We start from the raw sequence: 144,179 nt of genomic DNA on the forward strand, positions 1-144,179 counted from the left end.
TAGGACAATGCCAAAAACTATATTCTATATAGACAAATAGAGAAATAAATACAAATAGACTCCCTCCGTGAAAATTTCAAAGAGATTGAACATTTCAAAAAGATGTTTTCTCATTGGAAATATCAAACAAAGTTGGTAATATGAAATAGCGTTTCATGGGATGTGTGGGTCTACAGTGTACAACAGGCAATGTTCTGTGCAATAGTTACAGGAAGTAAAGGAAGTGTTAGGTTGCAGTACTGGGATAGTACATGGGCTGACCCATTTGAACACTGCCGAAAGGGCTGGGCTTGTGAACTGTGGGTCAGAATAAAAGGGAATGTACAATACAACAATATAGTCATTCTTTTGGTTTATTCATTACAGTTTTTACAGCTGTCACAAAAATCACATACAAAATGTTTTTGAAAGCATTTATATTCCTAACGAGAGTCGTTTCATTTTTTAAACGCAGATACTTGTGCTTTTATTTTGAAATGCTATCCTGACACTGCTGTATTGCTCAGTTTTAGTCTTTTTAATGCTAGAGAGCTTTGGGTGCCTTCCCAAGACGAGACTCAGTTACAGAGAGAAAACTCGCAAAAAATAACACGTAAAGAGAAAGATTTGAAATTTGGGTCCTTTTATATTCGCTTTCCCCGAATATAGACTTTTAAACAGACAAGAATCAGTGGATTTTGCGATTCAGGCCAGAAAATACTTAAAAAACGCTCAAGGTGGAAACCAATATCAGCAGATGCTTGTGTCAGAAAGAAGACTTGTAGAATACCAAACGAGGAATCAAATAAGTGGAGGTATCTGGAACTTTTGTAGAACATCTGTGCTGGATGTAATCTCCCAGTTTGTACATAACCAGCTTTCTGAAACAAAAGACAGTTTCGTGGAACCAGCCAAGCAAATTTTATTTGGCTGAAAATTCATGAGTAACATTTTAATTCCCTCTTTTACGCACGCATTGGCATTGGTACCTGTATTGGTACCGGTATCTCAATCTGCCTCAGTATTGGTAGAGTTTAGGTACAGTAAGTGTTACCAAGTGTACTGAGGAAAGCCAGGAAAAGAACGCTGGATAAGGGACATCTCTCCTAGAGGAGAAGTGTGTTCATTTGTTCTCCTTTCCTTGTTGTTTTTTTACTCATCATCTGCTTCAGCTCTGTCAGTGGTATTCATGTTCCAAGTGTCCAAGCTGTTATTTCAGAAGGGCTCCAAATCACTTTTCTTTAACAGGATCTCCAAAATACAAACCATTTCATTACAGGAAAAAAAACAAAATTGAGATATAAACATTACAAAAATAAGGCACCACATATTATTGTTGCTGTGAAAATCGACTGTCTTTGCTCAGTCAGCCCATTTTGTGGTCCAACATTTTTCTGTGCTATTGTATTTATAGTCTACATTCTCCATTTTTGGGGGGAATTCAGATTCTTTTCTTTTTGCAAAGACAATGACACAAAAGCTGCTTTGGACAACAGAAAATATAGATTTTTTCTAAAATCCAAAGCCCGTGGCAAACCCGCTGTGAACTCACGCACCCCAACCGCAGCACGATACACACAAAACTACTCCAGCTTATTTCCAAAAAACGTGTCCTTTTTCCTATATTTTCCTGCTCATTTGGCAGCACATCATGGGCTCCTGCCCAGCTTCACTTGTATCCACACTCCAGCTTGAATGGCCTGCAGTTTCACAGTGCCCCTCTCTCTTCTCGTGCTGCTTGTCTGCAGTTTTAACGCGCCCATGCGCTCCTTCCCAAAAGCCTGTTTTGTCCCTCAGCTTTGACCGTTCCTTGACCTCCAGTTCCACCTGGTTCACCGGCGGTGGCAGGTCCAGACAGGGATAAAACAGGTCCAGTCTGGTCTCTCCACCCTCAAGGGGGAGCAGCTGAGGGAGCGGGGAAGAAGAGGAGGAGGAGGAGGAGGAAGAAGAAGGGCAGTGAGAGGAAGAAGCGGCCTCTTCGCAGACAGGAAACGGCAGGCGCAGGTAGCGGCCCCCGTAGAAACAGCAGCAGCCCTGAAAGCACTCCTCGCCCTCCCCGCGGATCAACCGGAAGCGCTTGCGGTAAGGTCCCTGGGCAGCGAGGGGGCCGGCGAAGCAGGGCCGCGGGGGCGGGGCCTCCCAGGGACAGGGCGGGGCTGGGGAGGAGGAGGGGGAGGGGGGAGAGCAGGGGGGGGGTGGGGGGAAGCACCAGTCGCTCTGCAGGAAGATCTCGGCCCGCAGGCGGCGCAGCAGGTTGTTGACCAGCACGGAGCGGCGCAGGAACGCCTCGGGATCCTCGATGAAGCGCAGTTTGTCCAGGGAGACACGCAGCACGTGCGCCCGCTCCTCCAGGGCGGGCATAACCTGCCGGACAGGAAAAGAGTGCGGGGTCCGAGATGTTAATTAGAACGGGAATATTCGCCTCACGTTTTGTCACTGAATTAGAGACTGAAAGCATCAGCAAAGGTAGGTTTTGTTTCCTTTGACGACAAAGTAACGCCATAAGGATTTGATCCTCTTTTAACGCAACCCAAGTATGGACTTCGGCAACTCAACACCTTCACAGCTTCCTTCCTCTTACTGTTCTGGTTTGGTTTTCCCTCGTAAGGGTCTGGGCCTATTAATATTCTTCTATGAATTACTGAACACACATTCATTAGCTGCGTCTTGTCTCTGTCATGCTTTCAAGTAACACCTGAAGAAGGCTGTACAGCTGAAATGTTTTGCTCTTTCTATTTTGAAGTGTGGAATTAACCTTTACTGTTTCCTTTACAGACAAATGCTGTATGCATGCTGACAGCTGACAGCAAAAAACCCAACAATTTTCTAAATGTTCTGCATATGGTCACAAACATTTTTTTTATTTAATGAATTAACAGCAAAGGTCTTTGACCAACCCTTTTTTCCATACAGTACATTACACATCATGTCACAGATGTTTTCTAAAAGAAATATAATTTGAAGTCTTCAGCCTAGCAGTAACCTTGCTTTTACTTACCAGGAAATATGCCTTAAAAAAATCAGGACCTGTCTGCATTGCATATTAACAGTATGTGATTTGAAAATGCAAAATTTAATGGAGAAACAGAAATATTCTCATCATAGTCAATATGTTATCTCTAGTATTGAATCTCTCTAAGTTTTTTTTCCATGCTTATTCATATTTGCCTGTTGTTATTAATTTAATGAAAAGTCACCAAGAGAGGCAATTTATTATGTACAAAAGAAAAAAAATATTGATAGAGTATAAATTGGACTCTTCAGATTAAGACCTAAAGGATCAGACTGCTTGATAGTACCTGTTAGGTTCTAGACTGTTCCAGCACTATATTGAAAGAATCTCTGTCCCGAAATTTCTTCTGCCTTTAAATGCCTTTAAAGAAACCAGCTGTGTTATGGGACTCTTCAAGTTATCGCCTTTATCATATCTGGGAAGCAGCATCAGTCCAGTTAATCAAAAAGTTTATTCAGTTAAACAATGAAGATCTCAGGAGGATGAAAAGAATGTATTATCCTTGAGAACCCAGATGTCTAATGGTCAAATGAAATGAAGATTGAGCTTCTTGGACATCCTCGTCAGCATTACGTAGGTGAAGCACATGAGGGGAAAACACTCATGTCCACTGTGAGTATAGCGAGGGGGTTTATTATGTGTTATGGGTTTGTTTTGTATCAATCACAGACCCTGGAGGCCTCGACAAGATGAAATCATGAACTCTACCACATACAATACCAGAACATTTTGGCCAAACACCTCTGCTAAGAAACTGAGGCTTGGCTGACAATGAACACTCCACCATGACAATAATCCAAAGTAAACATGCAAACTGACAAAGGAATGATTAACTAAAAGTGTTCTTGGCTGGCCATCTCAATCTTCAGATCCTGAGTCCGAATGAACATTCGAGATTCAAACTCAAGAAGGCCGTTCACCAATGGCATCTAGAGGGTCTGAAGGACCACGTCCTTCTGTCTGATGGAATAGCCAAACACCCACCCTCAGAAGTGACAAAACCTTATAACTGGAGCCACCTAGTCAATACAATCTATCCCAGAAGAGGATTTATAAAACTTACTGTTTGTTATTGTATTGTAAAAGTATTGTTTTACATTTTTGTTCTTGTTTCAGTGGGACAAGGATAAGTCAAGAGGTACTGCAAATTAGGAAGAGCAGTGCTCCTAGTACAGTATCCTGTGGTACTCTGCTAATAACATCAAGTTTGTACATTCACCCATATTCTGCACCTCCTGTTGTTTATTAACCGAATCTCAAAACAATGCTCACACATTTCCCCAAATACCTGCCATCTTTAAATTGATCTTTTGTGTGGAAATACTTGTTTGGATTGTAGTACCTAACTGATCCAAGATTTGATGTGATGCCAAGGATGTGATGAAAAACAGACTGGTTTTTGTATCCACACTATATGTATATTCTTAATTTGTAGTGTACTTGTGTTGTATTGTCTGTGTGTACTAGCCTTATTAATTTATTAATTTATTCTTGATGTACTTGCATGATTGCTCCTTGCATGTACTTCATATTCGTCAAATCACCCTGAATAAGGATGTCTGTTAAGCAAATACATAATACAAATGTTACGAGCTTGAGAGAAAGCTTGTGAAATGACACTCACTGTCTGACAGCAGCTCCTGAAGGTGAGATGGGAGTCCTCATCTTCCACATACTTCCTTTTAAAGTAGGCAATCCGGGAAGCAGCTACATGATCTGGAGCTCTTCTGTAAAGGGGCTCTGGAGAGATCAATCAAAACGGACGGAACACTGTGAAATTTATGAGACAGGTCTTTGATGAAACACGGTCTTTTTGAAATGTATAATGTGCCATCCTTCTTCTATGTGACACCACATCTGGGACAGGTGCTGAGACCAGCGCTCAGCTGGTCTGGTGTTATATATGGGGATGTATAAAGATGGACAACTGCATAATGGTACAGAGCTATTTAAGGGGAAATCAAACAATGTACAAGCCTGATGTCATACACAGGCATATTCTTCTATCCACCATTATCAGAAAGTTAGAGTCATCCTGGAGCCCATCCTGAAAACTACACCTTGACTGGGGCAGTCCAGCACAGGACACAGAAAACACACGATATTCAGTGGACAAAATTAACCTAACCAGCGATTTGTTGTTAGTTACAGAATGTGAGGAGACTAGAGCATCCTAGAGAACACTCACACGGACACAGGGAGAACATGCAAGCTCCACACAGAAGGTGTCCATGGTTGGAATCTAACCCGGGACCCTAGAGGCTGCTGCACTGACCACCATGCTGCCATGCCACCCCCATTCTTCTATCATTGAACAAATCTGGGGCCTCCACTTGCAGCAGACATGGCCTGAAGGGAGCAGAACAACAGTATTTTGTGGTTTCATGTTTTATGCTAAATTTTGTCAAATTTCACATTCAGTAGCTCAAAAACAACATTTCCCTTTCATATGAGCGATACATAATTCAGAGAGCCCAAATAATGTATCACAACCACAACAGCATTGTCCAAATTTCTGTGCGATTTTCATTTTCAGTGCACATTTTCTTTAAGAGAGCGCTAGCATACACAGTAGACACTTTTTTTTATAAAAGGAAAGGAAATAAGTGATCATGTATGTGTTTGCACTGTGATGTTAACAAGCTGTGACTAGGACAATGCTGGAAAGCTGCTCCATTCATGCAGCATGATTTCGGACTGAGACTTGGGAACCAGCTAGTGGCACAGAGGCTGGGGAGTTCTGTCCGTCTCTGGTACATTGTCAGGCCCTGAGGTGCCACTACCTTCTGCCAGCTGCTCCACAGCGCACTCCAGTGGAATGGAGCTGGAGACGCAGCTCTTGCTGAAGCGCTCGGACTCCCAGATGGGCTGGTACTGTGGGGCCGCAGGATCTCCTTCAGAGGCAGCGTGATCGCAGAAGGGATTCATCGACAAGACCAGGGTCATCTCTCACGCGCTCCGGGCTGGCAGAGGAGAGGAAGAACAGCCACTGAGAAACGAGCTGCTATTTATAACTACTACATACTACACCATGGTCTCTTTTGTTATACAGAGTACAATATATAAATATTAAGCTTTCACCCTTGTGGAGCCTACTACAGCTCCTGGAAACCAGTCCCTGCACAACCTGTGAAAAAGACGTGATTTTTCAGCGCTCCAGTGGAACACAAAATGCTGTGCTTCATGCAAGCACGTACTGTACAATGACCCTGCGGAGACCTGCCCTACAGTTGTTCTTAAGAAATGGCCGGCAGATATGTGTCTAAAAGTGAACAGCGCTCTCTGGAATAACTGAAAAACATCAATGATCACTTTGTCTGGTTTGAACAAGCCTTGGGCGAGATCAGCATCTGTAATGCGAGGGCAAAAATTATTAACACCTCCTCAGTTCACACTTGAAAACTTTGTGTTTCATCTTAAGTCATTCGGAGGCTGCAGCAGGAAAAAAAAGGAAACTAGAATTGCTTTAACATCTACATTCTTTAACCAGATGTTAGATGTATGTAGCTTCTAGCTTAATCAGTGTTCTGCAAATTGTGTCATTCTGTGATCACAACCAGAACCTTCGCTCAAAAAATCCTGGATGGTAGAAAACCTAATGAAAAAATTATTTTCCTTCCAATGCAACATTTTCGCTGGTTTGAATACACCTGGCATTACAGGGAGGGAGCTAATGGTTGGTGTGTTGTGAAAAGCCACTGCAGTGATTCAGCCTAATGAAGAACAAGAGTATATTTCTCCAACACCCCCTTAAGCAAGATGTGTCACTATAATCCAGGTGCAAGATCAAATCTTTAACTTGCCTTATGTACCTACAGGGCATTAAAGTGTCTTACATTTTAATACATTCAACAATAAATATGTTTGAGCACATAGGAAAAAAGTAGACCTACACATCTGAGTTAACCTATTAGCATAATTAGTAGGAGTTCTGGAATGGTGTTTAAAATGACAGTGCAATGCAAAATCTTAATTTTGGTTGAGGATCCTTGCTCTGGGGTACACCATGGATCCTCAGGAAGGAATGACACATAGTGTTGGGCAGAGATTTTCCACCAGCGAGCCTGTCTGTTTTATTTAAGCTTGTGCGAGCCGTGAGAACAGTGACAGTGTCTTTATTCCCTCTGCAAACATCCAGATCCCCTTCAGCGCAGGTCCTCATTGACACTTTTCCCGGCCACGCCCCCTCCCCCCCACACACTGCAGATCCGTCACCGTGTCCCCACCACCCACAGCCACACCCCTCCCAGGGAGGCTCTGTGCTCAGATGGACAGGGACCCAGAGAGCACCTGAACACGCCCACCTCTCTCTCTGCCTATCATTCAATTAATTCTAACACTATTCTAGACTTACTTGGATAACAGCATGAACCCATATTTATCTATTTATAGTACTGTAAATGCAGTGTTCACAATTGTCACATTGTGTTGGGAACCACTCATTGTGGCTGTACAGGAGCCATCCTTATTTAAATGGTTATTTATTTGACCATGTGTTTTCTGTTTTTGCTTTGTGTATTATTTCCCACTTTTCCTATCATACTACAGTAAAACAGGAACAAAATGTGCAGACCTAAGGCAAAATGAAAGCCTCAATTTAGAAGAGAGGAGCATTATTGCAAAAAGGCTTTGATGTTCAAAAGGTGGCAGTTCTGTTCTGTGTCCTTATACACAGACAGAAGGGCAGAGAACACGATTAAAGGTTCATTAAGTGCTGTCTCTCAAGAACATTCCCCGCTATACCTCTGCAAGGGAAAATTAGCTGTTTAGTAAGATAAAATGCCCAAAATGATGCAAAGGCTTATCTTGATCTGAGTTAACAAGCAATTTATTCGATTAAGAAATACTTTGGTTAATTAGGAGCTATTCAGGAGCTGTCACCTACCTTGGGCACCTCTTAATCGCGACTCTCTGAAAAACACAGTGCCATCATCATCTCAGAGGAGTTCTCTCCTTCCCAGCCCAGGCTTCTCTGTCTTGCTTTTATCTGTCTGCTCTTAAGATGTTGCCATCTTTCCAACGCTAGTAATCCGTGCACGTCAGACAGCTTACTGGAAAAGGGCAATTCTATTTGCTTTTCAACAGATAAAGGAAGACTTCTTGTTCTTTAGAAACACAGAGAAAAAAAATCTCCCTCAGGGCTCTTTTTTTTCTCTCAGCCTCCCTCACTCTTTCTCTCTCTGAGGAATGCGAGACTAAAAACGCACGCTCTCACCCAAAGAGCGTCGCTTCGCCGCCTCTGTTCAAACAGTCCCAACTCCAGCGGCAAAACCCATTCTTGTGTCTTATCTCTGCCTCTCTCCTGCTGCCTGTCTCCCTGCTCGGTATTCTCTTTGATGATGAGAAGTTAATTGCAGTCTGGAGGCGCGAGGCAGAAGCAGGGGAGCGAGACAGAGCTCGCTCTCTGGAAACCTTGCTTGGACCTGAATGCTCTGTTTCAGTCAAAACACTGGCAGAGGCGCAAAAACGTGAAGCTGGCTCCTGTTTCAGTCCATGGGGTTGACTTTGTCCCATAGGACATCAACTGAACACACAGAGAGCCTCACACACACAACATCACTGCAGCCGGCAGAATGCTAAACAGCAGCTGCCAAGCATGACGAGGAGACAGAGAGAGAATTCTCAGTCAAAGACTCCTTTAAGAAGGGACGCCGACGGAACACTTTCACCTAGGGAAACTGCTTCCATGTCTTTATGTTGGTCCCGCACAGAATTGCAACATTAATTTATTCTCAGCAAGGCTTTCAAAGGCAATGCCTACTGTTGTGACTAAATTATATGTATGCGACCCGAAAACATATACAGCATATACTTCATCCATATTCTGACAGTGATGCATACTGTGCTGTCTGATCACTTTAAGGAACTGGTTTGTTTTGAAGGCTAGTGTTCAAGAACCCCGGCAAGATGAAGGAGCAGCCAGTTGAGTACAGAGAACACACATATTGACTAGCAAAGGCTTTTGTAAAAATTAGTAAGAAATCATCCTCCATCGCAAGAGAACTGCTTTCTCCCTGGTAAGGGGCACAGCAACCCAGAGCCTGGCAAGCACGATTACACCCTGGACAGTGCAGGATTACACCCTGGACATCAGCACATCTCAAGACACACACATATACTTGCAGACTAATTACAGCCCACGTTAAGCACAAATTGCAGACACCAATTAAACTAGACAGTCTGTCTTTGGGAGAGGGGTGGAAACTGGAGCAGCTGGTAACAAACACACCAAAGCATTGAGGTAGCATATAGACTCCACACAGATGGTCCCCCTTTCCAGAACCAATCCCAGGAGGCATTACCTGGGAGGCAGCAGCACTAACCACTATTACACTATGCCACAGTGATTATATAGTAACAGTTCTGTTTCAAATAGTCTTCTCCATGGGTAGTGTGCATGAATGGAGTCATACAATCAAACCTTATTGGAATGCATGTATATCAAATTAATAAAAAGTCACCCTGTGCAACCTTGTGATCTTTTTTACATCAGAATTCAAATGCAACACCGGGTTTATCGATAAGGGGCATAAGTTTTGATTTTGAATGATATAGTTTTGATTCTTTCAGTATCTATCTGAAAACATTACAGCAGCAAGCAATTCTCAATCAGGACTTTCTGACTCATTCAGAAGGATTTTACTGACTTGTGTATTATGTTTGCCAAAAGATTATGTTTACAGTACAAAGTATTTTGGCCAGGAAAATCAAGATTATTTTATTTCATTCATTAATTATTTAATTCACAATTAAATAAATAAATAAACTATTCATATATTTTCTTCTGATATACTCTATGCTTGGATAGGTTTGCAGTTAGTAACATCCCTTCTAATATCTGCTGACTTTTGCAATTGAATTGAAAGGTCACACACAAAAGGAGGTCATTCGGCCCATCTAACTCTTGGTAGTTAGTATCTAATTTATGTCATCCAGCTGGTTCTTGTAAGAAACATGCTTGGGTAGCTTGTTCCACACTCCAACAGCCTTTAGGGTAAAGAAGTGAATCCTGTTCGTAATTGTAATTCAAGAATTCCTTGAATTTTTCACTATTCTTAATCTTTCACTAAATCATAATTATTATTCTTAATCCAAATTTTTTTATTGATCCCTGACTTCACAAAGAATATGCATACAAATGTAAAACATTGGTAACAAAGAACAGATTGAGTGCATTTTCCTCCTGCGATGTACTGTATTTCTACTGACCTGACATTGCAGTGCCCAAATTGCAATGTACACGGCCTTTCTTTGGCTTTAATCTCATTATAAACCGCAGCTGCTCCCCCTGAAATTCTGTCAAACGTGGCCACGTCTTGTTCTGCTCCTGAGCTCTAGGGAAGTATCTCTGTTGGGGCAGGTTTATTTTGGAATTAATGGTTGCAGTGAAGTGTGACAGAATGCAGCCTCCTCCCTGCCTCATGTTTACACCAAACAGAGTTCACCAGGAGACTTCTGAGAGCCCGCTAGTCACCAGGACACAGTGCAGCAGATGAATCCCACAAAATATTTCAACATCGGCAGAGCAGATACCAGGGAATCGATTATTCCATAACCAAAACAAAAAACACAATGGTTTTCATGAGGAAGAAGGAACTGCCTTGCTCACATACTGTACTGTATTAAAAAGCTGGAGCATCACCACTATAATACATATACTGTACAGTATGACACTGAATGGCAAGGAACTTGAGGAAGCTGTTTAGAAAAGATTGAAGTGTGTCAGTGGACTCTTTACTGTCCCCATCCAGACATCAATAAACAAGGTCAAGACATATGCAACATTCTGAAAAGTTTGAAGAATCAAGACAAACGATATTACGCTAAATTTACGGAGCTCATTGGTTAAGATCTCATTTACAAAACTGTGACAGAAATTAGACTAAGTAGGGTCTCCAGCAAACTCTAATGTCTTAAAGGCACAATTTACTGTCTACAGGCAAGATAAATTAAAATACATTTTTATACCGAAGAAACATGAAATCTGGGAGACATGGTTGAGATGCAGTTGGATACTGAAAATAGCAAAAGGGACTGACATAGTTAATCTAGCAATAACTTCAGTTTATGGGGTAACTATTACAAAAAACAAATAAAATTGCTTCACTTTAATCTTAATATAAGGTATCTCCCTGCAATGTGTTGATTCCCTGCAGAACAATTAACCATACCATGTCAACATAACCCATTTGGTTTTTTATATTTTTTTACATTTTTTACAGGAAAGTACAACAGAATACAAGGCTTAGAGCACATGAGTGCATTTCAATCTTTAATCTGATCTGCAGGCATATACCATACTTGCCACATGTCTACCAGACTTTTGAAAAGCTGTAAATGGAAACCTTGCTCTGTGTGGAGTATGTATGTATGCTACAGTACCTCCATGCTTTGGTGTGTTTTGTAAATGAAATATATAGAAATCCAGAGCAAAACTGCTCTAAAGTCCTGATGATGCAATTAAACCATCTCCACTCAGCAGTATTAACACTCATGGTCTTGATGAGATGTCAACTATTTGTTCGGCATCAGGACCCTCTCAACTCTCCCAAAGTGTTGATGAATATCAGCCAGTCATGGCTTCCATGAATGTCTATGACTTGTGCCAAGAGATCTGAATACACACTCCTGTCATTCAGTGGACTAAAGAGGTTCTGACAGAATTCAGGACTATTGTAACATGAAGAGATTGCTCCTATTAAGTGACCAAAGCCACAGTGGTCCTTTATGTGCGCCAAAGTTGCGTGATCATCCTCACACAGAGAAACATGCTTGTTGAGCTCTGTTTGGTTGAGGTTGCACACCCCCAAGGAACAAATCAGACAGACCCTTCTCTTACCTCTGAGTTTTTTGTCAGAGCTGATTGCCATCATTAAGTCAATCCCACCTACACTAAGCACGTTACAATTTGCAAACCACCTTCAAAACATCGGGCAAGTTCAATCTCACCTTTGTGCAGTGTTGTATGACTGAGAACCAGGGAAATAGCTGATGGGTCTAATGTTTTTATGGAGGGATGTCCACTGAATAGGGGTGAATAGGACAATTTCTTTGTGTTGAAGTTACCATTTTACCATAGGACAGGGCTTTCCAATGATGACACCTTCTAATATTAGCAGAATTACAACAGGAATTTGTAATGATGCTACTGACGGTTAATAAACCCATTGACATTGTAAAAAGAATGGCTGTGACACAAACTAGAAAAGACAAAATGTTCCTCCGACTACTATTCCCTGGGTGGAATTCTACCATCTGAATATAACAAAACAAGACATGCTGGCTCTGTGCTGTAAGATCACTTGAGGCAGGTCATTCATGATAGGTATTTTTGTAATGATCTTCTTACACGAAATAGACCTAACCAAAATGGCCACAAAGAGAAGTCAGCTGACCTATCAAAAGAAGGACCCTATCCAACTAACAAGAAACAGGTGAGCTCAATCAGGGAGAACAATATACAGTATAAAGAACCCGGAAGGACCTTTATTAGTAGGTAGATGTGAGGGGTAGCAAGTGTTGTGTGGATAGTGTAGTTGATGTTGGATTTGAATTTAAGGAATAATGAATTGGAATGGAACAGACAATGATTTAGTGATTGTGATCTTTGGAGAAATACTTGAATGCTCTTAAATGGCTACTGATGAGAATGGAAATGGACATTGGTTTGTGGATTCTGAATTGAACACGAAGAAGAAGAAAAAAGATTAAAAGAACATTTTGTGGTGTGTGTCATTTTATTTGTCTTTTGCATATACTTTTCAATTCCCTTGTGACACCACAGTGCCATTAAGAAAACTCTTCCAATAGTCACAAGACAGGAGGAATACCACATATTACTTTTACTACATGTGACATTGATTGTAATTAATGATTTTAATAATTGGAACTAAACTAGTGTATCCATCCACTATCAGAAAACCATTATGAATCTTTTTAATCTATATGTTCTTTGAATGAGCAACAGAAGTAGTGAGTACAAACAGAATGTAAGATATGCTTTATTTAAATTTCCAGCAGGTGGTTGTTAAAGTTCCTCATTAAGGGTTATTCTTAAATTGTAGGTTGTAGGCAATCAAGGAAAAGCATGTACTGTATGTGGATTGAAACCTAGTTAATGGATAGAAAACAAAGATGTGAGGTAAATGCTCCATAAAATCATAGGGATCTGCATTAAGACCACTTCTCTTCCTAATTTATATAAATTCCAGTATAGTTAGCAAACTAGTCAATTTCACAGATGATACTAAAACAGGAGGATTAGCAAACTGTAGAAACTGCAAAGGGAACTCAAAACGACAAATTCAAGATTAGGCAAACACCAAGCAGAGGGCATTAGATGTAGACAAGGGCAGAGTGTTGCATACGGAAAGATGAATTATAAATAAAAATGGGAAACATCCATCCATTTTCCTTGCCATATAGATTCTATATTGGCAAGCAATGGGCACAAGGCAGGATACATCCTGGATTGAATGCCAGTCCATCACAGGACACACAAAAGCACACACTCACACCAGAGATAAATTTCCCAGAAGCCAATTTATCTACCAGTAGGGTATGCCACAATTCAGCCATAAATGGGAAACACTGAGCCTGAAAAAGACTTACAGTAAACTTTAATGTTGACACACCATTAATATTCATTAAAAGTCTAAAAGGACTGCTAATACTAAATCTAAGCTTTGAACAGAAAAGACTACAATAACAGCTTATACAAGTACTGTATTGAAAATCCTGAAAGGTGGTAATAGAGTCAAATCAATGGACTATCGAAGCAACAGTGAAATACGAACCAGATCACACAAGTGGAAACTAAACTACATGGAATTACAGTAGAGAACAGGAGGGACTGTTTTACACAAGGGGCTGTCATTCATGAAGTGGATGGAAAAAAGTCTTGGATCAATCAGCAAATTAGCAAACAAATGACCTATGTGGGCCATAGAGCCTCCCCTCATCTGTAACCTTTCTTATGTTCTTAAAGCCAGGCATGCCCATACACTGCTTAAAAATGACAACACTACTTTTCCACTGCTTTTTGCCAAGACACAGCACAGACACACAACAGGTCTCGGAGTGATAATTAGATACCACTCTAATATACAGACTTTTCAAGGGTGCGTAACCTTCCTATGAGCAAGATTTTAATCATTAGCCTGACAATGACAGTACTTAACCTTTAGACAAAAGAAATCCTTGGGGCTTTTTTAAAAAGCGTGCACTGCCTATGTTGATGAAGTACATTTGAAGGAGTTCTGTGTGTCTTGTCAGCAGAGTCATTATCTGGCAGGCAGAGAACTAGAAATCATTCCTGACAAGTATAGCTGCCTTTGTTGTGCAGTGTTATTATGATTAAGACGCTATGACCCACTTAACTAGGACACTGAAAAACACACCAGAAAACACTTGCAGGATTTGTTTCAAGTTTCCTGTAAAATGTGCTTATTTCCACAAGAGGAATCAGAATGCTCTTCTGCCACTCCTGTTTAAAGGTCAAGCATTCTACATAGTCACATTAACACCTTAGCCCACGTAAGTCGGGGACAACAGCGTTGGAGGTTGCCACACTCCATTAGCAACTAAATCCATAACATTCCAGCACAATGGTTACTTCTCTGTCCAAAGCAGGGACAGTAGCTCAGTAATTCCCACAGGAGAGATCACATCCCTTTGCCACTTACAAGGGATTCAAGTCTTTACATTTTCACAATATGTGTATTGCAACTTCATTTTGTTCCATTCTGCTATGAGAGAGTGCACAACCCATTCAATAGCTTGAGCTTGAGTTCAGCTCTGTAAACTTCATTCTCTAAGACAAATAATGGTAGTGGAGACTGGTGGTGCATGGGATTGTATTCACATGGAGTATCTGAGGGTCCTGGAAGAATCTTCTTTAGTTCAATACACAAATCGGGACAACGTTACTCTGTGTAGATCAACAGTGAAACAAAAACCAGAGGACTTCAGTGGAATCTATGGAGAGTTGAAACAGAAAACAGGAAGGACTACATTACACAAAGTGTTGTGGGAGTCTGGAACAAACTAAACAGCCAAGTTATTAAAGTTTCTTTAATGAAATGTTTGGATAAAATCATTATTTATTCCATTGCAGGTAATGTAATATTGCTTATGTAGTATCCAACCATGAGAAGGGTGACAAAACTGAATCATGTAATTATACTGTAGACCAGTGCATATGACGTCTATTACATGTAATGTAAACAATTATTAGGAAGGTCATACCTAACCAACTTGTTTGAGCTTCCGGACCAAGCAACAGTAGTAATGGATAAACAGCCTATGATGTGGTGTATTAAGATTTTCAGAAGGTCCTCATAAAAGATTTCTTCTCAAATTACAGGCGGTAGGCATTCAGGGAGATGTGTTTGGACAGAGAATTTATCAAATTGAAAACAGACTGTACTGTACAGATAGAGTCAATGCTAAGACTGGAGCAATGTAATTAGTACCACAGGGATCTGTAACAGGAACACTGTTCTTTTTAATTTATATCAACAAACAAGATTTTAGGATCATTAGCAAACTAATGATATTTGCATTTTATATGAAATTCTGAGGACTGAAAAGCACTGTGTAAGTTGTAAATAACATTCTAAAAGAGTACTGCAAAATTCAAGACTGGGCAACCTGGGGAACGTCAGAATGATCAGTAAAACAACAATCAAAGGACACAAGAAGAGTCTATGTGGAAATGCATTTAAAACTGTCCTCTTGTTTTTAAGTGTTCTTATGTTCTTACGTTGTTGTGCAATGGTCTATTTCACTTACAGTAACATAACCTGTCACACACATCAGTGTGGAGTTCAAAGTAATTAAATGAATGAAAAATGCTATGGTATTAACATTTATACAGACAGCATTTTAGATTTCCAATTAGAGAGATAGATAAGACTTTATTGATCCTGAAGGGAAATTGATTAATTAACTGTAATACTGGGTGTAGTTCAGTGGAGATCTGGGATTAAGAGGCTCGGTACTCTTCCGTCAAAACCGCAGTGGTCATGTAGAGCAGGAAAAGTCCATTTCATCCATCTGTCACTTTGCACAAATTCTTGTACGTCCAGCGCAGCCTTTCACCTTTGACAGTTTAAAGAAATCTAATTTAAGACATATGCTCCTAAAAAAATAATTGGGCATAATGTTGCTGGCAGCACCTCTAACATGACTGACAGGAGTTGCAGCACAAGCATGCAAGATCTTGCGATTTCCTGGCAGATTCCTCTTTAAATTCCTTGGAAGTACAGAGCTAGAATTGGCAAGTGCTCCTTCTGCTATTGAACCAACTTCCTCTACAGCTGAAACATGAAAGAGCCCTCTCAATACATCAATGTTCAAAAGCCTGGAAAAGAAGTTTCATTTTTAGCCATGTAACCGCTTTCAAATGCTTTTATATTTCCCGTTGCATTACTTTGAGGAAGGCTGTAACTTTATATAGGAAATCCTGCTTCTGTGATTGCCAACCCATGTCAGAAATTAGATATGGAACTATAAATGTTAATTTGCTACTCTGCTAATACTACAAAAGTGCACTTTTAAAAGAATAATTATATAGATTGCCTTTTGAATGGATACAAAGACAAGTAGTGATGTCTGCAAACACCAATCCCTGGACATAACACATGCCTCAAGGCACAGGGTGCTGAAGACAATGTAAGTCCTGTTGGACAGTGGAAAACCCTGTGCAGTGTAGAAAGGACTATCTGCACTGGTGCAAAGGATTATGCTTGGTTGAGAGGGGTACCAATCTTCTTATGATAAATAATCTAATTCCAAAGAAATAGAATGGAAGGGAATAGAACACAAAGGAGATCCACTACAGACAAAAAAAGAAAATTTAATGGCTGAGAACGAAAGAAGCACAACTTCAGGAAGTGATGGAGAAGAGCATAACGTTAGCACAGAATTTCTGAGAGACAGAAAACAGGCAAGAAGTACTGTAAACGCGTGACATTGTATATCAAAAAGAGCACACAGGCACAAGAACCTGGCCACAGTGAAGGGTCTCAGAAGCCATATAGGCCGGATTTATCAAAAACTATTCAAAAGATGCCGCCGACTGCCTGTTTCAGATGGGAATCATAAGATAGTCGCATGTGAAGGAATCAGAAATGTACATAACAAGGAAGAAGAAGTTATCATCATGGGAGATTTTAGTTTTCCTCAGATAGATTGGGAAAAAACATAATCTGGACATCAGCGGTTTAAATTGAAAGGGGAGACATGGTCAAGTGATTGCTTTTTTTATTCGGACCAGTTTAGCAGAGCATGTACAATATGAAATGCCTGCATTGAGTTAAACGAAATGCTTGAAGGGCATAACAGATGATTACAGAGTAAGTAAATCAAATTCTAGAAAGCAACCCCCCTAATAGATAAAATCAATTAGAGAGATTAGCCATCCATCCATTTCCTAACCACTTTATGCAATACAGGGTGATGGGGGAGCTGGAGCCTATAGGCGCAGTCATGCACACACTCACATCAGGGTCAACTTCCCCAGAAACCAATTAACCTACCAGTATGTCTTCTGAAATGTGGGAGGAATCTGGAGCACCCAGAGACAGCCCACTCAAACACAGGGAGAAGAATATACGAACTCCACACAGAGAACACCCCAGGAATTAAACTTAAGGGCCCCAGCGCTGTGAGGCAGTAATGCTAACTACACCACCACGCTGCCCTAGGGAGATTATAAGAACATAAAAAACACTTAATGTATGGTAATATATTACGTTGTTTTCAGCATTACAACAGCAAAAGAATAGCAAAGGATGAACTAAAATGTATCAATGACAATAAAGGGAAACTTTCAAATCATGACAGGGGCTAGCATCACCATAGATGTGACAGAGCTGCTACAGGCACTAGTAGAAGAATTTAAGATGCACATCTCCTGGGCCTGATGATCTACTAGTTTTACTAATGGAGATGAGGAAACTTAAAGACCATCAACAAAACTCTCACTCAAACATCACTCAAGGCAAGGGTAGTACCTGTCCATAAAAAGATGATCAGTCTAAACTAAGTAACTCTAGACCAATAAGTCTTATTATACAAGATAACAAATAGAACTAAACTGTAGGTTCCTCTGTATGGTCATTTTATTTTTGGATGATACATTGATCAGATTTGAAGATGATACAAAAATAGGAGGATTAGCATACACTGAAAACGTAGCATAGAAAATTGAAAGAACATCCCATATTCAAGACTGGCCAAAACGGTGACTGATAACATTTAATGTGTACAGTTTTTAAAGTGCAGTTTTTTTTTCTGTGAATGAAGGAAAACACACTTTAATGCTGACACTCTTTCTTCCTCCTCTAGACAGTGGAGGGAAACAAACTCCAACACAGGTAAAGAGCATATGAAAATATATAGTTAAAAGTGTAGAATTGAAATGAACTACACTGGATAGATAACAATTGTGCAAGCACTCTCAAGATCTCATTTAGAAAATTATGCACTACTTTTTTTTCCATCGGATTATGAACTTGCTGGTCTGAAATCACTCACAAGATCAATCACAAGAGCGACCACATACAATGCATCCCCAGGCTTAAAGAGATATCCTACACTTTAACAGTCTAAAACAGATAATGTTTTTAAACTTGAAAAGAGAAGACTACAGGAGTACTTGATTCAAGTGTTGAAAATTCAAAGGCACAGAAGTCAAGACACCAGACTTCAAAATCAAGTGACAATCCTGAGGACACATATGGAAAGTACCTGAAAGTCATTTAAGCCTGAGAACAGATAGCAATTCCTTACCCAAAGGGTTGTGGAAGTCTAGGACAAGCTACATAGATATATCGTTAAAGCCGATACCTTGGTTTCTTTCAAGAAATGACTGGAAGAAATCTGGGGATGAATTAACTAGAGACAGGCTAGATGAGCCAGTTAGCCTCATCCTGAAGTTCTGAATCAAAGTCAGAAGTCGGGGTACCTACTGTACACCCTGAGAACACTGTCTCTGTTGAATACACTATATAATTTGGAGGATAAAAAAAGACATCGTTGCTTATTTTGGGCAGTCTTCAAATACATTGTAATAATTGAATAAAAATGTACTGGCCACCAAACTTTGAGTGAAATATGTTTAATCAAAGGATATATATTTCAAAATGTAAAAAAAAAAGCAAAATAGTTTTTGAAAGAAGAAATATTTGCTTGGACAACTAAACCAGTCAAGGCCAACAAGAACGAGAACAAGCCCAAAGGATTATCAGCTACACTATATGGTCCTTTTTCTACTGTTACTTTCAAATGCTCTCTAGACTTTGAATTTGTGGTACATTGGAATAGGGGCTTCAGCCAAGGTGGACTAACAAAGCCTTTGCCAGCCTTTCAGCGCTAACTCTGGTGCAAAGCCACATGTTTCTGGGTTTCTGGGCTGCATGCTACGGAAGGCCTCTCTAGCACCTCTTGCACACAGTTAGCAAAAACACTGCATGAACAGCGAGCTACAAATCTGGGAGAGGCAAGCCAGTGGCACTGCTGGCAGAGTTTTCCCATAGAGCCTATTTAATGAAGCTTCTGCCAAGAGTCAAGAGGAGGCAATAAAACTCAAAGCAATTAGTCCCCTGCTTGTAATTTATTTAATCCAAGTGCTCATAGCCAAGCAGGAATGGGCCATTCACATCCGCAATAACCACCAGTTATTCCAATGAGCTCCCTAGTAAGTTGGGGAAACAAACAAAAAAGCTTCATTTTTGCCTTCAAGCACCTATTATCTGCGTTTTACAGTTTTTTGACTGCCGCTAATAAAAGAGCTAATGAGGTTTCATTTTCAAATGAATTTTGCTTTGTTTCTTACATGCCTTAACTAGCTTTGCGTTGGCGAAGCAGGACTAATTTGGTTGCAAGAAAGGCATTCCAGTCCAGTGCTAATTTGAAAACTGTACATAAAAAAGCGTGGTGCTGGGCTGGAACCTGTTTGCAAGTTGGAGCACACTGTGAAAGAAATAGACAAATTTGGCTAGGATGTACCAGCATAACTACATAGTGAGAGGCCAAGGGTTTGGCACATGTCTCAGAATAAAAAGACACAGGGGTTATAGCCTCATGTCAGAGGAACAATGAACTTCCTTTAAAAGGCCTCCACATCTGCAGAAAAGGCTGAAAGTAATCTAATGGTCCCTGAGTCACATTTTACACCTGTATAGCATGCAGATCAACAGATCAAGTACAGCTAACCTAACCTCTACACAACATCTGAGGCCACATCATATATTATTTTAGACATACTACAGATACAGAGCAAACCACCTGCTGGGTAGATTTAAAGATATACACTATTCTTCATGGTAAACATTGTTGTCTGCACTTTAAAAAAGCAATTATTTTCCTCAAAATACAGTGCCCTGCCAAAACAACATGAACCTCTATGTGGTCTATATAGAACAGGGCACCTATTTGTGCTATAAGTGCATGTCTTGGGCATTAAATGGTTCATTTAAGTATGACAGACTAAGATATGTACCGTATCCTGCTATTCAGAGAATATATCCAGGTTTGAAAGGGGGGCAAATTGGATGATGTTCTGTTATGCTGATTGTTATGAAAATAAAGGCATGTTTGTTTTATCCTGAACAATATGTTATACAGGTTTAATATTAACTGCACCATAAGATTGTCTTTTGGCATCACATGTAAAAACTTGTTTTTAAAAAAAATAATAGCACCGGTTCACATATTTACAGCACAACCTGGACAAATTCCCAGCCTCTGGGATTTCTCTCGCCTCATCCATGATCCCAGGTTCGCATGGAACAAGAGATGCCGCTGCGCTGTATCTTCAGAGTCGATGGAGTTGAAAAGCCACCGGATCTAGAGGGACTGGCTCAGAGCAATCTGGTTGCTAAGAGGACTGCATTCAGTCCAGGGATGGCCAGTCGCCGAGTGGCAGCGGGAGGGAGGGAATGGCATCACAAGAGGGTCATGGGTTTAGTCTCCAAGCACCCAGGGCTGCGCCCTTGAGCAAGCCTTTTACCTTCACTTGCTCCAGATCCCCAGCAAGAAAAATGGGTCCCTGTGTTTGCTGGGAGCTAACTTGCAAAGCACTATTGCCCCAACCAGAGGTAGTTTTGTATTTTTGGCTTGTTTATTGTTAAAGATAATTAGATCAGCTCAAACCCTATTGCCCACATTGACTGATGAAGGATTCTAAATCAAAAGTTTTCTGGCTGTAGAGATAAAACTCTTCTATGGCTGCTTGAAGAGTTAATTTGTAGAAGGACGTTTCGTTTGAAAGGAGTTTAGAGAAAGAAGAACAGCCCAGAGGTGGGGGCAGATACTACTATAGGTATCACATCCAGTTTAAGACAATTGTTTTTGCTTCCAAACATCTTCTGGGAACTCAGTGCTTCCCTGACTATTATAACTCTGTCTTTTACAGTTTTCCTTCTAAGGAAAATAAACAGCAAAGGTTGAATTCCTGGCAAGTGACTCCAGATGTTTTTGGCAGAGATGACTGAAATCTGGTTCCAACCTCAATACCAGTCCATGGGGCTTGTGTGTCTGATTTTTTTTTTCATAAAAGGAAAAAAAAAGGAAGAGATGTGAGTGGAGAGAAAGCCTTTCTGCTCATGAAAGGCAGCCAGTGTTTAAACAAGGTTAGTTCCCTCAGTGGTCTTTGCTCAGACTTGCAAGACAGCCTAATTTAGACAACATTTGAAAGCAACCTTCTGGGTGTGTCTCCTCTCTTTCCCTCTCACGAGAACTGCACACCCATCCATTTTCCTAAAAATGCGGGAATCTCCGATGTTCGTTATTATTTTTACAGCTTTTTTTTTACGAGTTGAAAAGCCTGCCATTTGAGAGATGCCAAAGAGACACCCTGCCTGGACAGTGGACAGTGGAATATATCAGTCCAATGTTTCCTTTTTAATTTGGATGGGTTACTTTTCCACGCTGAGTAAAATCGCAAAGCACTTTGAGTAACAATATTATTTACACTTCCTGGGGGTGGTATTATTCAAGTCAAAGCAGTAGAATAAAAGGACACACCTGGGTACATCTGTGTATATTTAAATATTTCAGCCCTTTTCCAAACCTGTGCTTAAAATCTTACAATATGGTTACAGTGACATGTAACAGGGCATGTAGTTGATGCTACATTTCTTACATTTCTTGTATTAATGAGTCATAAACCAGGAAGAAAGGTTAAGGTGTTTTTAGGCTCTTAAGGTATGTGCTGGGAGGGATACTACTCTACAAACTCTGCACCCTAGTGTTCCTGAAAACCCCAGCTGTATATCACAGGGCTATTACAAAAGAACAATTCAGAAATTCTGGAGTATACCAAGGCTGAGACTCTTGTCTTGAATTTTTAATTTTGGACTAAAATCTTTCAGCGCTCCAAAAAAATACGATCGTGAGGACACAACAACAATAAAACAAATATACGGATCTGCGCAATTGCATACAGATACACAAACGCCTGTCTATGTGTACACTGTATGTGCATTATTTGTACACAAGTGTTAACAAATTTGTAAATTTTAGAAACACACGACGCGAAATTTATTTGTGGCCATAAATCTGTTAGGAACATATATTGCTGGACAAACCGAGAAAATCGAGCCATAAAACTAATTCGACCCCGCTCTCCTTATTCCCTATGGTGCGGCTCTTGTTCCATCATTAGTGTCCAGTGTTGGAGATACGGCTGTTTTGGACACACTCCATTACACTGTGTCCGGATCTAGGCTGTGTTATGCCCTGCAATGCTAGGAAGCCCCAGCTGTGCTCCGGTAGTGTTTTTCTCCCCGCTGAGATCGGCAGCTGGCCACATCTGGAAGAGAGCGCGGCTGTGGTGCAGCAGCGCAGCGTGTGGGGTTCCGTCTCCAAGAAGCAGCGTCTGTCTCTGACCTGAGGACTGGCATTTAAAGATCTACCTACTTGCGTGAAAGTCTGTTAATCAGAACTTGCTCTCGGTTTATCAATGCTTTCATTAGTTGATCCGAATGAAAAATTAGCTGAGTTTTGTCCATATGTGTATGTCTCTCTTGGGGTTCTGTGTAGTAATCCGTGAAGGTTGTCAACCGAAAGACACCGACAATCTTAACGATACAATGCGTTATGTGTTTGAACATAACTATGTTTTTTGAATAATGGCAGGTAAAATGAAAATCTTAAATTTCACATGCTATTAATAGTATAGTATATAGTAAAAGTAGGAATAGCGTGCCAGTGGAAAAGGGGAAAATGATGTGGGATGGTATTATATACAGAAACAAAGTCACAGACTGATAGTCGCTAAAGAGAACATAATGCTCTATCTTCTAAAATTGGCATTTAAGACGTAAACCACTAACAAATAATTGGCCATGGATTACTTGTCAGCAAGAAGCTTTGCACCGTAAATAATTACTACGATGTCGATTTGTAACATTAAACATGTGTACATTTCATGAATGGACCAATATTGACCTTTTTGTCTTTAGCATTTAACCTCCGCACTGAAAGAATCAATTATTACATATACAAATATATCAGAAAGAACAGAGCAGTTTGATTTTAATCCTTTTGAACTCATCTCCATTTTGACCGGCATGCATATATCCAAAACCGTCCTTGTGACAAAATCGTTTCGGGACTATGACATTCCACAGTGCAAATGTCCCTTTAGTGTCACCACCTCCCTCGCCTGTTCCGCCTCATACAGCTAAAGCGCTGTTGTTCATTCAGGTGACCGCCTTTGCGCACGAAATTACACACCTACCTTTAATTGAGTTTTCCTTTCCTTGAAGTTGGTGCTGAGTGCAATTTTATGACAGTTTTCTTTTGTGACGAGCAGCTCTTGTCCTCCGTCACCGGGAGCGGTAGTTTCATCACAAGTGTCAAAATCCTTCTTTATCTGCAACACCACTTACAATTCTAATGTTGAAAACAGGTTGAATAAAGGCGGTGATATTCTTTCCTCGCCTCCTTAATTTATTCTTTTGAATCCCCCGTCCTTCCGTTCGCTCAGGTAAGAGCAATTACAACAAACCTCCCTTGAGCGCCGCTCGACCAGTCAGCGACATCAACGGCACTTTCAATAACCACGTCAGTGTTTTAAACAAAGCCGTGAAAGTTGGACAGTGCATCGCCTATCTCCAGACTGCGTGCTTTCCCTTGAATACAAATGACTCCGCTCGAAATCCAACTGTCACCACAAAGGTGTGTTTCTTCGATTGGAAGGGGGCGACTCGAAAACGTCTGGAGGAAACTCGCACATCGCCCCATCCCTCTTCATCCCAGTGCAGTACTTTCTCTGATCGTCACGGCTCTCTCTTAGAGGTAGTCCTTCTGCTGGACTTGAATTCAGACGAAAGGGATTACAACGTGTGACCGACAGGGAGAAGAGGGGAGGGAGGCAGCGAGCCCAGGCATCTGTTATGTATTTCCCCTTTGATCCAGCGTCGACTCGTATTTTCCAGCATCTCCTGAACGCATTTTGTTCTGTGCTTTCTATTCAGAGGAGCCTGGAGAGGTTATGCCAGTGAGAGCAGATTGATTAAACGGTATATATACATATTCTTTTTTTTCTTTCTGACTACAATTTTAATCATCAAAACCGGAGATAGATACTTGAGCCAAAAGCCTTTTATTTTTCTTAATCACTGCATGTGAAATCCCACGGTTATTTTCTTTTTTTTTTAGAAGCCAAAGGAAGATCGACGTTTGAAAGACCTCGGCTTCCACAGAGTTTACGGAGTTAGCTACCCATAACGGATTCGAGTAGATAGAATTAACAACTATGTAAAATGTATCTCCGGTCTCTGAAGATCTCGGCGACCAGCTCTAACCGAGAATAAAGACAGATAAGAGGAGTTCTTTGAACTGCGACTGGAAAGCAATGCAAAAAGACTGCAAATGTTGTGTTTTTTTCCCGTGTAACAGGGGCCACACACAAAAGACAGAAAATATAAATCTTGATGTCGTGAAGGTTTTCTTATCCACTGTAAAATCACACATGGAAGAAAGTGCAGGGTTCATTTCAACGGAGAATTCAACGAATTCTACCGCCTCTTTCATAACACTAGTGTTGTACAAACCTAGTAATGGAAACTGTGGTCTAAGAATTCAGTAGACCATTTTCCTAATTCAGGCCTGAACTCTCAGCATCTTCATCAAGGTGGGGCACATAGAGAGAGAGAGATCACTTTATTAACCATAAACAATTTCTTGCATTAGGAATTCATATTTGTGCATACCCCAGCTTGCTCTCCATGAGACACAGACAGGGAGAGAAGCTTGGGGTCAGAGCACAGGGTCAGCCATTGTACAGTGCCCCTGGAGCAGTTGGGCCTTGCTCAGGGCCCCAACAGAGTAGGATTCCTCTGCCAGCCACAGGACATGAACCGGCAACCTTCTAGTCATAGGCACAGACCCTTAACCACAGTGCCACTACTCCAATACAGTAAGTAGTGACAGAGGTACACTGTTCAGCCTTGTCAATCGTTCGAGGTTTATCGCTTTTCTAACATTATCCAGTCCAATCTTTAAAAACAAAAACAGTTACCATGTATAGTCAGGTCCCTTGGGTCCCACACACCCATCACTCTGTTCTACATTCATCTTTCATTTTGGAGAACTGGTATCAGGCTGCCAGATAAGATCACTTTATTAGCCATATACAATTTCTTGTATCAGGAATGTGTCTTTTCACAAACCCCAACTTGCTCTCCATGAGACATACAGACAGGGAGAGAAGCTTGGGGTTAGAGTGCAGGGTCAGGCATTGTACAGCGCCCCTGGAGCAGTTGGGGTTAAGGGCCTTGCTCAGGGGCCCAAAGGAGTAGGATTCCTCGGCCAGGTGCAGGATACAAACTGGCAACCTTCCAGCCACAGGCGCAGATCCCAAGCCACAGATATGCCACACCACCCCTTTGAGAATTTGAAAGGTGCCAGTTTTCACCCAAGAGTTTTATTGTTTTCCCAGGCTTGTCCTTTTTGTAAGATCTTTCAGACATTTTAATCCCACTTAATCCCACAGGCCCTTTGAGCACCAGCATAAAAACTGGCTCATCTTCAAAGCATCAGTGCCCTGTTTGCTTACAGTCCTCCAGTTTGTACACACTGTCCTGAAAAGGTGTTGGACCCAAAGCCCTGGAGGACAGTTGTCTTTACCTTGAAGCCTTTCTTTTGTACTTATCAATCAGGGGAAAGTGTACTGTAGTTGTGGATTTAAGCTCCCGCTGCAGACACTGCTGTTGTACCTTGAGTGAGCTCTAGTCCACCCAGCTAAAAAACTGGAGACCAGCACTGCTGGGGATATGAGTGCTGCCCTGACGAGCTGCTGTGGCTTGATATGAAAATTGCTCAACTAATTTAATCTTTGCCATTTTCAGTGACACACTTACACATTTACCTGCATTCAGGAAACATGTGTGAGCACATAAGTTTGGCATGGTCCGTTTAGTGTGAGGAGTCAAAACTATTTTAAGAAAACACATCAATGATTTTACATTACATTTATTTAATCTGGAAAAAAAACTTTAGGTAGAACAATAATCGAGAACGGACATCGTGTATTACTGTTTTCTGTCCACTTTTTTGGACAAAAGGTTGTGGGGTTATGGAATGAGCTGTTTTTTTATATTATCTAAGCCAAAATTGTCACTTCTTTCAAGTGGATCAGATCCAGTTAGCTTCTAAAGACTCGACAGGCCTCCTCTCATTTGTAAACATTTTCAATATGTTTTGTTTTGGGTTTTCATTCGATGAGCTGGCAAATTCAGAGAAACAGTTACCCGCGGACCCAGCCCAGGCTGTAGTTTTGGCGCCATCTGTTGATAAATAGAAAGTAGTACAAGAGGAGCAGCGCGGGACGCGTGACATGAGAGCGGAAATTTGACTTTTTTTTTGTCTTTGAAGTCATTTGTCTTGCAAATGCTAAACTTTGTAAACCGGGAAATATTTTATGATACTCCAGCCACGGCTGTTCTCCTAGACACCACGACGATAGCTGGGGAAAACAAGGGAGGGAGTGTTGTTGTTTTTTTATTTCCCTGAATATTGAAAGAAGAGTTTTTGTTTTATCAAGAAGATCAGAATAATGATCAATTCAATTCTATCACCATTATGGTGTCCCAGAGGTGCACTCATTTCTGCATTGATGAAGAAAATAATGCATTCAGTAGTTTATTGATAGTCATGCACGGATTTCTGGTGCCAATTATGTATATGTTAGCATAAAAGTCACATTCTTGCTTTTTGTACAAGCTTTGTCTCTGTGACTGACAACTGAAAGCCGGGAATGATTATTAGTCCTCATGAATTCAGCCTTGTTAATTGTAGGTCCCTGTTATTCTTCAAAGAACCCCGCGGGTAAAAAGCCTTGCTAGTTCAAATGCAGCCTCTGATAGCCCGTGTCTTTGGTTTGTCTGCCTTTGAGGATTTGTGGGGCATACCTGCTCGTAGTTGTAATAAAAAAGGTTAAATCGAATTAGCTTTCTTTACGCGCACTAGTTCCTGAGCTTTCTCTAAGTGAGGCAGCAGCCTTCTCACCTTGTTGCATGCTCTCTTCAGACCTCAGAGGAGCTGGGAGACCCCTCTGATGAAGAGCGGGTTGCAGATGCAAGCAGAGCTGGTGAGCCTGTAGGGGGCGCTTATTCTGCTCTTCCTAATCTTGAATGTGCAAATCCATGTCTCAGTGTGGTGAGTGGAGATAGGGTGCTGTAGGAGGACTTTTGGATGAGTAAATTAACCAAGGACCTGACCGCCCAGTTCTTGTATGTCGCAGTTCGTAAGAGTAGATGTGTTACCCCTCCTATCATGGTATACTTCCACTCCGGCTTGTACAATCTGGCCTCCCTACAGTTCCAATCTTAATTCACCCGGTGAAGGAGTCTCTCACTCCTCCCCTGATCTGCTGGTGCAGACTGGAAGGAGGTGAGAGTAAGAGCCTTGCACAGGGGCCTTCCAGAGTAGGATTCCTGTGCCAGCCAAGGGATTTGAGCCAGCAACCTTCTAGCCACAGGCACAGATCCTTAGCCACAGTGCCACCACATCACCTAGGTAAGCTCTGCACTTACAGTAAGTGCTATGTTCCATGTATATGTAAAATGCGTACATACACGTAAAGTGCTCTTTCATGTACTGTCATGTGCTTCGAGATTCATTGCGAAAAAAAGCAAGATGTAAATGCAAGGAAGTATTGCTGTTAAAATTATTATTAAATGAGAGATACACAACCGACTCCCCTTACTATACAGTAAATGTTTGTAAATGTCGGAAAGCCAGAGATCTCAAGAAATGACCCAGATCGGGGTTTTGGTTTTGAAACAGGAGCTGTAGCTTCTTTTTGTGCCTCAGCTGCTGTCTCTAGACTATTTCCCAGTGTCATTCTCTCATCCGGCAGAAACGCAGAATTCACAAGTGTGTGCAGTGCAGCACCAGCAAGAGGGCCTGTCAAATCTCTGTGCAGAATCGAGATCCAACTCTCTCCGCGATCCAAGGTCCACAGTCACGGCTGTTTGCTGATTGTGCTCACAACATTGATCCAAAGACTGAGATTTGGCAGCAGTTCTCTTTTCCATAGGGTGGCCGTACAGAATTAATTGCCAAGCCACGAGGTGAATTCGAAATTGCCCGGCTTGGTTTTTTAGGCGTGGTATGATGAGGCCCTTTGATCACCGAAGTGTTGAAAAGCAGACCACCACGACAGGCCTCAGGCGTACATTTAACAGGCCTTTGTATGTGCTTTACACACAAAGACTGGTTTGCAAATGGAAAAAAAAAATGCTGAAAAATCATCAAACCTTTAATAGCAGGAACTTGAAGAGAGGAAAGTCCTGGTTTTCCAGCCCATTGCACTGTGGGTACTGGAATATGGAGCACACTGATGCTGTCAGAAAAGGAACTGCAGGTCTGCACCGAGAATGGGCTGTTGTGTGCGAAGGCCCTGAAAGCGTCCTTCAGATGTGGCTGTCTTGTGGAGCTCTGGAGTCGCATAACTGATCCCATTTGTGGTGCTAAGCAGCCCTCAAACCACAGTGTCCTGACAGCCAGCCAACTTGAGAAGTGACTTCAAGCCATGTTGTACTTGCACCATGTGCCAGGGAAACTGGATACCCCAGACAGACCTATAAAATCACCCACCATCTAAATTAGGTGCACATATTCTACTGTCTTTAGTGTTTTCTTTTTATTATCCTTTAGGATCAAATGAAATTATTTCCCCCCTTTTTCCACATCTGCTCTTATGTTTGGTTGCGTGTCTCTTGCGGTATGAGGATTTATTACAAGATGCTGTGTGGCAGTTTATCTCAGTTGGTATACATTTAATTACCCCAGTGGTAATGGATTGCCCTAGGGGAATGTCTGAATCTGTGTACAGTCAAGGACAAAAGTATTCACTCCCTCTGGAAACAATGCAATGATAATGGGCCAGCCCACATTCTTATATCAAAAGGCAAACGCAGCAATATTAAAATTTAACTAAGTGAGGTGAATTATAGACATGTACAACATTTTCAATTAGCTACAACCTAAGATAAAACTATTTATTTCTTATTCTTTGAATAAAAAGGAAAAACAAAATGCAAGTTTTGTTAAGCTCTAGAAGTCATTTAATAGTTTTATTTGTGACACAAACCATAAATTGCACGATGAACTATGTATTTAATATTTGTATGTATTTCTTGCACAGGAAATTTTACCATTTGCAAGGTATTGCTGAGATTTACATTGATTTTCACTCTGACATTTCCATTATATTTGCTCAGCATTTGTACAAGATGCTTTGTAGTGTTGCTATTTATAACACAACACACAGACTATAGTTATTGGGTCTTAAGAGACAAATATGAAGGTATAAATAAAACATGGATGTCTTTCCAATTGAAATAATCCTGGGATAGTTATCATGCTTTGGTTCATGAGGGCTATTCAACAAAATTAAACAATGCCTGTGAAAGGTTTTGAAGTTTCACAGCCCTGTGGGTGGTCTCATGGTGCAAAAAGGCATTTTGTAAGAAACAAACTACTGACAAGTATGGATAAAATGCTTGTGAATGTATCTGAGGCTGACGAAGGACAGATAAATGAATTTACTTCCTGGACCCCGAGGACTACGAATCTGGATTGCCGTTTACTGCAATGATCTGATTACATTCCCAGCAGTTTGGATTAGCAGCGTTTACTCCAAGAACTGCAATAGAGCGAGTCCTAGCAGAGGCACAAGCCACCCATCTTTGCTGTAAAATACAGCGCAGTCAGTTCAGAGCAGCAGCACAGCAAACGGCAAACCCCCACAGTGAGCTTAATGTGTGGCGAATCCTCGCCGGCTGTCTGTCTAACAAAGACCAGGCCTCCGCAGCCGGGATCTGACTGGAACGGGTTCCAGGATGACGTAGCCAGAGGGGGAACTGCCCGAGATGAAAGGATGCCAGCTGTGCAGGCAAACTGGACCCAGATTGCCTGTCGTGGCACAATATTTGGCGAGATTCTCAGCCAAGGTTCTGGGTTTGGTCTTTTGGGGGACACAGTGGGTGGCAGGGAGATAGGTTCTGGAGGATGACTCAGAGGGCGGAGGGCAGATTTACCTCCATCTGAGAGGATATTAAGCTTTGCAAAGGTTCTGACTGAATGCATTTTAGGGCTAGACTGCTTTTTTACATTTCTGGTGCCAATTCATTACATTTTCCCTAGCCATTTTCTTTCTGGAAATGCAGTTTAACACAGCCAAGAAAACTTTAACCCCGGGTTTCTGTTTCCTGGACGGTCTTCTTGCAATATCACAGATGGAGAAGAGGGGAGTAAGGGTGTGTGTGTGTGTGTATGGGAGGGGGGTCAAGACCTGGAAAGAGGAGAGGAGGAGAGGTGGGGGGGGGGGGAAGGGGAGGAGAGAGCTGCCAATTCTCTACTCATTTCTCTCCCATTCCCTGCCTCCCCCCCACCACACACACACTTTCTTGTCTGGCTGCCGTGCATTGGTCTGGCTGTGTGGACAGGCTTGTCTATCTGCAATCCAACCGCACAGCACCGACTGGAGCCTTGGCCACAGCGCAAGAGACAAGGGCTCTGTAAACAGTTCCCAACAAATCTCTGAGCCAGAAATTCCACAAAAAGCAGCCCTGAGCATAATGTTGGATTCTTGTGGGTTCCGTTTTTTTAAAAATTCTTTCTTTCTGATTTAGACGTTTTTGTTTTCTCCAGGGAGCAGGCTGAAGTTTAATTCACCCCTCAGTTCCATGGCATAAATTCTCCTCTGAAGCTGTTCGGTTTCTCCCTGGAACGCAGAGGATACGGGTGGAAGGAATGCCAGAGGACTGTATGAATGCTGTCTGCTTGCATGTACGATTCTTAGCCTTAAATTGAAAAACAAAAAAGACATTTGGACACAATTTCGCTTTGTGAAGAATATGCTTCCTGAAAGACGCAATATAAAATAAAGATTGATTGATTCCGAACTGGAGAGTTTTAGGGGTGAGGAACTACAGAAAGCAAACATTGCAGCTCATGTATCCCACTTCCCACTTCTTATCATTGGTTTGGTAGTTTTTCTGAATACCAAAGTAGCTGTTCTTTTCTTAATATAACAGAACAATGTGAAGATAGGTTACTGGCTGTCCATCCATTACCTGAAAGTGCTTTATTCCTGGTGAGCTGTGGAATCCTGCAGGTTATTCTGGAAGCACAGGACAGAGGGAGTGACTGCACCCAGGATGGGACAAAGAGGAGTTGCCATTATAGAAAGTGAATTATCACAGAGATACAAGTGTGTGAAAGGACTGCAATGTGTACAAAGTTGTTTAACACAGCAGGCTGGTGCCACAACGGGAGGAAAAGCTTATACTGCATGCTAATAAATGTTATGGTTGTGTCTCTTCATTGAAAAATCCTAATTTAAGTCGTTTATTATTTTTATTGCTACAGCTATCGCATCGGGACTGTAAAGATAGAGACATTAGAAATTAGTGTGTCTCAGAATTAAGCAACATAAAATGCAAAGTTTACGAAATGCACTGCCAATGTGAGCAGTATAATTTAAGTATAAGTGAGACATCAGGGAAAACATGACAGAGTAAGGATGCAAATAAAACCTAACCTCAATTCCAAGTTCCGAGGAGTAGGAAGGAGTTGGGACATCTCCTGATGATATTTGTTCCCAGACTTCAAAGAGCAATTCTGGCTCAGAGACTGCGTAAGGGTCACTCCACAGTGTGCTTTACATTACTAGAGAGAGAGTAAGTGCTACAGCAGTCCCTAGAGTAGAAATGGCAATCTTGGTAATCATTCAGAAGAGGGCGAAAGTATTGTTGAAGCAAGCCTAACATGCACACATTACTCCCAAAAAGCCTTGAGCTAAGCTGTGTACACTACCAGGTACACTTGACTAATGAAATGCCACACTTAGTCTCATATTCACTGCAGAGAGTCACTTTCTTTTCTTTCAGCCAGGGACTTGGGGACTTCATTTTGAACTTCTTTTGAACTAATAATTCAATTACCGTTTTAATTGTGTTCAGCTCTTAAACTGATGAGGACTTCAAGCTATCTATGACCTTTTTGCAGATAACGTGAAATGTCCAGGGATCTGGGGATTTTAAAGTCTGGCTGTGAACCTCTATGGACGTTAGCACCCCAGGCGGGCTTTGTGCCAGCGTGTCTTATGCTCGAGGTGCACTGAGCACTGAGCTGGCCGCTCCCCCTGGACTGTGACGCCCTCGCTCTTGGCTCTGTAACACCGCCTCCGTTTCCTCCACTGTTCCCTGGGGGGCAGCGCCTGGTTGTAACAGCTTTGAGATGATGTAGTGAAGGCAAGCAGTGTATGAAAGCGAGTTAAATGTCCAGAACAAGCCAAGGCAGAATCAGGAAACAAAGTCAGAAAAACAAAGATGAGGTCAGGAATCCCAGAAAGGTATCACTATTGACATAGGAACAAGGCTAGGACAAGCTAGGGAAAACAAGGAACAATACTTGGAGGGCTCAGAGGCGAAACTCAATAATGGAGCCCCAAGCTCTGTCAGCTTGGGTATTTATGTTGAAAGACACCTGGAACGGACACGGTCGAAAGCCGTCTGCAGGTGATCCAAGACTCCAGGTTTTAGGTTTCCTTGGCAACTGGTGTAGGGAGACAGGTTAGCAGTGAAGTAACCAGGTGCAGTGTCAAAGCTAGCTTGCCCTGCCTCTCAGCAGAGGGGGCAGACAAAACAGTTAGGCCACAAAGTGTGTTACTTTCTGTAGGGACTGTATATAAGTCATACATATTATAAATAAAGGTAATTGAAATACGTGAATATCCTCAACCTTCCCCGATGTCTCACATGCATTTAATCTGTAACCAGTATTTGATACGTATTCCCTTCCTATTCAGATTAGTCTGCAGACTAACCTTCTCAGAAATTCAGGACCTGCAACACAGGGCCTTTTCAGGTATATCTTTTTTTTATACTGAGTCAAATATTTGGATCATCTCCCCAGAACATCACACCCTGAACTTTCCACTCATTCATCACATAAAATCAGCTGCTACACACAGAGCTTTTGTAGCTCCCTATTTCTATAACCAATTAGACACACCTCAGTCACTACTCTTTGAAAAATTGAGAGAGAGTGGTCCTCTAAACTTCAGAACCATTACGAAATCCTAACTCAATCCACTACAGTGTAAGCAGGTTCACCTGGTTCTGCAATTGAGAGTCTCATTTGATACCCTTCTTCATTCTCACTCAATGGTTGTTCTCCAGAGCAGCATGCCCGGTCTTTTCCTCTTTCATGTCCTGTCATTAGTTTTCATAACCTAAGAATTCTGTCATCAGCGTTATGGGGTCTTTGCGGTTTCAGTTGGGGGTTTCTACAGCTCCATCCTTATGGATGCATTGTCATCATTCTCCTCAGCCAGTCAAGTTACTCTGAAAGTGCTCTCTATTCCGATCAGAACTTTTCCCCATCTTAATAAGGATTTGGTGGAATGACTCCAGCAGTATTGGCAGACAAAACAGGTAGGCACCACTTTTCCTGATAGAACCAAAAAATTCCCAAAACATTGCCCCACCTTGACGGAAGGGGATGCTGAGCCATCCTCAAATGAAATGATGAATCCAGGTTGGCTCTGAGCCCACAGGAAAACTATGGTTCAATATCACTCCATCTGGCCCACCACATTTTTCTCCCTCTAACTAGGTAAGGAATTCTTGACTTCAGTGTAGCAAAACTAATGTTATTTTGATTAGATGCAGCCTTTACAGAAGGTAGTGTACTGTATATCAAGTGGGTAGCTGCGTCAGCATGCGTAGGCTGCAAAGGAACAAGTAATAGGTTTATTCCATGCTGAAAAAAAGAAGAAAGAGAACACAACGTTTCGGCCGTGGAGCCTTCTTCAGGTGAAGAAGGCTCCACGGCCGAAACGTTGTGTACTGTATATCAATGCACAGAGAGGGAGTCACCCTAGATTGTGCTTAATAGAGTCTCTGCTCTCTTGCAACTGCTTTTCGAAGTATCATCCTACATTTCACCTCTTTCAAATCATTTATGTCTGGTATGCTTTACTAGTGGAATAATGCTTGTAGAATAATGCTTTTATTACATCAATAATAAAAATCCACTGATTGCTAAAATTTCATTAACTGTTTCTTTTAAATCTCCTCCAAACTATTAACACATAGTTCTGTATACTAATGTACATAAACATTACATTTGGGAATTTTAGTTCATCGTGTTGTGGTTTTGCAGCTTGTACTCAAATATTATACAAACAAATAGGAAACAAGAATTTCCAAACCTTTTAACTTACCTTTTTTGTTTTTTTCAGATGAAGGAAACTGTTCACTTAAAAAGTTTTAAACACAAGCCACACCGCCATAAAAAAACACTGGACACAACTCCATGATAGAAGTGTTTTTTTTAAAATGATGATAACACATACAAATCTTTTTGTTCATAAAGCATCATCTAAGACGTCGTTACAAATTGATTCACTTATTAAGAATTACATTTACACACAGTGAAACAAAGTCATCTTCATAATAGTTTTCTCGACAAAATCTGTAAGGCACCGACAGGATCGGTGGTTGTAGGCAGTATTAAAAATGGATTAAACAAGAACGAACAAAAAAAAAATCAGTAAATAAATCTACAGAACATCAAATATACATACAAAATGTTACCTGTTTTAAACCACAGTAGTAAGAACACACCCTGGGAAAGATCAGTGTGAAAAAAAGTGCTACTTGATTAATAGGTTTGTCCAGGAATTCTTTGGGAATAAGAGATAATGCACATGAATCCTCATATGAGGATCAGAGTCTTTTCTTTTGTGCTACTGTCTGTGGACTTATTAAAATTTTGTTGATGCCTTGCTGGTGTAACAATAGTTTTAGACAGCTTTACTGAAAATGGCATCCAAGTTTATCTACGGTGATTAAAGTTTACTCTGGTAAATCTCTAAGGCAATTTTCACAGGTTTACGGCTTTCTGCTCTTTCTCATAATGACTAGTGAGCTCTCAAGCCTGAGTGTTGCCTTAAGCCGATGTCTTTCAAGGTACATGACATATTCTGCAAAGCTGCCGCAGGAAGGAAAACGTGGAGGACACTGGAATGGATTCAACAAAATCCGAAAAGCAGCGCCTACCGTCAGCTTGCTCAGCAGAACGCATGATCCTGTGCTCCACTTGCAGGCCTGTCCTGCTGCGAGCACAGCGGGAACTTCCCACACCTTTTCATTTTCCAATTTAACTTCTCAACTGCTAATTACAATGTGCAGGTACATGTAGGGAATGAAAAGGGTAGAGAACAAATGTGTTGTAATGGGCGGCTCCTCAATCTTATTTTGCAGCAGGGAACAGCACAGTGACAGCAAGCTGAATCAAGCAAGAACTTTAGGTATCAGTGGGAAAATGCCTGAGGCAACAATGAAACCCCTCACAGGGCACATTACTGAGATGCACAAAGCAGTGAAGCAAAATCATTAACGATCGTCGTCCTTAGTGCTGAAGTGAAATTTGAACAAATGTCAGCATGGATGTCATTTGACAAATAATAAAAAATAAAATTGAATGAAAATGAAACAGCATTGGGCACTACTGTTAGCAAAGGCCAAAGGACCCAACTATATCTAAATGAAAGCGCTTCATTCTAATTATGGAGCAGGGCAAACCATTTAGAGGTGTTGGAACGAGGTGCGGAACTTTGAACTTTGAGAGTGAAATAAATGGAGCCTCTCTGAGGCAGGGATGCACGTCATCAGATTACAGTATCCCAGGGTGATATGATATTTAGGACCTGCCCTGCAGGAAACATTATTAAGCCAAACCTTATTTTTTCTTAAAAAACCTTAAAATATTCCTGCACAACTACTGGTGCGTGTGTTTTTCTTTCTTCTCATGTAGGCGACAGTTCCGCCAGTTCCCTCTGAGATATATTTTAGTTATGCCTATTATGCATGCATTTGTGAGTTCAATGCAGATGTTGTTTAAAAGGGGAAAAGCATATACTGTACAGTGTAATTTTAAAGCACTCAGATAGCTGGTCAATGAGATCTGTAGCTTTGATTGGTGGTAGAAGTACAGTAGCTGCCTAAGAACTCAAGTCAGCTCATAGTTTGCAGCAAACTGTTCTACGGCACAAGATTCTACCAGCCTTCATGTAAGATACAGATGCTGAACTGTCCCCAGCGAATCCCCATGCTTACAATCTTTCACAAGGTGCGTTTCACTGTTGTGCTTTAAGATGTGCTTTTCTGTTGCACAGAGCTTTACCACTTCACACGGCTGATTCATGGAGTTCTTTGTACATCTTCAATGGGGATGGAAAAAGAACACAGATGCTTCATTATAACTGCTGACACCAGCACATCCGAGACAACATCACATTTAATAACAAGGTTGTTTCAATTTTTTCCCTCCATATGGTTTTAATGGACTGCAACTTACCTATAACCTAAGCAAAAGTAACTGTATGCTTGTTGTTTGATTCTTGAGCAGTGCAGAGATGACACACAAAATCATTAATAAGTAAATGAACATATTAAACTTATTGTTTAATTAATCTTGCTCACAGAGCTTTAACTTATACCAGATACTTTCTTGATTTTAATTCTTAATATTTTAATACAAAAATAGATAGGAAAAATCTATATTATAAAGTATACAGTATGTAACAATCGATAGGCTTGAACTATCTTGATTAAAACTCAATAGAAGAATTGAAAAAGATCGAGCAGAGATTTGAAACTTGCATGGAGGAGAAATCTATTGTCCATCTATCTACCAGCACAATGTGAAAAGGTAGAAATGTCCAGAGGTCATTCACAGGCGATTGACATGTGTCAAGCCTTCTGTAGTTGACAGTTGCCTATTTAAATAATGGTACAACTTCACAATTACATTAACTTTTTCTGTAGAGGATGAGCACACTTTCATATCCAAATCAAGACCTTCAAGTATTAAACAGTACGTCTCCCCTTTTTTTTACTAAAATACAGTCCCTCAATTATGTTAAAAAAGAGCACGTCTGTTTATGCTTATACACAGCAGTGTGAATCAGAAAAATACGCCTTGTAAAGCATAAACTCTGGAAGAGTTTCTAGGATGGAACTGAGTTCAAGCTGACAATTAAAAAACTGACACAAGGACCTTAAAACAATCCTTTTTACTGTATTAAGCAAGTATTTAGTACCTTACATAGCTAGAGATTCGGCATAGAAAACAAAATAGGGAGGGAATAGTAGAACTCATCAGTTATCGTTGTCACTGTACAAAAGGAAAGAGAGACTTTGACTCAGTCTTTATGAGACCCAAGTCAACAAGTTTCCCCTTGGTTTGGACATTTCTAATGCACTTATGTTCATTGAATAAAAAATAATACAAATTCAATTTTCTGTATAGCTTGCATTTAGTTGCCACTGAACAGGTTTCCCTGGAAAGAGTTTTTGTCTGCATGTATGTGTGTGGGGTGTACATATTTATTAGCACATCTTGGGTTTGATGTGAGAAAGTGAGCCCACCTCTGCAGCATCAGTTAAGAGAACAGGCAACACACCATGTACTGCACATCAACCTACAGTGGTTCTGCCAACAGCCAGACATCTACTGTGCTAGTCACCACATAAATGTACTGTATATTACATCTCTGAAATTAGTTGTGTTTTATCATCTTCAGTCCTGTAGAAATAATCATCTTAGACCAACGGTACTTAACTCCAGCTGTACACGACCAACTGTAATTTCTGGGTCTACAGTTTTGAATGGTTCTTAATTTAATTAATTATTTTCTTCTTATGAATAGTTAAGCTATGAGCTAGTTGTTCTGAAATCTTAAGAAGCTTTTTAACAATACCAAAAAAAAACCTGCAAGATGCACACATGACACCAGTGTGGCCCAGAGTTCTGTGCCCACTTTCACCTCTCATCTGTGCAGACAGGTCTACTGAGCGTTTATGTAGCAACACCCAAAGTGCTGAAACCACTCTGGACTCAAGAGACCTATGTCTTTATGTAGGTTTGCTCAACAGTGGAGCACCTGCGAAAACATTCCCAGGGAAAAACAGCTCTGTGTTAGGTGGTTCCTTTGCATTCATTCCCTTAGTTGCCTTTTCCTTAAGTTCATCTTGGTGGGTCTGGGACCGCTGTGAGTGATCAGAGGGGTCTAAGGCCAGATTTTGAGGTTGAGTGAGGAGCTGGAAACAGCACCTCAACCCATCATACCGAGGCTATAAAAAAGAAGAGCCTCGCTGGAACAGTGCCTGCCCTGTGAGTTTGCTAAGAAAATATAAGAAAGGCTGTGAAGAGAACTATAAACATCCATTCACCAGAGAGCTCCAGGCAGTACCAAGCAGTGGGGAAAGAGAATGACTTTAAGGCCACAGATAACATGTCTCTGATGGGTCAGTGTTGGATTGTTGTAGAAATAAAGCCCCAATCAAGGAACATCATCATGCTACTAAGGGGGAATGACCTGACATGTTACAATATTGTCAGACAATCTAAAGTAAATTGTTAGAAACTCAGCACTACACTAAAAACCTGATGCAACACACGGACCTGATTTTTTTCATTTTCCAAAAATAGATTCATGGCGTTGCAGGCAATTTTTTTTCAACATCGGTGAGACTGAGGGACAACTTCTAATGACTGGATAAATGGCTGCCAACATCCACTCACTCATCAGCATCTGGTTATCTGGGATTCAGAAGAGGGGACAGACTGGTGCTGTGTAGCTGCATTTCCACAGCGCTGGTGCTTTCCCCTATGGCGTGCTGAAGTATCTGATAAACAACACCCAATGTTATCAGCACAACTCACCCATAAGGAACTCAGTCAGCAAGTCCTAGAGCAGGGCCATCTCCATTTTCAGACAACGATTTGAACTTTGGAATACAGGATCACACCATTCTAACACATAGTCATGGATCGCTACATAGCGGGTGTGCCTTATGAATCTCCTGCATTATGTTTTCCCTTCAATATTATATTATAAGCAGCAATAAAACTCTTAAGAATATAAGAATATGAACACAGTTCCACACTTCAGTAATACTTTTACAGATCCATTATAAGAAAATTTCTGAAAGCCACAATGTCAGTAATAATAATAATAATAATAATAATAATAATAATAATAATTTGTAGCCAACAACTTTTGGAAACAAAAATAGTAAATGAAAGTTCCTATTGCAATACTGGAAAGCATAATGTTGTAAAATGAAATTCTGTCAACTTTTTGGGGATTTAACATAACCCTCTTAGAAATGCTTTGAAGCAGATAATTTTAAAGCTTGTAAGGGATGTCTCATTCTGTTTTCATCTTTGTACTCTGTCTCTCCCTTATGCCAAGCGCAGCTTACCAGGTGAAGAAATGCTTTTTTATGTTCCTGTCTGTGTGTGGGTTGGGGGGGATTGGTCATGTTCTCTCTTGTGTCGTGCTGTTTCCTACACATTGTTTCTGAATTCTCTCCCTCTGCAAAATAGCAACAAGCTCACTGGGGGTGTTTTCACACCAGTGCACTGGGCTGTGAGGTTGTCTTGCAGCTCTGGGAGTGGCCCCAACTCCCAGGCTCAGGAGCTCAGGAGCTCAGGAGCCAGTGACGACACCACAGCATTCGGCAGCACAGAGCGCAGTGATCCGGGCAGGATCTGGATACACAGGGGACTTGGGAATTCCTGGGCATGGGAGCGCTGTACTTTCCTTTTCTTGACACTTGTTCCTTTGGCAAGTTGAGTTGGAAGGGTGGCATTTTTGTGTTTTTTTGACTCCTTAAATAGACATGGGAGTTGAATGCTTCCCATCCAGCGAAGTGATTAATTTTGTTTGGTATGGAATAAAACAACTAGTGGATGTAAGGACTAGGGGTTTCTTAGCAATACTGTGCTAAGGATAAACTTTTATTGTTATTTAAGTGTTACTGTGTACAGGAGTAATCCTTTAAGTGCAGAGTATTGTCAGGAGACATACCTGCCAGTCTTAAGCAGTATTAAGTCTTAAGGAAAACCTTCTATAACTATGAGTCCAACTGTAGAGGGAATCCTTCTTAGGAAGCTGAATTGACAACCTGGAGGGATGTTTTCTTTTCTTGTCCTTAATTTTAAAAAAAACACGTCACATACATCATAGCTAAAGACTCCCTTATTGCCACAGTGAAAAATACACCTGCCATGAAATATCTACACCAGACATAAAGTGACAGGTGACTTGGAGTGTTTTTGCTTCTGCTAACACATCCTCTCTACCTCACTGCTTCTAGCTTTCCACTTACAGCTACAAAAGGGGGGCTAATAAGGTACCAATTTGATAATTAACCGGTCAGTTTTATCATTTTGTTATTCCCCATTTAGTGAATGCAAGTGCTGGCACATTTGAAAGGAATTAGTTGTCTACCTAGAAAGCAAAATCTCTTGAGCTGCTGGTAATGAGAAAAACATCTGCCCCTGGCTACATACTGCAGCTCCCTTAGTCTCACTGAATCTGCAAAACCTCTCTTTCTTATCCTCTCTAGCAACATCAGTCAAAAACTACAGCCAAATGCCTTTGGGGCAAAGTCAAGGGAGAGATTGCCAAATGCCAACATCTCAGGAACATCGAAAATGTACACTGCTTTCGAAGACCCTGAGGTGATGTTCCTTTGCCTACGGTGCTTTTAACATGACTGTGTGGGGACACCTCTAAAGAAACCTCTAGATAGCACTACTATTCAAGCACTTACTGTATGCTGGATGAGATCTTCAGAACAATTAACTAGTAACTACCCAATGATCTAGAAGGACTGAATGGCTTTCTCTTGCTTGCGATCATTTTCATGTTCAATGTTCTTGTGTGCAAGAATTGTACACTTATCCAAAATTGTGTACAATTATCCAAATGTGTTGATAATTATAAATACTATTTCGGTGTTTTTGATTTCTGAGGTATATGCTTTTAGACCAGCACCGTCTAAATTCATTTACCAAAGCAAAGAAAATTCCAAAAGGCTGGTGTCATGCCAAATATTTCTGCTGAGTCTCATCTCTCAGGTCTTGGGCTTGATTCTGGATTGTGCCACCTGTTGTGTTGAGTTTGCATGTTACAGTTACGTCTCTCTTTCCAACGCCATTCTCACTGGTTTAATTTTTGTCTCTGCAATGTCCCTTTGTGTGTGCGCTGCAGAGGACCACCTTGCCCCCTGTGCTTTCAGGACAGAATCAAGTTCGCCACAGCTTTTACCATGGATCAGAGGCCTGATACTGGATGGATGAATGCTGGGCTAAAAGTTCAGTTAATCTTCATCTGAAAGGGATCATTTAAGTATCTGACATTAGGAAGGACCTACTGAAAAAAAAACGTTTAGCAAAGTGTGTTATCATGACCACTGTACTCACACCTTTGTAAATATACCAGGGCCAGTTATGGCACTCAACCATACTGTACCTGTTAGTCCAAAAGGAAAAAAAACTGAAAACGGAAAATGAGGTGACCATTTAAAAAAAGAGAAAGAGCTGTGAGTGTGGTGTTCTAGAGCTGTGTGTGTGGTGATCCTTGCATGTCAACACATAACAAGCTGGTGGAAAGCAGACGCCCCTCAGAGTGGGAGACAGAGTAATATAAATTAATCATAACGGTCAGTGGATTGTACTGCTGAATGTCTTCTGACATTCATCGCACTTTGTTGCTACAAAATCCCTTACAAGCTACGAATCTAAAATAAAAAAGAATCAAACAAATGTAAAAAACAGCATTTTATCATTTCATGTCTTTGTCAAGACTCTACTGCAGAGCCAGAGTGAATTTTGCACTGAACACACATGCTTGAAAAGTGGCCTACCTTTGCATGTTCTGTGGCTTTTCAACCAGGTTAAATAGTTGCTGCTGAGATATGACACCGGGCACTGGCCACCCTGTGCATTCCTTCATATCCTCCACGCTTGGGAAAGAATCACTGTCTCAACTGGCTCACCTGGTCACGGACAAATGAAACGGCCCCTTTGCTATCTCAAAAACTGGGTTTATTCTGCTTTGAGTCAGAATGCACGCTCTAAAAATGCAAGCCTGTGCATTCTAGCCTCTGTTAAGCTTCGAGAGGCTGCTTAAAAACGAGAAGGTTCTGCTCTAAGGGTGCAGTGATTCGCTTTCGTGGACTGACAGCTTGTTGCTTACGTGGCTTTTGATGAGCCCTCTCTCCTATGGCAGTTCCCATGCCTGGCAGACGTCTGCATGGTACTTTGCCTGCAGGTCTGGGTGAACCAGAGGCAGCTCGTTTGTTCCGTTTCTTTCTCTGTCTTCTGTGCTGCTGCACCTCCTCAGCCCCCGTCACCTGGGCCCTTACTGGCCTGTACCTACCTCCCCACCCAGCCCAGCCTCCGCTCCCTAGGACTCCAGCAGTGAGTGCCAGCGACACACCTGGTGCCCTTTCGATTCCTTCATCTCGGTCCAGTGGCTCAGCTCCTCCTCCCCCGAGCTGTTGAGTCCCAGCGAGATCCAGCCGATCATCTCTTTGCGTTTCATGCTCCTCTTGTTGTAGACGGAGAGGATGAGCGTCACGTCCGACAGCTGGAAAAGTGCAACTTGGAAAATGAAAGTCTCCTTGTAGATTGGGTTAGGTTGGCCCCTGCAGATGGAGGTCTTGCACTTGGACATCTCCTGGCCCATTGAGTTCAACAAGGTCAGTTTCACATATGTGTCTAAGAAGAGGACAGAGTGAAGAGAAAGTGAGGTACATTCATTGTAACATTCAGGTGTTAAAGAGGTGAATTACACGTCTGTTTAGAAAACATTTAAAACGCAGACAAGCGAAGTCCATTGCCTTTTCAAATGTAGGAATGGCATTTCTAAGTCTACTCACCTACTTTCTTTTGAAGATGCAGGTAGTTAATGAAGTTACTCATTAATTAATGGTTATAACTCAGAGAAGAAAAAAATATTGCTCATTTAAAGTGAACAAGAATGAGCGCCTGATCTAGACCTAGATTATTACAGAGATTATGCAGAGTGAAAGGCTGAATAAACAAGCATTTTGTATATATATATTTTTGCTGCTCTCTCTCTCTTCCTCACACCTGAAGAAGGCTCCACAGCCAAAACATTGGGTTTCTTTTCTTTTGAGCAAATGTACCTTCACCTGTTTCTTTGCAGCCTACACACGCTGATGCAGCTCCCTACTTGAACGTTAGGGGTGTCCAGTCCTGGTTCTGGAGGGCCAGTATGTCAGCAGGGACGGTGATCAATCCTCCTCATAGTGAGCCTCCATGTCTGCAGGTTTTTACAATCTCTTTAAAACAGCAACACCTGAAGAACTGGAAGCTGTTGTTAAATTGGTCTGGTTAAGCCAGAAACCAGCTGGTTTAGCTTGTTAAAAGCTGAGGTGGAATGAAAGCTGCAGACACACTGGCCCTCCAGGACCAGGAGTGCACAGTCCGTAACGGGTACCACACAACGGTCACATTCGCCATGACGTCCTGTCTCCTGCTGGGAGCTCAGCCCAGTTTTACATTTTATGAGACCTGGATTTAAAGCCCAGGACTAATCTAGGATCAACTAAGCACAAGAGCCGTGGAAAGCCATACCAGAGCAGAGCAGGTACAGAGCACCGGGGAGCCAAAGATTTGTCAGTATGCCTCAGAAATTATCTCCATTATTGATTCTTTGGTGTTGTACTTTCAACTGTCCATGAACTTGATTACATTTCCAAGGACATACAAAGGAAACAGTCCTGTATGGGTTTTTATTTAACATTTTGTAGGTTTGTAAGAAATTAACAAAAGCAAATTAATTTTTCTTTAGCAATGTTACAAATATGTATTTTACTGTATATCGAAATAATATTTTTAAATTAATACTCTTGTTACTAGAAACATGATGTAGCAAATATTACATTAATTTAAACCATTCTTAATAGGAAAGAATTACTTACAAAGTGTTACACGTGTTACCTACAGTATGTGTTACAGTAAGACTGTTGCATTAAAAGAGAGAAAGACTGGATCTAATAAACCTGCATTTCATTATTATGTCTAAACAATGGCATTAGAAAAAAGCTGATGTAAAGTCACAGCTGAAACAGCTGTGATTTCTATTCTGCAAGTGAGGATTCAGATTGAGCAGGGGTGTCAGCTTTAATTGACTTCCTCTTGTGAAAATACGTTATTTGCCACTGTTGCTAAATGAGATGGAAATACGGTTGGCAACGACGTGCAACAAGGAAGCAACTGCAGGCTTTTTACTTGTCATAACCAACACTAAAGCCAGAATATAGAAACTTTGGACTTGTGATCCCTATTACGGGCGACACAGTGGTGCAGGAGTTAGCAATACTGCCTCACAGTGCTGGGGCCCTGGGATCGGTATCTGGGGTGCTGTCTACAGTATGTAGAGTTTGTATGTTCTCCCCTGGCTCGCTTTGGTTTCCTCTGGGTATTCCAGTTTCCTCATTTAGTCCAGAGACATGCTGATAATTGGCTACTGGGAAAACTGGCCATGGCGTGACTGCATACATGTCTGTGTCTGTGTGTGCTCTGCAATGGACTGGCATCCCGTCCAGGCTGTATCCTGCGGTGCGTCCGTTGTGTGCAGGGATAGGCTCCAGCTCCTCTGTCGGATGAAGAGGTTAGAAAATGGATGGATGGATCCCCATTAGTGTTCAAGCTATAAAACTTCTACAGGTCATGAAAAGAAACTCTGTAGCTAATGAAGAAAGAATCAGGGAACTAAGGCCTGGTGAATAGGAGAGTGTGTAAAATCAGGCTTTAATTGGATCCTAGTCTGTGGCCAAACAGATCCCCTGCAATGAAGGCGAGATAGCAAAATTCACTCACCACTGTCTCACTGTAGAGCACGAGCTACTTTAATCACTGCCTGCCGCTGTGAACAGGAAGAGCTTTAACCCTTGTCTTTACAAGGGTCAACACAACCTCATTTGCACAAAATGGAATTGTGCCCCACATATAAAATTAATACATCCAGTCACACTAACTAGCCTTTTCATACTTAGTTTGTGGCAAGAAATTACACTACAAGTCACAATAAAGAAGCTACTGAATATTCTGTAGCCAATGTTTGGGACATCTAGTACAGTACATCCTTGGACCAATGAACTACCAGATGGGCTAGGTGGGCAAAATGACCTCCTCTCATTAGTAACCTTTATTATGTTAGTATTATTTACTAACATAATGACTAATATAATGTTATTTGAGCCTTCTTGCTCTGTTGTAACCCAACACCAAATTTCAAACTATTTGTTCAAAATGACCCCCAAAGGAAATAATCTCAACGTTAATCGTTATTACTGTATGTTTGCATATTTGGTGGTCTCCCTATTAATGTGGGTTTAAGTTACATGTCAAAGATGAACAATTCAAAAACGAAACCTTCAGAAGTGAATCCTCCCAGTTTCATTTTGACTAAAAACTTTTCCCAAGAAGAAAAAGGTAATGTCTTTCTACAGCAAAAAAATACTATAAACTATACACATACATAATAAGAATATCACTGTTTACATGTAAACATGTATGTTCTGTGTGACAGATGGTTAATTTCCGCAAAGTTAAAAGGCCACAGAGACTTGATGTGTTGCACTTCAAATCATTAAAATAAACCAGGCTTTTTACTCTGTGTCAGATGAATTCATAGTATCAGGAATCTTGAGGTTCCTACAGAGCCATTAACTACTGTGCAAACAGCCAGCTACAGCACTTCGTAAGCATGAGACTGCTTTCTGCAGCTCTAAAAGCGAGACCATGACACACATTAGAAACACTGAGCATTCACGGTTCCCAGGCAGTGCGGATGCAACGAGGAGGACCATGATGGAGCCAGGAGAATGCCAGACGAACTGTAGGGAGAGGCACAGAGTCATGCTGGGAGAGAGCTCAAAGCACACACACTTGGAACAGCAGGTTCCTCATGGATGTGGTCTGTGTTCTGGAAGGAGTAACTCAGCTTCTACTACAGCTGTTCACTAGTAGCTGTGCAGCAGTACAAACTCTAGTACTTAAGGTACTTGAAAACAAATTAAGCAAAAAATCATGATTTCATTTTTTTAAAAATACATTTATGAAAAAACTCAGATGTAAATATTGTAAAAGGACCTACAGATGTAACAAGGAATAAGGACTGAATTACACAAGAGGAATGTGGTTACAGTGTTTAGATCTTCTGAATAGGAATGATCTTTATTAATGACGTCAAACAGAAAATACTGTATACTGTATGGCATTTTGTTGCTAATTTGGGCTGGACATAGCCTTTTCGAATTAAATTATCTTTGCTGGAAGCGGCTAAACACTGTTTTGTCTATACATCTTCCTTGTGGAGTTGGATTTTCTATATGGATGAACGTGATTAACAATTCAGAACCACTTTTCAACTAAATAACAGCTGCAATTTTAAACAGCAGTTCAACAAACTGTCTGACAGCCTTTAGCAATAATTTGTCCTTTGCTCAGGTGACATGGAAGGGGCTCGGGTTTGAAGTCGTATTATTATTATTTGTGATGTAAACACTCTTATGTGAACACTCAGAGTTTGCCTCTGGTCATTTCAAGCCAGTCCCCAGTCCATTGAAGGAGACGAATCTGGATACAATATTCCCGTCTGTGGGTTTCCCTACCACCGACATCCATGAGGAGAGATTGCTATTCCCTACTCGGACGAGGCTCAGGTGGAGGTGGTGTGGACAGCCCCAGAGAGGAGCAGAGCTCTGGATGGCAGACAGTGTCCAACATTGATAGGGGAAAAAAGAACCAGTACAGGCGTCGACCTGCCAGCAGAAACTCACCTCGGATTATATAAACCTGTCCACCTATCAAGTGTTTTAGACAACAGAACAGCCCATCTGACAACAGGGGTTGGGAAGCAGTAAAAGAAACAACGACCAAGATGTCAATAGTTAGGCGAGAGAGAGAGGGGGGGGGGCAGGGGGTGAAGGGGGTGGAAGAAAGAAACAGGAGAGAACAGACAGGGTCAAAAGGTCAAAGTCATCACAAAGTCACAATGCTGGTGTCATTCTCTGAGGAGGCTCGTTATGGAGAGCTCTGGTCCGAGAAAATGAGGTAAAAACAGAAGGGAGAGCTGAGAAGATGATGGTTCCGGCTCTTGGCCCAAAGGGGAGTGTAACTCCAGTGCCTGTCTGGTTCTCACAGGGGATCCGAACGCAATGGCACTGAAGAGATGACAGCGCGGAGATGGGAATTAGGGTGTAGCTCTAACATTACACCCACATAGCTAGCTATACACTAGCATTTCTCCCCTTGCATCACACTGAAAATTAATCCAATGAATAGAACATGAGAAGGCATAAACAACAAAAACAGCTTCCCTGTCCTGTAAATTTTAGTTGAATGATATACTGAAGTAATTTCTGTGGGAGATGAAAGGTTTTTTTTCATATAATTTGGATGGTAATGTTCTATACTTAGACATATACTGTACAAGGCGAACACATTTAGCCATGCCCCTCGGACCAAATCTACACCTTCTACCTCATCAATAATTTTATTTATTGCACATCTGCAGTCATTGTTTACATGTCTGCATTGTTTACATTCAAACTGTTTACTTGTTTACTTGTACATTGTCTACTGTTTGTTTGTATATTGTCTTGATGCACTGTCTGCACTTTGCATTTTACGTTTTTTTTTAACAATCGATAGACTTTCTGTAAGTAAGAATTCCATTGTACATATGGCAATAAAGTTCAAGTTCATATACTGTAACTTACTGCATATAGGGAGATAATACATTTTGGCAATTATTTATATATTCAAGAAACTGAATTAATTATTAACGGCAATTATGTTGAGTAGCAAGATTTAAAAATTTGTCTTAAAATATAAAGGTAAAAAAACTACGCTTGATATACTGAAAAAGAATGAAGTTTAACTTTGAATTAGTACAGCACATTTTAACATGATGCCAGAGCATACACACTGGTACTCTGTGATTAAAAATAATCTGTATACAGTAGGTTGGTGTGGAACAGTTTCAATATATATTCTAAACTTAATAGTGATACAAAGACAGAAGTTATACACATCATAAGAAATGTATCACATATAACTGAAATAAATATAAAAATCTATAAACAAAAATGCCCCAAAATGCCTTTTGTTAAGCAGGGTGTATTATGTATTTTTCTTTATTTTCACCAGGCTTGATTTTCACCTCATCACTTGTGGTCACTAACGAGGTGATTTAGTGCTTATGCAACAGCCAGTCACTGGAGAGTATCATGGCCACATATGAAAGATCAATTAATGAATATAATCCCAAACATAATCCAAAATCTGTAAACTTTATTGTTTAAAATAGATACATGTATAACAGAGTGATAAGTTTCTTTCAATGCTCAGTATATTTTCTAAACTGCTGTGCAAAAGTCATTCTGTTTTTTTCTTTGTGCAGAAACAGAATAGAAATTCTGTGACATTGCTCAACCCAAATTTCAGCTATTGTGTTCAACTCTAACAGTTAATACTGATACATCTATCTTTGATAGCATGAAAGTAGGCTTTTAGTTATGGATGTGTATAGCAGAACAAATTATGTTAACAAGGAGGAAAAGCTTTCCACTTGAGTTGATTGGCAATTGTAACACTTCATAGTAGCTGCTCATTATTGTATTAAAGATTGCAACATGACAAGATTGGTTTATTCGCACCCACACTAAGTTGTGTTAATAGCAGTCAAATTTCATATAATAGCGGAAAACACTAATGGAGGTTTTGAGTAAAATGTAGACATACATATATTGTAATGTGCCGTGGTGTATAAAATATCTAACAGTTTATCACAGCAGGATTATAAAATGATAAAAGGGACATGATACATTAAATGTGGACATTTACCGAAACGGTCTGAGAGTTTATGAGTGTGTGTGGGGTAAATTACTACTGTATTTCTTTAGCTGAATATATACAGTAGCTGAAATGTCTGTGGTCTATCACAGAGTACAATGAATTTGACTGTACAGTGAAAATGTGACACAGTAGTGAAGCAAAAAAAAAAGCATTCATGTTAGTTTTACTGGTCTAAATGATTGATTGCTTGATAGACCACACTACAGGGAAACTCTTAGCTTTAGCTAAGAGCATGGACACAGGTGTATAATATATTTTTTTGGTTTGCTGTTAATTATATAAAATTGAAACTCACAAGAATACTAACAATTTGGTTTGAGTGATTTAAAATCCAGACTAAAGAAAAATCTCAGCAGGGCAAACCCAAACGAGCCATTGTCTACCCTCTACTCGGCAAACTCTCTCTATGATGTCATTGAAAGTTATTTTAAAGAAATACAAAAAATCACTGTATTTCTACGTGTTAATAAAGAGGACATTGCACAATTTTGGATGCCATCCACGTTTTGTCTACTGAATATATTTTAATCTTTGAAAATGAAAAAGCAAAAACAAAACCAGTTTAACTGGAAGCAGAACACACAATACTGCAAGAAAGTGTGCTGCAGTTGTAATTCCAATAAATGTGCACTGTTCGTTAGGGCTTTGCTGCAAAAACCAGCCACTTCAAGATCATTCCATTTAAGTCTAGAATTTACACAGTGATCATACTGGGATCTGTAAAAAGGAAAAAAGAACGACAAAGTGAAAATGGCATGTCTTTCCATTGACACTGGAGTTTCCAATAGGCTCTTGGCTTTGCTTTGCCTCAAAAGGTAAAAGGGAAAACACTAATGACTTTTCCTGCGGGTGGGTGGCTGTGTTATCATTTGACACGTCGGCAGAGAGATGTTTAATAAACACTTCGAAAGGTACTTACTGGGTGGTCTGTTGGCTGCCAGGTTCTTGAAGTGGCTGCCCTTGATGACTTCCACAGAGAGCCGCCCAGTGGTGGCATTGTAGACGAGTCCCACCAAGATCTCCGGCGTGGAGCCCTGGCCCGCGGACTGGAAAGACGAGGCAGTCTCGCTGCAGGACATCTCGGAGATGCTCATCTGAGAGTCGCAGCCCTGCTGGTACACAGACACCCCCACTACTCGCACCGCACCCTCTGCAAACTGAATGCCGATTCACCCAGTTTTGATTGTTTCTTGAAATTCCATCAAGTACAGCTGCCAAGCGCTCTGATTTGTTTGTTTTTGTCATACTGTAAGCGGATGAGAGCGTGCGCTTAGGAAAATCTACCAAAAAAAAACCTGTCAATATCACATTGCCAAATTACCAAACCAGGAGTGATCACAGGGCCATGGCTCAGGTCAGATCACAAAACTCTTAATGGAACATTATATGATTGGTTCAACGTGGCCTAACGGTTGTTTTTAACCTTATTCTACACTCTTTCAAGCTGCTGTTGCTAAACATGCCATGCCTCATATACTATACTTCCACTTTACCATTCCAATAAAAGGTACTTTGAAAGTGGTAACTTGATCTCAGTAATGAGACCAAATCTTTAAACCTTGAGGCCAAGGTTTAATCAGGTTTGTGCCAAACATACAGCTCCTAGTTACATGCCAAATACCAGACATATTTTCCTTTGGATGTCAGTATGTAATTATTGTGTCTAGAGCAGAACCAATCATCCATTTTCCTGTTCTTTAGTCAAAACTTTTAAAGGCATGCCCTCTTTTTCTTCTTCCCTCTTTTTCTTCTTCATGTGAAGGCATCAGCAAGACCTTGCTAAAACCACACGGCACAAGCCACAGATTCTCTTGTCAATCTATCCCAATTTCAGCAAATGTAAAGAACAAAAAAAAACCTTTCCGTGCCTCATTTCCTTATGACTGTCAGTTCTCAATGGGTCACTGAGTAACATCTAATAAATCTGTGTGATTAAGTGGGATTTGAGGTCTGATTTGTGGCTTACAGTTTTTTTTTTCAAAGAGCAAATGAAATCAAAGGACATCTCAGAGAACCTGGTCCAGAGACCTGTACAGTTTGTTCTTTTGATCCGCCAGCAGGCTGTGCGGCCCTGCCATGGTACTCACTGTGAGGCTGCAGCAGGGCTCCAGTGTGACAGGGACGGACATCTTGCCCTGCAGGTTGAGCTTGGTGAGGTAGAACACCTTCTCCCCCAGCACTTTTTCTCTCTTCATGCGCCGCACACTATACAGCCGGAAGCGTACCGCGTAGTTCCCGATCATCTCCGACTCGATGCGGGTGAACTTGAAGGTCTCTGTGAAAACGGGACAGGGCCCTTTCTGGATGCCAGTCTTGGCCCTCTGTTTCCTCTGGGGCAGCAGGACCAGGTGGACCTGCCAAGAGATGTTCCCGGTCCGCTTGAGCGCGGGGATGTCTGTCACGGCCGTCACCGTGACCAGCAGCCTCTGCTCCTCGGAGTCGTAGTCAAAAACCACGTCCAGAGTGCCGTACTTCGCCACGGGCTCGGGCTCGTAGGGCTTCGGGAGCTGCGCTGCTGAGCCACGGGCAGACATGTCCTGGAGGAGAAGAACAGCACAGGCTGGGACTGGAAAACTGGGGCTTCAAGGGGTGTTTGTCTCGTAAGCGCAGGAACTGCTCAGACTAGAGCACATCTGAGAGCCTTTGAGGACCAAACGTGAACCCAAATCTCTTCCCGATGCAATAAACTGCCCATACAGCAATACAGAAATGCACATAAGAGGTTCCTGTGCTCAGTACAACACCAAGGTGTCTATTTTAAGCAGCTTGCCACATGCTTTAGGAACAGCCCAGGAACTCCCAGTCAGCTACAGTGAGGCTGTCGAGCTAAACCGAGCTAAACCTAAGGCAGTAGCATAGGATCAGTCACCAGAGACGGAAAGTGATGGCGCTCGAGAAAAGGAAGAAGGAAAGCTGTGAATACAGAGGTGTGTTCAGTACAGGCTAAACACTGCTTTTTTCTTTGTTATCCTGATTTCTTCTGGTTTTGCCTTACTCCAGTCTCCAAAACACATCTCTTAATACACCTATTTTGCAATGTACAGCACTACAATTTATTTCATATTGTAATATTTATCTGTGAGGAAGCTTTATTTTCCTCTCTTCCACAATAATCATCATACTTATAATTATATTAGAATCCTGGCCAATTGTTTCAGGAAACACGTCAGAGCAGAGAGGATCAAAGATCTCTCCAGGCTGACAGCTCCCTATTACACCTCTCCCTGACATGATTTCACTGACCAGTCTGTCTGCCTCTTTTCATAGGGGTTCAAAAGACTCCCACACTAGCCAGGCATTAGCAGTTGAAACTCTCCTCCAGGCTGGTCGTCTTATTCCTCTGCATCTACCTATTTATGCTCATCCTCCCATTCCCCCTCACACCTGGAGAGTTTTATTTTTTAGCATGGAATTGATCTCTCATCCTTGAATAATAATAATAATAATAATAATAATAATAGGGCAGCTCTGGGGCCCTGGGTTCAAATCCTGGGGATCTATCTGTATGGAGCTTGTATGTTCTCCCTGTGTTCAACTGTGTTTCCTTCAAGTGCTCCGGTTTCTTCCTATAAACCAAAGGCATAGTAGTAAGTTAATTGGCTTCTGGGAAAATTGGCCCCGGTGTGAGTGTGTGTGCCCTTGGTTGAACTGACCAGGGTGTATTCTGCCTTGTGCCTGTTGCTTCCAGCTCTCCTGCAACCCTGTACTGGATAAAGCAGTTAGAAAATGGTAGATAGATGTGAGGACTCCCAGTTTACTTTGAGCAGGTAGTGTGGAAGGACAGGCTGGGGAACAGATGATCTCAGACTCCCAGGTATCTGCCCCTTTGTTTACAGATGGCCTAGTCACTGCAGGGAGACAGCCGAAGACCATAGAGAGATAGTGAATCCGCTCAGTACTACTACTGCTACTACTGCTGATAATAAGCTAACAACTGTAGGCCTAGCTTTCTTTAGGTTAATATTTTACACCTAAATATATTAAATCTATCCCCTCATGTTGCATACACACGGTGCTGTCTTGGTGATAACCCTGGACTTGTTTGTCCTTCAAAAGTGATGGTATATTTAGTGTTGGATTGGTAACAGCAAACTTAGCAAGTTTTTGTTTTGCTCCGATATTAAGGTAGAGGTAGCCGTAGAGGGAGATGTTTCTTAGAGGTCTGGGAATTAATCTTCAGAATTCAAGTATACCACATCTTCTGTTTTTATAAGGAAAGGGGCCATTACCCAGATATCTTTATGTGTGGTAAATAAACTCGCAGAGTAGAGAAGCTAACAGCTTGCCCAGAGGCTGTTAGGACATCAGGGGAAATTCAGTGAGACCTCAAGTTTCAGTAAGTTTCAATCTCCTTCTTGCCCCACAGAATGTTAGTTTCAACCCTTGATTCCCATTCATTTGATGCACTGACAAGATTAATAATATTTGCTAGATAAGTGTTTTTTTAATTCAGCACCCCCTCAGTTACTAGATTTGACAAAGCTTAGCTCCACATTTCAAAGTCTGAATTTCTCTTTATGTTCAGCAATATGAACATGTCTCCATGTGCAAACCACCCACCCTCTGTATGCAATTCGACAGCTTGGTGAGGTTCATCTTCATATGAGTCAGCAACAAAGATTTGTTAGTGGTTTCCTATCACATTAAAATTAAAATTTTAACAACTGTTGTAAGTGTGGGATTGAGATGTTCTGAGTTTTTATCAATTGCTAGGGCTTGTTGAAAAAATCAGGTTTTTTTTTTTCCCAAGTGACTAATTAAAGGTTTCATTCATACACATCATAGAAGCTACATCATCAGAAGGACATGTAATAGTTTATCACAGAACCGGCCTTGCAAAGGAAAAGTTTACTTCTTCTTCTTGTGAAATGCAAAGATTTATTGATTTTAAGATTTTCTGCTTTAAGTTTGTTTAATTAATGTAACATGAAAATTAACACCATCTCATTCACATGGATAGCAAAACGGCCCTTTATGTTTTCAGTTTTTCCACTCTTCTGGCATTGTGTTTGCTCTGACCTACAGTGTATTACTCAATAGAGGACTAGCCCTTGACTTGGCTGCAGTGTTGAGTCCATTGTCTCAATCACTCACAGGTTGTTTTGATCTGCTCTTCACCAATAGCTTTTTTTTTCTTTGGCCATTACACATGAAAGCTAAAGAGAAGCTTTCCTGCCTTTATGTGCATCACTCACTGCTTTTGCAAAAGCATCCTGCATACTAATTGGCTTACTTATGATGACAATTTCTTTTTATCCCCCCTAAAGTACTCATGGACTTTATTTGTGGATTCAGGGTGTTTTGCTTCCTGGAGTCAGTTTAATTTGCTTGGCTTCATGAAGTTGTTTGCAAGCATTCACCACCGATGATACCTTCAGGCTACGTTTTGTCAGTAAGCCCTTCCATGAATCCAAATGCTCGACTGCTGTCCAGGTATAAACACATCTTCCTTCCTTCTTGTGCAGACAAAGTTTCATTTTTAGAACACTTTGAAACCAGTTTTTGAAGTGTAAATACCTGCCCCAATACTTCAGATACTGCACTGCTGATGGACGTTAACTCAGTTCTTTACTGGAATTGAAAGTCTTACTGAGCCACCAGTTACCATAACAACCAGAGATAAGCTATACGTATCTTATCCAAACACTGCCTGTTACTATAGTCACATGTACTAACCTTCGAAAGGATTAAACCTCCTGTAATGCCTCTCACTCCCTCTCTCCACCATCCATGCATTAAACAAATAGCTTGAAGAGATCCTTCAGTCAGGACAGGAGGAATCTTTTTACACAAAGAGCACTGGGAGAGGTGAGCAAGCTGCTTAGCCACGTTGTCGAACCCGGCTTCTTTTAAGAAACAGCTAGACGAGAAACTCCAGGCAGGACAGGAGGCGCTTCTTTATGCAAAGGGTTATGGGAGTATGGAACAAGCTGCCCCCCATTGTTGAACCCGATACCCTGGCTTCTTTCACGAGAAGACTGGACTAGATCCTTGGATCGATGATTTACCAAGTGAGCCAGAGGAGTCGAATGGTCTCCTATCATTTATACCCTCTGTAATGTGGGAGTGGAAAGAGCCGCGGCAAGCACCGTTAAAGGTTGACGCCCCGACTGAGGGACGGAGGCACCGGTGTGGGGTTAGTGAAAACTGAAAATAACAAAAAAAGGAGAACAAACAAGAACAAAAAGGGAAAAATAAAAATTCACAGCTGTTCACCCCGCCATCCGGGCTGGACTTACCCTGTCTAACAGGGTTCAGTCTGGGAAAAAGAACCACTTAGCACAGCGGTAACCAGAACAGCATGGAGCACAAGGTCAAAACAGAATAAAAACTCAAGTGTGAAGAAGGGCCAGCCTTTCTTGGTGGAGATGCACAGCAGGACAAGCAAAAGAAAAATGATGGCTTTATGCTCGGGTACAATCCCCTCAAGGACTGCCGGTGGAAGTTCCTCTCATTCGGGGGGTGCTCAGGGTGTTTTTAAAGAGCCTTCACAGCTGTGGCTCGTCCTTAATCAGCCAGGTCAGCTGTGGCAACTAAAGCCTTCATCCAGGGGTCCGCCTCCACACTGAACACGCCCCCGCCTAATGCCACACCTTTCTAATGTCCTGATGTTCTAGTGTCTCGCTGGAGTAGCTCACGAGCCTGTGCAGGGTGTGTCACACGCAGGCCTCCGGTCTCACCTCAGGGCTCAGCACAGCGGTGCTGTCGCTGGGCACATCTTCCTCGTAGCCCTTGTTGAGGTAGCTCTCCGTCTCGTGGCCGGCACTGCCCTCGCTGGGGCACTTGCTGTAGGAGTGGCGGGGGCTGTCGCTGCAGTGGGACAGCTCACACTTGGCGTCCCCCAGGTCGGAGGGCGTGCAGGACATGCGCGGAGAGCCATCCTCGTCCTGGTAGGGGGGCGGCTGCAGCTCGTCCAGTGGGGGTGTGCGCCTCATTCTCTGGATGCAGTTCACTACAGAGAGGGTAACATACTGCAAAGACTTAGTGTGAAGGATGAATATTTCAGTGTAAACCATTGACTTTGAGAAACATTGCTTTCTACATTTTTCTTTGTGACCTTGTGATCCTAAGAGCTGTGGAAACTCAGGACTGTGCAGGTGAATTTTGGAAGGGACTGCAGTAGCAGCCAACCTGCCACTACAGGCTGCCAAAGGCCCTTGTCACTTATAAATAGACACAATGGGTGGTAGTGAATTAAATTATTGATGGTGGATAGTCACACATTCTCACAAAGGGGCTAATTCGTGTTTTAAAAGAGGTGTTGCTTTATTTTGTGGTCGGGTTTTGGCAGCAGTCTGGGGGCGAGGATGCCCTTCTATTTTTAGACTCTGCAGTAAAACCTCTGGTATTGACCAATGTTTTTCCATATGGGTTTTTTTTGTGATTAGATCCCTAGAGAAATCTTGTCAGAGTGGGTCTGTCACTATCCTGGAGCACAGTGCAGGGGTCCTGGAGGCCCACACACCTGCTGGAATTCAATAATTAAAGACAATAGATGATGTTTAAGATTCTTTGTAATACAGCTGTAGGAAATGTTCTTCATTAACCATGTTTAGGACAGGTTAAACCAAAAAACAGATCAGTTACAAGCACCAATATGTACAGGATTATGTCCCCATTTGAAATAAAAACCTAACAGACTACAGGGTCGCTCAGGACCAGGATTAAAAGCAACTGTCCTAAAGCCTGGAGACAGGATGTTTCACCTCAGGGGTTCCCAATCCTGGTCTGGCAGGCTCACACACTTGCTGGTTTTTCATTTCAGCCAAATCTAATTAACCTTACTCAAACTTGATTGGAATATGTATTTGCAAGTTTGCCTTCTACTCAAAAGTTTGGGGCTTTTATTTTGCTTGTGAAATGCAACAGACAAAAGGGAACATCCAACATTTTTCAGAACTGGTAAGAATCAAACGGTTCAATTTAATCCAATTATATAGTCAATCAAGGCTTTAATTGTGTGATTGAGAGCTGGACTGGAACAACAGCCTCCAGGACTGGAAACTTCTGGTATAAACTACAAGGTAGGACTATGCCTTGAATGGAGCAATGCTCCATTACACACAGAAACAATTGAGTATTGGAGAAAAGCTAAATGGGGGCAACATGCAATGTATTCACACATATCACAGGCAAAATCACCGTGTGAGCTGACAAACTCACATTTGCAAGCAAAAAGAGGGATGTGTAAATATTAATATCTGTATAGAATTCTCACACATCCAATTTACTTCATACACTGCAGTAATAAAAACAACAGTGAAGATTAACAAGTGAAGATTAATAGTAATGACAATAGCATTTGTAAAGCACTTTTCATTTCGATGAATTAAATTGCTTCATATACTGTATAGGGAACCCAGTTCATCCCACACTGAAGAGTAGCCCTAATGCACAGTAGATGAGGGAGATGAGTGAGAAACTGCATCAGGTGAATTAAGGGTGAACCTCATAAGGCCAGATAGGTAATGCTGCCTTGAGTAGAAATTAGTCAAATCAATGCAACACATGATTCACACTTACAGTTGTCTAGTGATTAAAGAAGATGATGCGTGAATTAAAATGTCAAATTATTTTTCATTTGTGATCATGATATACTGGCATCTAATTTCATTCCTTTATATAGGGCGGTATCATCAAATTCAGTAATGCAATGTTCTTTTTCTAAATACTTGATATGCGTTTTCAGTTAAAATGACTTTGAAGAGGCCAAATTATTCAACAAGTTAGCTGTAAACTGTGTACATTTATAGTTGGTAAAAAAAGTCTGCAAACCTTAAGAGAGACTGATCGTAAATTCCTAAATGAAAATAGATGTCAGCAGTTTTCAATCCAGTTGTTTTATTCACATGCTGCAGTGAAAGGCTTTGAGAGCAGCAGTGAGCTCCCCACTCACACCTTCCCCACCTGGCAAACCATGAAAAGAACGATGACAGTGGTGTGATCCAGAAATTCCAAATATCATTCCGCTTAGGATTTGTGTGCAGCTTTGTGTTTCCCTTGGCTGAGTTATGTGAAAGAAACGTCACACAAGAAACTTGTGTGTGGCTTTGTAGTGCTGGACAGTCTTCCAGAAAGTGCTACTGCTTAGTTCTGCTTCCATGTTCCACGTTTATAACCTACCCTCTCTTTCTTTCTGCTTAAGAACACAGGAACACAGGTTCAATAAGGAACTAAGGAACTAACTACAAACGCGAGGAGAAGTTCAGACCTTCTGGACTGTTTGGTAGTTAGTAGTTAATTGAACCGAGAAACTCATCCTTCCATTTCTTGAAAGAAGCCAGAATATCGGCTTCAACAACCTGGATGGATAGCTAGTTCCAAACTCCCACATCCATTTGTGTAACAAATTGCTTCCTGTTCTCAGTTATAAATGCACTTCCACAATTTCCACATGTGAACTATGATTTGTGTTTCATTGACCACTCTGAAGAAATTCGCTGGGCTGACTTTGTCAGTGCCTTTGAGGATTTGAATACTTGTATCTGGTCTAGGACCAGATGGACTAAGAAGGTTCATGTTCATTTGATTTCCTTGACTGTCATACCATTATCTTTCCTTGATTGTGTGCACTTGTATTCTGACTTTGTTCTGTAGGCTGCTTCTTTTTGTGTTTGCCATCATCTACCATAGTAAAAGTAAGAAACATTAGAAGCAATGACATATTTGTATCCTTCCTGGAGATCCAGTAGTGTTAGCATGTTTATAAGGATAATCTGGACTAGAACATAGAAAGAAAATCCCATCAGACCTCTGAACTGTGTATGAGTGGACATTAAACAAATTCAGAAGCATTCATTTTTATTTACAGTGTCAGAGTTTTGTAGAATTTGTGTTTTAAAACCTGTGTAGCTCCAGTGCACATACTGTACATATAGCACACCATGTAAAAGATTAAGTGAATTGCTCCGAAAAAAAAGGATTCGGTTCCCTGGGAGGCTTGATAAAACCATACCACTAGGTCTAAGGTTCTTTTGTCAAATGCATGAGCTCCACAGCCCTTGGTTACCTCAGAGCAGACAGGCTATTCTAGCGGCAGAGCAAAACCAAGGCAGGCGGCACAATTTGGCCTTGACACTTTTACAATTAAGGACTGAAAACTGCATTTCTTGGAAAAGCACTCTGAATCAAACACCCTGTGTGCAAATCCAAATGAAATTCAGCTCATACAGTATCTTCAGAGTGGACTAACTGGATTTCAGACAGAAAACAGACCACTTTGTAAATGAGCTGTTCCCGTGTCAAGCTCTTAGCAGTTTTGCAGAGAACTAGCACAAAAATGTCAAGGTGCAAACAGGGAAGAACAGAGGTTCACTAAGTGAGCCATGAGAGAAAACATCTAATTCATTAGCAATGCAGCTGACATTTTTGACAGCTCATAACTATCTTATTAAGAATCAATAAATTAAAAGCATAACCCTGTATTTTATCAGGATTCTATCTTTATGATTTTAGTGATATTTTATGTTATGTTATTATGATATTATAGGAGTACTAAATTAGCGCACCTTAGAAATAAAACATAGAAGCTGTATAAGTCCATGTATATACAATGTAAAAATAAAATCCATATACAAACAACGTACTATACTGAATCCATACAATATCACACCTTCAACCAGAGAAAAAGCCTTCTTTTTATCTTTGGCTCTTCACTTTCACTTTGACTTATAGGAAGTACTGTTAAAATCAGATAAATTTCAGCCTACTCCTTTATCATGTCTACAGAATCTGTACATATCTCTAATGGATTTATTGCAGGGCGCTGCCCTGCAGAGGGGAGGGGGAGGTCTATTGTACCTGTGTGGCAAAGACAGAGCCCCTGATGAGCGCACACAGCTTGTCACTGCAATTCTCCCATGAGCTCAAAGCCTGCCAGCAAGGCAAGCTGAAGCTTCTCCAGGGACAAACAGGCTTTGATTAGTGTTCTGTGCTGTCTAGGAGAGGGCTCTGAAAAATTCCATAACTTTGCTTTGATTACCTTTTCATCAATGCCTTGCTCTGGCATCTGTGATCAAAATAGCATCCCTAATAAAGACAGCAGTGCAGTCTCTAACGTGCTGGATTCTCGCAGTTACTGTACAGCACAAAACTCCTCCTTTTCCTTAAGTTAAAATGAAGTGGACGAAACTACAGCATAAGCATGTAAAGTAATATTAATTCATATTACTGAATGGATGAATATAATATCCTCCTGGGATCCATTCAGTGGAAAGTGAGGAATGTGATGGAGGTACAGTAAATGAGTGGATTAGACTGTTTGACAGAGGTACTACAGTATAGCACAAATAGGCCTTTAAAATCAAATTTATTTCATTGTACTTATTCAATGTGGCAGCACACACACTGGCCTGTGAGTAGAAGCAAATAAAAGGCATTCCGCTCAGTTCAGATGGTTTTAACGTGTGTTCCACACTCCTCTGCAAGGCCACGGAACCACCATAATTCCCCTGAGCAGTCTTATAGCAGTAGCAAATAACAGATAACAGTTGAATGAGTCGTCTCCTGGACTGAAGCACAAATGTTTGACATACTGCATAAAGAAAGCAGTGCTGCCTAAGGCAGTGGGTATACAGCACACAGAGAGAAGTGAGAAAATTTTGTTGACCTTTTGAACTCTTCATTTGCAGATTTTAAGTGCTCTCTGTTAAGGATTCATGTTTCCTACTCATTAAACTGAAGGTTATTGAGGCCTGTGCACGCCTACTAAATGTGAAAGGTGTCCCTCTACGTTCTTAGAGAAATACACCTTATGTTATATTCTGAAAATAAACGGGTAAAAGCACTAAAACACAAGGATGCTTCTGACCATCAGCAATTGCCTGGCTGTTTTGTAACAGTAGTTGAGGATGCTTTTATTTTCAGAATTGATGATGGTTCAGGATCAAAGAGTATTTTAATAAATACATTCTGCTCTAGTGAAAACATGTACAATGCATTCTGACACAGGTTTTTGGCAGAATATGCATTTTACTGTCCAATTACTTAATATTTTTTAAGGAGGAGGTGAAACCAAACGAATAAATTACAAGGTGCACTTATGAGCTAATAAGCATCTTCCCTTAAATCTGAAGTTCATGGAAGAAATCACACCGTGCGTACAGACAGTTACAACAAGACACCTGGGGTCTGGTGCTATTAAAAGCTCCACAGAAACCAACACAGAACAAGTAGGAGGCTGCTTCTAGTCTCTGTTCTGCCACAGAGCTGATGTTGGCACTCAGATATAAAACAGAGAAGACTTCAAAACATCTATGAGAGGGAAAATCGAACCTCGCTGCACACCCTTGACGAGGCATTTGTGAAGACCATGCTGGGATCTGAGAGACTGACAACATTACACAAACACTCCAGGAAAGACGATGGATACTATAGGTGCACTCTGATCTCCATGCTCCTCAATCTGGAATAGCTTGTAAAGGGGGTGTTAACATTGCATTAGTTATAAAAATAAAGCATCTTCCTTGTTTTAATGATAATCAGGGTGGCAAGGTAGCACAGTGGTTAGCATCGCTGGGACCCTGGTCCTGGGTGCTGTCTGTATGCAGTCTGTTCACATGGGTTTCCAGCAGGTGCTCCAGTTTCCTCCCACAGTCTAAAGACATACTGGCAGGCTAACTGACTTCTGTAAATTGGCCCTGGTTTGAGTGTGTGCGCATTTGTGTCTGCGTGTGCCCTGAAAACACAGAATTTAAATCAATGTCATGTTAGAATTGTATAATGCAATAATAAGGTCTCATTTAGAATATAGTAAGGAACTTTGGTCGGTATGTTATAGAAGATATTGCTGCTTTGGAGTCAGTCCAAAAAAAATGCAACCAGATACATTTTGGAGCTTAAGAGAATGTCTTACACTGATACGGAATTGATACACAGATTCAAAATCGTCAAGGGCATTGTCAAAGTCAACACAGTGGAATTCCTCAGAATTACAGTGTAACACAAGCCAGAGGATACAACAGGGAAACTACTGCATAAGGAAGTACATCTGAGAACAGAGACTGAGAACAAAACTGAGAACAGAGTCCTTACAGGGTGTCTTTACACAAAGGATGGCGGGAGTATGGAACAAGCAATGTTGTAAAAGCTGACACTCTGGGTTCTTTCAAAAAATGGCTGGACAAGCTTCTTGGATCGATTAATTCCGAACTACCAAGTGGATAAAATGGGCAAAATGCCTCACATTTGTTACCAAGGTTTTAGCTTTTTCTTAAAATGAATCTGTAATATGCTGTATTATGAACAGACCAGATTTCCACAAATTGCCAAATCATTCGCAAACTCACACACAGCACATCAATGGAGGGTAATGAAATTAAGTAAAAATTGAAACATCAACTGCAGCATGATTATCATCCTGAAAATCAAAATAATAGAGCCTGGAAAGGGATGTGCAAGAGTTTATCCATAGCACAGTGATTAGAAAATGGAACAGATGGGAGACCGAGGTGCTCTAGAGAGAGAAGGAGCCCAGATTCTCTCAGCATCAGTAAAGAAACAAACCCAATATGAGAGTGAGCGCTGAGCTGGAACAAGAAAACTTTTAATGACTGCAAACAGACGGCTAAAGGAGAAGAAACAAAAGACATGTATAATGAAATCTGGAGACAAAACAACAGGAATGATTTGTCATGTGGGAACCCCAAAAAACTGCACTATGCAGTTTTCTGTTTTCTCCCTCCTGATGTGCCTGAGTTCACTCAACATGTTGCCTGGTCTGTGTCCTACTACTAGAGAAGCTGGATAAGACATCTGAGTAAAATGCAGGTGCACTGCCTGAGGCACAGACATATGGGAAATACACCTGGGGAAATGTGACTAAAACCTGTCGGTACCTTTCAGGGCTTGAGACTGCTGGCCATCCACCACACAGACAGCTCTCTGAGCCCCTGACAGCTGAAACCCAGAGCAGTGACCTGGTCTGGGAATTTTAAACAGGTCCAACAGCACTGATACCCATGTGTTAAAACATAGTAAGTGACTACAAAAAAGGAAGAAAAAAAACTTAATGACCTTCATTAAGACATGCGTATTCTGGATTTGTGTACCCACTGACGTAGTTTAATAAGCCTCTTTCTTTTTTCATATTTCAGTTTTTTACTTATAACCACCCACTGATGTCCTAGTTCACGCATTTGATATTGCAGTTGCGATCCAATCCTGTTAATAAGGATAAGGTTATAATCCTGGTAATGGAGTACTTTGAAAAAAGGCACACACATCGAGTTTTACCTTATGTAATGTTTAATTACTAAAACAAACAAGAAACGGAACTAGTCCCTGGGATCAACTTCTCCACATTTCTAAAACTCTAAAACTCACTTGGGCCTGCACTGCAGTCTGTATTAATATTAAAAGTACACTGGTCTGTAAAAGTCTAACACCTTAGACACAAAATCAGGAGTTACAATATACTATATGACCATTAACATTTTACTAAAATTAGTGTTCTCTGCTACAACTGTTATAACAACCTTGATTGATCAGAACAAGGCCTAATTATTAATATGGATTAATTATAGCTTAGGGCTTGCCTGTTCCCTAGCCCATAAACAGAGAGTTGGAGTCTTGCCTCTTTCCCTCAGCACTGCTTTAAAGTAAAAGTACATAAGCGAACTGTAAAATATGCAACTGTATTTTCATATGTACAGTATATAAAGTCAGTTGTAAGCTGCCTTCTGTTTCCTAAATTTTGTTTACGATAATGAAGAGGTTAGAGCAGGGAGTTATAAAGGCAAAAAGAAGCTATTAAAAAAGCAATTTCCACTTGGAAAAGTGAAACATAAAGAAGGAAAACATTTTGGCTATAGTGCTGCACAGATGAGCCTGCATTCTTCTAATCCTGTGCAGCCTGCGAGTGACTGGGATCAGATCCCAGCAGGGAGGGAGAGCTGTGTTTGTCATGTTGGTGCCATGACTCAGATTTCTCAGGCTTTTGTTAAAGTATATAAGGCACTAGTAAGAGCACATTTGGAATATTGTGTGCAATTGTGGTCAGCAAACGGCCTCTTGTTTCTCACTTTTCTAACATTCTTATTTGTGGTTGTTGTTCCTGCTCCTCGGCTAGGAGCTGAGCTGTTTTTGGCTTGTGTACTGTAAAGAACAGTTCTGGTCTTCATTAGACCAGAGGGATCACTGGGCTTTATTACTCTGATATGCTTCCAAGGACATACATGTCTGAAGGTTTGTGTGTAATTTATGGTTACTTCAGATTGGAAGATGAGAAATTGATCTGTCAGTTTAAGAAGGAAAAGTCCTTCTTTTATTTGTATCAGATGTCTGAGAAGGGTCTTTATAATGGTGCTTAGTTAATATTTAGTTAATAGATAAAAGCGATGCAGGGTTTAAGCAGTGAACGTGCAGCTAAATGCCTTGGGCTCTTCAAAACACTGTACTGTACGGCATAAATAAAAATTCACTAAAGACACAGGGCTCCATCTAGTGGCCACGTCTAAGAACAACATCTTAAGTTTTAAACTCATTGTACAATAGAACATCACAAACATCACAAATGAGAAACTATTCAGACTATCACTCTCATTTTGTTCTATTGCTGTCTGGTTCCTAATACAGCACTTGCTGTACTGGGAACACCCCTCCCCCTCCAGCCCATACAGTACATGAAATCAACTTGGACCACCCCAGCGAACATTTAGACTAGTGAATAAATCCTAACGTGCATCTTATTGGGGGGGCTGAAATCACAGTACACAGACCTCATGCACACACAAGAATACCATGCAGACTCCACACAGACAGGTTTCAGTGCCATGGAGCTGTGAGGTAATGGTACACACTGTTTTTGCTGATAATTTATACTTCTGTTGGATCCTTCATTGCTGCATTATTTTTACCTGCGGTATGCATATGGTGAATATATAGGTAAAAATGTGTGTACTTTAAACCGTAATAAAGGTTAGGTAGCCCTCAATGTACTTTACAGGTAATGGGGACTCCTCTTCACCACCACCAAAGTTCAACACCCACCTGGACGATGCGACAGCAGCCAGAGTACAACCAGTACGCTCTATAGTACATAGTACACACCAGCTATCAGTGGGGAGGAGAACAGAGTGATAAAGCCAGTTCAGAGATGGGGATGATTAGGAGGCCATGATCAGGAAAGATCAGGGGATAAACTAAGGCAGGACACTGGGGGTAACACCCTTACTTTTTTAGAGAAATGTGATTTCTGGGATTTTTAATGACCATGGAGAGTCAGGACCTCAGTTTAATGTCTCATCCAAAGGATGGCGCCATTTTTACACTGTAGTGTCCCCATCACTATACTGGAGAATTAGGACCCATGCAGACTGCAGGGTGAGCACTGCGAGGTGGTGCAATTAACACCTCTTCCAGCAGCAACAGCTTTCCCAGCAGGTCTCCCATTCGGGTACTGGCCAGGCTCACACCTGTTGTGCTTTAGTGGATTGCCAGGTGGGAGTTGCAGGGTGTTATAGCTACTGATATAAGCTAAACATAAAATATGAAATGAATGAGTAAAAAACTGCCAATAAAGGGGAAAAATAATATCAAGACAGAAAGTACACTAGCACACTACAAGGGTTTTGTTATGTACAGGGTGTTAGCAAGTTTTACAAACACAGATGGGAATGATGGAAGGAAACTAAAACTGCCTCTAGGTGGCAGCATATTACTCTTGACAAGCCCTGCTCTGACTGAGACTCTAGTATTATTAATTTGTTTGACACCTATAACTAAAGCAACTGAGTATTTTACTGATGCAAGTGAAGAACCTCTCTCAAGGTCATCAACAGTGACCCAGCAGGGATCTGAACGCATGACCTACTGGCTATGAACCCGGAGCAGTACAGTTACTACAGGTCAAATCCACAGTGCTGACACAAGCACCTCATTGGAAATACAGTTATGACACACAGAGTAGTACGTCTGAGCATGAACAGAGATCTTATATGGTCACCCTACATCTAAGCATTTCCTGTACCATTTGGCTCAGATGTAACTAACTGCATATCCTTCACAACAGCGGCATTATGCAAGAAGATTATGTCATCCATAATCCCAATAACTGGGAGTGACTGACAGTTGCCACTGGAAGCTTACAGTTTCATTCTTGCTTCTGATGCATGTTTGCAAACCATCTAGGTCAGGCTGTTTCGAGAAACAAGGTCCTATCAGGAATGATGCTATGAGAACAAGGCAGGAAGTCACTTCGGGAGACTGTAACTGCATGGCGAAACCTTCATTCTTCTAATTCCGGTGTCCTGTCTGTCTCCCAAGCCCGTCTACACTCTATGGGTGACAAGGCCTTCTCCTGCTACACGCCAAAGCACTGGAATTCTGTCCTTAAGGATATCAGAGAGTCACCATGCCTAAGCACTTTCAAATCTAGATCAAAACCTTCTTCAAAAGAACTGGTATTTACAGTAACTGGTTCTGCGTCTGTCCCTTTGTCCACTCTCTTTAGATGTTCAGGTGAGATAATAAACAGCTCACAGACATAAACCTGGTGTAGAATTCTTTGTTTATGGAAGACTCTTAGGTGCCTGCCAGGCTGTCAAATTTTACAAACAGCATTTTCAGCATTTCCAGCACAATCACAACTGCAACTTTGCTGACCAACATGTAATTGTATTCAGATTGTAGGATAACTAAGATTGAAGTTATGCTTATCACAGCACACCCCATCAACTATGTAAAGCCAATGAAGTAACCCTATCTGTGAATGGTACTTTACTTGAGCTTCAGTCAAAACTGAAGAACCTAGAAGTGATATTTGATTCAGACTTGATATTTGACCCACATGTGAAAATGTTGTCAAAACATCTTTGTTCTACCTCAGAAATACTGCCACACTAAGTCTTAGGTTGTTGCTGTTACTGAAAAGCTGGTCAATGCTTTTGTCTTTTCCCAAATTTAATATTGTAATGCTCTACAAGCTGGGTTATCTAAAGCCACACTGAACAAACTACAGTATGTCCAGAATTCAGCAGCCAGAATCCCGACCATGTCTGGTGGAAGTGATGTCGTTACTCCTATCCTGGAGTCCTTGCACTGGCTTCCTATGAGGTTTCATGTCGCCTTCAAAATCCTAATGCTCAGACATCAGCCTGAGAAATCTGAGTCATGACACCAACATGACAAGCAAGCTCACCCTGCCCCTGCTGGGATCCGATCCCAGTCACTCGCAGGCTGCACAGGATTAGAAGAACACAGGCTCATCTGTGCAGCACTATTGTCAAAAACTTTTCCTTCTTTATGTTTCACTTTTCTAAGTGAAAATAACTTCTTTTTGCCTTTGTAACTCCCTACTCTAACCTCTTCATTATCGTATTGTATAGGGTTAACAAAATTCAGGAAACAGAAAGCAGCTTACAACTGACTTTTTAAACATATGAAACTACAGTTGCTTATTTTACAGTTTGCTTACAGTATGTGAATTTTTGCTTAATTGAAGTCTATTATGGATTATCTGGAGCAAAGCCTTGCAATGGATTGGAGTGAAACTGCTACAGTAGACCACCTGGAAAACTGGCTTTCAAACCTGAACCTGGAGGAACTCTCTTGATTTTTGTTCCAGCCAATTTCTTAATCAAAGGCTAATTGATTTTAAATAGGGGTATATTTGTAAATTAGCTTTCAGCTCTTATGGGAAAAGGGATCTGTGTCAACCCTGTATCCATTTCTAAATTTCAGAACTGCCCTCAGTCCGGTGTGTAGCCTGAAATGTAACCAACAAGATACCGGTGTGACTCCCATTGTGGGTGTGTCTGGAGCAGAGTCACTCCAACTGTGGGTGTGTCTGGAGCAGAGTCACTCCCATTGTGGGTGTGTCTGATACAGTGACACTCCCACTGTGTGTGTACATTGTCACCACCATTATGTGCATGTCTGGTTTACAATGTTACTCCCACTGTGGGTGTCTCTGACACAGTGTCACTCCCACTGTGGCTGTGTCTGGTACAGTGTTATCTTCACATATCTATTCACCATGAATTTATCATCTTTTACTATCTTCAAGAGTTCAAGTCAGAAATGATGGCAAGGTTATAGCAGAGACCAAGGTCTGAATGCTCACAGTTTTGGAAACAGTACTCCATATGCAGGGTATTTTTGACCCACAGGACTGGCTAAAAAATCTTTTATTTTCACTGGATAAAACAAAATAAGGGCCAGCAGTGTGACTTTCAGGTGGACTGTATGTGATGTTGCAAAAGCCCATAGGTGCCATAACACAGATAACTTTTAAAGATTAAACAGATTAAAAGATTAAAAAAATAAAGATTAAACAGATATCATGCTTGCACCCTATTAAAAAACAAGTGCCCAAGGCAGATAGTTGTCAAAAAGTGTACATATGTCTAATAATAATGTCTGTTATTTATAAAGTTCCTTCCCAAATCTAAGGACGCTGAATGTTCTGGACAGCTCACATCAAGTGGTTGGATTAGCAGATCAATCAATCAATAAACAAATATTGCAATTGTCCTTGCACAGCTTATCTTAGAACAGTCTCACACACCATCTAAATTGTGTGGTTTGAATTAACAAATGATTCAGTAAAGGCTTCCTGTGAGTCATCTGTTAAAATAAAGATAGAAAATTACTTTGTGAAAAGGACCGTAACTAGACATATTAATACTAAACAGTGTGCAGTACTAGCTATTGAAACACGGTACAAGAAATGTATAGGATTGCTGTAAAATCTTCATCATCAATACATCATTACAAATGAACACATTAATGTTTCACCCACGTATATGCAGAGGGTCATTTCTGGATTATGCAACTGCAGGAAAGGATAGCATGGCCACGTGGAACAGAATGGCATACACTGGATTGTTTTTAAAGAAAGCCAAGTTAACTGAAAATGCAGGTTCTCTCCCTCGAGAGAGCGATACGACTGACGGGGTGCTCAGGAGAGGGGAGATAGCAGGTCCTTACCCTCCTCTGTGGATGCCTCACTGCTGTAGCCATCGTACTCCGCTGACAGAGGGCTGTACTTCTGCCTGGTCTCCCATACGTAGCCCTTCGGGTGCCGGGCCTCTGCTCCGCGGGCAGCCTGGGAGCGGGACATGGCCTCCTGGTACTTCCCCATCACTTCGTCCTCGCTCTCCGAGGAAGAGCCGCGCAGGTCTCCATCCGGATAGTCCTTATCTGACGAGGACGGCGTGCAGAAGGGTGTTAATGGAGACTAGGAGACAGAGGAGGTGGCAAACCTATTAGCAAAATACAGACTGTCCAGCCTAGGCAGAAATAAAAGACCTTCATCTGCCCGCTCCCTATGTCTATTCCAATGATCTGAGTTTTGAAATTTACAGTAGGTGCAGAAAGGCCTAATAAAAACATCATGGGGCTGGCTGCCCCTCTGTGTCTGGCTGCTTAGTCACCCGCTTAATTACCTAAATTACCCTACAAAATGCTCGGAAACCCTGGTAATACAAATTGAAGTGTTTTCATGTGAAACACATAGTCAATATTTTAAAGGAAATAACACAGAAATACATTTAAAACCAAGAACAGGAGGTATTTCTTTACACAAAGATTTGTAGGGGTGTGCTGCCCAGGCTTGCTGCTGCCGCCAATATCCTGGTTTCTTTCAAGACACAGATGGATGAGATCCGGGGATCAATTAACTCGCACCGTAACTCTTAAATGGGCTTAGATTGGCTGAATGCTATTCTGTTTGTAACTTTTCTTGTTCTTAATAGCTCCATTTAACATTGTTACAGATACATAATTTCAAGTAAAACGTTTTGCAAAATGAACGCATTTCTTTATTGTGAAATAGTTAGAAATAATATTTCTAACTATTTGCCATGAATGCTATGAACATTTGGCAATCATGACTTTCTGATCATGGGTTTCTGAACTATTTACTGTAGGAACAACACACAGCTAATGCTCATAACTACCAGAAGGTGTCTCTCTTATGCATTTGTGTGACATGGCATGAACACTGCACATCAACCAGAGGAAGGCAGGGGGTCTGGGATTGAGCCTGAGATGCTTAATTTCAGTTCTGTTACAGAACATCTTGCACACTAGAGGGGAAACCCCTAGCAGCACAGAGATCAGAGTGAGTATCCTGACTGTTTCACTTAAACACTATTTCACTGTATATGATAGACAGTAAACACTGTAAAGTATACAAATTATCAAGAAATAAAGTGGGACTGTCCTAAGAAATCTAGAGAGAAGAAACAAAAAGTCCATAAATTCCATTGACTCAGCCCTGAGAATCAAACAGCAGGCAGGCCCATGGGAGGAATAAACTGTCAGACTCTAATGACCGAGACAGTGGCTGAAGGTCAGGACGTACAGTAGTATCACTGAGTAGGGAGAGATGATTTCCTCCCCGGTATCTTCAGGGTACATTTCTAAGTGCACCATGCTTGTGTGAAGAGAGCACTGCTCAGACTTGATTAAAATGAGTTTCCCTCCTTTCAGAGGCTGAAGGCTTTAATTGGGATAGAGTGCTCTTAGGATGCTGAATGTTTGCAATTACCTTTTATTTCAATGTGACTTTTGTATGTTGCACCTCAGAATAACAAAGCAAATTAAATAGAAAGACAGGTGGTTTATGTCTTTATGCAGATTAATTGGAAAATGAATTAGCCGGAGAGGGCTTCTTATTATAGTAAAAAAAAAGTGGTTTGATGAGATCCTACAGTAATGAACCGTTTTCAGCTCTCTGACTCCATTCTAGAATTCTAATTTAATTTCATATGCAAATTAATTATTAACCAGTTCTACACTTAGTAATGGGTGCCAGCTTTTCATACCAAAGTTGTGGTGGATGGGTCGAAGCCGTAATCCTGAAGTGTGAGAGTAACTGTGAGGAGTGGTAAGGAACAGCATAAAGGAAATATAAAGGCAAGTCACTTGGATGTTTGTAGTTTACTGATTCACATACTTTATTACAACAGTTTTTGAAGCATCTCACATAGAGGCCTGACACAACAGATTGTGGTTTAAGATATTCTAAATATAATGGTCAAAGCATTGATTTGCAGGACATGTAAAAACCTAAGAAAAAGTGGATATTAAACTGAGAGCACTTCTTTACAAAAAGAGTTGTCAGGGTCTTGAATGCCCTATCCCATCATTTTGTTAAAGCTGATATCCTGGCTTCTGTCATAAAAGGCTGGATAGAAGACACTTCTTTACACAAAGGGTTGTGGGAGCATAGAACACACTTTCAAGGCAGGTTGATGAAGCTGATAACCCTCTTTGTTCCAAAAACACATTGATGAGATCCTTGGATCAATTAGCTGCAAGCAACCAAACCAGCTACAGTACAGTATATTGAAATATCCTCATATCAGTTGTAAACTTTCTTATGTGTGTAGTTTTAACGGGAAATAAAAGGAGAAATGAGCTGTACATTTTTTTTAGCAAATTAAAGTTTTTAATAACAAAAAGCAGATTGTTATGTGAAGCCTAATTTCAATGTCTCGAATCTCAATCTCAAGTACCTTAAAATGCAATAGAGTTATGCAGAGAGTGGCATTATCAGAGGGAATATTCATGAGGCTTTGTTAAAGCTTTAGGAGCTGCGTGCTCTCGAGCCCTCTCTATCACAGCCTCATTGTTCTTACAAAACTTGACCTGGTGATGTTTTAATCTGCCGCGTGGGCAGGGCTTTGCAATTTAATTCTAGTGCTAGAAATTCAACTCTCTGAAGCATTTTTGTTGGCTTCATTGCTTTCATAAATTGGTCTGTAAGAAGAACACTAAACCAAGCCTTTTCAGTTTTACCTTACTTTACTTTTACAGTCATTGTGGTCATTTGGGGTCATTTCAGGTCCCATTGCCTATGTACTGTATTATGCCCAGCTCCTTTTACATAGGAGCTTGACAAATAGTTAATATGCAAAGAATATGAAGCTTGATGATCTGTATTTGACATTAGAGCATAGAGCAATCTGTGGACTTCATTATTGATGATAACATTAAAAATTATTTAAAACTCTTGAATCGTGTCCAGCAACGTCCACAGACTTTGAGGAAAAACCCTGCTGTTTATTTTAGTTTCAATCAGGAATGTTAGTATTTATATTCTGCAGTTAATTCGGTCATTCGGCTTATCTAGCCTGTTTGGTAGTTAGTAGTTATTTTATCCAAGGATCTCATCTAGCTGCTTCTTTAAAGAAGCCAGAGTGTCAGCTTCAGCATGACTTGATAACTTGTTTCAGACTCCCACAACCCTTTGTGTTAAGAAGTGCCTCCTCTTTTCAGTTTTAAGTGCACTTCCAAGTAGTTTACACTTGTGTCCGCTGGTTTGTGTTTCACTGTGGTTTATGAAGAAGTCCGTTGGTTTGTCTTTATCTCTGTCTTTGAGGATCTTGAATGCTTGGTTCATGTCCCCTCGTAATCTTCACTGTTCAAGACTAAAACTGTGCACGATTCTCTGACTGTAACCATACATTGTATGTACACCTTCTCCACCTGAATGTTGCAGAGAATCCCCAAACGTGTCATTGAAGAAGAAGAGGGCATTATAAAGGAAGACATAAGGTGGACAAGAAGGTGGAAAGTCTGCAGGCAGAGTGCTCCAAAAGGATTCATGCAGCAAGTGGACTGAGCTCCGGCTTGCATGAAACTTTCAGCAGGCAAGAGTAGATTAGCAGCACACAGCAAAGAGGAGAAAGAAGTTAGGTCTCAGCAAGATCACCTCACCTTTACCCAGTTTCTTTTTGCTCTTCTCTTTTTTGGCCCCATCACTTAGCTTCTTTTGTTCTCCTTTGGAAGAGCCTTTCCTGCTCCGAGTCTTGTCTTTTGGGTCCCCTTTGTCGCAGGCAGTGACCTTACCATTCTTCCCTGGTTTGGGGTCTGCAGTGGTCTCTTGCTTCTCTGCTTGCTTGTTATCAGAGATCAGACTCTTCGAGGTTTTCTGCTCATCACGGCCACTTATCTTTCCAGCAGTGGCCATTGTTGTACTATTGGTTGACTTTTCCTTAGAAAATACAGAAACACTAGACCTCAGTTTTCCTTTGATCTTCTGGCCACCATTGGAAGTCCCACTTTTCTTTCCTTCTTTGTCCTTTTGGCCAGGTCCATCGGAAGGCGGGGAACTGGTTCTTTTGCTGTCGGGGTCCCCCTGGACATTGTTCCCACAAGTTGTCCTTGCCTCCAGAGGGGCGGGAATGTTTTGGTCAGAAATGTTTTTGGATTTCCTGGGCCTACACTCCGTCTGTGGCTCGGTGGCATTCACAATACTGCCTTTGTGAGAGAGATCCCTCCTGTCTGGAGGCCGGTGGCTTCTGCCGTCGTCAGGCCTGCTTCCTCCTCCTCTCTGAGGGTTTCTGCGTCCCTCCCCTCGGCTGCCATCGGTGGCCTGGGAGAGGTCACTGCCGGTGGATTCGGTGAAGGTCTCAGTGGAGCGGGTGGACCCTGTGCTGTAGTCTGTGGTATAGGTCTCCGGATCGCCGGACCGATCCAAAGAGCCCTGACGCTTGAGCTTCTGCCTGCCCACGGCATTCAGCCCCTGGTCCTCCCCTCCCTTCCTCGCTGTCGCTTTCTCCTCCTCTTGTGTCTTGCTGGCTTCGGCTGGTCCTGCCCTCCCGCCCTTCTTCTTGTCCTCTTCCTCCTCCTCCTCGGCCTGCAGGTTGTGGATGATGGTGGTGACCTGCTCTGCCACCGAGTCGCTGACAGTGTAGGTAACGTCCCCTACGGCGCTGGCAAGGTCATCCACCGCGTTGGTAAAAGAGTCCACAATGGAGGAGACCGACGGCAGAGCCAGGCTTTGCTGGAAGCTCTTGAAAAACGCCATGATGTCGTTTGACGATGGTTGCTTTGCATTCCCTTCCCAAGTGCTGTTTCTATGCTTTAGATGTGCCCTTTTTTTACTCTTTACAGTAGTCTGAGTGTTTGATTTTGGATTACTGTTTAACTGCTAAGCCTTCTTCGGGCATACTGCCAGAGCCTGGGAATTGTTCTCCCCTTCCTAGTTCTGTGCTGCTGGCACACAAACAGGAGAGAAAATGTACAGTTAACAAGGCAGGAAGGCAGCCTTGGATCGTCAATGAGCAAAGGTTGCAGAAAATTGATTCTTACCCAGATTCCAATCTAATAATGTGATAATGTCATTTTTCTCTCTGAGAGCCATGGAAGAGACAAGCCTTTCTGCCATGAGAAAAGTACAGATCTTTTCCGGATAAAAATAAAGGTTTCTCATTCATTAAATGACCTTTGGCTATTAAGGCATCCATCCATTTATCACATCCTGAAATAGTTTTTTTTAGAACAAAAGGCCAAAAAATAGATTTTTTTCCTCCACAGTATTTATTTACTGAACCGGAGTCTGTTTAATTGAACTGTTAAAGATTTGAGACCTGTAATAATTTTAACAGGGAAAATAATATAAAACATTGGACAAACATTTAATAATGGAACTGAATCCTGAAAGAGATAGATTGCACTCTAATTTTGTTGGGAAGGAACGATATCTCGGATAATGAATTAATGTTTCGCCAAAGAAAGTGAAACTTCCTTGGTGACCTAGTATGATTACAGTTAAATTATTCTCTGCCTTACGGTGGGTAGAAGATTAAAAAAGGGAGCAAGTCAGTCGTTATGGAAAATATCAAGGGCATTATTCCAGAAGGAATGTTGCATCACTAATTCTTAACCCATTCCATAGAATTTTAAGAAGTAGGACTCAGTTCTCTCTGTTTATTTAAATTACATCCATCTATCCATCCATTTTCCTACCACTTTATCCAAAATAGGGTGGCTGGGGAGCCAGAGCCTAACCTGGCAAGCAACAGGCACAAGGCAGGATACAACCTGATCAGGACTCCCTGGATTTTTACATTACATGCAAAAGATGAAGCTGCATATCATCCATTTGGAAGTAAATAAAAGTGAAACATTAATAATTTACATTTTCACTGTCATTTCAAAGTCCTTCAGGAAGAACCTCACATGAAAAGAGGGAGCAGATGAAAAGTCAGCCTTCTGAATGCTGATGGGCCTTGTATCAGCACTGCAGCCTGAGCAGGTATTCTGGTAAAGGTCAAGGTTTGCCAGGGTCAGGAATCAACTCAAACTGAGCAAGTAAAAGACATGTTCGAACCGGAAAAAGAAAAGTAATCTTGATTGAGACTGTTGGCCAGTGCCACAAACCACCAAACAGACACTGTATGCTTCATTGGTTGCCTTATTGATATTCACTGACTGCCCCCTGAACAAACTGATCAATAAACTGGAACCCAAACCTGGAGACATTGATCGCAGCAAACTAAACCAAACCAACAGCATACGAAGTAAGAGAATGTTACATGACTTTAATAAACAGATGCTTCTTGACTCATTTTTATTTGTTTTGTTTTAAGCCCTTCATCACATTGCAGATGCTGCAGCTAATTCTGCAAGGGTACCGTCAGGACCAGACACACAGTTTTTAAACATTAGCCAACAGCAGGAAGCCAAGGAGGCAAAGAATGGCAGGAACACTCCTTCCAGGCCAGCACTGCTAAACTATCATCTGGCACCGGCTTGTGACAGATGTCATGCTAAGAAACACACATCAAGTGTAAAAAAGCATTAATATAAACGAAGAATGAATGGCAAAAAAGCCCCACAGTGAACAGCTGTTTCCAGCAGACCGTGGATATGCTGATCTCTCCTGGGCTCTGTGGAGTGATTTCAATGCAGCTTTTGTCAATATTAACACTTAGGCGTCACTTTCATTTAAAGTTTCACTATAAACAATAAACAATCTATTAACACATTTTATACTTTTGTTCTTAATAAATATGAACAAAAATATTATTATCGTGTTACCATAAAAAATGAATCATCTGCTTTATGACATACATATACTGTAGAAGCAGATAAGTAGTAGCATAATTGTGCAAGGGGCTTGAAAAGACTAACAGCACAGGAAATCCAAATATGCAATCAATTTTAAATGTGCAGGATCTTTCAATGGGATCAAAGTGCTGATTTTCCTCATCTTCAGTGAAACACACCAATCCTCTCACACGGGCATACTAGCATCGCATAACTTAGTAAGGTGACACTGAAGAGTCTGAAATTTGTAGTAGTATGTTTTCTAATCAGAGCAGATGTAATCAAATTTTTTATATTAATTGAAACCTTGATACACTGAAATTTTGATGAATACTAATATTGATTTTTTAATAGATTACTGATGATCAATTTTGCTATCATTATATCACCTTTATATGCCTATGCTTCTTTTGTATTGCTTCTGCATAAACTTTAAATGATATGAAAGTTACATGATAGCTGATATATTCTCACTGCATCATACAGTATACCCATTCCTGTGAGAAGGCCTAGAAGATGTTAAGCTGACCTTGATTAAAGGCTGCATCAAAACAAGTAGATAAGGGCTGGTAGAAACTGGCCTCATTAATGTTACGTCACGCCCCCGGAGAACTCACCGCCCTTAATCAACTCCTTTACATTCCAGTTCAGTTTCCAATTAACTAATCAGACACAACTTCTTCCATCTGCCTACTTAAACCAACCTGACACACCACTCCTTGCTAGGTACTGGGTTTTACCTAGCTAGAGCTGTCCTCCCTCCTCCCTCCTCCCTCCTCCCTCCTCCCTCCTCCCTCCTCCCTCACAATTACCAGAACCCCTACAGGCTCAAGTGAGAAACACTAAGGTCACCATCCCTGAGTCCTGGATTTGCCATAGTTACTTGCTTATTTGGCTGTAAGTTTCTGTGATGAAAATGAGGAAGACTAGAGGAGCTGTATTAGAGGATGTTGTCTGATGTAATCTGGGAGGGTAGGTGGGATGGCTAAGTGATAAATTGGGTAGCCCAATCAGTAATTGTTTATTAACCAATTAGGGAGAGAAAGTTACAGTAGAGGTGGGCAATAGTTAAGCAGCCAACCCCACCTGAAAGTGGAATTAATGTCAGATGTTTGCTCCTATTCTTTGAGACTCCTGGGGTTTGTGGAGCTCCCTTTGTGCACATTGGGGAAGAAAGGAAGAAGATTCTTCTTACTACTGTCTCGGGTCTGATTCATCTTTGGGGCTGTCCTCTGATTCTAACAGCATAGCGATACGCTTAAAGTAATGCCAGTTTTCTCAAATAATTTGACAGCAGTCTGCTTCTAAAAAAAGCACAGTACTGTTACTTCAGATTAAATAAAAACAAATCTAATTTAATGCTCTGATTCACTTGTAGAAAATAAATTGCTTTTTGTAACACTTCTGTAACAGTCCCAATGAAATGGCCTTTTCTCATTTTTATATTTATATACATATAAACAGTAGCACCATTAAGTTTCTATTTCTTATTTGTCCAAAATATTGTTATATTACTCATATGATGACTACACTATCAAACTGCAGTCAACCAAATAATTAAAATAGTAAACAAACCCATTAGAAGAAAAGAAAATGGTAAAGAAACACTGTTTCTGACTCTGAGATGTTTCTCACTTTTATTAACCCCAAGTAATCTACCAGTAGGTCTTTGGACTGTGGGAGAAAACCCACACAAACACCTGGACAAGATACAGTACAAACCCCACACAGACGGCACCAGAGGTCTGGGACTCTTTTAATAGAGACCTTAATAAAGTTAGTGATACATTTGTCAGTAATGCCCAAACTTAGGTTAATAGCTGGACCCTGTGCGTGGCCGGACAGGCAGTTGAACGAAAATCCCAAACGAAGCGAAGGTATCCACATCGTTTAGCAGGAGAGGAGTCTTGGAGGTAAAGAAGAGATCGTTATCAAAAAGGTTGAGAGAGAACTAGAAATCAGGATTGAAGGGTTGAGTAGCTCTAGTTGAGAAAAAGTCTCAGTGGTGAGCGAGACTGAGGAGAGAGGGTTTAAATAGGAAGGAGCGTGGTATCAATTAGTGCGCGAGTATGTGCGGTGCGGAGTGGGCGTGGCTATGTGGTGATGCCTGCGTGCTTGCGTGCGATTTGTGACAATATTTGCAAATGACACTGTTTTCCCTGCTAGGAGTCAAGGCTGGCTGGGTAAGCTAATTTAGTAATAATACTAAATAGTGATTTGGCTTTATTTACAAAATATCCAGGTACAGACTTAGCTGTTTTTTGCAACCAGTAACAGAAAATACATGGGTATAAAGTACTGAGTATGGCCAAAAGACTTTCCTCTTTTTGATGGGCTCTCTGTTTTTTATCCCCTTGCATTTAAAAATGCAGGTTTACAGCATTTTATCAACAAGTCTCCTTATCAATTTACTAACTTGGCTGTTTCTGGCTTGTCGATGAACCTTGATAGATTGAATAGCCTTTCCCATATTTTGAAACTTTCTAATGGACAAGGTGAGCATGCTTGCTGCTTGATCTGGATGTGGATTAAAGATCTATTCATCACAAGGAAAGAAATGTCCCACAGGTATTTTTGTCAGCTTGCGGATGTTAAGTCTGAGAGTCTGCTGACAACCTCTAACCATCCATGCATTTTCTAACTGCTTTATCCAATACAGGGTCACTGTTAACAGGATGAAAATTTTAAAATTTTGGGAATAAAGTATCCTTAAAAATATCCATATTAATAGTGATTAATGTATTTCACAATAATAATATCGCAGGAGTGCCTGAATTTCTGTAATGGATCCCGTCCAGGGTATGCTCAGCCTTGTGCCCGTTGCTTGCTGAGATGGGCTCCGACTCTCTCACAACCCTGTATGGGCTAAAGCGGTTAGAAAACAGATGGATTGGGTGTCTGAACTTTAAAAAATAATTTTAAGGAAACAGTACATATTGGAACCTAAATAGCTCAGTACAGCAACATCTGGAAGAGGAACATCAAGCAGAAACTGGACAGCGGGCACTGTGGGATTTGGAAGGAGGACTCATTAAATTACACTGTTTCCAAATAAGAGACTCAATGAACCTGCCATCAGTGGGTAAAATCAAATTACAAATTACTTGTGGCATCAAAGATTAAATACCGAATTTTTTCATTAATCATCACAATTCCTGCCACTGCAGAACACTGCAGTGAACACTACAGAAAAATCAACAAGAAAATAGCATGTTCTATTTTTTTCTTGACATTGTGCCTATTAAATGTAAATGCTACAAATAAAAAAGATTCTTCATCATATATATTACTAGTAGTTTATATGTAACTGGGTTATTTTTTATAACAGCCCATTTAGTACTTAGAAAACACCCGAAAGTGTTTTTTTAATATCTTTGTGTAAGATATTAAAAAAGAACATATTGTTGCTTTGCCCAGATAAATGTTGGAGATCCCTGAGAACTGAGAAATTCACAGGTTGTCTCCGAAAGACAGCTTTTTCACAGCGAGCAAGCCTTGGTCCGTGACAGAGGATTCCCCTGGAGACGGGATTTCAATTGAACACAGTTTTGAGCAAGAATGAAGTGACGAAATGTTGGATCCCCTGGGTGCTGAGGTTCTGACTGCTGTGCCTCGCTTCCAGACTCTCTGCCTCCCCCTGGTCCCAGTGAGATGAAACATGGTGATGTGTAGAAGCAGCATTTGGACTTAAATAAGGATCTATTAATAGGCAAGGGCCTATTTGCACAGCCTGGTTCCAACAAAAAACGCAATAACAGTGATCCATGCATTTAACAACTATAGTATGGTATTATGAGAGTGTTTGGATTTTAAGAAAAAAATAATACAGTAACCTATATGTATTGTATACTGTATATACCGTACTATATATCTATGTGGTTCAATATGGCAACTTCTTTAGGAGAAATGTCCTGAGTACTGTGAACAGTTAGATATACATTATTATCAGTTCTCAGAAAGCCTTGTAAATTCTGATTTTTGTTCTAAACTGAGTAGTCAATGAAGCAGTTAAACTAATTTCTAAATTAGACATAAATAGGATTTTTGTTAAGGTCTTTTACAGTGGCCCACGCCATTATAGTTACCTATAAATAACTTCATAGGTAGGTTGTGCAGCTACAGTAATTAAGTAATTAGAAGGACTAGTGTCCCATCCAGGCTGTACCCTATCTTGTGCCCATTCTTTGAAGTGATAAGCTCCTGCTCCCTCATGCCCTGAATTGGAAAAAGTAGTTAGAAAATGTATAAATCGATAGATTAATTAATTAGACCAGCTATACATCTGAGAATGTAAGTGAAACACAAAACAGATGACACTGTGATGTCCAGGAATTGAGATTCAAACCCCTGCTTTTAAAGGCTTATTGCACTTTGTTTGCCTGTTGGATGTTGGAAGTAGAAAGTGCTGCGCTGTTCCCTCCTTTTGTTTTCACATATCAGCTGAGAAATATTAGGGAGAGGAAGAGAACACTCTTTCTCCCTGTGATTACAGCAGGAAGTTCTTCTCAAACAGCTGCTCTAGTCACCATTAAGGCTGAGGTGAGGTGTCCCCTGTGGCTCTATGGAAGTTCTTCAGTTAAACACTTTATGAACACAGCAGTACACGTTGTGATCCTTTTAAACAGTGAACACTTTTACATCATTCTTTGCTCTCAACTCCCCTTTCTCCCCTAACAGGAACCTCAGTGGCTGACAGACGTCATCCCGTGAAATCGGAGTTATGGCACCAACGTGAGGAATGCAGCTATGCGGAAAGACTTGGTACCAAGGGTATGGGTAGCAAGAGAGTAAAGTCACTACTGTAATGGGGCTTATCACCACTTCTTGTCAAAATCAATACAAGGAAAAACAGTTAATAAAAGAAACCTGTATTATATATACACAGTATATATCACTACTTGTAGAGACCCAACTAATTTTAAAACTAGAAATCAAAATTCTAAAAATAATCCATTCTGCTCAAATATGACATGTAATAACAAGGACTAATAAAGTATGCTAATTAACCTTGTTCTGCTGCTCAGCAGACCATGAGGGAAGCTGCAATCTGGAAGATAATAAAACTCACTGCCATGCAACCCAGATTGATATCTGTTGCAAAGCAAATACTATAGAGATCTCCCTTTTTAGTGCAGTCATTATATGCACCCTTAACATTATGCTAGAAATTAGGGAGTTGAAACTCAAGACTTTAATTTTCATTATGATGTGAGATTATACAGTGTACCCTATGTAAATGGATGGTACAACATTGCTTCCTCATAGAGCTGGGGCCCTGAGATCAATCCCTGGGTAGCTATCTGTGTAGACCTGCATTACTAAATATGCTTACCCAACCAGCCTTGACTATAGCAAGGAAAATAGTGTAGTTTGTCGAAGTATCACTAACTTTATTAAGGTCTCTATTAAAAGCTGCAGATCTTAATAATTTATGAAGAAGGAACTAATGAAGGGGGTAGCACTGTGACAAAGTAGTTAGAATTGCTGGCTCACTTCTCTGAGGCCCTAGGTTCAATCATGGACCTGGGGTGCCACCTGTTTGTGGTTTGTATGTTCTCCCTCTGTTCATGTGGGTTTCCACAGGGTGCTCTGGTTTCTATACTAGTAGCTAAATTGGCTTCTGGGAAAATCAGCCTTGATTTGAATGTGTCCACGTTTGTGTCTCTGTGTGCTCTACAATGGACTGGCATCCCATTCATGGTGTATCCTGCCTTGTGCCCATTGCTTGCTAGGATAGGCTCCAGCTCCTCTGTAACCCTGTATTGGATGAAGCAGTTAAAAAGTAGATGGATAATCTGGTGGAAATGTTTCTGTGCATTTATGTCCACTCCAGTATGAGATATTACACAACAGAAATGCATAACATCACACCTACTGCATTGCAAGCACAGTTGTCAGGCTACTTTTTTTTTTACCAAGAGGTGTCTGAAGGTTTCAAGCAGAACCTGTGGGAAACTCAGAGGGCCAATTTAAACATGAAGGAGCTTGATGCCTTTGAGGATTTCAGATAACTGCATTATAAATTATTCAGCAATTAAATAAACATTTATGCTGAAGACTAAAAAGATTGAGTTATTTTAACCTGTTAGAGTAAAATAACCCTAAGACTTTTCGAATTTCCTTTGTTGCTGCAGTGTTTCCTCTTCCTCCCATTGTGGTATCATACTAATGTGACTAGTTAATAACTACTGTATATCAGAAGCTAGATGATCGAAATGCATTATGAGAAGCAGTGATCCTAATACAGATCTTTGTGGTACTCCTCCAATTACATCACCCTAATTTGTGCATTCTCTGTTTAGCTGTTTGTTCTGTTTTCTATCTACAGTATTAAGTACTTCTCAATTTAAAACAAGTTACCACTTACACTTACCACTTTTTCTGAAATACATAAGTATTTTAGGATGGGTGTCTTGGATGATGAAACTAAATAGATAACAGCTCATATTACCCAGTGGATCTGAAACATTTTAGTTTTTTGGGTGATCCATACTTGCAAAAGAATAACAGTATGATAATACTACAATTGTATGAAAAAAAAGTTTGATTTGGGATTGACAGTATTTCATGCAATATGTATGCATGTACAGGTCAAGGAACAGCATTCATCATAGATGAGGGAATGTTTTTTGGACTAGTTGCAGTTCATCCTTTCCTTCTCTACATTTTAACCTTTCCATCAGTAAAGTTTTGTGGTGGTCTCATCTCTTGTCTCTTGTTTACAAAACTTTGCTCCAAACGTCTCCTGGCTGTATCCTTGTACTTCAGACAAATTCTAAAGCAAAGTGGAGGATATTTCATGACCTCAGCATTAATGGCCACCTTCAGAACTGACTCACCTCTCTTTATTGATGCAACTAATAAAGGCAGTAAAAAATGAATTCTGAACATCTTGTCTACTTACTTTTTATAGAAGAAAATGCTTCCGTACCTATTGGGTGGCACTTCACCAAATAGCATGACAATGGCTCAAAACAATTTAAAATTAAGTGTTATTAAAGATTTCTAATAATCCTTGTGTGCCTTGACCAAGCAGCCTGGTGCCTGTCTATGTGATGGCACAGGAATGTAGCTAAAGAGGCCCTTTCTTTGTGATCTCAACCACAGAATGACCTAGTGTTCTTTGCGTGTGGGAAAGTTAGGGTGGTGAGTTTGTGTTTTAATGATCTTCCCCAGGACTGTAACAATCTAAACAACCATGAGTTATGATGGATGTCCACTGCTGGTGCCTAGATGTCTAACAGACAGTCATAGGCACATCTGGACATTATCTTAAAGTCACAGGATGTGGTCATTCACCAAAATGAAGATCCACCAAAGAGTGATCAGCAGGGTGAGTACCAGGAATCAAACGTGATACCATCTCAACCAATCACCAACTTGTGTTGTCACACCATATAATCTGGAACCCAGTTCATTTTTGCTGGTTGACCACTGGACCTAAAATCTCTCTTCATCTAAACTGGCAAACTGACTTTTCCAACAAAGCATGCTGTTCAAGTCAGGATTTATGCAAGAATTAGTTAATAAAGTACAGAATTCTGCACAAGATATTCATTCTGAAAAGAAGAAATCTTGTGTTTGCAAACCCACTGTTATTTTTGCCTGACTAATGAAATTAGACAGTTTCTTTTCGTCAACATCCAGAATATCCTGGCATATTATGAACAAAGCTATATCTGGAGCGAGCTAAGTTCTCCTTTAGTCTACTTTGTGGATGGACCCCAAGAAGACAAACTGCACAGACTATTTTTAAAGACCAAAGTCTGCAAGACAATATTTTAACAGAGCTGTCTCTGGGTCTACACAAGATTCTAGACAACATCAGGCAAAAGCTATTTCTCTCTCTTCTGTCTGCATTGCAAACCTTCCAGGACAGAGCAGCTTCCATGGACCAATCGAGCCCTGCTCCGCCTTACCAGCATGAAGTTTAAACTCATCAAGAATGTTTGGACAATAGATCTATGAGTATAAAACTTTATTTTTCAGATTATAATTCTCAAGAGTTGAACTATTATTACAAATGCATGCATGATCTATAGTTCACTGTAGTAAATGCATATTTACTTGTGTCTGAGAATATACAGTAAATTGATTTAATCATATGAGACTGATGGAACCTACGAGCTAGACTGCAACACATTATAGTAATGCACATTTTAAATCTGAAACTATTAACTCTAATCTTTGAAATCCCTAAGTGAATGACCAGCTTTCATATCAGAGCAGATAATTTCACCGTATATTCTATTATTTTGTTGTTTGTTATGTATGTTTTAGTTAAATCAATACATTGTATATTGTGTATTTAGAATCTGTGGGTGAGTGTATAAATTGTTATGTTTGATAAGTTCCTAAAAGTCGTCAAGTACTCTTGCAATTTTCTGTTACAATTTCTGATCGTTACAGCCAATTAAACCCCCCCCATCTCTTACAAATGCAACCAAGGAGTTTCTCAAAGAACAAAGTGGGAGAGTATGGAAAATTTCAGATTTGCCTAGTCATTGTCTAGAATTGAATCCAATTCAACCGTATTTCACATGAACATAACTCAGAATACCACAAGAATAGAGAAGATGGTTAAACATCTTAAATTATAACACAAAGAAATTAGCGAGCTCAGCGGTCACTGACTTGATTCAGTCGTTATTGCAAAGGGATTATATAGTATGCAACCAAATACTGACTTTTACACTCTGAATTGTACTTCAAGTAAAAGTATCCTAATAATCTTTTAATTTACCCTACAATTCTGTTCACATACTAAAGGATCACTTACTAGCTACACATAATCTGTCTTTTAACAGCCATTCTGTAAGATGACACGTGTTAAATTCAGAACCTACATTAAGAACATGTTGAGATAATTACTTTGTTGACAAAAATTCCAACTCCTAACTTTTCTTAAACCCAGACTGAGGGATTTTAAGAAGATGGTTCTATGTGTTGCCCATCTCTGAATTCTTATGCCCGTCATTGTGGTGCCATGTGATCCTCTCTGACTGTCAATCAATCACACCTTTTCTCTCAGATTTCCTACAACGTGTCTCTTGTCTCTCAGATTCCCTAAGAATCGGTATTCTCTTGTCTATCAGATCTCCTATGGCTTGGTATTTTTTCATCTCTCAGATTCCCTACAGCTTGTTATTCTCTCATCTTTCAGATTCCCTACTGACTAGTATTCTCTGGTCTCTCAGATTCCCTACGACTTTGTTTTCTCTTGTCTCTCTGATTCCCAATGGCTTGGTGTTCTCTTGTCCCTCAGATTCCCTACAACCTGGTATTCTCTTGTCTCTTGGATTCCTGATGGTTTGGTATTCTCTCATCTCTTGGATATCCTATGGCTTGGTATTCTCTCATCTCTCAGATTCCCTATGGCTTTGTATTCTCTCTTTCCTTGGAGTCCCTATGGCTTGTGCCCTCTAAGTGTCTATCGGGCTCTGCACTTGGATGGATCACTAGATCTCTATTCCTGGGTTAGCCCCAGGCTGTAGTCCGAGCTTTAGCAGTTCTCTGGCTGGATGTGGGTACAGTACAGTAGTTGCTTGGGAAGTCTGCTGGCTGTTGGTCTTCCACTCTCCCTCCAGGTGCATTCTCCATCTCACCCAATCTCAGGAATATGTAGCACTGGATACGTAACTCTGGTACGTGGATGGGCTAGATGTTGCTGCCGGCTGGGGAGCTTAACTCGGTTGCCCTTTGCCTAGCAAGTGTTTCATTCCTGGATCATCACAACAAGTCTCATCTCCGGTAGCACCTTATCACACTGGAGATGTTAATGCACATTTCTCCTGCTTCAGTGGCCCAGTGATAGAAATGTGCCCCTCCCAACATTGTTCTAGACAAGCAACAGTAGCTCACCTTCCCAAAAAGTCACAGCAATACCACAGCAAAAAAATAACCACGTTAAAAAGAGCCCAAATCTGAAGTGCAATGCTATGTATTTGTAAATGTGACCACAGATCTCCTTAGCTAGAGAACCATTTACAGATAAGACCTGGAGCTGGAATAGATATAATTTCAGAATGAATAAGAGAAGGAAAAAAATAAAAAGCATTTTCATTAACTTACATTGATTTTGCCCATGGCACAATGATTTGCAACAATTGTTCTTCAAAATTACAAAAATCTCTTGGCCAAGTGAATTTCATGCATGGAAACCCATATCTACCTAGTGCAAAATCAATCTACCCATTTTAAATTGCATTGCCTTAGGAAGAAACTCCACTTAAGTAAAGATGGTCAGAAATCCAAAGGATCTGCTCAATTATCTTTGTTTTTTATGTATCAATTTGGAGATAATAGCAAGCCTACCTCACTGAAAGAGAGAGGAAATGACTCCAAATGAGCAAACACATCCATCATCCTTTTATAGCACCCAGGGGATGTCTTGTAATAGGTAATCAGATTATAAGTAATAGACAACAGAGGTGTAGTCTCATTTTGTGAGTCCAAGAGAGCAAATTAGTATTGAAATCTAGATATAAATCATTAAATTAGCTTTCAGCCTGTGAGATTTCCCTACTGATTTCTTCATTCTCCTAGCTGCATTTGGTAGCTGTATTGTGTTTCTAGAAAATCTCAAAAGTAATCAGTCCTTTAATATAAAGGATCGTGTCCTACTGTACATGAAGATCAAAAACAAAGATTTCACACAAAAAAATCTAATTTATGTACAGAATTAAATATATTCTGTTATTGTGTTTCATAGTATCAACACACAATTGAATGGTGTAATTTGGCTCAAATTACACACTGTTTGAAATATTTAACTACACTCTTTTCCAAATGTGACGTACGTAGAGCATATAATAACAGTTTATGTGTAACTCTCCCAAACGAGTCTAGATTAAAGTTAATAATCTGCAAAAAAACTTTTTGTTGATATAGACTTACACAGGCCAGAACAGATTTGCAAGAATCAAGAAGTTTAGCTTGAGAATTATACCCCCAAAGCACGGTTTTAGAACAGTAGGACACATTATAATTCAAAAGATATTTGATATACCATCAAGTTTCTGAAGTATTCTGGAACCCACACATTTCCAACAGCATTGTTAAATAAGCTTCTGTGTCATATCTCACACCATCCACTTCCAGTAGGCCTCCATTATGTTTTAGGAAGACTTTTTTTAACATTTGAACGAAGAGATTTATCTCCTTTAACCTTAAATGGACCTTAAAGCTTCTTTTCTATGGAATATGCAGAAACTGCAAAAAATAGTAGTGAATTTAGTGTCTTTGAGGTGCTGTCTGGCATGAAAGCAAGAGTAAGAACAAAGCAGTTTTTGATTCTCTGATCCTGTAACCAAAAGACTAAACTTAACTTTCATCTATAGTTGCCACTGTCCAAGGACAATTGCCTATGATCACTTTTACTGTACAGTATGTGCTTTTGAATCAAAGCTTCCTGCCTTATAATTCTAAATGAATCTTATCTGGCATAGCTGGCCTATGGCTAAAGTATTCTCCATGAAACCCACTTCTTTCAGCAGAGAACTGACTTTGAACTCAAATCTTCAGCTATGGCTACAAACATGGAGGTTCTTATAACAGTTTGTTTTATACAGGTGTTTTGGTGGGGCGAACCAGAAAAAATCACAATGTCTCCCAGTGTTCCTTAAACCGAACAGAATTTACCAAGATAGGAATCCACTTAGCTTATCTTACCTTGTAAATCCTTGTTCTTCCTGTACTCGTCTAGGCATGACAGTTCCCCCACACTCTCAAAGCACAGTTTGTTGTTGAGGTATAAAAAAAGGAGAATCATCAGGACGATGAAAACCCCGACAGCCGACAGGAACCCTAGCGCCTCTGGAGACACTGTGAGGACAGCAGAGAGGAAGGAGATGGTGAGCACCTTAGACTTCTCAGCCCACCACATACCAATTCCAGCACAACCAAAGGTGCCAAAATGAACCAATTGATTCCGTCTGGCATGTGTAAAATATGTGGAAGTCCTGTAAAGGTGTTAATTTTACTCCTTTTGCCCAGTCTATGGCAGACCCTAGACCATGTGGTCAATAAAACAACCTTTTAACAAGAGGGAGAACCGAAGCTTGGAAGAGGTCATTAAACATGGATGGGAGCAGGTAGCGGCCAAATTGCTACAGATTTTCCCCCAGGATTTCTCTGTACTTTGCTCCATCTATTTTCCCTTCAATCTTCACAAGTCTTCCAGGCCCTGAAGCAGCGAAGCTTCACCATAGCATGATACTGCCACCACCAGGCTTCACAGTAGGGATGGTGATCTCAGGACAATGTTCACTGTTATGCTTACGCCAAACATAGCGCTTACCATTAAATCCAAAAAGGTCCAGTTTGGTCTCGTCAGACCATAGAACCTTCTTCCATTTTAGCTCAGAGTCTCCCACATGCCTTCTGAAAAAGTGTAGTCGAGATTTGATAGTTTTGGTATTCTCTCCTATGAAGCCTAGTTTTGTGAAGCTCCCAGGCACTTGTCATATGTTTCTCCCATTCCAGCCATGAAAGTCTGTTATTCCTTTAAAGTTCTTACAGGCCTCTTGGTGGCCTCCCTTACTAGTGCACTTCATGCCTGAAAACTCAGTTTTTGAGGACACCCAGTGTTTCAAAGTTTCATAGTTTTGCCATATTTTCTTGGGGGATGTGCAATGCCTTGAGAATTTCCTTATACCCTTCGCCCAATAGGTACTTTTTAATAATCCTATCCCAGATTTACTTTGAAAGTTCCCTTGTCTTCATGATGTAGTTTTTGTTGGGATCAACTGTGAGCCCTCCCAGAGATAGCTATACTTATCCTGAACTCATGTGAAACACCCTAATTGCACAGAGATGGACTCCAAAAAAAAGTTATGTGATTTTTAAGGATATTTAGTGGCACCAGAGCCTATGTCATAGTAAAGGGGATTAATATTTATGCAATCACTTATTTTCTGTTTTATATTTATAATTAATATAGCACGTTCCATAGAATTTTGTTTTCATGTTGACATTATACAGTGTTCTGTGTCAATAACTGTCAAGAAATCCCACCTAAATACTGTACATTGAAATTCTATATTGTAAAACCGTAAAATGTGAAAAAGTCCAAGGCGGGTGAATAGTTGTGATAGCCAATATAGCAACCTGGTTAAGTATTGCAGGCAGCAATAATTAACTCAGGCAGAAGTGTAATTTGAAGGTTAAAGATGGGCTTAGGTTTTATTTGTTTTGAGCATTATTTTTCCTTCACTTTAAAAATATAAGAAGCACCATTTTTACTTGGCGTGCCTGTATTCCCTGAGACTGTTACTGCACCCTGTCCCCAGCTTTCCTATATACTGCTTATATGCAGTTATCTATGTTATATATATATGTTATTGACGCAGTAACTGAGTGCTTCAGAGAACCCTAGAAGACCATGCGATCCTGAACTGAGTCTGACAGCTGTGTTTGACAGAAGATGGTTAAATCACCTTGTTAAACATTTCCTCTACTGCTCAAGATGTCTTTCTGAACCTACCAGGCATAACATTTATCCCAACTCCTATCCTGTATGGATTCTATTCAATTGCATAGCATTTGAGAAATTACATGACTGGTAAAAACAAATCAAATAGTTTTTACTTTTCTAATTTGTCTAGTCTAGGAATTCTCCAAAAGAAAGTATTAATGTCAGGATGCAAGCAAAAAAAAAATTCTTATACAATAATCCCAGTTCGTATATTATTTTGACAGCACCATGAATTAGCAAGGTCCTTAAATGCAATTCTTGTGTAATAGAAGACACCTGCCCTAGGGAAGAGGAAAAGACAAAATTTACATTACATATTGAAAATCCAAACTTTGAGTTTTGTTTCCTAATAAAAAGTATTAGCAGTAGCTTGTTAGAGGATCACAGAGGCACAATTCCTCTAGCTCTGTAAGTCCATGACCTTGAAATCCCTTTCTGAACTTCTGTCACACCAGAGGTAACATCCGAACACTGGATTGAGCCGGCTGTGGTGGTGAAAGTAGCTCTGAGGTCAAAAGGTTTAAACAGCAAGTCAGCCCCAGGCTCTCTGTCTCCCAAAGAGCTGCTTTATCTCTTACTTCTCCTTTCAGCTTGATTGGGAAGATTAATAATGGAACTAATGGGACTGATACTGCTACACCACATGAGACACCCTTTCCTCTCCATGGACTCCCAGTGTCCGATGACAGTGGGTATAGTGAAAAGAAGGGGGTTGATCTGAGCGTCTCCCTCTAGGATTGGGACCTGGGGCTCATCAGAGGTCGTTAGCAATGGACGGGGACATGGATGCAGCAAGGAGCCCGGAAATCTTGGCTCAGGGGTATCCATTTTCATCCCAGCAGGTGCTCCTCTCTCTCTCAGGCCCCCCTCTCTGGCTCTTAATGAAAGCAGGAACAAGACAAAAGGTCACCCCGCCACATGCTGCTACGGGCAAAATTGATTGCCTCTTTGGTCTTCTACTGCCACTCCAGCACTTTCCAAATCCCCTGGCATGACGGAAATGAAACTAGGCCTTCCTGTTTTTGTAGGGGGAGTTTATCCTGTTTAGAGGGTGGAGCTGTGGAGTGGTGGCACTGTGGCTAAGGATCTGCGCCTGTGGCTAGAAGGTTGCCAGTTCAAATCCTGCAGCCAGCAGAGGAATCCAACTCCATTGGGCCCCTGAGCAAGGCCCTTAACCTCAGCTGCTCCAGGGGCGCCATATGAATGGCTGACCCTGTGCTCTGCACTGACCCCAAGCTTCTCTCTCCCTGCCTGTGTGTCTCATGGAGAGCAAGTTGGGTTATGCGAAAAGACAAATTCCTAATGCCAGAAATTGTATATGGCTAATAAAGTGATCTTATCTTAATCTTAATCCTTAAAATTAGTGGCATGCAGGACCACCTGAAATATTGGTGGACTGCTTTGTGTTGTGACCTCCTCTGAATGAACGAATATAAGAACAAAAAGATGTCTGGAAGGAGCTATATAACTGTCAACAATAACAACTGTTTCAGAACTGAATGGTCCATAGAGATCATAGTGTTCTGATGAGGAAATATGCTGCTTTGCAATGTTAGATTGACCAAGTTAGATGGAACATAAGATCCTTCGTGTGGACAAAATATGCCACTCAATGGTTTGTCAAAGACAAAATGGGCACAATGGGGTCAGTCAAAGAAATGTTGCAGGTGCTAGAACCTAAATGTTTAGTAATTTTTAACTATATAATATAATAATGCATATTATAATGCAATAAGACAATATACATTCTGTTATTCATCTAGATTATAGCATCACCAATCCAGGGTAGTGTTTAGATTAACTGATCATTCATCCATTTTCTAATCGCTTCACCCAGTACAGGGTGGCAGGGGAGCCGAAGCCCATCACGGCGAGCAATGGGCACGAGGCAGGGTACCCCTGGACTGGACAACCTTCCATCACGGGGCACACAGACATGCACACACTCATACCAGGGCCAGTTCTCCCAGAAGCCAATTAACCTGCCAGTAAGCCTCTGGACTGTTGGAGGAAACCCTCGCAAACACAAGGAGACCACATGAACTCCACATAGACAGCAGCCCAGGAATCAAACCCTGGCCCCAGTGCTATGAGGTATCAATGCTAAACACCATGCCACCATGCTGCTCTATAAGCTGATCATTGTCAAGTTAAATCTTTAGGTTATACAGTATATACCAAACTTCTACAGTAATTCATTTTGGCATATTATTAAAGTTTAGGAAATTGACATGTCTCTACTACACTTCTGGTTTGACCAGAAAAGTAATGAAAATCCACCCAAAACATGTTTTTTTCTTTTGCCACAGAACCATTAACACTATGGTGCTCATACAAGTAACTGCTATTTCAGCATCTGTTGTGAAAGAGTTTTAGCATGACGGTAGACACAGTGACACCACAGCTAAACATAAGTGAAGCCAAGCCCAGACTGATTGCAACTATAGAATGCTCAGCTGCTCTGCCTTACGTGTCCTGTGTACCGTATATCACAACTGAAAACTGCCATCTGGGATAGAATCTGTTTTTATAGCATTGAAACGTCATCTCCATCCCCATTTTTCTGGCAGGCTCAGGCAGCTTCTGAAGTGTCTCTCATTAAAAAGAAGGGGATATTTCAAAAGTTAATGAAACAAAGAAAAAGAAAGACAATTCTGACCCGGGAAGTGAGACGTGTTCAGTAGACTGTACAGTGCTATCATACATCAGCAGACTACACACTGTAAGCAGGGGGCGAGTGTCTGGGTCGAGGCTGATGATTGTGAAGAGGGGTTATGGGCAGGTCATCACAAACCATAAGTAAGTATACATGTATAAATTGTATACTTAATGTATACATTTCTCGAAACTTGCTGGCAATGCTGTATGCAAACATGCTGCCCCTTTGTTGATAGGAAAAAGAATAGTTCTGAGGTGCTCACTTTTTCATGTTACTTAATAACTTAATAACTGCAGCTAATATTTTATAGCGTTTTTCATTCCAAAGCACTTTATGTCTGGGGGGGAGGTGCACTTCATCCCTCCTGAAGTACAGCACCCATCTGGGACACTTCCTGCACCTGCATCCCCAGATCAGGGGGAGGGATGAGAAAGTTCTTCAGCAACTGGATTAAGGGGAATTGTTTTTGCACAGTGTTTTTGCACACTGCCTGTTGTCTCTGTCTTTCTTTTATTATACAAATGTGTTGTTGTTTTTTTTGTACTATTTATCGTCTGAGAGCTAGCTAAATAGCATTTCGTTATACCATATACCTGTTTATGAGTATAATGACAATAAACTTGAACTTGAACTTGAACTTGAAATTTCAGGGAAGCAAGAGTCTTTCAAGCACACAATAGCACCATGAATAGTACCATGAGATCTTTTGATTGTCAGGGTTTAAGCCCTCTTCAGAAGGACAGTACCTCCCACAGCATAATGCTCCTGGTCTCCATACTGGGGCATCAGTTTGTACATTTTGTTTAAGAGAAAAGTGCCACCTGCTGGTCAACACCACTTCCAACAGTCAGGGTAGAAGATGAACTGAATTTCTCACTGCCTATTTATCTGATCCCTGGTCAACAAGGGATTGTTTCAATAGATTCTCCACAGATAGAAGTCATTGCAGAAAGAGAGAAGCAGAGATATAAGGAATGGATCAGGTTTACTGTATTCTTTTTGTTTAAATAGCCCTGAGTTCATGTACGTTATTCTCAAAAACACAATTGTGATGCTAAGTGTACTGGAATCTTGACATTAGTCTTTTGATAAGGATCTTGATTTAGAATTATATTGTACATTACTTCCAAAGGTCTGCAAGTGTTTCTTAACAAAGGATATCAGCCTCTTTAATCATTTGACTGTATATTTCTTAAACTGCCTTTATAATCCACCACATACTGTATAGCAATAGTAATCAATTTAGCTCTTCATCCCTTTTTATGTAATACCTTTGAACTATCTTAAAGTATCTGTTGTTATATTAATTTTCTTCAAATCAATATTTAATCCTCTATCTGCTGAAAGAAATAACCCAATTTTAAATATACTCATTGCTAAAATCAATATTAACACATAATACATACCGTGTAAGGTCCATAGCTTCCTCTACACAGTAATTAATGATGAACAGAATTTATGCAAATAAGTTGTTTTCATTATTATTGGGATAATTGATGGCTGTCTGGATCCACATATTTTCTGTTATCCATCTGTAGAAAATGGAGGGGTTTTAGATTTGTAATTAAGCTACCCGAGTATGTTATTGGAGCTATAAGACAGATATGGCTATAAATTAACTTCTATGGACTAGAGCCCATAGAGTCGATATGGACTGGAGTCTTTTACTCTGAGGTGCCCAGTATTCACTGTATTACTGCCCATCATCCTGTGTTCTGTCGCTTCAATGCTTTTTAGACTACTTTAGAAAATTGACAGTTGTTCTCTTGTTACGCTAGCAGCTTTGGTAATTAACTTGAGCAATGTCGGTCATAGGATGCCGACGTTAGGCTTTTGCCATCTACACTCACACAGCTTGAGATCCAGGTCTCCTGGGAGGTGATGCTTCCCTCTCACGTAGCCTGTGTTTTAGTTAGGAATGCTCCTGCCTGTCTGACCCACACGGCTCGTCTTACTTTCCCGTACAAAGAAAGCCCAATTCAGAAAGAAAATAAAAGCAGCGCCCAAGCAGCGGTCTTTGTGTAATTGGTCTTCTGCTGACAGTATAATCAAGACACACAAAAAGTCAAGGAAACTGTTCCAGCAAGAATGGCAGACTTAATTTTGTGTTTTGGGTAGTTCAGAGATTATATTCATTCAACTATACATACATTCACAATATTTAAATTAGCAACCTGTTCTAAGTCTGCCAAATCAATGAAACACTCAGGGCATTCAACATTACATTTCACTCAGATTGCTTTGTAAACATATAGCTGATAAAATTGGGTCACTAAAGCCCTTTAAGATGGTTGTTCTAAAGGTGATTATTACTACAAAAATGCACAGACACTCTTTTAAACTTTCCCGATCTTGTTTAGGAAAACCCCATGGAAAAGTTCACATTTGCTCATACAGAATTGCAGCAGCAAAGCCTGCAGCATCCATCACTAAGGTTACTGCATCCATCGCTATGGAAATAGCATCCATCGCTATGGAAACACGTTCCAATGCTTGTTTTCACCAGCTGTTGAAAAAGGAATGGAGAGGAACTCTTATCACTCAGAAGGGCTGCAGCTCTAACCAGAAAAGTAAAACAATTAGAACTAATACCCAAATATTTTTTATTAAAAAAATGTGCCATGTAGTACAGCGGAAGTATTAAGAATCGCTTGATGAGGTTCCCACAATAGGGACAGTAGGGATCCATTTACAGTATACAGTATCATAGGAAACTCTTTCACTTTGTGAAAAGAACAAATGGGCATTACAATAAATATGACAATGAACCTAACAAAAGTATGAAAAACACTGAATTCAGTACACAGTAAAAAAAACATTTTGATATTTGATTTATATTTGTCTTGTACGATCTCATGCTCATTTTACACTAGTATTAACAAGCTCCCAAGGGTTTGACCCACTCAATAACGTGCTCATCGAGGGAATTTTAAGAATCCACATGCCTAAACAGATGTTTTCACGTCTGTCTTTGTAGGAATTAATCTCATTAGCAACAGTGACAAAAAGTGGGATGAAAGACAAATATATAAATGGTTTTAATAAGAATTAAAGTCTCAATACAGCTCAGGGAGATCTGAAATGCATATATATACACACTTTTGTTTTCTACTCATGATGTTGAAAAAAGAACTGGAAAGTGATTTTACATTTGCCAAGCACAACGTTTTAAGCAGCAATTTTAGTTGTTTGGTGAGTTTAGGAGACTGGTCATCTCAGTGGCTAATCTTGGTTCCAAATACTAATGGCACTGAGCAATTTTATCTCCTTAAGTAATAACAAGGAAGCTTACATCAAAACATTTCTCTACAGTTTATGCTCTTGAAGAATATGTGTTTCAGTCTCCAAACTTTAATTGGATTAATGAGATAAAGTACGATCTACCATAATGGGTAACAACACTAAAGTAATGATGAGACTGGGAAATCCTAGATTTATTCAAGGTCCAGTCTAATATTGTTGACTTTGAACATTCAGATCTATATTCTGATGTTTTATTTTTTTCTTTGCTCAAGAAAACTAATAAAATAAGGAAAAAGTCTGGCTTGCACCATGTTTTCAGATACATAATGTACTGTATCTGTATTTCTGCTATGTTTTACTGTGCGTATATCTCTACGATAACACAAGCTGATGTATTATGAAACAAAGACGCAATGTCACATCCAAGACAACATCGAGGTTTTCCAAAAACTACCCCTCCCCTGTGTAATATCCATCCTGAAAACCACACATGCTGTCTGACCTCACTGCCCACCTAATGAGTCCGGCTACACCTTGCAAAGCACGGCACTGCATGTTGTTGAAAATACCAACCGCTGAGTGGAATCTGAACAAGCCCACTGGCATTACAAACAAGAAAGAAAGGGACATGGACCTTCTGCTGCAGCCTTGCTGAAGACACTTGAAGAGAACAACTTGAGGCTGCTTAGCACAGCAGGAAAGACAGACAAGAGAAATGCACAAGCTTACATTTATCGGCTCAACAACCACCGCACAGGGTTTGCAGAGTTTCCCCCATCTCTCCGGTATTCCACACCAAAAGCTACACTCCCAGAAACAGCAAGCTCTCTCTGTCAAACTACAGGTCTTTGATTATTCCACTGGAGGTCTGAGAGGACAGATGCACAGACAAAAGCCTGGGTGCAGGGGATCAGCAGCTCTGTAGGTAACAGGAGACCCAACTCAACCAGAATCTGCATAGAGCTGGAGATCCACGAGCCCGCCTTTGAGATCCCTGGTAATTTTGTTCCATTGCTGGAAATCATATTACCAGTGCACACACCCCTCCTGTATTGTGTAACACCATATGGCTATCCAATCTATATGTCAGCACTGTCTTAATTATTCAGAGGTTCATGCAACACTATCCCATTCATACACAAATGAAGGCACCCTTGCAAGCTGATGTTGCAGAAATATGCTCTGTGTTCCGCATCGGCATGTACTGTATCTGGCTAGTGGTTGCAAGGCAGATTCATTTTACATGGTGCTGTTTGAATTCAAGACAAAAAGCAAATAATAAAACAACAGATTTTAGTTTGGTGTGATGCTAACATTTTATACCACTCATTATTGAAGTAATGAATTTTTCAAAGGATTGATATTTTTAGCCACCAATTCTATTTGCACGATCAGGAGCCAGATGTTGAACAGCTGGTAATGCGAGTCGACTATACAGTCATTGACGTTCTACTGTCACTGACCCTTCACCCTCTAGTAATGTGTGATGTCTGCTTTTTCCACAACCTGTATGCGAGTTAAACTGTTGGCATCCCCACCGAGACGTGCTTAACTACACATGAGGAAAAGCTCCTCCAGGTTAGGCAGACTGAAATATCTGGTCTCAGGTGCAGGAGGCTGTGTGTACTTGGTTGCTCAGGGACAATTAAAACCTGAGCAGAGCAGACTGGACAGGCTGTGAGGCAGAAGGGCGGGGAGTCTGTATCAATGCATCCAGAACCTCAGAGAGTATAATCAGAGTGACTGCTTGGTTTGAAAGGGTGTTTCGTACCTTTGAAGGCAGGATTAAAATCACTGCTTCATTAAACAGACAAGGGGATACGTGCAGCTCAGTTGTTCCTCTTCTTTGCCTCTAAGAGAGTGTGTGGGGTGAGTGTTTTGCACCACCTTCTTTACATTTGGGTCTTCCGGGCCATTACAGAAATTCAGTAATTGTACAAATTCTGGGGGGAGGGAGTGGTGGGGTTCAATCCCTCCAGAGAATCACACCTGCATTGCTTTAAAAGGTACCAAGAAGAAGGCCCCAGTGGTTGTGTGATACATTCCCATCCCCAAACACAATGTTTCGGACGTGGAGCCTTCTTCAGGTGTGTCAGGTGTTGAAGGCTCCACGGCCGAAACGTTGTGTTTTCTCTCTTCTCTTTCCAGCATGGAATAAACCTATTACTTGTTCCTTTGCAGACTACGCATGCTGACGCAGCTACCCACCTGAACCACTTCAAATTCAGTGCTATTACAGTATCTCTCTTATAGAAAACTAGGATTCATGAGCAGACTGAGATAATCTGCATGATCAGCTTTCGTAAAACATATTTCATATAATGAAGTAGCTCAGGTGGGCAGCTGCGTCAGCATGCGTAGGCTGCAAAGGAACCAGTAAAGGTTTATTCCATGCTGAAAAGAGAAGAAAGGAAACACAACGTTTCGGCTGTGGAGCCGTCTTCAGGTGTAAGTCTAAGTGAGGAAACCAAAGTGAGAATTCTCAGAAACATCCACAGATTATGCTTTGCATCCTGACAAACAAAACAAAAAAAAAACAACAAATTAAATATATATCAGCAAACAGTATTTTAACTAAATGAATGCATGCATGGCTTATCTTTAGTCTTTAAAAATGTAGTTAAGATATTTCTCATTGTGCCTGACTAATGTCATTCTTTGACGGTATACAGTACATGCAACTCTACTGTTCAAATGGCTGGGTTACTACATTTCTTATATTACTATCAGAATGGAATTGATTAGGTGCCACATACAGTAGCACTCTAATGATTGTACTGACTGTGAGTCCACCAGCCTGCTAAACGCAGCTCAGACTGGAAGCATCATACAATTTTGAAATGAGCAAATAAAAGTAAAATAGGTTTCGTTCACTAGCCTAGTTTATAAGGATAACCCTTAATATGTACCATAAATTCCCCATACAGTATATTCCAGAAGGGCTATTAGGTTGGGGACTATAAGAAAATGCTTTAGTAGGAGCTGGTTGCATAATTGGAGCAATTGGCTGTTCAGAAAAATCAGCTTATACATTCACTCCAATCAGCGTTTTAATCATGCCAACATCTCAGAGTGAAGGCAGGAGAAATGAGAAGAAAAAATAGGCTTGACATTTACTATACCATACCACAAATCATTTAGAACCCTTTAACGAGCAATTAGCATTCTTGAGAGCTAAATAAGCCCAGAAACAGATTAATAATCATCAACTCTATAAACAAATATAAGAAAATCTTTTCATTTCCAGCATAGCAACTCAATAAAACATCTCCTGATACAGGAAGTTATTAAGTCCAGGATTTTCATCTCTGATAAAGTAATAGGAATGACACGGAGGACAGGCAATAAAGCATGGTTTCATTAATATGGAACCTAATCACATAAAAAAGAAACGAGATTTCTATTTTTTATTGTAAAAATGAAGCTTGTTGAGTGAACGTATTAATGGTTTGAATTGAAATTCCATTTTCAAATATATTTATTCACATTACAATGAACAAAAGTCCTCCTGGATCAAACATTGTTTTGTGCACTCGAGTCTCTGAATCTTGAGCATGGAATCTTGAACATGGTACAGCATATGGTGTGTGTTTCCCAGTGATAAGACCTTTTCACTACTTACTGCATCAAAGCTATATGACGATGAGCTCTTTCTCCCTTAAAGTACTATAAATCTATCAAAAATCCAATATCAAACAGAAAGTAATATATATTGCCACAAATGAACAGTATAAATCTAAACTGGCCACATACAGTAAACAGGAAATAATATAAGACCGTCATGATAAACACAAATACACTACTGTATTGGCATATAGTAAATGACGTGTGTTCTGAACATTTGCTCTAGTCCCTAGTGGTCAATCTCAACAGTGCAGCAGAGTATGAGTGTCTCGGTGCTTCACCTCTCAACCCTGAAGCTCATGCCAATGAGCGTATTTTGTTTGTGGGTGCTGCCAAAGTTTCGGTGGCAAAACAACAAACTTCAATCTTGAAGAGCTGCTGTGATGCAGTGTTTGATGGAAGTGGGGGTTGGAACCTTGGCCTTTTCACTTGCATGAAACAGACATGGGCTCCCAGAGACGTCTGGCTGTTCAACAACCTCAGGGATTCAAGAGCAAACGTTTCATATCCACAGATGCACCTGGGAGTGTCATTTACAAGGAGCTTAAATGCTGTAGTAAAGCTGCATTGACGTATTAATCTTTAATCGATTCATTACAATACTGTTTATAGTGAGGCTTCTTTAAAAATGAGAGATTGGCTTCTCTCTCTCCCACTTGTTTAAATCAATTCACCTGCTCATCTGTGATCCCACATTATTTAAAATAGGTCTCACTTTCCTTTGGGAAGAGAATGGAGAGAGAATCTGCAGGTGTTGGGTTAACCTTTAGAGGGTTTAATTTGCTTTCTGCTGAAGATGCCTAGTAGAATTCTTCGTAATGTCTAGCTCATGTTGAACTACAATACAAATGTTTTACTGCTTTTATTTATTTAGAGTGTGTTGACTCCTGGTTTGGATCTAAAGCTAGTTTAACTGAATAAGAAACAGTCAGGGACTGAACCTGAACACGCTCGACCGTTAGTGGACACCCTTCAGATCCACACCTGACCATCAGTGGACTGATGTTCACTGCAGCTACAGTAGAAGCTTACTCTACAAGCTAACTCTAATATCCTGCCACAGTCTACTGCAGTGTTAAGTTCTGTTGTTAACAGTGTCCTGGAACACAGTTCTACATTGATTCTTCACAGATTGTCCATATTCTTCTACAGGTTTTGGGAAAGGGTGTGTCTGGGCATGTTAGTATAGTCCATGTTCACCCGGAGCCATGCTTTTGTGAAAACAGATTGCACTTCCTGTGGCATTACACTCATTACATGCCTACACTCAGAGATCCAATGACTAGATAAAATGCCAACTGTCTCAAGAAAGTCCAACACCAGACTATGATGGAAAGTAAAATGTTGGGAAATTCTCTTCCAAAATAAAATGAAACGGTCAGAATGCACATTTGAGGCTTAGGGACGCACCTTGTACAATATAACTCGGAAATCTGCTACATTGCAGTAAGAAAACAATAAAATGAGATGAAAAGATTTTTTTTGTGTCCATAAGAAACTGATTTTAACTTGATTTCATTTGGGCAGCTTTTTCTCAAGCATATCACTCAAGTCAGGGGTTCTGCTTAACATGAAAATCATACTATTGAATTAATAATACCGTTTTTTCTATCAGTAGGGAAGCGTACTGGAAAAAAACCTGATATGCCATTAATAATTCATATAGAGATATTGCATTGTTCCCAGACAGCACCCAAATATTGTAACTGTTTATTAAACAACAACTCTTCTATTTTAGTAAAATTATCTACATAGAAATCAATTTAATACTGAAATGAAATATTTACTGAAGAAGGAACAAGTAATACGTTTATTCCATGCTAAAAAGAGAAGAGAGAAAACACAACTTTTCGGCTGTGAAGCCTTCTTTAGCATTCCAAACCTGAAACATCGTGTTTTCTCTCTTCTCTTTTCAGCATGAAATAAGCCTATTACTTGTTCCTTTGCAGACTACGCATGCTGATGCAGCTACCCACCTGATTTACTGAAGAATACTCCCATTGGAAAAAAAAACATTCAAGTTGAATTTTTTAAAACAGTTTAAAACAGTTCAGAAATAAATTTAGGATTCTGGACTCATTAGGTTCAAAAGGTTGAGGGTTCAAATCCCAGGTGAGACATTGTTATTTTATCTTTGAATTTCTCTCATTAAGATGTTCCATAAGATGCATAATTGTATTGATAAGTAAAAATGTAGTACACTTTGGATAGAAGCATTGGATAGACAGATAATAATTCTAAGAAACTAAAGAAATAAACAATTTTACTTTCATTAAAAGCATCAGTTTCTCACAATCACCCAACTTAGAGATTTCCTCTCTCACATTTCTCCAATCTGTCAGTTTTCCTTTCACAATTTATTCACATTGACAGCCTCTAAGAGCTGCTGACATCTGAAAGCAGAGTGCTGTACAAAACATATACCCTACCTGCTTTTTACTGCAACACAGACGGGCACGTGTGTCTTTAGAAAGGCACCTATTCTCGAGTAATAAAATACAAACATTTTTAGGATTGTACTTTTTAGTCTTCAACAGAGCAGGCTATGAGGGAACCTGATAAAAGCTTTCAAAATCCTGAAAATCTACAAAGTCACACAGGGGGTTCAAAACTTTAGAATCAATGCTAAAACATGAACCAGAGGACACAAGTGGAAACTGTGTAAAAATGCATTTAAAACTGAGAACAGGAAGCACTTCTTTACAAAAAGGATATGAGAGTCTGGGACGAGCTACGCAGCCATGTTGTTGAAGCTGATAACTTGACTGGTTGAGATCCTTGGACAACTAAATAAGCTAGATGGGCTGACTGACCTCCTCTCATGTGTTAACTGTTCTTATGTACTCAATATTGTTGGCAAATAGACACACACCCTGTTTTCGGTCTTACTGAGATAAATTCCTAATTTACACCTTTGTCATTTGATCCTTGGTTCACTACTGGTCCTGAAGTAGTTTTCTGGGTTGGGTTTATTCCGGATTTAAAACATCTGTATCATATCCCATACATATCAGATTTCCCAAAATGCCTCAAGCAGGATTAGCAATAAACTTAATGGATTTTTAGATGGAAAGATTTGTATTTCTCCAATTTTGTCTCAATTAAAACACTGTGTTCTTTGTTCTTCCTTAGTGTGAGAACGGGTCACATTTTCATGTCCAGACCCTGCAATGAGAATACTGTATGTTTACTATATTCCAGTATGATGGATGAGGTAGCAGTAGATAAGGAGCTTTGACTAAGAATTATATTGTGCACTAGCAAGCCTTCTAAGAAACATGATGGGATGAAACATAGTGACAGATTTTGTTGAATAATAAGGTACAGTGAAACTTGAAAAAAAAAGAAATCTATTGAATTATATAACTGGGTGTGTTATTGTGTTTCATCTGGACAGCTCTGGATCTGCCAATTACTGTCCATTTGCTCCCCTCCAAAAAATAACATTGAGTAAAGAAGCATGAGTAACACATTCTTTATATTTGATCCCAAAGCCTTGCAAGCTGAAGGAACATTGTGGCTCTTTGTCTGTTACCTCAATGACAGCTAGGATTAAGAAGTGATCTCTTAGAATGATATCACACCCACTTGGCATGAGTTCACTTGACTGAAGAACCATTCGTCTTTAACCTTTTGTTAATTTAAATTCATCTAAACAGTCTGCCCCAGGAAGTCGTACGACCTGTATGCAGGGAATGGCAAGGTAGAGATAAACTCACTACATCTCTTTTTTTCACATAGATGAACCTTTGACATATTTGTTACCATACAAAGGACTGTGGGAGTATGGAACAAGCTATCTATTTGTGTTACTGAAGCGGATACTCTGGGTTCTTTCAAGAAACCGCCAGATGAGGTCCCCCAATAAGGACAAGATCCAAGGATCTCTTCCAAACATGTCTTGAAAGATGTCTGGGTATTGGTTTCTATAGCATGGTGGGGTAGCTTGTTCCAGACTTCCTTAACCCTCTGTGTGTAGAAGTGCCGCACTGTCCAGAAATGTGAGTTTTTGGTTGCTACTGTGTTGTCTCTTAAGGCCTTTATTTCTACTGTACATATTTATCATTTTTCAAATGTTAAGCACCATAAATAAACTACTCTACCTACTTGCTTTTTGTGTATATACAGCACAAAATTATAACTGAAGTAACTGAATGTTTTATAGCATCAATGATGGGGACATTTATTTGACTTGTTCTATTGTTTAATAAAAATTGCAAAATTGTTGTTAAAGTCCAATTGTTGTTAAGGTCTTTAGGAGTGTGGAGCACAAAGTAGGAGAGCAGAAACAGGAGAGGACAAATGACAGAGGCTGTGAGAATAGGTAGGGGGAGGTGAGAAAGGGGGTTTGAAGAGATGAATTCCAGGGGAAGTGTGAGAAGCAGCAATCTGGAAATGAGCAGAGAAATAGGTCTATCTGTTATTGAGTGTTGGAGGAATGTGTGAATCATGTTGAATGCTAATTTAGACTGTAATTTTTCTTCTGTAGGAGTCTTTGAATCTCTGTGAAAGGACACAGGCAAAAGGGCTAGTGCCCAGTGGACATCATAATTATCCATTAATCTTCCCTTTTCCTAGTGCAATCTAAACGCCATTAATGAGAAGACAGGTTTAGTGTTTGAGGGAGAATCAGAGCAGTTTGGATCAAAGACCTTACAAAGCCTTGTCAGTGTTACAGTCTTGTTTCTTTCGCAGTTCACATGCTGACAGAGGCAGCTCCCCACTCTAACGTCTTCAAACTACATTCAATTATATTCCTTGATTGAAGGAGTACTCCAAATACTATATAAAGTCATCATTATTGAAAAGGTACTCGGAGGGTAAGCATGCAAACTTAGAAATACAGCTGGAAAGTGTCACATGTCAGAAGGCGATGTTCATTAGCAGCATGACACAAAGCTATGTGAAAAGGCTCTGAAATGCTTCCTGTTTGAAATGCAAAATGCAAGAAAGCACTTTAGTTCTTTAATTATTTCTGAACATTTTAAAAGGCTCTAACACTTAAGAAGTTAAAAACATAAGAGCAGATACATGAAAGGAGGCCATTTGACCCATTTCTCCTGATTGGTAGTTATCTAACAGTAGGCTTACGTGATACGTACAGTATAGTACACATCACTTTGAATGGTCAATTTGCTGGATAGGAAAACAGGCACCAACAAACGTACAGGGTAATTGGATTTTTTAGGAAATGCTTTGATTGGTATTTTCGGGTCCCAAAGTGTCTGAGATGAAAAAAGGTTATTTACAAAACAGGAATTTGGCTATTCTGTCATTAATCTTAATGGGGATAATAATCTATAGAAACAATATGACAAAGGGAGTTCTTCAGCTGAGACCTAGGGATAGGAGGGATACAGCTTTGAAAAGCTCCTGTATTATGTGAGCTTTGCACCTTGGGTTGTCAGAGCATGGAGTTTTGGCCCATGGACATTTAATGTGTCTACAGGTCTTGCAATGAGCACTTTGTGCTCTGCTCTCATGTACAACCTTTCTTATGTTCTTCCAAATACCAGAAGAAAGCTCCATAGCCATAATGCTCTTTATTTCCTTTTTTTATTCTACTTTTCAACGTGGAATTAACCTCTCTATGTTCCACTGCAGCCTGCACTCTAACGTGGCTCCCCGCTCTAATTTATGTATGTACAGTATGTGCATAATCGTTGTGTTTGGCAAACACTTCCTCTCCCTTTCATGGGCTGCATTTATGGGGCACTGAGGCAATGCGAAGTCTCAGAGCAATTTGTTTGGCAGTTAAAGCAGCCAGGACTCATTCTACAGCTAGGCTGAAACAGCTCTGGCTATGAATTAAGCTAAAGCAAATGACCTCTAAGGTCCCAGTGCAATTAACTAATCCCCTTGGCACAGAACACGCAAATGGTTACATTCTCAATCAACAAGGGGGCGTGGTGCAAAAAAGCAAGAATAATCCTAATGTCCCAGTCTTTCCTAGCTAAGAGGTCCCATTGGAAATCACACACTCTGCTTGCTCTGGGGCTTGCCTGCATGCATACAGTAGGCGCTTTGGCTTGGCTACAGTCTGATAGGAGCCCCCAGGCAGGCAAGCTGTTCAAATTGGCGCAGTAAACGATGGGAGCTGGGGTGAAGGGGACGTGCAGCTTTGCTTTGAAACAAATGGGATCAGCTGTGAGGTGAACGAAGGGACTCTGGGGGAGCTGCCAGTCCGCCTGCACTGGGCGTGAGTCTCTCTCAAAAGTGGCTGAGGGGAATCACCTCAACTCAGTGTGTCTGCTGTTTATGGCAAAGCATTGTTTCAAATTTTTCATCAAACAGGAGAATATCAAGTTCTGAAAGTTATAGTTGTAGCAGAGGCTGTAATATAGTAAGAATCCTGGTTTGACTGCAAATCGTGATATGAAAAATTTGAATTACGTTAAATGGGAACGTCCTTTTGCAATATGGGTTTCAGAAATAATTAAAATACTTGGCAAGACAGTTACTTGTTGTTTTATCTTATCTGGATAAGATAAAATATTATCTGGATTTGTTGCCATGTTCATTTATTCCTCTTCTGTAGACAGAGTATTAAGGAAATTTCTCCATCCCCAAACATGCTCTGTCAAAATATCTGTTCTGTGTCTCAGAAGAAGTAATTCTTCTGAGACACGGTGCAGCAAAGCAGACTCAGGAGTCTGGTGAAATCAAAGCTTGCAAAACAGGACTGATGTAGAATAAAGATTGGTGTGCTCAATTTTCCACTGCATTGCAGACCCGTTTTTATCTATATACCCAATATTATAGTAACACTTAAATTTGTCATAATTACATAAGTGAACTGAGATATGTGATCTACAACCAACCATTATTAGAGCACCAATTATTCCTAGTAAGGTTTGTAACTACCTGGAACGTAAGTTGGAAGCATAAGACACAAGGCCAGACTCTATCTAGGATGGGACACCAGTCATTCACAGGGCACACACACAAACACACAGAGACAACTTAGAGACAACAACTAACCTAGAAAGTACATTTGGGTCTAAACTGGCACACCTTATTAAAGCCCTGGAAAATATACAGACAGAACACACAAGCTCCACACAGAAAGTGCTCCAGTCTAGAATCAAACCCAAATTGTATCCAATCTCACTCAGGCCTCATGTTTAGAATAATAGGTCACGTATCTGTACAGCAATCTGAAACTGAAAAGATAAACAAATATAAAATCCATGTGTTCTGCCCTGCTTCTATCAAATACTGCATGACTGCAAGAGGCCTTATACAGGGCAGTATGTTTACATGTAATTATTTTCCAAAAAGATTAGGTTACATAGTGCAGAAACACAACCCATCAGCTTTTCACCATTATATCTGACCACTTCACAATCACTCCTTTTATTGCTTTCATGTTCGTTCTGTGCCTCTAATCCATCAAAGAGCTGAAAGTGTTGTTAATCATTATGCTTGTCGGCTGGGGGCTTAATACTTAAGCTACTGTAATATGAATTCTAATGGCTAGAAAACTGTTTGTAATTCACATTCTCTTAACAATAAATGCCTTTCATCTATATATGAGTTTGTCAGATGTTTGTCATCAAGTAACAGTGTGTGTAGTCAATTTAGCATTTTTACACTGTAATTATTTCACACATGCACTGTAAAGAATTCATTGCTGCTTGTACAGTGTTCTCAGAACAACAACCAAGGACATTTTATAACCAGTATTTGGATTGGATGTAACTTCCGTCTACTCAAAACACAAGCCCTCCAGCCTAATGTAATGCAAATCTCTGACATGGCCAATCCATTTCTAACCATTTAACAGCTCCCTTGGTTATACATGTTGGAGATAAATGCAATGAGAAACGGACTGAAAGGCTTCATGTGGGAAAGCCACTACTAAACAAGCTATTGGGTTTTTTTTTGTAATACTTTGTTCAAAAGTACTTTCTCATGTAAAATCTAAAGGGTGATTTATTACAAACTACAGAATCTTTACCACAAAATTACCCTGTTCTTATACTCCCTTGACTGATTCCTATTGCCGTACACCTTGAGTCCTATAACTCTTTTTTGAGTCTTGCTTCAGACCCTCTGAACTGAAAATCACCCAAAAAACCGTTCCACTAGAACAGCAGATGATTGCTCTTAGGGCCTCTTCCAATACTTTGAGCAAAATCTCTGTGATATTCTTTAAGGAAAACATATCAGGTCTAACAGTTTAAAGTGAGACTGACACAGGCACTCTCCAGGTCTCTCGGTGGAGCTCCCTAGACAAAACATGAGCAGCTGTCCTTTGGCATAGCAAGTCTGGGCTGAGGAAATGGGCTGAAGGTTAACAGAGTTGAATCGTGGGCCCAACCTGATTCAAGAATTCAAAATCTTCAAAAGAAGATTCAAAAGAAAAAAAAGGCCTTAACAAAGCCAACCAGTGGACTTCTTCAGAACGATCAGTGAAACACCAACCCGAGGACACAAATGGAAACAACGCTGCAACACTGCATGTGCAAGTGCAATTAAAACCAAGACGTTGGGGCATGTCTTTACCCAAAGTGTCTGGGGAGTATAGAACAACCTGCCCAGTCATGCTGTTGACGCTGATGCCATATTTCTTTCACGAAATGGGCCCATCTGTAATCTGTCTCATGTTCCTACGTATGTACATGTACAGTCATACACAGTCATACACAGAGGTACAGTATCTACTAGCTTGTGTTTTGTTCAGATGATGTCTGAATGCATTTGCCAGGTATATGCATTCATGTTATAGAATTTATCATGTCAATCAATTGCCATGTTTGATCGAAAAAAGCTTGCTGCCTCGTTGCATGTCAAACAACACCGGCTGCTGTCCTAGAAATGAAAATGCTAACATTCTTATGGGACGTGAGTGCTGTCGTGCAGGTTATGGATTTTTCGTCTCTTATTTTGTTACACTACTCTGCAAATGTTACTGTACATATCTGGTCCCAAGTTTGAATCCTTGTACCCTTGAGAAAAACCTTTCGGCAATACAGCCAGCTTTATTAAATAAGTACTGTAAGTTTTTAGGCAACTTTGGATAAAAATGTCAGTCGAAAAGATTAATAATAAAAGACCACAATGTCCTTGCCTGTTGAAATCGCCACCGCACTCTTGAACTCATTGGTGAAAGGTGGTTAGACATGCAGGAAGAGTTGACTGGCCTTTCAGTCAGAGAATATATAAGCAGGGAATGAGCTGCTGCTGCTCATTGTCTTGTGCTGATAATCCTGATAAGGAGGCACATGGCTGTTGGAATGTCTTTTTTTCCCTAGGCCAGCTGTGGAATAGAGATTGGTATCCTAGCAACATCCAGCCTCAGTGTTGAGTTAGCTGTTTATTTATTTTTCATGTGCAAACGAATTGGTTAGACGAATGGCGGGTGTACACACATGTTGCTTCCATCAACCTGGCACTGTGAAAACAAGAACCAAAATACAAGAAGGGGCTCATTCAAGCTTCCAGATCAGTGGACGTGTAAGTGACAGAGTGAAAAAGAAGAGAGCGTCATGTTTTCTGTGCAGAGACAGAGAGTATATTTAAGCATAGATGCATAAAATTGTCTTTTGTTGTGATGGTCTTTCATTTGATTACATTTGGGGAGGATGAGGTCCTTCTTGAATATATAAAAATGAACTAGTGTATGAGAGCCTTGTATCTATTACTGTACGTGATAAAAACCAAGTGAGAATCTGCAAACTTTCTTATATTCTCAATTCCAAAATAAAGAAAGAGAAATCAACAAGCCCACCCATCTTTGGAGCAGCACTATTCTTCAAACAGGTGATGTGCAGAGCAAGCGCGACCTGCAAACAGCCTGCAGCGAAGCCGTCGGCAGGCTTTTGTTTGCAGAGCCACGAAGAGCAATTGCAGTCATGGTCGTCTGCAAGGCCATTGTGCTCGCCGGCCACGTGTCTGATGAAATCAACATCAGAGAGCTTGTGTCCCAGAGACAGGTGAGACAGCAGTGGGCAGCACCTCTGCGCCTCCAGTCCTGGAGCAGGGTGACAAGGTGTGAAAACTCCTTCATTTCAATTACGTTTCTTTGCCAGCTCAAGCGCAATTTTGGCATTTAGAAGGGACAGTTACACCTGGAGCACTGGCCCAGTGGCTATGCTATTGAAAACTTCCTGCAGCCTTTCTTCTTAGACCCATGCACTGGCGGAATTAATTCGTTCCTTTAAATCCTATATGCTCCGAGGTTTAAAGACCAAAAATGCAATTCAATCTCCAACTGGTAAAAATGCTTTTGAAATGCAAATCCACAATGTAATCATCAGATTAATCTATGCTATACTGAGCAAGTGGGTATTTTAATGTAATGTGGACAGTATGTGCTGTTTGAGATATATAATGTACATCACCAGCAAAGCACAATGCATGTTGAAGAAGGTAGTGAGAAACTGTGCAAGTGTCACGTGCACAGAAAATGACAGATTACTCTTGGGATGAATGCAGCTGCTGGTGTGTGTCTTCACTGTGTTAATGGCAACTAGTCAAAGAACAAAGAACTGATTTTAGCTCAAGATGTTTTCAAGCAAAGGCAGAGTAATCAATAAAGAACATTCAATATCAGAAACAAACCACTATGCAATATACTCCAAGAAGAAAAACTTGAAAGTCACTTGCAGCAGTCTGGCATTTAGGAATTAATAAGAACCTCTTTTACTTGTTTCCTGCAGTAACCAGATGATTGATGTTCATCAGCAGCACTTACAGTGATGGAAATTGACCTTAGTAGGGTGACAATCACAATGGCAGGGTGAAACCTGTGCGAATGAAGTTTTAATGTCAGGCACTTGATATTCACAGCCATCCTGCCTCAGATCAAGGTAGCCAGAGGGCAGAAAAGAAGCACTGAGAGACGCCTTTGTCCTACTAGTGCAGAATTTGGTGTGCTTCTTCAAGTATGGTAAGATATGAAAACAAGGAAGTCACATATGGCTTAAATTACAAACCTATTAAGCAGAGTAAATGAAAGATAACTATAGAAAATTAAAACATTAGATTAAGCCCCTTCGAATATCCAGGATTCACTTAGCATACATGATGAGCCACCTAACAATATGAAATGTTAAGATTGAAGAACCACAAAAAAAAAACGTCTGTTGTACAGTATACAAGGCACAAAATTAGGAACTAGAAATTGTGCTTTCATTTTCAGCCAAAATGAAACCACATTTTGAGAATCAACGTAATGAGGCCCATGAAGTCTTTACTGTGGTGTCAAAGAATGCCCAGTGCTGCTACTACAATACATGAAAAATGCTTTTCATCTTATGTAAATACACACCGTGATGAGTTTCTTCTCTATGCTTAAGCTGCAGCGGTGCTTAGTATTCACAGGACTCTCAAAGCCAACCATGCATGGTCAATTAGTAACATTTCAGTTCTCCTTTCAAGAGGCTCACTGTTTAAAAAGACAAGGGATATTTCTCATTGCCCTGTCATGCCAGACCTCTTCGACTAAGGGCTACATCTATCATACACTAGGTTCATTAATTATACTGGAAATCAAGCAGAATCAGGCCCTTTATATAAGTACTGTGGCTGCGTTCCTTTGACATTATGGGAGATTCACGGGAGCTTAAAAATGTGGAAAACCTGTAGCCACCTAAACGGGAGGAAGTACTGTAATTTTAAGGTAATATGTATCTACCTTAAATTAACTAATTTTGAGGTACTATCTGTGTTACAGAAGCAGGGCAATAAAGTACTTTAATAAATTGATCATAAAAATACTCCAGGGATATTAAGCATGAGCTGTTCTTATTAAAGTTTTCCTATTTCACAGCAGACAGAAATAAACTTCGGTTATAGTCTTGCCTAATTAAATGACACAATGTCACTAGAATTGCACACAGAACTAAAATACTGACGGTAGAGCACAGGATCCAAGAACCTTCTCAACATTGAAGAAATTAGATCAAATTCAAAGCATAGTACCTTAGTTTAAGTCAGAAAATCTTATTTAATGGGCATAGAAGAGAGGTCAAAGTTCTAAATGAAAGAAGACATAGAATATGGGTAGTTTGTTCCACAATTTTTAATTAAATTAAATTAATATGTCACTGCATGTTCGGTCAAGTACTCATCCTCTTATGTGGAGAGACTTACTCTGAAGAGAGGACACATTTGGGAACTTTGTGGAAGTTCACATAAAACCAAAAACAGGAGTCATGTCATTACCCAAAGGGTTGTGGGGATGTACAACAAGCTATTCAACCATGTGGTTGATGTCACGCCCTCTGCAGCCAGAGGGCGCTCCTTCTCTGTCCTGTCTCTCATTTCCGGTTTTCTGCTCTCCTTCCGGTGTTTCTCTCTCTCTAGGGCTATATATTTCCGGGTCTTTCATTCTGTCTTGGCTCAGCATTGACGTTCGGATGTCCTGAAACCCGCCTAGCACCAGGTCACCCTACGTCCGCTACCTGAGGGCATAGGTTTCTATACGGCATTTCCTGAACAGCTGAGCCCGGCTAACCCCCGTCTGGCCGCAACGCATGGGGTCTTCTCGCTCTCCTGTCATTCTACGGTTTGTCCTCTCCGACATCCGTGACAGTTGAAGCCAATAAATTGGTTCTCAGGTCAAACTGCTGCTAACCACCAAACCAGTCAGAAGGGCCTCTCATTTTGAAATGTGTATGTACCTGTATTTTCTTAAAAATCCCCATTTAAAATTTTATCCCCAAATATTGTTGTCTGGTCTGCAACACTAAAATTATAGCAAAATGTTGTGTCAAACGGATAATTCATTTCATACAATATATGAAGAATTTATTTAGAACAAAATAAATAACTTAGGATAACATGGTGGCACAGCAGTTAGAATTGCAGCAGGGGCCCTGGATTCAGTTCCTGGGGTGCTATCTGCATGAAGTTTGCATGTTCTCCCCATATTCTCTAGGTGTTCTGGTTTCTTCACACAGTCCAAAGACATACTGGTAAGTTAATTGGGTTCTGGGAGAATTGGCCCTGGTGTCTGGGATTGTATCTGTTACTTGCCAGGACAGGCTTTGGCTTCCCTGTCACCCTGTATAGGATTACATGGATAGAAAATTTATGGATGGATAAATAACTTAATGATAGTACTTTCTGCTTAAATATGTAAAATGTATTAATGCATGTGTAGGGTGTGTTACGAAGCATCTTTCAGGACCCTATGCAGACAGCACAATCCAAAAGGGAGTGAACAGACATGGGGAGGAGACGAGGAACTGGGCTGGTCGGCGAACAGGGGGGCGTGACAAGTGTGCACTGGTGCTCGGGGGGGCGTGGTCCAGGCGAACAGATCCGAAGGAGTCCAGGGGGAAAACCGGGGCAAAGTCCAAAAGTCCAAAAACCAGGGAATCCAAATACCAACACGACAAAGTTAAAAACCGGAGCGGGATCCGGTGAAGGGTCAGGGAGAAAAAGGGGGAACGGGACCAGGCACTCCTAGCCCCGGACTCGGCTAGTTCGGGACGCCGACAGGAGGCGAATGCCCCCCGAGCCGCGGATGTAGGGTGACTCTGTGGTAGGTGGGCCTCCGGGCATCCGTGTTCCAATGCAGAGCCTGGAACAGAGTGATCCTCTGGCTTTTAAAGGCGGGCTGGAACAGGGAGCAGGTGCAGAAAATCAACTAAAATGTGAAAGAGCCGGAGCGCCTATAAGAGGGAGGGATTATAATCCTGACAGGGTGTTGGAGAAGTCCTAGCATGGTTTGGTGCGGGTTTGATTCTGGAGGCTAACAGAGAGCTAATTGGGTAGAACACATGGCCAAGTGCTTTTATATATGAACTGCAATGTTCTGTTTTTCCATAGAAAGGTACTTACATCTTATTGTAACACTGGCAATAAACAAACAAAAGAGTGGAGTTGGAAGCACTAAAAGACTGCTCTCACTTATGACCCATAATTAACATTCAAGGATTTTGTAAAATTTTGGGTACAAGTGTCACTTCTCTACAACAGAGGAGATTATGGATGGCATTCTCCCAGTGAGTACATGACACTTTTTTAACTGCCCTTTACTTGGACATGTTGTTTCAATATTGGCATGATGCCCTCTGGTTACCTGTGAATAAGGCTGCAACAGGCTGTGGATGATGAAAATTGGGGTTGTCAGACAGATGTCTTGGAGAGTTACAATAATGATAGAAGCTCTTCCACCATGCCCAAATTTAGCACTTCAGCATTACAGAATTATTTCTGGAAAAAATCCAAAGCATCACAACTGTTACAGACTCACTGATATGCCTCAGATTTCTCAACGCAAAAGCATGAATAATGCACTTATTTCAATTTCTAAATTTTAACAGAGCATGCAGACACTCTAGTTGATCTAGCTGAATAGGCAATGGGAGAGACTGTGGTTCACTGACAAATCTATTGCAACTTCCCAACAAAAAGAGAACAGCCTTAGAGGAAACAAATACAACAATAGTAAGAATGCATTCATCTCATTTATCTTGTTATTTCATTTTGATATGTAAAAATATCTTAGCAGGAGTTACAACCATTATTATAAAACTATCATTAATAATTAAGAACCCATTAATTTCATTTTAATATTTTAACATTCTCCAGAAACTCATAATCTAGTCTTTTCTTTCTCTTTGCTTCTAGGTCATTGTGAGATAAGTCTGCAATCAGAATGAAGCATTTTTGCACGTTCACATCATTGTGGTTTGTTTTCTTTTTATGTTTTAGCATTTGCTATACTTATATACTCATACTCCACAGCCAGCAGCCATGTCACCCTGCAACTCACAACTGGCAGCCCACTGAAGCTCAGCAGGTGTGAGCCTGGTCAGTACCTGGATGGGAGACCTCCTGGGAAAAACTAAGGTTGCTGCTGGAAGAGGTGTTAGTGAGGCCAGCAGGGGGCGCTCACCCTGCGGTCCATGTGGGTCCTAATGCCCCAGTATAGTGACGGGGACACTATACTGTAAACAAGTGCTGTCTTTTGGATGAGACGTAAAACCGAGGTCCTTACTCTCTGTGGTCATTAAAAATCCCAGGGTGTTTCTCAAAAAGAGTAGGGGTGTAACCCCGGTGTCCTGGCCAAATTTCCCATGCCTCCTAATAATCCCCCTCTATGAATTGGCTACATTACTTTCTTCTCCTTCCCACCCCACTTCGACGGCAGGCAGAGCGACGTGCCTGTTGGAGTATTTCTCGGTCGCATTTAATGGCAACGTCAGCTCAAACCACCAAATGGAGACGGGCGTGCCGACAAGCGGACCCTGCTGATGCGGGATTAACGCTAGGATGAGAGAGATATACTCATAATCCATAACGACTGCATGCTCTAAAAAAACATTGTTACAATATGTACAGTAAGTGTCATTCACAGGTCAAACCTGGGTATGCATAGCTGATGAGCCCTAATAAGAGAGAACTAGTTGTCAGTGGCTTCTAACTTTTACTTTATAAACACAAAAGGCAGATTTAGAAGTCATAGCTTAGTCTCTCCAGTGTTGTGTTATGGCAAGAGTCAATTAATATTCATACCCATAATATCTCTATCCATATATAACAATCAAAAACAAATAAGCAAAAAAAAAGATACATCAGCAAACATTGTTGTACGTTTCAAGGGAATTTGCCCTCTAACCTTATCTTATCTTCGCTTAAATAACCTTTTAAAACTACAAACAGGAAAATGTCCTCTAATGCCAAAAATCCCCAGTTATTTGAACTTGTGAGGAAAGGAAAGGAAAGGAACATTATAAATCTTATTTTCTGGTTTCTGATCTTATTCACATCCTTGGACTGTGGCCAAAAGTAACAGTGGGAAACAAGAGGTCTCATAACTATGGAGATGCCAAATACATTTTGAATGAGCTCATGACCAAACACATCACCCTGCTACTAGGCAGGAATGCCTCTTAAACCTGACAGGATAGTTGAAACACATCAGTCCCCTTTACAAGAACTGTATTCCTACATAAAAACATAGTCCTAGCTGGCTATATCACAAGTGACTTTAACAAACATAGATTTCCCTAGGAGAGGGAAGAGCAGGTAAACGTTGAAACATCTTTAGCAGAAGGAATTGTTTTAAAAGTTTTCTATTCCAAAACATTTGAAAATGAAAAGAAACCAATGATGTTGGTCCAGAAAGAACTAGAGTAGCAGGGTTTAACAATGCAGTCACAGCAAAGACTCAGACATTACAATAACAGGACAAGAGCTCTCAAGAGATAATACTGCTCCAGACCCTGAAGAGGAAGGATTGTCTTCAATGAGAAGCAATAAGTAAACTAAAATTATATCTATTTTTCATAAGTAGTCTGTTTCTTGCTTGATTTGCACCTCCCAAGAAAATAAAAATTAAGAAGACAGAGGGTGATCTGTATGAATCATATTATCTACTGTATATAAATCAGTGCACAGAAGCTTGGTAATAACAGAAGAGGAACAAATAGGTACTGTAAATAATGAATTCTGCTGGGACTGCCTGACTGTGGTTAATCCAATCCACAAAAGATTTCTAAACCAGGGACTGACTTATTTGAAAGTTAGAGGTTAACTGCTGGAACCTGGCTCAGCATGAAGAAATTGAGTACTACAGAAATCGATACATATGCTACCAGCAGGGACGAAACAAGGCTGATCTGGCAGATCAATGTTTTAGAGAGACAGGAAAACTTGCTGTTCAGGGCAGGAATGGATTTATCACTGATGCTCCGTGAAAGGCAAAACATAATTGAACACTTTGAATGATATGAGAACCTAAGATCTGTCTTACAGTATGTCGTTTGATAAGCATTTGTTGACGTTTTAACATATTTCGGTTTGTGCTCTCCGTTTGGCTCTTTCGCCTGATCTTGCTGATTTTAGGTTGGCATGGCAACAGCCTCCAGCAATCTAACAGCTCCAGCTGCTTCCTATCGCAGTGTGCATGCAAAGAGACAGACCCTCTTCCAGACCCACCAACCCAACACGCACACGCAATCTCAACACTCATCTAAGAGCCACAGTAGAAAAGGGAATGACTCATCCGAGCACATGGACCTTGAAAGCAGCAGGCTATATAATTTATTAGCACTACAATGACGCCTTTTTGCTATTGGCATAATTACTGCCCCAGAGATGAGTGCAGATGAAAGCCAAAGATTGCTATTTAATGATGCAAGAGAAGTTTCCTGATATTTCTTGTTAAAAACCTGTCACTGAAAAACAGGATGGATCAAACCTTGAACATACAGTATTTAGGGCTGTGCATTTCTTATAAAAGAGATCCATGAGAGTCCATGAGATTTTGCAGTCTTATTTACTGTTTTTGGAAAGGCAGAACACATGCAAGTTGTAATACAGCAATACTACAGGGTAGGAGCACAAAGACAGATTCTGAAAATATTGCTGTTCAAAGTTACCCTTTCCATTAAACTTTTACTTAACCACTGACTTTTATGTGTTTATGAAGAACATACTCAGTGGCTATTTTTAAAAATCTAAGTTACAAAACTGTAAAGACTCACTAATATCTCACTTAAATGTTTAGAAACCATCCCTTTCATACTGTCAAACCAATGTTGGAGAACTATGGAGAAAAAGTCCAACCTGAATTTTGAACAAACTCTGGCAAATAAACTGCATTTTCTGCATCTGCCTCTTTCACCATCGATCATGTTTTTAATCCCTTAGTGCAAAAAACTGTTTTCTCTCTATTCATTGAAAATATAAACCAAACCAAAAGCCTTTTCTTATAGGAACTTGTATTGCAAGTCCATGCTTAGCTTGCCTCTGGATCACTATGCTTTCTGGGCTTGTGTTATTTCACATGAGGTTCTCAAACTGAAGAAAAATGTCCTTTCAAGGCAAAATTATTTATGCACAGTCTTGGATTCTAGGTCTTATTTGTGGAATGAAGGCTCATAATTTCTTTATATGATGTGTTATTCTGAAAGGCCTCATGACAAATGCTTCTGAATTGACAAATTGCTTCTGAATTGACTAATTCAATTTACATAAATAATTGCACGTATGTCACCATAATTCATAATTTGCAGTAATAAAACCCTATCACTCCGAAACATCACCAATGAAAAAGGAAGAGAAGTAAACAAAAACATCCTCTTGCTAATGAAGAATCTTGCTAGTATAAATATGCCTACAGAAAGTTGCATGCAGTCTGTTTCTAGTTACTGGCTGAGAGGGGCTCTCTGTGAGAAGCTGAGATCTGTAAGAAGAGCAGACACTGGCTTCAGCTTGCTGACACAAGAAATAAATGTGGCCAAAATTTTGAAGCTGTTAGACTGCCTTTGCCCTCGAGTCACTGTGACTAATTTACCGACAAATCAGGATTGTTTGCTATACATGTGCAACAGCTGCCAGTTTTCATAGCTCACACACCAAGTGTACTCCACAGAGCCTCTTGTCTTACAGGCCAAAGTATTAATAATTACTAATGTATTTGGCTGAGTTTTATACAGTGCAGATTACATTTACACCTATTTATACAGCTGGGTATTTTATTAGAAAAATGTACCTTGCTCAAACACACAACAGCTGTGTCACAACCCACGACTTTCCAACTGTATCCACTGCTCCATACTGCTGCTCTATATTAAAAAGTAGGGCAGGTAGGAACAATGTAAGACCTTTGACAAGAACACCCTAGTATGCTTCAAAGAAATGATGCTCCATTAGTTCTCTGTCTGTAATTACCTCTGTCTAGTTATCTTATCTAAAAGGTGTAATTGACAGAGAACAAACCAGAGAATGGCACAGCGCATTTACAGTGTGAGCTGTTCCAGGAGACAGGAAATGTGCAGGCTTTTACAATAAAGCTGGAGGGTTCAGCTACAGTGATAATCCTAATAGAGACAAGAATAAGAAAATAAATCCTTCTGGGGGTTTCAAAATATATTCCATTCAGCCTGACAGGCCATTGATCTAAGCCTTCAGTTTAGCAACTATTGTTCTCTGCAATTCTGCCTGATTTTACTGCAAAAAGGCTCGGATTTGGAAATCCAGGTGTCAGGAAGACAGCAGACCCACACCAGTATAGTCCACCGCAAGGTAGACTATAAGGTAGACAAGTGAGATTCCCAAGCACAAGTGTGTCCTGGGCACGGACTCCTCTAACTGATACAAACAACATACTGTATCAGCTCCTACAAAACACTTTTCTATAGATTTTTTAAATAAAAACTTACATTCACATAAAATGACAATGACTGCAGAATACGATAATGTAGACGAATTAGATAAGGACATTAAACTTCCCCCTTTCTATAAAGAAACTGCCATCACTGCCTTGTGACTGTAGATATCACTTGTTCCAGCAGTCTGGCTACAATACTGTATATTCACTACACCAGGATAAGTTGAAAGACACTTTGCTCTTAGGCTCTGAGTGATAAAATGGCAGCTGACTATGACCCTACTGAAGAACATGAACCATTTTAATTCTAAACAGAGAAAACAATAAGGGATCACATCCAAGTATTAAGAAATTAATACATAATTTCATAATTACACAATAATTCAATGTTATAATAGTAGTGCTCACCTTCGACTTGTCAAGTTCAATTTACACTAATTTACATACAGCATAAAGGGCAAGGAAAGAATACAGTATATGCCATATCTGAAAAGACATGGTTACTTAAAAGATCATTTTAAAGTCAATTAATAAAAAAACACATTTCAAGTTATTTTCCCAAAATATATTGCTCTTAACGCACATATATGAAATCTCTCGTAACCCTTTCATACTGTATGTGTATTACTGAGTTCTGTCTTATGAGCTACAGTAGGTAATACTGAACTAATCTGTCATGACAATCAATGCCACTCAGCAAGTGATTTGTGTAAAAAAACATCACGTAAGACATCAAAATAAGCATGAACTTGTTTGTGGAATATTGTACATTTTTGTATTAAAAACAAAAGAAATCTAGAACATTAGGAGAAACATTTTCATAGTACTAACACAAGCACAGTCAATGCAAGTAGTAACGCTATACTGTACTCTTACAAGATGAACAGTTCAACTCTGTCTTTGAGATTTATTGATTCTACTCATGAGGCAGATGGCTACGTTTGAAATCAGTTTTGAAGAGAAGCAAGAACATCTGCATCCTTGGTTTCCAAAGAATAAAATTATAGATTTGCTGAAATTTGATGGCAAGAAATCATGTGTCTTGGTGGTATACTATCATTGACTTGGTGTAGGATACAGCAGGACACAAATGTAAAGAAATTCCTTTCATTCATCCATACACTCAAATCTAAGTTCCACTAAAGGGCAGAACACTGTAAAAATAATAAAAATAAGTAGAGTACTTTACATTACTCTACATTACATTATCACAGTGCTTTCATGAGACATGATCTCAAGGGGCTCTAATATACAATAAGACAAAAAAAAACAGAGAAGTGTATACACAAAATTTATACAATTGATTCAATTGCATTACATTACTTTTCCAATGAATTCTCCTAAGGGCACATTTGAATGTTGATTACTACAGAGCAAATACAGTATTCTACTACATTTACTGTACTTCCAGCCTTTAGCATTTTCATCTGAATAAAATGGAATCAGAGCCAGTCTGACCCCTGGTTTTTGCAGAATACTTCAGACATGTCTGGCACTGGCTCTCATTGATGCTGATGCTAATGGCTCCTTTAACATATGCAGGCCAGCACACTCAAGGCTGTAAATGTAATGGCAAATACAACTGGTACTGTTAAAGGTTGATAACTCACATGGGGAGTTAATGAGGTGAGCAGAGACCTCTATTATAAAGCAGCAGTTCTCTTGTATCTTATCATGCTCACCTCTCTTGCACACCGTGAGCATGGTTTACACAATTTAAAGGCTGCTGCCAAGCAAAGAGGAAGTGGCTGGAGGACATGGGAAAAACACACAGGCATGGTAAAGCACAGACATGTTCGATCAGGCATGGTCCTTGCATGGCAATGCGCTGTGATGGACACCACCCCCAAGGGAGAGCCGGTTTGCACCTCTCCTTTGCTGATGAGGTAACTTGCTGGCCTAGGCTCAATTTCCAGTCTGACCTCTCTTCAAAAATCCGTTGGTTATTTAACAAATGAATCCCATATGGTGTAGTGAGGGGCCACAGCCTATCCTGGCAAGCAATGGGTGCAAGGCAGGATACGCCCCGGGATGGGACACTACCTCTACACAAGGCGCAGACACGCAACCACACACTCACACTACGACAAGGCTGGAAACACCATGGATGAGATGGGCTCACACTGACACAAGCACCCACTCACGCTCACACCGGGGACCATTTTCCAGGACGCCGACTACTCAAATCTGTGGATTGTGGGAGGAAACCGGAACACCTGGCAAAAACCCACATGAACACAGGGAGAACATACAAACTCACACAGGTAGAACCCCAAGAATTGAACCCAGGGCCCCAGAAGTGCAAGGCAGCAATGCCGACCACTGCAGCGCTGTGCCACTGTGCTGCATAAAAATATACACAATTTTTTATATTATTATATAATATATACTGTTTACAGTTCATATACAGTACAGCACTACCCATTTTCCCCACTAACTACTAGAAACGTTTACCCACAGACCGCATGGAAATCAGAAAGCTGGAGAGAAGGGGCTTAAGGGCTGCGAGACGTAACTCCGCCCTCTTACCTTTTCTGATACAGATGAGCTCGTGTACTCCGCAGTTGCGCTCGCCACCTGTCGAGAAAATGTATTTTTAACGACAATGGCACTGATGGCATGAGACAAACACAGACAGACAATCAATCTAGCTGGGCTGGGTAGCTCTCCTTGGATGAATGGCAACAAGAACAACAACAAGGGTGCAGGATGGGCAAGACAGACAGAGGTCATAGGTCACCGCAGCTTTTATTGTGCACGTCTCTGTTTGACTGGAGAGGAAAGAAAAGCACAAGAAAACCAGGCTATTGCTTTTATTTCATCCCATCTTAAAAAAACTATATGCATCCATTTTTTGGGGGGGAGAGGGAACAGAAAGCCTGATGCTTGTTATAAGGAATTTTCTAAAGCATTTCTGAGAGGTAGGAAGATGAGCTCACACCCTGATTTTCCACAGACCCTCAGAAATAAAACCAAATAACTTCCACCTGATACTCTAGAAAACATCCTCAAAAGCAGAAGAAAAATTGGGACCATAAGAAGAACATGAGGAAGTTTTAGAAAACAGGGAAGGCCAATCTAGCAAGCTGGCCTGTTTGGTACGTGTAGTTAGTAGCTAAATGATCTGAACATATCGTTCGGCCGTTTCTTAGAAAAAGGGTATTGGCTTCAACACCATGACTGAGTAGCTTGTTCCAAACTCATACAAAACCTTTGAGTAAATATGCCACCCAACATGCCTCAGGCACAGTTTAAACAGGAAAAGCGGTACTTTAAACTGCTTAGGGGTGTGCCTGAAATCCATTTCTCAAAATACTTGTCTCATGTAACTGGTGATATTACAATGGGCTTTGATAACATATTTGATAACATAAGAGTAAATCAGCACCATATTAAAATACAAAAACATTATTTTGTCTTCTGGGTCCTTTTACCAACATGTTAGGATAAACTTGGATAGGAATATTTTTTCTTCATAGACAACATAACATTTATTTTCAGGAAACAAAAGTATTACAGAGCTGTAGATATGTCTCACAAAATATTACATTATATTGTTACATACTGTACGGGGGGGGGGGGGGATTATGAAAATCAGAAAATGATATATATATATAATCCTAATCCCAAATTTGTAAAGATTTTACCAACAATATACAGTACCTGGGTGGTCGGTATTGTTAGAGGCACATGAGTTCTTTGTTCTCTGGCACAGCTCTGGCACAGCTTTGGTCAAAAGAGTAATAATTCAGGCACATTGGATTAAACAAATATTTATTTAAGAAATACAACACACACTAAACATACAAAATACAAGTTACTGTACTTACACTTTTACAGTCAAGGCATTCCAGGAGCCTACAGTATGTCTAGACCACCCAGAAAAAACCCAGACTGCTACCAAATATTCAAACTCCTACAAAGACCAGAATAAGATAATTCTACCTTCTTAACTAAATCAAATACAACCTGAGGTTTAATATCTCTGTGTAAACCCAGACGCTATAAAATCAATGGAAATCTATATCCCTATTCCTGAAATGTGCCCACTAACCAGGAGAAGCAGGAATTCTTGACTCAGAAAATCAGAGTTCCCTAAAAAACAGAACAGCAAGCTCTCTCCAATACCTAGCTCCAATCTGCTCTTTATGGATGATCTGGACAAGGACCTGTCGTCTGAAACATGCTTTGTGTTCTGTGCTGTCCTGTCTTCTCCTCTGTCTTGTTCTGTCCTCCTTCCCTATGTCTCTCTGTCTTTTTATTATACACCTTTTACACTCTTAATCGTTTACCCAGAATTTAGTAAACTGGGGCAAACCATAAGATTCTTTTGATCAGAGTGCCTTACACCCAGCACAACTGGTCTGAAGCTCTAGGAAGTGGAAATATTGACACTAGTTGGTGTTACTCATTGTATCTAGACTCTTAGAAACACTTCCATGCTGTAGTCACTTACTGTACCATAGCCTGTTACAATATTATACAAGCATCATTCATTTAATGCATTTTTGTAGTTCGTGATCCCATAACAGGGGAGAAAACTGAAACTGATTACCGTGAGCCAGATCCAGTGTACACTATTACCACCTGATTTTACTACGCAATTTATTTTTAAGGAAGGCTAATTCATTGCCAAATGGCAATGTTGTGCATTGGCTTAATATAAAATAATAGCCATAGTATTTGAGGATATGCTTCAGTGCACATATTTCACATATGCTGTAAAATATTAACATACTGTACAGCATCAGTAAGTGCCAAACTGCTGAGTAGAACTGAGTAGAGTCCCTTAGACTTGTTGTATGGAGGTACAGGGTGCCCAATCATAAGAATATTTGCAAGTTTCTGTTAAATTTGTATTTCTTAACCATTGATGAGGCATGCAATTGCATTGCATTTTCAAAAGATGCATTTATCATAGTTGTCTGGACTGTCTCATTTAACGTCTGCACTGCTAGCTACTCTGACTCTCAAGACTTCCAGCTGGTTCATCCAAATGTAAAATTCAGATTGGTAAAACATTTACTCGTGCAAAACATACATAAAGTTCAGTAACTAGACATTCTAATGCCTGCAATAGTTTTTCTATATTTTCTACTTTTCATTTCTGGGTGTCATCTTTTTAGACATAATGTACTCTCCAGCCCTAAAGGAAATAAAATCCCACTGTACTGTCTGCAAACTTTTCTTGTCACAATATACAGCAACAGTAAAATTATATAAGACTAACATTCAGCCATTCAGGCTTACGAATTCTCAGACATTCCTACTGGATCATTCTCAGATACTGGATCAATCATCAGTCCTCATCCACAGCGCATACAGTATCACATTCCCACTCCTGCACGCTTCTTATGAAAGTGCCTAAGCAACATTGAGCTGTCAGGGGTGTGCCCCACATTCAAATAACTCAGGTGTGCAATGGACTGTGAGGTTGGTTTCATATCAGTTGGTTTATGCACTTGGTCTGTTGCCGTTTTTTCACTCTATAAACAGCAATGACATAAAAATGTCTATTTAACCAAAACATTGCTAAACAGATGTTCATATGTCAAATACCCAGCACATCTTGATGTCAATCTCCGTAAGCAAGAGTATTAGGAGGCCGTTCAGTTCATCTACCTTGTTTGATTACAAGTTAGTAATTATTGAACCCAGGATCTCATCTTGCCATTTCTTGAAAAGCACCAGGGTATCGATTTCAACAACATACTGTAGCTGAGCAGCTTCTTCCAATACCCCTCTGTGCACAGTCATGCCCCCTGTTCTTTCGTTTTAGGTGCACTTTACTATAGTTTCCACAGATCACTCATTTTTCTTTACTTTGTTGCATTTCCCTTAGGTGACTGACTGCCTGTCCTTTCTTCTTTCCTTGACTAGTCATCATTCAAAAAAAACAGGGCGTTTTCTAGTGGAGTAACAGATATAGAGTCACAATGGGGAGACAGTTGCCAAGCGTGCCCACAGTGCCAGTGTCCCAGGTGACGCAGAGGGCAGCAAGGAGGAAACCATTTTTGATACGGACAAGTGCCACACAAGTTCAGTACTCACAAGGGGTCTTTCTACAATACCATGGAAGCAAGAGAGTTATTTCACTCATTGACGGAATCTTGATCAATGAAAATTGAAAACGAATTCATCAGCTACAGTTTTTAAGACAAACAGCAAAGTGTTGAAATGCATGGCATGCCAACCAACAAGCTGATCAGCTAGCGAGAGGTTACAACCAATAATAATATTGTGCCAGTGATGGTAAGTAAGCCTGCCTTAAGCTTATTCCACTTTGTTACAAGAATTCTGTTACAAGAATTGGAGCACTGTTAACCTGGTTGGGAATTAGTTCCTCTGTGCTCAAGCAGCTTTTTCTTGGTGGCTGAGAGAGCTTAAGAAATACAAATGACTGGGGGGCTCATTGGGTTTCCAGACGCTAATTGATCCAAGGATCTCTTCCAGTCATTTCTTGGAAGGGGAGTCCGGTGATGAGTGCACAAACTGCAGCTGTAAATCTATCTGGGGTCTGACCGTAATTATTGTGGAAGCACCATGTTGTGAAGTAGTTCTGCATTTGAAGTTGGAGAGTGCCTGAGCATGGTTTACGTCTCAGACACTGGGGAGTTGTTGAGGTCTGGCTTTGTCTGAAATGTAATGGAGATGTGTCTAAGTGCTTGGAGGAGAGGATAGGAGAGTGCTGGGTGTCTGCTTTGCACACTGAAAACTCTCTGTGAACCTTACAACATGATTAAGTACAGCAAAAAAAAATGTTGCCTAACACTCAAAAACAACCCAGAGGAGGAAAAACATTAAAACTCACTTATTTATCCTCTACAGTTTTAAGGCAGAGAGCAGAGGGGTGAAATGCATGACTCTGCAATTAACCCTCAACAACCTGCATCTCACAGAAATTATACTGTCAGATGGAATAACTTGTATGGAATAACATCCTATCAATACCATTACAGGTTGCATCACCTTAGAAGTGTTCCAGAGTAGGAGCAAACCGTACACATCTTAGAATTGAAATTTGAATGTTTGAAAAATTATTTAACCACAGTAACAGTGAATTACTGAAACACCAAGCATTTATAAAGCTTCTTTGAATTAAACTAGTTATTGTTATTAAAATGCAAGTGATTTTTTTTAGAAATGCTAAAATGGAAAAGTACTTAGGCCTCAGGAATTAGGTCAGATTGATGTTATCTTCCACGTCCTTCACGCCCTCACGTTGTATCGTTTTCATTCTGTTCAATCCTGTTTTTAATAAAAGTGCCCTTTAACTGTTTCTCCTCATTCCATAACAAGATCATTCTTCATCAGCTACACCAAAAGAGCAGTGCAGCTGTCCAGGGAACAAAAGTGCTCTGATAAATGATAATTGGCTATGTTTAAGCAATTCGTGTGGGATTTTTTGATATATTCAAAAGGGTTCTAGAGTTCATTCTCAAATTCCCACTACTCTCTCTGAACCACCCAAACCTTGTCCCACAAGAGACAACCAAGCAGATCAACCAATAATTGGCATGTAGACAAAAGCGCATTTTCTCTAAGTGAAGGGCCAGACACTGCAGGTTCCAATTTGGACTCTGTGGATACGCAAGTGGAAACCACACAGAATTGCATTTAGAACAGGAGGCACTTTTTTACCCAATGGGTGGTGGGAGTGTGTAACAAGCTACTCAGCCATGTTTTTTAAAGCTGATCCCCTGGCTTCTTTCAAGTATGAGATTGATAAATTAGCTGCTAACTGCCAAATGGGGGAGGATATGCTAAATGGCCTCCTCCTCTCAAGAACATTAAGTTCTTCTAATAGTCTTAATGTTTCTTCTGCTATTTGATGATGTTTTCTAGAATATCAGGTGGCAGATTTATTGCTTTCTTTCCGAGGCGGTGCTGAAATCAGGGTGTGAACTGTTCTGCTTACCTAACTGACATGCTTGAGAAAGTTCCTTCTTGAAAATGTCAACAAAGTCGGTTCCCTGTAAAAACGATCCATAGTTTCAGAAGATGCCAAGAATCCTGTTATGATCCTCCAAGTAGGATCCAAAGGGTGGAGGCAGTATGGAATAAGCCACCAAGTTTTTGAAGATGATAATCTGGCTTTCAAGTGGCCAGAGTTTAGGAAAGTGGATGTCTTCAAACTATGTGTGTACAGTATGTGTTCACCTTTAACCCACACAGGAGCTCCCAACACGGGGTGATTCAAAATGGGAAGGTAGAAGGCAGAAAACAGTTGGACAATATTTAAAATATGATTCTAGGGCTACAGTTTTTTTATTTTGAATGGCTCCATATTGTTATGACAAACATAGAAATGACAACATTAAATTTAATAAGGAGTGAAAGTTTAAATTGACACTTCTAGCTTATGTAGAAGGTAAATTAAAAACAAATACCAACGTCACTGTTCACTGTAAAACTGTAATTGAGCTCAAATCATAAATTAATTTCCACCTTCAATTTGAGTGTTAGATTCATTGCTGTATTGAAACCTAAGTTGGAATCCATCTCAAATCACAGCCGGTATGGTAACTTTACCATCTTCCTGTCTTACTTCCATCTTACTACCCTGTTTCCTCCCGTCTAACCCTCCAAGCCAATGACCTTTAGTGTGATGTGTGTCATGTGAAACTAGCAAAGGGCAAGCTTTGTCTGATCTCACCAGTTACAGTACCTGTGTTTTTGAGAGATATTACAAGGCAGAGCCAACCAAATCTCCGAGGGAGTGCAAATGAACAAAGCCTCACTCTCCTGGGCTCCCTCCCCATGATATTAACACAAATCCGCTTCAGTTGACTGAACAGATAACTGGCATTACAACATACTGTATAGTGGATTCCTGTGCATTTATTCACATGCCGCTTGCTTTTAAATGTAGCCCAGAGTGATTTTTACCTGTTTAACCATTCGTGAATAACTGTTGACTTTTTAAAGATTATAGCTTTCAGTGTTTTTATACATGTACATCATCTGTTTCTCACAGTAAGGTAGGCGTGCACATGAGTCATGACAGTTTAAAGACCACGCCACCTGCTCTCAAGTGACACAAGCCAGACAGGGAGCTTCTCTTGCCAGGGATTCTGTTTTTAGACTAGCTTAACTGATGGAGACAGATGTGAATTTCCGTATTACTTTCTCCTCAACGATACTTTTTCTCCTGATTTTCTGTGTTCTTGGTAGTGCCCTCTTTTATTTCACCTTCTCCAGGTTGCATCCGCTTTTAACCTGAGGACACAAGACAGAACTCTGACAGCATGGTCAGGATGAGCCTCGATGACTCAGGAAGTTCTTCATACTTCCATTGTCAGACCAAGACATAAGACCATACTAAAGATTACAAACAGGAGGAAGCCATTTGAGCATTTAGCCCATTAGGAGGTAATAGTTACAGTAATTGTAATCCGAGGAACTCATTCAGAAGATGGGAAGAAGCCATGGAAGTAGCTTCAACAACATGGCTGAGTAGCTTGTTCCATAACCCCCTTTTTATACAAATACCAACCTTTTATCACTTTTATGCACTGCCTCACATTTTCTTGCTTTGTTTTACTTTTGTTTAGTAGTATCAAACTGATACTGATCTGACATTTTCATTCAGTTCTTGAAAGGAACCAGGATATCAGCTTCAACATCATGGCTGGTTAGCTGGTTCATTACTCCCACAACACTGTGGGCAAATAAGCTCTTCCTGTTGTCAGTTTGAAACGCACTTTCATGAAGTGTCCGCTTGTGCCCTCTGGTTTGTGTTTTACTATTCAAGACATGTAGAACAGTAAATGTCCGACTAAAGCCTTGGAGAATGAGAACCTACAGTAAATGTTTGCTTGAGCCAAGTAGCAGTGTTAAAGCAATACATTCAGGATAGACATGATTATAAGGGTCCACAGATTCCAGCCTGAGGACATACCTGAGTGAAATTTATTAGAAGAAATCCTTAAAACAGTTTAGAAAATATTTCAGTCCTTCCTCACATATAAACATGATATATTGTATTATTGAATAATATATGTTTACTGCATATTTTCCACAAATGCAAAGTTTTTAATTTACACTTTTATGCAGTTTAAAGATATCAGAAGTAATTTAAAATACTTCTTAGCAATGCTGTTTTATATCATATCATTGATGTTCCTTGATAAGAAAGTTAGAAACAAGCAAACATTTCATAATAGCGATGCACCCTAAGATTTATTTAACTCTCTGACTTTAAAGACTAAGCAGTTACAGGTGGGCACTGAGGGGTTCATGATCTCCAATCAGAGTGCAGCCTAGTGTCTGCTAGTTCAAATCCAAGATAATCTGAATATTGACAGACATCCAGAAGCGGAAATGAAGGACTTCTGATTTCTATGTTTCTAAATCTATAGAGATATTTGTTAGGACATCAGAACTCTGTCATGGCCTAGATAGCAACAGGTCATTAACCTACTGAGTATGTGCGGCCTATCCTAAATCAATGTTTGTCTCACAAGATGTCCTTTCTGAGAATCTAAATACTAACCTCTTTATCCAACACAGGATCATGGGAAAGCTAAAGCCTATTCTGGCAAGGACATACTGTACAAACTCCACACAGATAGCACACCAGCAATTGAGTCCAGGGCTCCAGCACTACAAAGAAGCAATGTTAATCACCGTGCCACTGTGCTACCCCTATCTGATTATACTGTATATAGGATTAATAATGTATGAGTTACTAACACAGATGATAAAAAGCTATAGTCCGATATAATTTCCTTTCTACTTTTGATTTTCGTTCATTACCTACTATTGTTGTACAGATACAATTGTGCTCAGTGTATCTTATGCTTTTGCCAAAATCTTTTTTGAAGCACATTAATAATGCCATCAGACACCGATGTTCCTTTGGCAAAAAAGAGTCATTAACTGCCTTTTTGCTTTATTATTTAAAGCCCAAAGCAAGGATCAGTGACCCACTACTCCTGCAGGTACAGCCATATCTCAAGTCTGCTGTGAATAATATATGCCAGCAAGACAGAACGAGTGAAATGGAAAGCTTTACTCAAGCAAACTCACACAAAGGTATGAGCAGTAATAAAACAGCATGTTATACTGAGACTGCTCAAAACCAAGACTTTCTGATATCTGCCTGAGGTGGTATCAGTGTCTTCCTAAGTGGAAAGTCAAAGTAACTTTTTAGTTTTATTTTTGTAAGTATGGAGACGGCTCTTACTGATCCCCTTCAACAGAATGCAAGACATAACTAGTGTTACAAGTATGGAACATGGTGCCACACCACATTCATGGAACAGCTTTATTAGAATCTTGGATCAATACTATTCCACGAGTGATAAATGAAAGATCTATCTCAACCCGTCATCATGCATGGGTATTGGGGTTTATAATATGTTTAATATCTATGAGTTAAATACAAATGCATGCATAGCTAAAGGTAAAATTACAGACATGCCATGTACAAATCCATCTCATTTCTGCAACAGGGCAATTACAGTTGATACCCTCTGTAAGGATATCTTATTAGATACCCTTACAGAGCTACTATTTAGGAGGGTGACATCAACAGATCAGAAAATGATCAACTAATTTCAAAAGATCATGGAGTTAATTTGGACATACTAGGACAAGAAAAACTCTGAGATCGCTATTGCGTTCTTGCAATTGACTGTAAGTTGTTAAAATACACTGATCAAAGCAACAGCAGTGAGGGATGCAAGTGGAGCTTACTGTGTATTACAGAAAATCATTGTTAAAGGTTCACATACAGTATAAGGTTGATTTGGAAACTGATAAATATAGGAATCAAATATAATGTAAACAGTTTAATAATGGGTTGATGCCTGAAAAACAGAATATAAAGGGGAGAGTCCCCTCAGCAAATTTAGAGTGATGTAACGAGTGGATCTGTATTTTCCTGGCTGATGTTTCTAATTTGCAGTACTGTATACTAACAATCATCCCCCTGGCATATTTACCAGTCAATTCTTGTGAAGAAGATGCTAAAATAGGCGTGGTAGAAAACGTTACAGAAGAGACAAAGAAAATGCACAACAACTGAGACACCATTCAAGACTGGGAGGACAGCTTTCACATGAAATTTAATGGAGACTATTGCAAAGCAGGCAGCAAAAATGCATTTTATTAATATCAGATGGGAGTCACTGAACTCCCAGCAGAATATAAAAAGGACTTAGGAGTTGACGTTGACTCATTATTATCCTCTTCCAGACAATATAAAGAAGCAATTGCAAAAATCATCAAAATGTTAGGGCAGATGGTGAAAACTAATTAGCAGTATGTTTAAACAATGTCATAGTCAAAACATATTTAAGATACTGTACTATTCTGGTCACTGCAGCATAACTACTAAGACATTGCCTCTATAGAAAGAGCCCAACAAGAAACCAGATTATTTCCAAGTCTATAGAAAACACCGACTGGTTAAAGCAAGAGAATCTTCTCAATCTTGCATATAGCAGATTATGATAGGACTTGATACTGTACATGTATTTGAAATCCTGAAAGGGATTGACAAATTCACCAAGTATGTTTGGGACAGAGAATGTAAGTACATCTTCGCAAAAAGAGTGACAGGCGTATGGAATAAGTTGCCCAGTCATCGTGTGGAAGCCAGTTACCTGGGATCCTTCAAGAAACAACTGAGACAGAGCCCCTTGGATATGTGAGGTAAGAACAAACAAATGGGCACAAATGGCCGAATCGCCTCTTCTCTTTCATAACCTTTTTACATCCTTATGTTCTTCTTACATTCTCCATTCATATTTGCCCTAAGCCTGAAATCATCATATTCACAGAGTGGCCAAGTCCCTATGACTGGAGAAGTGGTCAGTTGCGAATTATTCACTGGCACTCACATGTTCAGCCAGAGGTGACCAATTCTGGACTTCAAAACATACAGTATCTGACCAATCAGCTGTTGTTCTATCTGTGTCTTTTACCACTACGGGACTGACGAGATACAGAAAATCTGTAGGTCGTGCTGTGAAAGATCTCATTTGCCAATGCTATTTTTGTACAAATGCCTGTACTGTATGTTGTTTCTGATTGACCACTTTAAGTGCATAACTGAACAGTGATTGGCAATCAATTGTACAGTACAGTATGTTAGGATACAAGACAGGAAGATGACTAATAGCAATTATTTAAAGTAAAAAATGATATGCAGTCTATCACTTAATAACCCTTTCTTAATCTAAATATTAAAATAATCTTGAATAACTGAGGCCTGAGAATATACTCGCAAAGAAAGTTGCCAAGAAGAAATAAGCAACCTTTCCATTATTGTCAGATGTTTCCATTGTTTTCTTCTGTTTTGATTTTGACACACATAACTTTATTTTTATAACATGAAAGGGTAAAGAAAGTAACAAAAACAGAGCAAGAATGACATATCTAATGTGTACATTTGTTTGAATATCCACTAAAATGCTAAAAGTGTTGGAAAAACTGTCTGTGATCTTTCTGGAAAGCAGGAGTCATATGATCTGACTTGATTAGAAAAAAATAAAGATAAAGTAAGCCCAAACAAGGTTAAACCCTCCAGAAGTTTCTCTTTTCTCATTGGTGAAGGAAAAGCAAGTATTTCTGGCTTGTCCCAATTTTCTAAAGGAATCTCCAGTACCTGCTTTAAGAATCCAGGACGCGCTTGCTTTTAAGTTCTATTGAAAGGAGACAGGGCTGTGAGCCAGCAAAATGAAGAACATTTGAAAGATACAATAGCCTCTTTTATGTGTTCAGAACACAGAAGAATGTAGCTGCAGAGAAACCTTTACCACTACATTCCTTTGGCTTATTAACATTTAATAATAATAACATTTGCTTACACTTATATACTGTAGCGCTTTTCTGGACACTCCACTCATAGCACTTTACAGGTAATGGGGTCTCCCCTCCACCACCACCAGTGTGCAGCCCCACCTACATGATGTGACGGCAGCCATAGTGCGCCAGAACGCTCACCACACACCAGCTCTCAGTGTGGAGGAGAGCAGAGTAATGAAGCCAATTACCCTTTCGACCGCTACATAATTATTTTTTTTAATTTAATGGAGTTATTTTTGTTGTTTATTTTATACACAAAATTCATAATTGCCAATTGTTTTCTTTGCACTCCAGCCTACAGCAACGGCTCTTTAAAAAAGATCTAAGAACTCAATGTAGGTTCTCAATATCAAATAGAATGAAAGTTTACAGGACATAAAATGTTAATATAGATTATTACTATAAAGACTATTAGATGATAGATTATAGATTATTACTGTGGGAGTAACATTTTAGTATCTGTGCAAAAATAAAGCAAACAACATCAGAAAAAAAACTCCACAAAATCAGTCAATGTTTAAAGCAATCCTTCCACAGCCTTTATAGAAGCGTATGTATTTTCAGGCTTATGAAAGTCCAGTAGTATTCTAAGACAGGCTGGGAAAAAACTAATTGTTCACTACTCTTGAAAAACGAATTGTTCAAACCTCTTCCTGCATACGCACGTTTAACACAGTAGTGCTGCTGCATTGTTGAAACTTAATGTTCACTCAAACCACCATCAGCCCCCCAAGACCGACCCACAGCAGGTGATTAGGTGCTTTCATTTGGTCTCATAAGCACAGGCAGCTGGACACACGGTGTGGAGGAAACTTTGTCAGTCTAAGCATGACAAGCTCAGCCAGGTTCACACATCTTACTGTTTGAAGTCAGTTCTAAATACTTTGGAAGTTGAACAGATTGCGGGACTTACAAGACAGATAAAAATCCCATCCAGATACAGATGATAAAGAAACTGCAGATACTGTATTCATCATGCTCAGGGAACAGGGAAGAAGTCTGGATAAAGCTACCTAGTCCTGTTGTGAAAACTGATACCGTCTCTTTTTGCAAGAAAAAGTGGGATGAAATCTTTGGATCACTTAATGACAAAAAAAAATAGAACAAATAGAAGATGGTCTATAGTCAGGTCATGTGGACACACACACAGCACTGGATTTCTAACATGCACCTCTTACCGGCTAATGTAATCAATCAATCAATTTTATTCTTATATAGTGCCTTTCATTAGAAATCTATTATAAATCTAAAAAAAACTACAGTAAAAGAAAGTAAAAGAAGTAGGAAAGTAAAAGAAAGGAATATCTTATGACTTAAAGGCCATCAAAAATATGCATGTTTTAAGGTAAGATTTAAAAACATCAACAAAAGCTGAGTGAAAGTAATGAGAGTATTCATATTTATTTATATTAATATTTAATATATAAGAGTATTCCAAAGGTTAGGTTTGGTCCCCTAACATACTGTATATTGTGAAGTCCTTGCAATGTTAAAGAGCTTAGAAATGGCAGAATGAAGTGAGCAAACTGGGATGTATGGAGATAGCAACTTATGAAGCTACACAGGAGAGCCCATGCAGTGCCTGGTCAACTAAAGAATTTTAAAGTCTGTCCTGTAAGAGACTGGTATCCAGTGTAGATTTTAGAAACATGTTCAGAGTTATTAGCATTCGAGCAGCACAGTTCGGGACATGCTGTAGTTTCTGATGCGATTTTTTGGATGAAGCAGCTAAGAAGGCGTTGCAGTAGTCTAACCCTGAGGAGATAAAAGCATGAACTAATTTCAGTCGAGCCAATGCCACAGCAGCTGAAAAAAAGCATCGCAGTGATGTGTGCACATAACTTTGCAGGAACAGAGAGCAATCTATTGTGTGCAAATATGATATTTCTCCTACTACAAAACCACCGCAAGGAGATTTTGGTTGTTTGTTTGGCTTATTTATATACTGTAGGTGAATTATTTAAACAGGATGGTGGTTTTGAAGAAGTCAGCAAGAGTCAGGAAAAAAAACCTGTACTACATACACAGAAACAAAAGCAAGGACTTGCACAACAAAAGGTGGGTTGCACAGCGACTGTAGCTTCAGTCACATGGTCTCAGCAGATACTGGAGCAGCTGTGGATGTAGATCGGGAGTTTCCAGCCCTGGACTTTTCTGATGAGTTGGTGGGTCTTGTATTTTAAAGCACAGCTCTCAAACAGCAAGTATTTTGCCAGTGGCTCAAGATAATTTTTGAAATTGGAATGATCAGGGAAAAATGCACTTTTTCCACAATACTGAATATTTTACAGGTGCATGTGAAATATACATTTTAATTTAATAGTTTTTGTTGAATGTTTAAAAAAACATGTTTAAAATATTTAATTTAATTAATGTTTAAAAAAACACGGGACTAGATATTCACTCCCAATTAAATGTATTCTCCTTGTATTTTCAATGTAAAAAAAAAAAGGACACAGCATTTTTCTGTTCACTTGGGAAATCTGATGCCTGCTTTGCCCTGTCAGGAGAATGAATGTAGTTTTGAAAATTAAGTTTTATGCAAGAACAAATGAGACTTTTAAATATTCTGCCTAGGCCCTGTTCATTAAGGAAAGATAATGCAAACCAGACAAGGAAAGCTGAAATAAACCCAATACTGTCAAAGATGTAGAAAACAGATTTAATCTCATCTATGTAAAGCATCCTCAAGGATGATTCAAGAGAAATATTAAAGCTGCAAACCTGAGGTTGTGTGTGAGGGGGCAAATGTAGAAAGACAGAACTGAGATTTTCACGTTTGCGCACAATGGGAAAATATATTAACTTTAAAATTTTATTCTGACACTTCAAATAGTAGTTAATAAGCACATTTGCTTATACTGTACCTCAGGACATACAATCTTTATACATCTGAAAAAAACAGCCTGGAAATGCACATTAGCATTAATCTTTGTTAGGCATAGAATTTGTTTTACGGCAGATGGACACCTAAGGTGTTGCACTGTAGACTCAATAAGCACAAGGGAAGTTGTGTTCCCAGCACACAGTTTGGTTTGGGCTCTGATTTGAGATGTTATTTCATGGACAGCAGAGCCAGTAATCATTGCCGACTACCGGCACGACAGATGTTTTCAGCATTCTTATGGTTTCTGCAAGGCGCCTGTCTTGCATCATCAAAGTGGGTGATGCCACAGCATAAGGAGTTGTCAACAGTGATTAAAACCAAGACTGCATCATTTAAACTGGGATACACTTTTACAGAAGCTGTCATTACACTGCATTAGCTCTGAAATGACTCCTTCCATGTCTTCTAGATGGGCACCTTGGTTCTGAGCCATCGGCAAATGTAAATGAAGACAGGTTGTGCGGCAGAATTGACATAGACAAGTTTTCGTTCAAAACTGCACACAGAAGCACAGCGTTGTCTCCCTGCCTCCTCACTGTGAACTGACAGCTACAGTCTGGTGCATTTTTCATGACATCCAGCAGGAACAACAAGCCTCCCCTTGAAAGGCCCTTATAAACATACCCACAGGAAGCACCACTGTCGTGTTATGCAGACTGCAAAGGAAAATACTTGTCATGTTGCATGGGCTTTGTAAGTCGCTCACATGGTTGTAGTTTATATACTGGGTTAGTTATGTACTGTATTGTAAACTATTTTTCTAGCATTTACAGACTCTTATCATAATACTATAGTGGTTAAACCTCAATGATGCATTAGGATCTAAAATCCCACATCCACACATTAAAGTATTCGGTTCCTGGCGTCTTTTGAGCAGCACCACTGAAAGAAGCCCTTAAATTGAAACTGAATAAGACACACAGATGTACCTATCAATAATGAGGCACTGGGAAGAAGCAGAAGAGGAAAAACTGAAATAACGTGGAATTTTATTTCACAGAGTAGTAAAATTGTTACAATTTTTCTTCATGTTCAGAACTGGCATTGCATGAAATGTAACAGAAAAAATAAATGTCTTGAAAATTGACACAAACTACATAAAGCATAATATAGTCCACAGGCAGTTGGGAACTGTGCATCCCAGAATAGATAGCACATTTCCATTCGGATTCTGCAGCAGACTGTTTGTGTTTGGAGAGCCTTTGTGAGTGCGTGCTGTTCTCACTTTCCCTTCTGGTGCATGTCACACCTCAGCTTTCACTTGCCTACCTACTCTTCCCAAGCCTATTATTATATGAACAGAATTGTGGGAAAAAACAGTCCAATTATCACTTTATTATTAGAACATACAATGAACATGTGTACTTGCAATTTAACAAATGCCAAAAATACAACCTGCACAGGAGAGCACCAAAAACAGAATGATTGTGTTCACTCAGAGGAGCATTTATTTTTGAGTTCTGTTTTTTTTTTTTTACTATTATACTCTCACTTACCATTGAACTACTGATATACAGTAAGGATTTGTTGGGTTTCTTATCATCCTGGTCAAGTACCTTTTTCTTCCAAGCATATATAAATACAAATGCTGCCAAGTCAAAATATTGAAAAATACCCAGAATAGAGTATCAGTTGGAAGTTTTTTGTCTTAATGGAAAGCATTACCTCTAATGCATACTTAACATAGTGCATCACCTAGTCATAACCATCCATACTGTCAAATATGGTGGTGGCATCACTCTGAGAAGCAGGGATTGGAAAGCTTGTCAAGAGCTGGCAAATCTTAGAGTAAAATCTACTTCAAACCTAAAACGTAAGACTAGGACAATAATTCACTTTTCAGCAGGACAATTATCCAAAGAACAAGACCAAAGCTACACTGGAGTGATGGAGTGACATTAGAATAAAAAGGTAAATATGCTTTTGAATGTACAGCATGGTGGCACAGTGGATAGCATTACTGCCTTGCAGTGCTGGGGCCCTGGGTTCAATTCCATTGGTGCTATCTGTGTGGAGTTTGTACAGTATGCTCTCTGTGTGTTCAAACGAGTTTCCTCCGGCTTCTTCATGTTCCTCCCACAGTCCAAAGATATACTGGTAGGCTAATTGTCTTCTGGGAAAATTGGTCCGAGTGTGTGCGTTTGTGTCTGAGCTTTGCGGTGGACTGGCATCCTGTCCAGGCTGTATCCTGCCTTGCGCCTGTTGCTTGCTGGGATAGGTTCGGACCCCTCCAGCCCTACTGTATATAGAATAAAGTGGTTAGAAAATGAATGGATATCCTTTTGTGGACCAACCAAAGTGCTGACTTTAATTTGATTGACAATCTGTGAAAATCATTGTCCATATGCAATCTCCAAGTAACTTGAAAGATCTTGAGCAAATCTACCATGAACCTTGGCACCAAGTAGGTATGCAAAGATTTACTCAGAAAGACTTAGGGCCTTAATTGCTAACTGCCAAAAAAGCTTCTAACATTGAGCTCATGGATCTGATTTGATAAATCTCTTTAGTTTGTGCTGCCATTTACTGTAACTTATATTACCCTTATAAGTCTTTATTTGGAACATGCAGGTTTTGAATAAAAAATCTATGATTGATTTTGTAATTTCATAAAATGGGACAACATAGGAAGGGTCTGAATACTTTTGCAAAGCACTGTATACAGTATATTGTAAAGAATAGAGAAGAGTTTTCTTACATTACAAATGCAGGACACCTGTTGGTTCAGTATTAAAGAAAACTTCATTCAGTCAGACTGGCCAATGCGTGAGAAATGTGTGACAACTGAACATTGCACAGTCTGCATTTTAGGGTTCAGAATGTGTGGTGGCAATTAGATATACAGTACATATGTTCTCTGTACAGGTATGTACTTGATCCAGCTCAGTGTTGTGTTCTTTATAAGGCAACACAGGAGGCTCTTCATGCTGTAACTAGGTATAAAAGGCACCAAGAAATGTCAAACCTATAAAGCTGTTTTCAGCTCTACAGAGGGTCTGTCTTAATGAACATTCTCAAAACCACAATAAAATATACTGCAATTGCAGTCTTCTTTTCAGCATTTGCCCTTCTCAAAAGCACCATTCCTTAATGCCTTCGATTACCCATTTTAAAAGAAACAAGCCTTTGCAAATGTTCCCTTTGAACCTCAATAAAATGTGGTATCACTAAGACTCAAACACCCCTGCCAAATTTACGTGAGCAATTCCATATTACTACTCAAACACATCAGCATTACCAGAGCTCCCGAGAATACATGCATTAAAATATGAAGAAAAAATGAACAACATTCTCCCGATAAACGTCCAAGGAAAAAGTATTTCTTAATCCCTGCCTTCATTTCTGTACTTTGCAACAGGTTTAGAGCATGCACCAAGAAAATTAGCCTTGGATAAGTGGCAGTATAAATCTCTACAGAGCTCAATTTACAGATGGTCATTAATATTCATATTGACTTAATGTACTGTACCAGGCTGTACTGCACATTTACCTGCAGAAATACGTCTCTCCATAAATCCAAGAATAATGTTTCAGATCCCTCCTATAAATGATCTCAAAAGCATACAGCACCCAAATGGTTACAAAGGGAAATGAAGTCCTGCCAGGTAGTTAAGCCTAATTCAAAATTAAATAGGACTATTAGTCTACACCAAGAACACATGACTGAATGCTCTGTCTATAAATTAGTCAATGATGCTGATTTACACTGACAGCACCAGTATCTACTGCTTAGAAAACGTTTTAGGGCTCTCACAGGGCATACTGCCTGAAGGACTGGTGTCAAGGTGCATGTCTCTTTTGGGCGAGTGAGAAAGGAAGGGTTCCCAGTTCAGTGTACTCAGGTGAGAAGCTCCTGCCTAAGGCATTCTTTTATCCCATTACTTGGTTGTACTCAGAGTACTAAATAATAGATAGGAGAGGACAGTGAAGTGCCAGTTCTCCCATAGCCCATGTCTTTGTGTGTCAGCTGATACTCATGTGATCTGCCCCCTGCCCTTGACATAAATCCACAATCACTATTTCACCAGCTGTCCTGGGTGAGTCTTTGTGTATTCTGAAGCTAGTACAGTCTAAATATAATCTGTCCCTGTACACTCCATAGTCTTCACACAGCTCAGATTCAGCACTATTAAAGAATACACAACAAGTGCCGAAAAACTGGACTATACCCACACAGATTTCAAATGTGCCACAAGATGAAAAAATGCAATAGGTAAACTTCATAGTTAGGCAGTTTCATATATGGTGAAAACATGACAAATCAAGACAATCCTCTGAAGTCTGTGAAACTCCCATGGCAGAGCGACACTACACTATATGTCATATGAAGCACTGCTCAGTTACGTTCTCATTGCACTTGGTATGCATTGACAGAACTATTGCATTTCTGTAGCCCATTAATTACATCCTAAAATATGCCAATCATGGGACCAGTGACAGGCATGCGAAGTAAATCATGCTGATGACTGATGCAGGATCAGGTGCAGGCCAGTTCATATAATTACAGTAGAAACTGATGTATTCATTGTAATCGTAGGTAAAACACAGTTGAAACAAAAAAATATATCAACCTTATGTCAGAATCTACTACTGCTACAATGACAACCCTACTACTTAGCATAAGAATGCTAAGAGGCAAAATGACTCAAGCCACAACCCCCTAAACTAGACAGCCAGTCACACACAGAGCCACGCCAACATGCTTAGCCCTCTCCTCTGTTGGACAATAATGGCAGAAAGAGATAAGAAGAGGGAAGCTTCCTGCCCTGCTGAAAGCGAAACAAGCAGGCGACAGGAGAGGAGAGCTCTCGAGAAAAGAAAGGCAGTGGCAGCTTCATTCTGGAAAATGAACTGTAGGTCTGAGGCTGAAGGCAGCACAATCGTATATTCTCCTCAGCGGGTAACAGACACTGCAGGGTTTGAAATTGGCTTTTCAGGTTTTCAGTAATTGTTGCCTTTGAGAGGAGGTTATTACAGAAGATATAGCCTCCGTTTTTCACAAGGTTTACAACTTTAAGGCAGCAGGGCACAGCATTCAATTGCAACAATAAGGGGTGCAATGGATCATCAGAGACATGTACAGCCAACCAGAGAGAAGAGGAAACACACTCTGTCTCCCACAGAGCTAAAACTAAACCACAGCTACAGTATACCGCTCTAATGCTAATATTTGCCTTTGTCTTGAAATGCTATATTAATTTGATACCACACAAAAACTAACAATCTTTTGACACAAGTATAAAACAACCAAAACATTGAATACAGCTTGCCATCATGCTATGGTGTGCCCAGTGGATTTCAGATATGTTCTATGGATATCGTACATGAGAATAAAAATAAACGGGTCCAAATGAAACTCGTATGAAACTCGTTTGACTTCCAACAATACAGAAGGGCCTTCATTTTGAGAGCAGATGACTGAAGCCGCTTTCACAGCGCTTGTCTGGAATAAGATACCAAGTCATATTGTCGAAGAATAGAAGATTTTCTTCGATTCACAAAAAAGGTCTGAAGATCTCTGGATTCACAACCTACAGTACTTGCAACCAAACAAGCAACGTGGGATGAACTAGCGCCTCCTTGCTTATAGCCCTGTTTGAGGTTCCTTTTGACCATCCAGCCCTGGTATGCTGCCTTGTGTACATCTTTCCCTACCTAATCTCTCTAAGAGGAGTGTGGGTAATGATGCCAGCTCTTCATCAGGGGCTCCCCCTGCTGGAGAGTAAAGCCCAGGCCACCATTAGTTGTCCATTAAAAATTTCACCCTGTTAAAATGAATCAGATGACCTACTTCAATCAAAACCCATTCTAAAAACAAGGAAAGGAATTTGTGCTCTTTCGCTGCAGAGACATCATTAAGATTTTCTTTCAATCAACACACCTTACTCTTGGTGTAAAGTCTCTGTTCTTATTCTTAATCTAAGAAATTGTTTCCCCAGATGAATCTAGCACAGGAGATAACATTCACATGACAGCCAGTTCAAATGACAGGGGTAAACTAGCTCAAGTCCTTCATGTATTCCTCTAAAATCCCCATTGAAATTCATCATTTCCCCAAAGTCATCACCATTCTGCTTTTGTGATTGGCTTGAAAATAAATACTATTAAGTGAAATCAGTAATGCGTCTGAAAGACCTTAAAAATCTAAATGTATTCACTCTGCCTCTAAAGTGGATTATTTCAGTGTTCGCGTCTTGAATAGGCTTAGGAATTGTCAAACCTAAAATTATTTCAACATTGATTTTAATGTCAGCCACTTCATCACACGAAGGGAAAAGAAGTCTGCTAACTAAGAACTTATTGGGCTATGTAAGCAGATTTGTCAATCAAATTTACCTTGAAATCCATTTCAAATAAAAATGCAGAGATGTCATCGCAACATGTTGTTATAAACATCAATAACTTGTTTTCCTACTGAGAAAGCAAGTCTTTTGGGATTTTGATTTTTTTGATGCTGTGTCTGATTAGTTAAGACTGTAGCTGGGGTGCTATCTGCAGAATTCATTTCTTTTCATTAGTGCTCATCAAAAGCTTGAACCTCATTTTTCTCTGCCTATCCTTTTGCCTGGGGCCTGACAGGTGATGGGGTCCCCTTGGACTGCTTGTCATTTGGATTGTGTATACCAATGGCAAGATCACTGACTGCAGATGCTCAGCTCCAGTCCCAGTTAAGGCACTCATTGGGCTACTGGGAAAAAATCTATATACTTCGTTTTGAGTTTTCATTATAATGGTGCAAAACGAATCTCATCAATAAAAGTCCCATCTGTATTGTATAAGAATAAAAAAAATCTTCATGATCACATGTGTGAAAAACTATCAGTTATTTAAGACAAGGACTATCTATCTTGGATCTCAGTGCTCCTCCTTTTTAACTGATCTGTTAGTTACCGATTTCTAATTCCAAACTTTTGGGTGTAACATTTTAACAATTGAATTCTCTCATTGTTTTTCAGTCGGATTTAGCAATTTTCTCCTAAAATATGAAGTAACTTGAAGTCTGGATGTCTCTGAGGACCAGAACTTGAAAAAATCCTGGGATTTAGTAATTCTATAAAGTGCTCTTGATGCTGAGATTTAGACAATCACAGGTTCTCCATACTGCCAAGACAGTCTTCATTTTCAAAATATGGACCTGTGATACATCATTCACAAGGCCAGTAAGTGTTGACAGGTGAAAGCTTTGGAGATTGTGGTTCAACAGCTTCAGTGACATTTCCCAATGCCTCTCAACCCAAAAAATAAATTAAATAAAATCATTGTATAAACATTGTATATTGAAGTCTAAAACATATAGTGTACTTAAGACACAATTGTGAGAAAAGATCATTAGTATCAGATTTACTTTCAAAACAGATATGTTACTGCTGTGCACAAATTGGAAATCTTGGGGCAGGCAAAGACATGACCTTTTTGATTTGCTTGGCTTCTGTTTTCTCTTCCTAATCATAGATATTCCCACATATTTGCATACTTTCTGGTACCAAGTTTTTGCATATACAGGTGACAGAAGATAACACAATAAGAGGAAATGTACATTGACACAGGGAGACTGGGTTATTTGAAATGCCCCCACATCTTACAAAAGTTAGATTAAATCTGACACTTCTGAGAGGCCCTGACGGAGCTGCATTGCATAATTAATATGTATCATTAGGCTAAACTGCTGTTTAAACTTCATACTAATTAGAGAGCTGCAGAAAAAATAAGCCATACATTGAATTGAATTTTTCATGTCATCAGCAGTTACAAATATTTAGCTAGTCTTTAGACATTTAGCACCTTCCGTTATAATGACTGAGAGGCTGACTACATATAATGACATTAGCGTTTATGAGAACTCTCCCGCATACCTTCTGTATACACCACGCCCTCGTCTTCATGTTTTAAATAAAGAAGAAAAAGTAAAATGATGAAATATTAAGCAGGAACTCGTAATTATTTAAATATTTGCTATGTTCTGGTTCCTTCTTTAGTCTTTGAAGCAACATGTAAAAAACAGAAAAGGAAACACTGCCAATCCAGCCTAGAGAGAACAGAAACCTGGGGCAAGGAAAATGAGACCACCCTAGGGAACTCCACTGGATAAACTGTTCAGGACAAATACATCACAGTGTCTCAAATTAATTAACATTTGCTCCATACCATGTAGCTTGGCAATAGTATTCCTCAAAGAGAAGGTGCTGGCTGGATATGAATAAAAATTACAGAGCAGGTAATTAGCACTTTTAAATGAACTGTACTTAAAGTTACAAATGCCAAACAGAAAGACTATTGCTAAGAAAGCCTACAGTGGCAGGATACCTCAGTCAGAACACCAGGTGGCTCTACTAGTTCAGCTAGTGCCATAGCTCTCTCACTCAGTCGTGGTGACCATCCAAGACATCTAGCTTTGCAGACCACTGCAACAGTGTGATTTGGAGAATGTTCATCCACACAAAACTGTCTTTTTGTTAAAGTTCACTTTATCTGCACTGCTGCAGCTGAGTGCCTGTAGCCAAGGTGTCTTGTTATGTTTACACACAAAGCAATGCCTGAGCACTGTTCTATAGGGACATGAAACCACAAGAGTGTGAAATGATATCCAGTTCTCCAGCCATTCAAAAGTGCACAGAAGATGCTAATAGTATCATAACTCTTGGCGATCCTTCTTTCCCCCAAAATATTAGATGTACGAATGCCACTATTAATGCAATTTTGGGAGTAGAAAAAGTTGTTTATTACAAAAGGATTTCATTTTATAAGAAAAATACATTCTGTGACACAAACAAACTCACGCTACTTGAATAAAACTGGACAATGTCTTACCCAGTAACATCAGAAGCAAGCAACTGAATATGGAATCAATCATTTCAAGGATTTGTTACAGAAGTGAGAAACCCTGTAAGAACACCAATAGATATTTTCAAACCGTTTTTCTCCAATGAAAACTCAGCCCATTTTAGATTCCTCTCAAAACAGAGCCCATATTTCTGTTTGTACCTATTCATAGGCAGCAGGATACTCTGAGTGAAGTGCCTTCTTCATAGGCACAACAGCAATATCCCATTATCATGGGATTTGAATCCACAACTTTCCTGGTGAAAATCCAGAGCCTTAACCAAGACTTTATACTAAATATGAAATCTCTAAATTACCTTTAAGTGCAAAAGACTTTATTTTATTTTTAAAACCTGTATTGTCAGTGAAACTCTCAAATGTGTTGAGCTCTGCTCAGGCAGCCCTCCAGTAACTCAAAACAGAAATATTCAAACCCAATATACCTTCAACATATTGTCCCATATTGAGAACACAACATGAGCACAGAAAAGGTAATTAAGTGCTTAACAGAGTGCTTGTTAATAT

General features: G+C 40.2%; 2 protein-coding genes across 2 annotated transcripts; both read right to left on the reverse strand.

Annotated features, from left to right (window-relative positions):
- Positions 1-337: 337 nt before the first annotated feature.
- sertad4 (SERTA domain containing 4) lies at positions 338-24,286 on the reverse strand. Its single transcript, XM_088938200.1, has 4 exons — positions 23,742-24,286; positions 5,776-5,955; positions 4,617-4,732; positions 338-2,343 (listed from the first exon to the last, which is right to left on the reverse strand). The coding sequence occupies exons 2-4, from the start codon at positions 5,936-5,938 to the stop codon at positions 1,600-1,602; spliced, it is 1,023 nt and encodes a 340-aa protein (XP_088794326.1). The 5' UTR covers positions 5,939-5,955; positions 23,742-24,286; the 3' UTR covers positions 338-1,599.
- An 18,502-nt stretch (positions 24,287-42,788) lies between these two features.
- Positions 42,789-74,033, reverse strand: syt14a (synaptotagmin XIVa). Its single transcript, XM_088936275.1, has 7 exons — positions 72,941-74,033; positions 69,203-69,415; positions 55,957-56,228; positions 51,364-51,813; positions 50,196-50,385; positions 47,197-47,253; positions 42,789-43,102 (listed from the first exon to the last, which is right to left on the reverse strand). Exons 1-7 carry the CDS (start codon positions 74,031-74,033, stop codon positions 42,789-42,791), a joined length of 2,589 nt encoding a protein of 862 aa, XP_088792401.1.
- Positions 74,034-144,179: the final 70,146 nt, after the last annotated feature.

Source organism: Atractosteus spatula, chromosome 2 (assembly GCF_055471065.1).
Source record: "Atractosteus spatula isolate fAtrSpa1 chromosome 2, fAtrSpa1.hap1, whole genome shotgun sequence".
NCBI lineage: Eukaryota > Metazoa > Chordata > Actinopteri > Semionotiformes > Lepisosteidae > Atractosteus > Atractosteus spatula.

Bases quoted from the DNA above. Each gene is read 5' to 3' on its own strand.
- sertad4 (XM_088938200.1), bottom strand. From the start codon at position 5,938: ATGACCCTGGTCTTGTCGATGAATCCCTTCTGCGATCACGCTGCCTCT. The intron at 4,733-5,775 runs GTAGTGGCACCT...TGATCTCTCCAG, and splicing joins TGTGGAGCAGCTGGCAGAAG to AGCCCCTTTACAGAAGAGCT. The intron at 2,344-4,616 runs GTGAGTGTCATT...CCTGTCCGGCAG, and splicing joins TCAGGAGCTGCTGTCAGACA to GTTATGCCCGCCCTGGAGGA.
- syt14a (XM_088936275.1), bottom strand. From the start codon at position 74,033: ATGGCGTTTTTCAAGAGCTTCCAGCAAAGCCTGGCTCTGCCGTCGGTC. The intron at 69,416-72,940 runs GTGAGGTGATCT...CGTCCTCGTCAG, and splicing joins CAAAAAGAAACTGGGTAAAG to ATAAGGACTATCCGGATGGA. The intron at 50,386-51,363 runs GTGAGTACCATG...GTGTACCAGCAG, and splicing joins AGCCCTGCTGCAGCCTCACA to GGCTGCGACTCTCAGATGAG.